Source organism: Homo sapiens, chromosome 6 (genome assembly GCF_000001405.40).
Source record: "Homo sapiens chromosome 6, GRCh38.p14 Primary Assembly".
NCBI lineage: Eukaryota > Metazoa > Chordata > Mammalia > Primates > Hominidae > Homo > Homo sapiens.
In genome coordinates, this window is record NC_000006.12 from 28,973,950 (window position 1) to 29,118,128 (window position 144,179).

Consider the following 144,179-nt stretch of genomic DNA (forward strand, 5'->3'; position numbering starts at 1 on the left):
CACCAAAATGGCTTACTGTGGCATTTTTTTTTTATTTTATTATTATTTTTTTGACACAGAGTCTCACTGTGTTTCCCAGGCTGGAGTGCAGTGGTGGGATCTTGGCTCACCGTTGTCTCTGCTTCCTGGGTTCAAGCCATTCTCCTGCCTCAGCCTCCCGAGTAGCTGGGATTACAGGCATGCGCCACCATGTATTTTTAGTAGAGATGGGGTTTCACCATGTTGGCCAGGCTGGTCTCGAACTTCCGACCTTGGGTGATCCGCCCACCTGGGCCTCCCAAACTGCTGGGATTAGAGGCCTGAGCCACTGCGCCCAGCCTTACTGTTGCATTATTTGCCCAAAGGCACTCTGTGTGCTAGCTGTGGCTCTGCTTCCACAGAACTGGCAAGAAGAGCTTGCAAAAATACCCGTCATACTGACCTCTCTGTTCAGAACACTTTTCTGTCTCTCCATAGCCTTTTAGGGAAAGCTCAAAGTATTTAGTATTGTCAAGATACGGCTCACAGTTTGTTCTTACTTCCTACCAATATACAAGAGACAATTCCAAATGGAGTGATAGACAGAATAATGCTATTTCCACCCAAAAATATGCCCCTTCTAACCCTTGGAAACTGTAAATATGTTAACTTACATGGCAAAGGGACTTTGAGATGTGATTAAGGTTAGGGAACTTGTGATGGAGAGATGATCCTAATCACTAGAGTCTTAAAAGTGGAAAGAGGAAGCAGAAGAGTAGTTCAGGGAGGTGTGATCTGAGGACGCCATCCACCATTGCTGGTTTTAAAGAGCCCAGCAACACAGCAGCCTTTAGAAGCTGGGAGTGGCCATTAGCTTACAGGCAGCAATAAAACAGAGACTTTGATCCAACAACTGCAAACAACTGAATTTTGCCAATAATCTGAATGAGCAGAAAACAGATTCTCCCTTGGGGCCAACAGAAAGGAATGCAGCCTGCCAATACCTTGATTTTAGCACAGTGAGACCATACCAGACTTCTGTCTTAAAAAACTCTAAATAATAAATTTATGTTTTTTATAACCACTACATTTGTGGTAATGTGTTATGACAGCAATAGAAAACTAACACATGTCTTGAAATGCCAGCCGTTTTACTATTTCTTACAATTCTGTGAATAGACTGGGCTTACCTGGGTGATTCTGCTCCACATGATGTCAGTAAGGACTCCATTCCTCTGAAGGCTTGATTGAGCTAGGGATGTTCAAGATGGCTCACTCACATAACTGGCAGTGGCAGTTGATGTTGCTAGGACCTCAGTCAGTTGAGACTGTGACCCACAGTGCCTAGCCATGGCCTTTTCATGTGGCTTGGGTTTCTCATGGCATGGTGACTGGATTCTGAGAGGGAGCATCCCAAGATTTAGCATTCCAGAAAACCAAGTCAGAAGGTGCAAGATTTCACATGGCTTAGCCCTGGAACTGGCACAGTATCACCTCAATGAAATAATTTTGTTAGGTCAGCCAAGATTCACTGTGGGAATGGACTACAAAAGGGTGTAACGACCGAAAAATATGCTGCATTGAGGTCAGTTTTTGGAGACTGTATACTACACAAAGTAACGATTTTTTCCTTTGTAGCCTCATCTTTATCCTTTTTTTTTGTTTTTTTCAGATGGAGTCTCACTCTGTCACCCAAGCTGGAGTGCAGTGGCACAATCTCAGCTCACTGCAACCTCTGCCTCCAGGGTTCAAGCGATTCTCATGCCTCAGCCTCTCAAGTAGCTGGGATTATAGGTGTGTGCCACCACACCTGGCTAATTTTTGTATTTTTAGTGTGTGTCGGTGGCGGGGGGTCTCACCAAGTTGCCAAGGCTGGTCTTGAACTCCTGACCTCAGGTAATCCTCCTGCCTTGGCCTCCCAAAGTGCTGGGACTACAGGCCTCAGCCACTGCTTCATCTTTTTACTTTGGTCCATGAACCTTTGATTTTCTGCTCAGGTCTACTTGAACTAGGAACTAGTAATTTTCCCAGGCATTCATACCTTTTTAGCTTTGCTTCTGTCAGGACTTGATGGTAAAAATTTTTCCATGCCCTTCTTTATGTGCCTAATTATAGCTTATCTTTAAGACATATTTCAGGTAGCACCTCATCCAGTAAGCCATTCTTGTTCAGATTAGGTGCCTGTATTGGTGATCTTGTACACAGTACCCTGCCCTTACACCTATGGAAGAACTTAGGAGTAAATCTTCACTCTCACTGATTTACTTGTCTCTATTCTTTTTTAAAATTTATTTATTTATTTATTTATTTATTTATTTACTTTTTTGAGACGGAGCCTCACTCCGTCGCCCAGGCTGGAGTGCAGTGGCGCGACCTCGGCTTACTGGAAGCTCCGCTTCCCGGGTTCCCACCATTCTCCTGCTTCAGCCTCCCGAGTAGCTGGGACTACAGGTGCCCACCACCACGCCCGGCTAATTTTTTGTATTTTTAGTAGACACAGGTTTTCACCATGTTAGCCAGGATGGTCTCCATCTCCTGACCTCGTGATCTGCCTGCCTCGGCCTCCCAAAGTGCTGGGATTACAGGCGTAAGCCACCAGGCCCGGCCGTCTTCTATTCTTTAACAGGCCATAAGCTCCTTAGAGGAGTGCATTTTGTACTCTCAGATTCCCCAGGTAGACCTACTGTATATGGCACAGAAAAGGGTCTCAGTTAATGTTGGCTGACAGAAGGAGTGATTGAACAATTATCTGTACATATTTACCACTTACACAAGGTGGAAATGCACCCAACATGAAATCGTACAAATGTCATGGCTTCCACCATGGAAAAAATTATGTATGCGTGAGGACAAGAGCTAAAAAACAAGAAAGAAAATGTCTAGAGTCACTTGTGAGGCTGGAACTGTGGTTTTCTTTCTTTCCTTTCTTTCTTTCTCTGTTTCTTTCCTTTCTTTCTTTCTTCCTTTCTTTCTCTTTCTCTCTCTTCTTTCTCTCTCTCTTTCTTTCTCTCTCTTTCTCTTTCTTTCTCTCTCTTTCTTTCTTTCTTTCTTTTCTTTTCATGTTCTAATATTATAATGATGTGACAAGAACTTGTAGAACCATCAGGTCCAAAAGCATCAACAACCTTGTCACTTGCAGCGTGGGCTGCTGATCAGCAACACTGACCTAACCTGGGAGTTTCTCACAAATGCAGAATATCTACACCCCATCCTACACCTACAGCGTTAGAACTCTTCATTTTAGCAAGCTCCCCAGGTGATTTCATATACGTATTGAAGTCTGTGAAACCCACTCAACACAGTCCTTCACTCTTTCCCTTATTAAATTTACAGCTGTTTGTTTAATTGACCTTTTTGTAAAGGTTCCGAGGACAACATAGTAAGGGATGCTCATTCATCTCTCTGCCAGTGCTTTCTGCGGTCTCTTCAGCTAGTTCTATCAGGCACTTCTGGCAATCTGGAGCGGCAGCCGGCTGGGCGGCGAGGAAACCGCTGCACGGATCCCGCCTCCCAGCACACGCAGTCGGCAGTTGCAGCCTCCAAGACCGCGGTGCCACCAAACCAAGCGCCGGACGCGGTGGCGCGCGCCTGTAATCCCAGCTCCCCGGGAGGCTGAGGTCGGCGGATCGTGGGTGCTCGGGGGTTCGGAGCTACGGCGCTGTGTGGAGCGGGCGTCCGCACCGGGCCTGGCACCAACATGGTACTCCCGGGGGAGCCCGGGAGTACCAGGTTGTCTAAGGAGGGGGGGACCAGGCCCAGGCCGGACACGGAGCAGGTCAAACTCCCCGTGTTGGGCGACGGTGGGACCGCGCCTGCGAGCAACGCCTGCAGTTCCGCCCGGGACATCCGACGAGACCCGGTCTCTTTTAACTTCCCTTTTCGGGATTTCTTTTAAAAAATCAACAGCATTATTTCTGCATACCAAGTGAGTTCACTGGTGGGACTGGTATATGCTACCCTTTGCTCGATCTTCCTTTTTTTTTTTTTTACCCCTCAGGGAATGATGATTCATTCAGTCAGTGGGAGCCGGAAGAAACTCGTTAGTGACTTATCATCTTGGAAATTTCTCCATGTTGCACTCTTCCTTTCCCCAAACAACAAGACAGTAGTCTGTTTTGCATTTTGCAAATGCAGTTGCATAAGAATTTAACAAAGACTATTCGCTTGGCCAAACTTTAGTCAGGCTTCTGAATCTTCTGCTAGGCCCATCTGTGCACTTCCTTGTAACGTCCAGTTTTAGCAAAGAACCCTGCCAAGTCAGTTTAGCAAGAACCCCCATATCATCTATGTTTAACCTCCATTTCTGATCAGGCTCCTCATTCTCCACCATCCCCCAGATGATTGATGTCTGATTACCTTGGCCTGTCTTCAGCAAGAATCCTGTTAGGTTTGTTTGGCCAGAATTCCCCTTACCTCTGAGGTTTTCTCTTGGTAATTTCCTGTCCACTGACCAGGACACACTGCTCCTTGGCTATAAATTCCCATTTGCCCATGCTATATTCAGAACTGAGGCCGATCTCTTTCCCTCACTGCAAAACCTCCTTGCAATGGTCCCTTGTGCCTATCCCGATAGTCCTGAATAGTCTTCCTTACATTGCTTTCAGAAGTATCACTAAATAATTTTTTTAAAAAACAAATTGCATGGCATGAGAACTTCATAATCTAAGACAGAGATTTGGAAAAGGTTTGAACTTCCAGCTTTTTCAGGAACTTCCCACATAAAAACCTGTACACAACTATTCTTATCGGATTGGATAAAACACCTAAAGAGACATTTCACCGAAGAAGATATACAGATGGCAAACGAGCACATAAAAATGTTTTCAACATCCTTAGCACTAGGGAAATACAAATTACGACCAAGATGAGATATCACTATACATCTATCAGAATGACTAAAATAAAAATAGTGGCAACAACCAAATGCTGATGAGGCTGTATACATGTAGGTGGGAATGTGAAATGTAGCTGTTCTGGAAAACAGTTGGCAGTTTCTTAAAAAGCTAAATGTGCAAGTACCATACCACCCGGCAGCTGCACTCCTGGACATTTATCTTGGCTAAACGAAAATTTATATTAACACTAAAACCAGTATGCAAATGTTTATGGTAGCTTTATTTGTAAAAGTCAAAAGCTGAAAATGACTCAAATGTCTTTCAGCAGGTGAATGTTCAAACTGGTAAATTCATACCACAGAATGCTAGTGAGCGAGAAATAAGAATGAACTACTGATGCTGAACAACCTAGATGAATCTCTAGAGAATTACACTGAGTGCAAAAAGCCAATCCTAATAGGTTACATAATGTATGATTCCATTTTCATAACATTCTCGAAATGATGAAATCATAAAAGTGAAAAACAGATTACTAGTTGCCAGAGGTTGAGGCAGGAACAGTAGGCAAGTGGGTGTGGCTGTAAAAGGGCCAAAAGGAATCCTTGTGGTGATGGAAATGTTTTGCATCTTGACTTTATCAATATCAATATCAATATCCGGATTGTGATTTTGTGCTATAGTTTTGCAAGATGTTACCATTGGGGGCAAGCAGGTAAAGGGGACATGGGACCTCTCCATATTATTTCTTATAACTGCATGTGAATCTACGACTACCTAAAAATTAAACATTTAATTTAAAAAAAGACCAAAGTCATTAAAATTGGAGGGATAGGGAGCTGAAAGGGAAGAGCAAGAGAGTATGGAGAAAAATAATGGAGAGTCAAGTTGATACAGGAGATACAAAGAAATTGCTTAGGTAGTTAGGGCAAAAGAGTCCTCGGCAGAACTTCTCTTCTAACAAAAAGCAGCCCTAGAAATTATTCCTTTTCTAACAAAGAGCAGCCTGCAAGATGGAGCTGCAGACATAGATAAGGAAGCTGGAAACTTGCATGGGGGAAGGCTGGCAGCTGCACCGATAGAAAAGGTCTACCTGGGGGTGAGGCATGTCCACCATGAGGCTCCACCTTCCCTTTTTTGTTAGCATGTGTACAGTAAGAAAGAAATGGGCAACATGGAGAAGTTCAGGCAGAGAACCCACCTGCATAATAACAGATTGGGGTGAGGGTTGCCAGAGATTCACACCCTATGCAGTTGGCACACCTGGTCCTATCTGGGTTTTTCATGCCTTATGTAGATCAGACACCATCTCCCCACTAGCTCATCTGTAAAACCCCCTGCATTTCACCGAATTTCGGCAACCCATTTTTCCAGGACCCCTCTCTGTAGCAGAGAGATATTTTCTTTCTTTCGCCTATTAAATTTCCACTCTTAACCTCTCTGTGTGTCCAGGTCCTTGATCTCTGTGGCTGTGAGACGATGAATCTAGGGTGTCACCCCAGACAACGAGGCTGCTTCAAAATCCCAAAGTCCAAAGGAGGACTGCTTCATAAGGGAAGGATTGTTTATAGGTTGGTATACTGTGCAAAATTAAGTATAGGACCAAAAACAGCCAAGACATTTGAAAGTTGGAAAGTTGATGGTAATGGTTTCCTGGGATTGGAAGGCAGACCTCCTCCGCTGATGAGCAAATAATGAGGTAAACATTGTTCTTTCAACAGGTTTGGTGCTGAGTGGAAGGAAAGAGTCTGAGGATAATGCATAAGGTCATGTGTTCCATTTTTGTTGTCCAAAGATAGAGGTTTAGACATTCTGTAATTTGAAGAGAGGCACGTAAGGAGGAGAGAGATGAAAGACACAAACATAGAGCAAAATGGAATGGGTAGAGGGTTCAAAAGCTCAGATGGAATATTAAGTAGACTTGGAAATGAGAGACCATTCCTCCGAGTAGGAAGACAGGGGTTGAATATGCCAAGAGCTAGCAAATTAGGAGGTTAGGAAAAAGGTGGCTGAGGGAATATGCTGGCTGTCTCCCTTTCACAGCGCAGCAGCCACCCCTCCCCTCCCCCACCTCTAGCAAGTAGCCACTTTTTCAACAGCTTAGGCGGCTCCTTTTTCCAGGAAACTTCCCTTCAGTTCACCGGCCGTGCCTCTCTCTATCCTTTTCCTCGGAGCAGGCTGTGCTATGATCAAGGCATTGTGACCCCTGTGACCCACACGTACACATCCAGAAGGTCTCCTGGAGCCAGAAAGTCTGGGACAACAGGAAAACCACAAAAGAAGAAAAACAGCTCCTGTCTTAGCTGATTAGCCAACCTTGCGACCTTCTACCATTGTAACATGCTCTACCCTAACTGATCAATCAACTTCGTGACACTGTGCTCTGTGACCCCTCCCACCTTGTGATAATGTACCTTGTGACATTCTTCCCTTGCCCGCAATAAACGGGCCCTTATTGTATCTTTCCACTGCTTACTCCTAACCTATAAAACTAGCTGCAATCCCACCACCCTCCGGTGGTGGGACTCCCTTTTCGGACTCAGCCCGCTCGGACCAGAGTGAATAAACAGCTTGTTGCTCACACTTAGCCTGTTCAGGTTGTCTCTTCAGTTAGACGCGCGCATAACACTAACAATTCACTTAATAAATATTTATTGAGGGAACAGAGGTCGCAAATAAAATGTAATTAGTATTGCTCAAGATTAAACTTCTTTCAGCACGTTTGCCTTTTCTTCTTTTATCTAGTGAGATGTTGAAACCCATACCTAGAGTTCTGCTACAGAAATAAACGTATCCCACAGTGTTCTTGCGATTTCCTTTATGAATTTGAGAAAAATATGACCCCATTTTAGGTTCTAAGGAGTGTTTCTGTATTGTAGAAGGAAAATTCCATATTTGTATTGCCGTGGGCACAAAAAACCGAGCGCTCTCATGCCGAAACCCGGGATCGAACCAGGGACCTTTAGATCTTCAGTCTAACGCTCTCCCAACTGAGCTATTTCGGCTCCGCCCACGCCACTTAAAAATAAGGCTTAATGAATTTATTACTTATGTTTTTTATTTACTATTAGGTATTTATTAAAAAAAAAACCCACAATGACAGGTACTCCGAAGGAACCAAAGACAAATTAAAAAATTATTTCGTTCTTCAAATGGCTCACCACTTTATGCAAAGAAAAGCAAGAAGACAATTACAAATTGATGCTACAATTTATTCTCGGTTGAATGCACACATCGAAACAGAGCACGTTCCATCATCCAGTTACGAACTTCCCAAATTACTCTTATGGCATTGCCACGCCCTCTGCCGTCCAGATTTTATTGGTTGGTGCAAAACAGGAGGTCAGTGAATACGAGAGCATGACCGTGCACTAACTCGTCGGAAAAGTAGAAGTCAACTGTGTGCGTATGTGTTGAGTTCTCGCTTCATAAATATGTTTTAATAAACCTACTTCAGCTTCCCTGGTGGTCTAGTGGTTAGGATTCGGCGCTCTCACCGCCGCGGCCCGGGTTCGATTCCCGGTCAGGGAATGAGGTTTTTCTGTTTTAACCTCCAAATTCTTTCATCCAGGAACGAAATCTCTGAGTAAACAGCAAATTGTGGATAAGTTAACTTTCAATTTTCATAGGAGGCATTTTCTGCATAGAAACCCTGTTCCTGTTTTAGTATTCCAGGTACAAAATGACAAGCAATGTAATTTTCAATTATTTTAAAACATTTATTAATGAATACTTAATCTAGCGTAGACCGAGTGTCCGGCATTGTTCTAAGTAAGCGCTTTAACATTTTTAACTCAATTGGGTGATTCAGTAAGCGGGAAATTCCGGAGACAATCCATTAGGAGTTAGTTGAGATTAGCATAACCTTTTGAAAAGACAGTTATGAAGATGACAGAGAAGAAATGGCGAAGTCATTTCTGGGAGATTTGATCGCTGTGTTCAAGCTTCTGAAGCTGCTAGAGCCTCGGTGGTTTAGACACCTACTCTATCTTCCTCGGATTTCTCTGTAAGTTTCACGCTGCTCCAACTGGGCGCTAGGGGATAGCCCTAGAAATACCTACACAGTAATTTAATATTCTGGGCCAAAGCAGTTTCAGGACTGCTTCATCTCTCCAGCGCTTCAACCTTTTTTCCCCTATGAAGGTACAAATTATGTTTTTTTCCTAAGAGAGGATAGGAGAAGGTCATAAACATGAAATTAAAACCTGCTGTCACAAAACTGAGAAACAGGCAAACAATGAATTCAGCACCATCTCTGAATGCACATTTGGTAAATTTACCGAGAGCTACTGGAGAAAAAGCAGACTTTTTGTTTCTCTCCTGACAAGGTTTGGTGACCCTGTGCTAACTGGTTCCTGTCTGACAATATCGGGGCATGAATCTTTGTTTCTTGGTCTGTCTAAAGAGCAGCTATTGCTTATTATTTCTTTCTTATATCTGCTAAGAGTTTGGGGCACGTATGACTTCTCTACAAGTTTCCAAACAAAGATCGTGGTGCTCCTGATCTTATTTCACCAACAAATGGAATATGTGATTTTTTGTTTGTTTTTTGAAATGGAGTCTCTCTTTGTCGCCCAGGCTGGAGTGCAGTGGCCCGATCTCAGCTCACTGCAACCTCCGTTTCCCGGGTTCAAACAATTCTCCTGTCTCGGCCTCCCGAGTAGCTGGGATTAAAGGCACGTGCCACCACTCCAGGTTAATTTTTGTATTTTTAGTAGAGACGCGGTTTCACCATGTTGGCCAGGCTGGTCTCGAACTCCTGATCTCAAGAGACCCACCCGCCTCAGCCTCCCGAAGTGCTGGGATTACAGGCGTGAGCCACCGCTTCCAGCCAGGATGTGATGTTGTTATGATCCAGTTAAATGAAGCAGGACTTTTTCTAATTAATTGCACTTTCTCTTCTCTTCCCTGGCTCCATATATTCACAGTTTCCAAAACTTCCTTGAGATGGGACACTCTTTTGTCATCTTGTCAGTTCTGTCCTTGAATTAATAAACTTTGACACATACATAAGATCAATTTGACTAAGAAATCTTATTTTGACATAGACATAAAAGTAATATGGTTTGTAAAATTCCTGTATATACGGAAGCCTTTTAATCTAATGTTTCATAGGAATTCAACCCTCTAGGCCTGCTGGTGATCAGTTCTTGAAAAGCACCCTCTTTTCGTGATATCACACGTTGTCTCCTCTATGTGCAGCAAGAATCTCTTGCTTCATTAGTTTTTATGCCTCTGCTTTCAGAAAACAGTCTGGTTGGGACCCCTGTGAAAGGAACTGTCTGGCTTAACTTATCTTGATTAATGCCTCTTTTTTTCTTTTCTTTTCTTTTCTTTCATTTTCCACATAAAGCTAATTGGATTAGAGAAAAAGAACTCTTCTTCGAATGCTACCAGTTTCTTTCCTTCTCATCTGAGCTATTATTCATTGTCCATAGGAAAAAAAATTCCCTAATTTTGGCACGGTAGGTTCTGTTTATTCACCAGACTTGCTACCGTTTACTCGTCAGCTCAGAGAGAACGTCGAAAAAATATAACAAAACCAAAATATGCATCAAGACAAGAGGAGGAAAGAGAATGTGAAAGACTACTAAAAAAAAAAAAAAAAAAAAAAAAAGTCAACAGCTAGGGTCAAGGAATCAATCTGCAAATATTCAGAGCCAGTAGGCTTGTACTACACTAGTCACTATGGAAAATGAAAAATGACCAAGACAGAAATCTCACCTCTTAACACCCCCCAAATCCCAATTTTCTCAACTGTAAAATGGGAATAAAAGTATTACAGTATTTACTATATAAAGTTGCGATGAGTCAATAACATAATACACAAAAGCAGTCAGCCAATTATCCAAATCCGTGTTATTAATATTATCATCATCATCATTCTTCTCACCGTACTTGGGGAATGAAGGAGACAGATACTGTGAGTAAGTTTTCCTTTTTTTTTTTTTTTTTTTTTTTTTTAGACAGAGTCTCGCTCTGTCGCCCAGGCTGGAGTGGAGTGGCGCCATCTCGGCTCACTGCAAGCTCTGCATCCTGGGTTCACGCCATTCTCCTGTTTCAGCCTCCAGGTAGCTGGGCCTACCGGCGCCCGCCACCACGCCCGGCTAATTTTTTGTATTTTTAGTAGAGACGGGGTTTCACCGTGTTAGCCAGGATGGTCTCGATCTCCTGACCTGGTGATCCGCCCGCCTCGGCCTCCCAAAGTGCTGAGATTACAGGCGTGAGCTACCGCGCCCCGCCAAGTGAGTAAATTTTCTATTGGGCACAGAGTTACCTGCTAAAATGAAGTGTGGAAAAATACAATGGGGTGTGTGTATGTGAGAGAGAGAGGGAGATTTGGAGGTGGGGTGGGGAAGACCCTATTTGAAGTGGGCTTTGAAGAATGAACAAGATTTTTATTAGGGAACAAAATGGAAACCAGCATTCCAGGACAAGCGTCTCAGGAGAAGCAAAAGCGCAGAGTTGTGAAAGCTCTTAGATTTTCAGAACTTTGAATTCTGAACTATATATAAACCTGGAAAATCTCGGTTAACTATGGGATGGCATCAAGATTTCAATTTCAAGCTTTCTGGTCATGCACAGTAAAGCTGGAATTAGAGTCTCTTACGTATGGCAGTTGTTGACAAGTCCGTACAGGTACCTAAGTGCTTCCCAGAAAATTCCTCAAGTTGGTAGGTCCTGGGGGAATCAGTTTAGTTCTAAAGAGAGGACTCATCAGAGATCTGTTCAACTTCCAGGAATCTGTGAGGATAGCTCCAAATCTCACTCTCATGCCCAGCCTATCAAACAAAGCAAACCGGTTGGACTGAAGCTGTGGGATCGGGACTGAAATAGAACCAGCGAGAAAGGCAGTCCTCCTCGATTCCTAGAGAGAACACATTCAGCCAGCAGTTGGATAGAGGATACTAGCAAGTCCCTCGCCAGGGCGGGGGAGCAGAGACACATTCCTGTCCCGTTTACATTCTTCCTCTGGCGGAGGCGGGAGGGTCGCTTGAAGCCTCGGATTTCGAGATCAGCCAGGACAAAAAAGCGAGACCCCCGTTTCTACCAAAAAGGGGGGGGGGTGGGCGGGGGGAAGAGAGAGAGAGAGAGAAAGGAAAAGAAAGAGAAAGAAAAGAAAGAAAAACTAGGCGCGGTCACGTGTACGTGTAGTTCCAGCTGCTCGGAGGTTGAGGCGGGAGGATCTCTTGAGCCCAGAAGTTCGAGGCCGCAATGAGCTCTGATCGTGGCAGAGCGAGGCCCTGGCTCAAATACATACATACTTTGTTCTGACTTTGTGTGCCCTTACTCTTTCCTCAGGTGCACGCTTGGGCTCGTTACTGCTCAGAATTTTAGAATCACAGATCCAGCAGTGATCAGGCAGCTGCAGCTGTCAGGGACCACCACCACCTACGCGATTGATCCGTGGGAGAAGCCGTCCTACTCTTTTCTTTCTCCTTTGTCCTTCTCATTCCTGACCCCTTCAGGATTCTCAGTCTTCCCTCCGGGAGGTAGGGATTCTACGGAGAGAGAAGGGTTGTGGGGCTTGTTCTGTTGCGGGTTCAAACCCAAATTGTCTTTTTCTTTTCAGACTTTTGGCCAGTCTTGTCTCGCTCCAACCTCCTACCCCCACCCCATTCCTCAGTGCATTCGTGAATTTCTCCAAGCAGGCCTTTCCAGATCGACACTAAGTTCCAATCCCGAGCTGTGTGACCCAGCACCAATTCAGTCACGATGATGACTTGCAATTGCTTAATCAGTTGGCCTTTCCTCCTAGCTGTGAAGGTGAGGACCGCCGGTGTCAGCGTTCGTCCTGAATACTCAGTGCCCAGGCACAGAGTAGGCATTCAGTCAATACTTGTTGAACGGGTTAATGGATTCCTGATGTTCACTGGTTGATATCGTCACTTTCAAATAATTTCTCCCATTTTTCTGTTTTGTTTTCACCCTCCTAGTTTACCGTGCAGGATTGCAAACACCAGAGAGAAAATCAGTCTCTGGAATGATGCCTTTGATGGACCAAGATGCAGCTGATGAAGCATTGAACCAATTAGCACCTAGCAGGAGGGCACCCTTGCTCTGTGTCCTTGAAGGTTAAAGCTGTCAAAAAGTGGTCTCCCTCAAGTTCGGCCATCTTGCTCTCAGAGATCTAGAACTGGTAGGAGAATATAGCCTTGATAGTGGAGAGGAAACTATTGCTGTTGTGAGGGACTGAGAGAACCAGGCAGAGAGCCCAGATTGACACAGCAGGTGACAAAAGAGGCGCGCCTACCTTGGGGAATACGGAGGAACAGAGGAAAGTGAGACCAGGAGAAAGAGCAGGGGGGCGGGTGTGCAGGCCGGGCGCCGTGGCTCACGCCTGTAATCCCAGCACTTTGGGAGGCCAAGGCAGGCGGATCACAAGGTCAGGAGTTCGAGACCAGCCTGGCCAATATGGTGAAACCCTGTCTCTACTAAAAATACAAAAATTAGCTGGGCGTGGTGGCGAATGCCTGTAGTCCCAGCTACTCGGAAGGCTGAGGCAGGAGAATCGCTTGAACCCGGAACCCGGGAGGCAGAGGTTGCAGTGAGCCGAGATGGCGCCATTGCACTCTAGCCTGGGCGACGGACTGAGACTTCGTCTCAAAAAAGGGAGTGACTGTGTTGCTTTTGCTTTCTTGGAAATCTTTTTTCTTAGTAATTTTCCTAAAGTAATTTCCTTAGGAAATAATGTATTGCTAAGAGTATTGCAACTTTTAGTATTGACGAGGTACTTTTACTGAATCAGTATAAGTCAACAAGCAACCACCAGAAGCTGGAAAAGGCCAGGATAGGATTTTACTCTAAAGTTTCTAGAGGGAGCTGGACGCAGCCCACACCTTGATTTTGGCCCACATACTGATTGTGGATTTCTGGCCTTCAGAAATACATATCTGTTGTAAGAGAATACATATCTGTTGTTTTTAGACAGTTTCTGATAATTTGTTACAGTAACCACAGGAAATTAACACCAGGCACTATGCAGTAAATTCCGTATGAACAACTCAAATATAAGAATTTGTAAGACAGCCGGGCGCGGTGGCTCACGCCTGTAATCCCAGCACTTTGGGAGGCGCGGTGGCTCACGCCTGTAATCCCAGCACTTTGGGAGGCGCGGTGGCTCACGCCTGTAATCCCAGCACTTTGGGAGGCCGAGGCGGGCGGATCACCTGAGGTCGGGAGTTCCAGACCAGCCTGACCAACATGGAGAAACCCCCATCTCTACTAAAAATACAAAATTAGCCGGGCTTGGTAGCGCATGCCTGTGATCCCAGCTACTCGGGAGGCTGAGGCGGGAGAATTGCTTGAACCTGGGAGGCGGAGGTTGCGGTGAGTCGAGATCGCGATATTGGACTCTAGCCAACTCCATCTCCAAAAAAAAAAAAAAAAAAGAATTCTAAGACAGCATAGTTTCCACTGGCATATTGGATAAAAACTTCCGTCAGCAGTGATTTTAATGAAGATGAATGACAAAACAATAAGAAACTCCAGCGCTAGTTAACTTTCTTTATTATGATCTTATTTGTCATAATTTTTTGCACAATGCGTTTTTATTTTAGGACTCAGTCAAAATTTTGGGCCAAGGAGACCGACGCGCTGTCGCCTGCACTAAGAGAAACGCAACGAACAACTTTGTCAATGCATTGCATTATACTATAGCAGCAACTATACTTTTAAATGATTCGAATCTTGAGGTTTCAAACTGAACCGTCTTGTGCCTTTTGCCCGGCGGGCATTTCTGCGGGGACCGCGGGTCACCTTCTGAATTTTTACCTTCATAAACAGCAAGGACTGCGCTCTTTCGCACGGCGCCCCGTTTTTTCGTAGAGTTCCGTCGGCCAAAACCACTTGAAACTCGCTCAGCGGCGTCGGGGCTCCAGCCAGGCGTCACCTTCCACAGCGAACCTGCGAACCACAGCGTCCCCTGGGGGTCTCCGTCCGCGTGGCCGCTTCCTCTTACATCGGTGACGCAAGGGAAGGGCGTCTAGGATCCGCCGGTTTCCTTCCTCACTGCTCCCATCAGTGCGAAAGCAACGTGTTGGGGGTTCGGGGTGTGTGGCGGCTGAACAGCTGCCTGAAGTTCTCTGATGGCGCTGGAGGGAGCTCCAGAGAAGAGGTCATGGGGAGAAGGCACACCTTAAACGCCCCGGGGTGGGGGGGGGGGGCGACATTCCCTAATGGGAAAAAAGACACACCTTAAACGCAGTAGAGGGCGACATTCTCTACTAGGGAAAATGCGGAAGAACACAGTTGTAATCAACGGTAGCGTGGCCGAGCGGTCTAAGGCGCTGGATTAAGGCTCCAGTCTCTTCGGGGGCGTGGGTTCAAATCCCACCGCTGCCAAGTACTTTTCATTCTCACTAGGGACTGTTTTTAGGAGAATCCCTTTCCAAATGTTCAGTATGAATGGTTCTTACGTATCAATCCCATTCTCCTCTTCGACTTCTGTTTACCACGGAGCCAGAGATAACCGTCCCCAGAACAATGTTCCCCCATTATTTAGAGGACAGTGTACTCCAGGCGCCTCAGATACAGCAATGAGTGACACAAGCAAAAAAACCCTTAATGGCACATACTTAGTGAGGTGGCACGATCTCGGCTCACTGTAACCTCCGCCTCCCCGGTTCAAGCCATTCTCCTGCCTCAGTCTCCCGAGTGGCTGGGATTACAGGTGCGCGCCACCACGCCCTGGCTAATTTTTGTATTTTTAGTAGAGACGGGGTTTCGCCATGTTGGTCAGGCTGGTCTCGAACTCCTGGCCTCAAGTGATCCTCCCTCCTCGGCCTCCCACAGTGCTGGGATTACAGGCGTGGGCCACCGCACGCAGCCTGAAGGATTAATTTATGTTTGGAATCAGCTGCTGTTCTTCCTCCAGCCTCTCTGTAGTGTGCTCACTTCACACTTGGAACCATAGTTATATGGTATAGAGAAGAGACAACTCTAGGGAAAGTGCCAGTGCCTTGCCTTACCTTACAACTGCCAGACACACCCAGTCAGGTACCTTCTCTGTGGGCTTCTCAGTACCCCGTATCTCTGTGGTTGCCGGGGGAGCCCTATCTCTCCTCGGAGCAGTTCTCTCTGCATACTTCTGGTCTGTCTCTCATTCTCTAGACCTCAGCTTGGAAGTTGTTTCTCCTTGGAAGCCTTCCCTCATCTCCTTCTCTTCCTCTTTCCAGCTTCATAAAGTTTGGGAGGGTATGGAGAGGATAAGGAAGGGAACAGCACAGAACGTCCTTGCCCCACGGAACTCAGAGTTTAGTGGGGTTCTCATGGGGGTTCACAAGGATTAGATAAGTTATTGCCCTAATATGGGGCAAACTCTACTAAAAAGGAGATAGCTTTCTATGTGTAGATTTTGAATGATGTTCCAGATTTAAGAGAATAAAAAGAAAATAATATGAATTGTATGTTAGAAAGAAGGACTGTCACAGAATTGTTCCCAACTGGGATTACAGGTGCAGGCCACTAGGTCCGGCTAATTTTTGTATTTTTAGTAGAGAGGGGCGTTTTGCCATGTTGGCCAGGCTGGTCTCAAACTCCTGACCTCAAGTGATCCTCCCACCTGGGACTCCCCAAGTGCTGGGATTACAGGTGTGAGCCACCACGCCTGACCACCTTTATTGATTTTTGAATGCTAATCCAACTTCTCCATGCTAGAATAATCTTAACTTGTTCAAGACATGTAATCTTTTAAAAAATGTATATTCCTGGATTCAGTTTGTTACTATCTCAAGATTTTTCTCACTACATTCATGAATGATAATAGCCTGTAATTTTCTTTTTTAAAAAATTTCCTTGTGTTGTTTGTTTTTCCTCATCGTTCCCTAATGGTTTGGTATTAAGGTTATACAGGCCTCATAAAATGAGTTTAACATTGGGATTATTTTCCCTTGCATGTTTAGTAGAATTAACTGGTGAAAACATCTGACCCTTGAGTTTTCTTTCTGGGAATATATATTATAGGTTCTATTTAAATAATTGGTATCAGACTATTCAGATCTTATATTTTTTTCCTGTACTAGTTTTAGAAACAAGAGTCTTCCTAAGGAAATATACCAGATGAACCTGGAAAATCTTTTCACCAGAAAGCAAGGAGGCTACTGAAGACTACTTTAGTCATGTTAAACAAAAAAGGCTTGTGCTGACACCTATGAAGTAGTCTTACCCAAATCAAATCTAAATATAGAATTTGATAAAGCCCTTAGATCTAACTATTAATTTTTAGGACATGCAGGGGCAGAGGAATGTGTTAAATACTACCAAAGGTGTGCAATAATTAAAATCCAAACTGTGAAACTCTGCAGCACCAGCAACCTAGTTAATCATTAAATAAATTTCAAGAAAAAAGAGATATAGGGAGAACTTATATATTAAAATACTTAAGATACATACCAACTAATCACAATGTATTGACCTTATTTGAATACTTTTTTTTTTTTTTTTCTGAGACAGTGTCTCACTCTGTCACCCAGGCTGGAGTGTGGTGGCACAATCACGGCTCACTGCAGCTTTGACCTCCCAAGCTCGTCTCCCGAGTAGCTGGGACCACAGTCATGCACCACCATGCCTGGCTAATTTTTGAATTTTTTGTAGAGACAGGGTCTTGCTATGTTGCCCAGGCTGGTCTTGAACTCCTGAGCCCAAGTGATCTTCTTGCCTTGGCCTCCCAAAGTACTGGGATTACAGGTGTGAGCCATGGTGCCTGGCTTGGTTTTTTTTAATGTTAAGAAAAAATGGCATTAGAGAAAAATTTGAACAGCGAATGAATCTTTGATGATGTTGCCAAATAGATAATTTTGTTTAGGTGTGATAACTGTACTAGTGTTAGTTTACTTATATTTTTGGTTTGTTTTTTAGAGATGGGGTCTTGCAATATTGCCCAAGCTAACCTCAAACTTTAGGGCTCAAGGAGTCCTCCCACTTCAGCCTCTTAAGTAGCTGGGACTACAGCATAGGCCGTCGTGCCCCTGGCTCTATTATTAGTTTGTTAGTTAGTTTGTTTGTTTGTTTATTTATTTATTTATTTATTTTGAGACTGAGTCTTGCTCTGTCGCCCAGGCTGGAGTGCAGTGGCGCGATCTCGGCTCACTGCAACCTCTACCTCCCGGGTTCAAGCAATTCTCCTGCCTCAGCCTCCCGAGTAGCTGGGATTACAGGCGCCTGCCACCACGCCTGGCTAATTTTTGTATTTTTAGTACAGGCGGGGTTTCACCATGTTGGCCAGGCTGGTCTTGAACTCCTGACCTCAGGCAATCCATCCACCTCAGCCTCCCAAAAGTGCTGGAATTACAGGTGTGAGCCACCGTGCCCGGCCCATATTGTTAGTTTTTTTAAACAGTCATTATCTCCTATAGACAATTAAATACTTATGGATGAAACACAATTTCTGTCATTTGCTTGAAAATAATCTTAAGCAGAGGGAATGGGTGGGGATACAGATGAAACAAGATTAACCCTGACGTAATAATTGTTGAAGCTGAATGATGTGTACATGGAGTTCATTTTTCTATTGCCTTAACTCTTGCATGGGTTTGAAATGTTCTATAATAAACTTTATTTTTTATTTATTTATTTTTTTGAGATGGAGTTTCGCTCTTATTGCCCAGGCTGGAGTGCAATGGCACAATCTCGGCTCACCACAACCTCTGCCTCCCGGGTTCAAGCGATTCTCCTGCCTCAGACTCTGAGTAGCTGGGATTACGGGCAAGCGCCACCATGCCTGGCTAATTTTTGCATTTTTAGTAGAGACAGGGTTTCTCCATATTGGTCAGGCTGGTCTTGAACTCCTGACCTCAGATGATCTGCCCACCTCAGCCTCCCAAAGTGCTGGGATTACAGGCAGGAGCCACTGCGCCCGGCCAATACATTTTTTTTAATAGAGGAGGACTATAAAACCTATGGGAAGCTCTGATGGCACGACTATGACTTGCTGATGTTCACTACAGGTTATCTGGCTAGGCCACTTGCTGAGAAACTCCTGATGTATCTTCAAGTCTATTCTGGTTGGATTTCTCACTGAAAACTGCGTCTTTTGTCTGGGAGGTGAAAGCCAGACCCTCATCTTTCTGGGAGATAAGGAAAGTAGGCTGGAGGCGTTGACATTCAGTATGCTCCTTTTTCAAATGGAATTCCTGTCCTCCATGTGTCTAGCCCACATATCCTTTGTTTAACCTTCTTCAGAAAATAAACCTCCAGTCTTCTTTGGGCTTGAGGACCTAGGACTCTGCTTGCTTCCTAAATAGCCTCTGACAGACTCTCCTCGTTTTAGTCTATTCATTCTCATTTCCAGGGGTACATGGTGCCACCAATTCTTGAGTCGCTTAAAGATTCTATGATGTAAAATAAATGTCTTTTTTTTTTTCTTTTCTTTTTTAGAAGGAGTCTCACTCTGTTGCCCAGACTGGAGTGCAGTGGTGCAATCTCGGCTAACTGCCACTTCCGCCTCCCACTCCCCAGTAGCTGGGACTACAGGCACGCACCACCAAGCCCAGCCAATTTTTCTATTTTTAATAAAGAGACAGGGTTTCACCATGTTGGCCAGGCTGGTCTCAAATTGCTGATCCCAAGTGATCTGCCCATCTCAGCCACCCAAAGTGCTGGGATTACACGTGTCAACCACGGTGCCCGGTCAGATTTGTCCTTTACTTGCCCCCTTCAGGCTAAAATTTAGCTTTCTCAAATTCAATGTCATTATTACTTATCCTTTTTTCAGTTTCCAAAATTTTGTAGTTGCCTCTTCTGCCATTCTTCCTGATTATGAATGGTTTTACTGTAGCATTAGTGTAGTTCTGAGGGGGAGCAATACCAAATACACGTAGTCAAGCTACAATCCTTACCAAGAAGTATCTTATCATCTTTCTTAAACTTAAATGAAATTGGCATTCTCCATTTCTTTTGTGAAGGTAAAAATAATCTCATATCAGTGTTCTGGTAAAAATTTTGTGTTTGCACGTGGAATGTAATTCGATTTAAAAAGTGAGTTTTACCTGGTGATTTTTGTATGTAAATTATAACTTAGACTAACTCTTGTTTGGTAACTCTTCAGAATTAGAACTACAGATATCTTAGGGTTTCAAGCAACATGTTTTGTCATTCAACTATGCACCTGACCTTCGAATTCCTTCAGTATTATTCTTACCAAACTTATTACCTTATGGCAGAATCTGTTCCAGTTGAGTATCTCCTAAATGTACAGATGTCCTGTAGCTTCTACTTGTGGATTGTAATTCTATTCTGGGATAGTTGCAGAACAAGATTAACCCACTGTTCATAAAGTAGTCCTTCAGAATTTTCAAGACATATCTTTTTCACCAGGTAAAAATCTAAAATTTATTCAAATACGCTCTCAAAATATTCATTTTATGTGTTTAGGAAACATCAAAAGACTTCTGGAGGTCAGACTAGTAATTTCTTTTTTTTTTTTTTTTTTTTGAGATGGAGTCTTGCTGTGTTGCCCAGGCTGGAGTGCAGTGACACGATCTTGGCTCACTGCAACCTCTGCCTCCAGGGTAGCTGGGACTACAGGCGTGCACCACCATGCCTGGCTAATTTTTGTATTTTTAGTAGAGACAGGGTTTCACCATATTGGCCATGCTGGTCTCGAACTCCTGACCTCGTGATCCTCCCTCCTCAGCCTCCCAAAGTGCTGGGATTACAGGCATGAACCCCCGTGCCTGACTCTTATCTGTGATTTCTAAACCTGTTCTCTCCCTGCCTCCCTTTTCACTTTGAATCTTAGCAATCCTGATACAATATGGAGAAGTACCATTCTAGCTTTATGTTAAAAAAATTGCTAAAAATGATTGGTGTTTATAAATTACAAACTGTTTTCTGCTGAACTGAGGTATAACTTCATGTCGGAAAGATGTGGTGCACGCATATGGGAATTGCCTAGGAAAGCCTGAGCACAGAATTTACTAGTTACGTGATCCTGGGCAAGTTTGTTAATCTTTCTGTGCCTCAAATTCCTGATCTCATAGGGATGTTGTATGGATTTAAAAAGTTTAAATGTGTAAATCCCTTAGAACAGTGCCTAGAACACAGCAAGCACTAATAAGTGTTTATTAATATTAGGAAGTGATTGATAAACTCTTGGAAGTAAATGTGCTCACTGAAAAAATAGTGAATAAGAAGGTAAAGGACAATGTCTTTGGGGAATCTCACAATTAAGGGTCAGGAAATCAGGAATAACTAATATAAGAGACAGAAGGACCAGCCTAAGAGGTAGGAAAAACAGAAAGTAACACCAGAATCGTTATACTCAGGCACTGGTCAAAATACTGACTACTGAGGTCTGAGAAACAGTCACTGGAGAGAGGGATTTCCTACTCCCATCAAGTTCATGGGTACTCCATACTTGATGTTTTCTTTTCTTATGTCCAGTAAGATTTGAGCTCACTCTAAAAGCTTTTCCACATTCCTCACATTCATAAGGTTTCTCCCCAGTATGAACTCGCTTATGTCCAATCAGAGCTGAGCCCTGACGGAAGGACGTGCCACACTCACTGCAGGTGTATGGCTTCTCACCAGTGTGGATTCTTTTGTGCTGCCTCAGGACTGAACTATGATGGAAGGCCATTCCACATACCTCACATTTGTGAGGCTTCTCTCCAGTGTGAATTCTTCGATGATTGGTCAAGTTTGACTTCCCACTGAAAGCTTTCCCACACTCTAAACATTTGTAAGGTTTCTCTCCAGTGTGGATTCTCTGATGGATGGTAAGGCAGTGCTTATCTTGGAAGGTTTTCCCACAATCCCTGCATTGATAGGGCTTCTCCCCTGTATGCTCTCGTTCATGAGCCCTGCGCTTACAGTTATGACGAAAGGCTTTCCCACACTCCTCACACCTGTAACGTTTCTCTTCAGTGTGGATCCTTCTGTGTTTGGTGAGTTCTGCCTTGATGCTGAAGTCTTTTCCACACTGGGGACACCCATAGTGTTTCTCCCGAGTATGGATTCGTTTGTGTTTGCTTAGGTCTGAGCTCCGACTGAAGGCCCTTCCACACTTGCTGCACTCATAAGGTCGTTCCCCAGTGTGGATTCTTATGTGTTTGGTGAGGTCTGAACTCCCACTGAAGGCCTTCCCGCACTCCTCACATTCATATGGCTTCTCCCCAGTGTGGATTCTGCCATGGATGGTAAGGGAATGCTTAAACTGGAAGGCCTTCCCACAGCAGTTACATTTGTAAGGCTTCTCCCCGGTGTGGATAAGCTGATGCATACAGAGACGGTTCCTGGTCTTGAAGGCCTTCCCACAGTCCCTGCACTCGTGAGGCTTCTCCCCACTGTGGGTTTTTTTATGTCGGCAAAGAGCTGATCTACTGTTGAAAGCCTTCCCACACTGGGTGCAATTAAAAGGTTTCTCCCCTGTGTGGATTATCCGGTGCATAGAAAGCTGATTTCTGGTCTTGAATGCTTTCCCACACTCATTACACACATGGGGTTTCTCACCAGAATGAATTTGCTCATGGAGAATTAGATCTGAGTGCCAACTGAAGTTTTTGCCACACCTGGCACATTCATGGAGTTTCTGTGCTATAAGAACTTTATTACATTGACTATGTTTTGAGTTTGGATTCAAGTTTTTACTAAGCACTTTCTGGTTCTTTCCTTTTTTGCAGGTCACTTCCTCAGAGCCTTCTTTCTCTTCTCTCAGTTTCTCCCTTATAGATGTTTCCCATTGATTCTCTAATTTGACATCCTGAACACAAACTTCTCTAACCTTAGGATCCCGGGAATCAACTTTTAGGAGACTGTTAAATTTCATCCAGTAGGCTTCTCCATTTTCAAAAATCTCTTGTTGTGAACTTGCCTTTTCATTCTCAGGCCACATCTTGTCAGCTGACACTTAAACAAGAAAATACAAATGTCAGAGGGAAGGAAATAAGTGAGATGGGAGGCGTGAAGCAATGTTAAGCTGTTTGAAGAGTAAATAACTTTTCCATGCTGGAAAAATTACTAACGTTGTGGCCAAAAGTCAGAACAGGCTGAAATAATGAAAAGTATTGAGATATTTTACACTCAGCACACTTTATAAAAAATCCTTAAAAACCTATTCCTCCTCTATAGTCTCCTAGTTTAGTGAGTGTAAACTCTATACACCTAGTCATCTAAGCCACAAAACAAAATAATCTTCAACTCTGTCTCCCTTGTATTTACCCAGCTAACATTTTACAAATTCTACCTGTGAAGAGAGTTACAGAGGAGGTGCTGAAATGCTGATGCAGTCCCTTTTCAAGGAACTGTCTGCTTTGCTCCCAAGGGTGGGCCCTGGAGAGCCATATTTCTGTTATGTGACTCAGCCCATCTGGTTGGGGCAGATTAGATCTGTGCAATACCTGACCCAAACCAGGTCAGATTCTCTAATCCTGGACTTTAGAATTGTGATCTGACGGCAGGTAAGGCCAGCTCTAAGAGTAGCTCAGTCTTTAGCACTTAAATTTGAGAACTAGTGGTGGTGGGATGGTATTTGGTACAGAGGAGGGAATGTTCTGCCATCTGGTCCGAGAAGAAGAGAAGGTCAATTTGCCTAGAAAGAAGAATGAAGCTGACTCACAAAGAAGCAGGGAATACAGTTGGAAACCTGATGGTTTTGAGTCTCTTCTAGGGCCTGACACATAGCTGCCCTTAGGTCCCATGACACATCCTGAATAATAAATAAATTCATGTTTTTCTGCTTAAGCTAGCTTGGGTTAATTTCTATTGCTGTCAACCAAAGACTCCAAATACATCTTATTAATATTATCTCTGAACTCTATCTCTTCCTCTTTATTTCCACTGCCAGTGCATTCTCACTAATTGCTATATCCCTCAAACATCCTTTACCCTGAATCCCTTCTAATCCATCCTCTGCACTGCTTCCAGATTATTCTCTCTGAAAATCAAGTCTAATCATGTCACTTTTTAGCTTAAAATACTTCAATGGCACTCCATAGTTAACCAGACAGGAAGAAAGTAAAGCATACGGTCAAGAGTCCTGGCTCTAGAGTGAGACTGCCTGGGTTCAAATCCTAGTATGACAGTTAATAAATCTTAATACCTGTGTGAACTTGGGAGGATGACTTCACTTCTCCTTTGCCTCAGTTGCTTTATCTAAATGAGTTAATGTATGTAAAGCACATGCCACACTGAAGTACTTTAATCAATATTAGCTGTTATTGTAAGTTCAAGTTTTGTAGTTTAAATTCCTTAAGAAAACTCCCAAAAAACAGACGTCATATCATGATCTTGCCCCTTTCTACTACTTATGAACCTCCCCAAAGCTATTCTAAGTCCCCTGCTCTACTCACACTGAACAATTCATAGTTCATATTATTTTATTCCTCAATGCTTTCTCACATGTTATTCCTTCTGCCTAGAATGACTCTCACCTGTCTCAATTTATGAGCACTGCAGTAACTGACACACAGAAGGGTAATAAATATTCTGAGATTTTTTTTTTTTTTTTGAGGTGGAGTCTCACTGTGTCCCCCGGGTTGGAGTGCAGTGGTGTGATCTCAGCTCACTGCAACCTCTGTCTCCTGGGTTCAAATGATTCTCCGGCCTCAGACCTCCCAAGCAGCTGGGATTACACCCAGCATGCACCACCACACCCAGCATGCACCACCACACCCAGCTAATTTTTGTATTTTTAGTAGAGATGGGGTTTCACCATACTGGCCAGGCTGGTCTCAAACTCCCGACCTCAGGTGATCTGCCCATCTTGGCCTCCCAAATTGCTGGGATTACAGGCATGAGCTACTGTGCCCAGCCTCTGAGCCTTTTTTGAGGGCCAAATTGCAAAAATCTATTAGATAGGTTGCAAAGAACCAATTAGATAATAACAGAATAATTGCCCAAATAGTTTGTCACTGTTTCAATTTTCTTTTCCTTAAGTTTCCTAAATGGGTTTCCTTTCTGGGCCCTTCGACTGGATGATCCACCACTGAGAATGTTCCATAACCATTATGCCACATGGAAGATCAGAGGGAACTGAAAGTTTCTCTATTACTCACCTGGGTAGGAGCAGCTTAGGGACTCCCTGTCCTGTGGATCCTGCACACAGGGGTCTACTTCTCGCTCCAGATGAGAGATTAAAGGAGGTTTAGGAAATGGAAATCCTGGTTGCAGAGAAGAAATAAGTGTGTAGAGTAACTTATAACTTAATAACTTATAACTTAGCTAAGCAGCCCTGATCCTTCTGTTTGTATATGAAAACAGGAAAGAAATGTTAATTTAGATAGAGAAAAGGGTTTTTCAGGGGTCTAGTAACATGTAAAAGAACATGTTTGGGGACTTTCTCAGAAAAGTCACACTCAGAAGGAAAGAGAAGTTCTGGGAAACAGTCATTTGGGTGTGCTCTCCTGTTTTTTTTTTTTTTAATTTTATTTTGTTTTACTTTAGGAGAATGGGAGTCTGGTATAGGAAGACTATCAGTTTCAGGCACATAGAAGGCAGTTCTTGACTAGGAGCGGAATATAGAACACCCCATAAAAAAATGAGAGGCTTGAGGAAGCAAGAACCCAGGGAAAACAGAAGGTAAATGTCTCCTTTTAACTCATTCCAAATCAGAAAACAGCAACTAGGTTAGCCAAAAAATTATCTTGCTATGTAATAGAGGCAACTCAAAACTCTTAATTTTTGGGCAAGATCCTGATGATAAAGAATAAGGACTCTTTCAATATGAGACCTTATATACATCAATAAATAAATCAATTAAATAATAAAAAAAGAAGGTAGAAAGCATTAAGTGTAGGGAAGGTCCTTACCAAGTGATACCATGTTCCCATAATTTTCCAACATCACATCCTTATAGAGATGCCTTTGAGCGTAGGTCAGACACTGCCACTCCCTGTTAGTGAAGTTCACAGCTACATCCTCAAATGTCACTGACTCCTGAAATAATATGCTCCTGCTATCCTGGAGAAAACGCCATAGTTTCCTCAGGAAACAGAGGCAGAAGAAAGGAATTTGCAAGGAGGAGGTTTATAGAAGTGAAAGGCTCTTCCCTTTTGGTGGGTATGTACAAATGAGATGAAAGGGAGCATGGGGTTTTGATAGCAAAAAATAATGAAAGAGAAAACAACCCACAAGTGGTTTATCATGCAACAAAATGTTCCTTATGAGAGGGAGAACATTGATTTAGGAGTTGCACAGCCAGAGAACGCAGTGAAAACAAGGCCATATTTTGGAGGTAGTGATGTATTTTCAAGGAGGAGGAAAGGGGCCTCAGCTCACTTGGGCCTGGCTCATTAGTGTGATATCTGCTTGCGGCAGGTTTCCTTGGCTTCCATCTTTAGTGAAGGCAGGATATGGAGCAGGTAATAGAGCTGAGGGAAGATAAGTAAGCCAAGAGTCAATATAGCACAGTATTAATGAAATCTCCTGCATTCGTCTTCTCTTCCTCAAATGTAGAAGCTTCTGCAGCTCTAACCTAGGGCTTTAGGCTACTGCCTTACAGTATCCTTCCTCTTCATTATTTTTCTAGTCTCAACTTCCAGTGTTGGGCATCAGGCCCTGGCACAGCAGCCAAGGCAGCTCTTGGAAATGCACTCTTTTCCTGTCTCACCTACTGTTTTCCTGTGGTCTTTGTCCTGGAATAAACTTTCCCCCTCCCCAAACAGATCTGGTAAAAAGGCCCAAATCACTTATTCCCTGGTTTTGAATAGACCTTCTTCCTGTATTTGAATACTGAAGTCATTTCTTCCAAAATACTTGGGGTAGAAGGAGGGTGAAAAAGAGTGTGTGCATGCACGCGTATGTGTGTGTGTGCATATGTGTTGAACAGAAGCATCCAGGGATAGGACCAAAGCTTATTTTTTCAGGTAACTTAATGGCTGGTCTACCTCCAGTTAGTTACAAATTTTTTTCCTTATTCCTCTTAGAGAAGAATCATTCTTCCCGATTTTGCACATTTTTCCTACTAATTCCCTAGTACTGAGTTATCCTCCCTATGTCAATATAGTATAGCACACAGAGCATTTTAAAATGCAAAAGAAACTTTATAAAGAGTGTCCAAGTGTTCAGGTATAATCCATATGATTGGGTGAGAAGTAGTTTCTTTTTTTTTTTTTGAGACTTAAGAGTCTCGCTCTGTCTCCCAGGCTGGAGTGCAGTGGCGTGATCTTGCCTCACTGCAAGCTCTACCTCCTGGGTTCACACCATTCTCCTGCCTCAGCCTCCCAAGTAGCTGGGACTACAGGTGCCCACCACCATGCCTGGCTAATTTTTTGTATTTTTAGTAGAGATGGGGTTTCACCATGTTAGCCAGGATGGTCTCCATCTCCTGACATCATGATCCACCCGCCTCGGCCTCCCAAAGTGCTGGGATTACAGGCATGAGCCACCACGCCCAGCTGAGAAGTAGTTCATATTACTAATTAATAGGGCCTGACTTTATTCCTTGCAGGCCAGCTCAATCTTTCTGTAGCTTCAATGTTTAAGGTGCCTTATTTTTCTTGATAGTTTATCAACACATCGCCAAGTCCAAATCTGAATAATTGCTGTCTGCTTTTAAGACACCAGCAGGGTCAAAGTAATCTATTGGTAAGATTTTATAATCACCCTTTGGATTTAGACCTCCAAGACTATCATTCCATTTTTACGAAAAACCGATTTAGAACCAAGCTGATTTCTTTTCACTGAAATTGCCCAAGAAGACTCTTCTTTAGTTTCAGCTACTTATAGCTTTTGACCAAGACCAAGGCTGCATCTCAGTCATGGTGGTTCCATACAGTTTTTCCACTGTCTCACTCTAAAAGCTCCGAGCTCCTTTATAACTGTCTCAAAAAGTCTAAACTCATCTGGATGGCACACAACTCACAGCAGACACATGTTTGTGCCTTGTTAATGTTACATAACAGTTCTTTTCCTTATAACATTAACACACTTAAAGCTCTCAATTGGATGTTTTCAACCATTATTTTATTATGAATATTTTCAAGTATATAGAAAAGTTGAAAAAATTATATAGTAAATATCCATATACCAATCACTTACATTCCACAATTTACGTTCTGCAATATTTGCTTTATCACATACTTATCCATTTATCTATTCCTCTCTCTGTTCATTAATGTATTTTATTTTTTGAATCATTTCAAAGTAAGTTGAAAGCATCAGTACACCTCACCCCTAAACAGTTTAACATGTATATCATTAACTGGAAGTTCAACATTTGTTTACCTTCTTTTTCGAGGTAAAATTTACATATAATGAAATGCACATGTCTTAAATGTACCCTTAGAGAAACTTTGACAAAAGCATACCCCTATGTAACTCATTCCCTACTGGTTTTTACCATATCTTCTTCACAACTGGGAAAGTCTGTCACTCATAGTGATTCATAAGCTTTATTTTTTAGCTTTAGCTTTAGAAATTGAAAGGTTATTCCTCTTAAGTTAAAAATGAATTTAGGAAACAGGCTACATGAAAAAACAACATAAAACTTTTTGTTAAAGCAGTATACAGATATCTTGTGGGATAAGATTAATACATTTGTATTGTATTATATGATAGGTGGCTACAGAATTTCTGACCCTGAAAATCCACCACAGCAGATTTCACGACCATTTGAGAAAAAGAAGACTGGGAGACTCGTGCATCCGAGTTTAGCAATAGCTATTATTTTTTATTTCTAAATCTATAAAAAATTTATGTTCTATATTATTAATTCTCATTTGTGATCCCTTGTACAGCAGATATCTCAGGATTCCTCCTCTAGATGTTTCAACACTATATCTAGAAACACATTTTATTTTTATTTTTTGCAGGTAGCATATACTAAAAAGCTTACTTTTGAATGTGCCTACTCCTCTGTCCAAAAGTCTATGCCTTTCTGGGTTTGATTTTATGACTCCTGAATTGCTATATACTATCTCCTAGGTTGCACCTCCAACAGCAATTTTTTTTTTTTTTTTTTTAGACAGAGTCTCACTCTGTTGCCCAGGCTGGAGTGCAGTGGCATGATCTCAGCTCACTGCAACCTCCACCTCCTGGGTTCAAGCAATTCTTCTGCCTCAGCCTCCTGAGTAACTGGGGTTACAGGTGCATTACACCACACCTGGCTAATTTTTGTATTTTTAGTAGAGATGGGGTTTCACCATATTGGCCAGGCTGGTCATGAACTCCTGACCTCTAGTGATCCACCCACTTAGGCCTCCCAAAGTGCTAGGATTACAGGCATAAGTCACCGCACCCGGCCTACCATCAGCTTTTATACAAATCTTAACCACTTTTCCTCCTCACATACGCCACCAAAGAGCACAAGGCTTCAATGGGAAAACTTTTGCTTCTTCTTTTGTCACTGCTTTATTTTATATTTTGGAGATATCTATACATCATTTAAAAGTATCAGGGCTCCAGAAAGGTCTGCAGAAGTAAAATTGTATATATTCAAATTTTACATGTTGGCAAAATTATGTTTGGGTAGGAATTACTGAATTATACCACAAGTTTTATAAGTGTAAAATATGTGCAAATATGTACGCTATTTACCATATATCTCAGGTTATACAAACAGTAAATGCCTGACTGCATTGATTCTTTCTGATAAATTGCTTTGTAGAATCTTTTACACACTGATTTTTTTCAAAATTTAAGATACTGACAGAAACTGAATATTTAGTTCCTCTAGATATTGATCCAAGCCTCGTATAGAAACAAAATAAGACTTTCTATAAATGCTCATTAATGAACAGATTTTTGGGCCCCAGTGTGGCATTTTCCACCCACTCTGTGTCCTTACTACATTCTCAGCTGCCGTGACTCCTGCCACAATCTCCTGTGTATCTCACCGCTTTCCTGAGGGAGCTGGGTATCCTGGCGGGTCCAAAGCAGCTGGCTTGGTGGTCCTGAACTCTCATCCAACAGCACAACCTATTGCAAGACACAGAATGAATTCAGGAAAGTTATGAAGGTGAGAAAAATACATAGGAAGATGCAAGCAACCATACAGGTCTATCCACAGAAACTGTCTCCCAGAAATACCAAAAGAAGGGAGAAAATAATGGACTCAGTTCCTAATACCTTATGAAAACTAGAAATGGCATCTACAACTACAAAGCTTTAATGATCACCAGGTCAAGCAGCAAAAACAGTATCTAGGAGGAGACACCTCCAACAGTATCTAGAGTCAGACACACCTCCACTCACACTGCTTTCCTTCTTTCTTGGACTCACTTCTCCTTCTTCCTCCTTGTGATGTATCACAGACCCTCCTCTTCTTACCTCCTGCATCTTTTTACTCAGGTTTCTTTAACAGTCTTCCACTGCTGTCCTGGTTTCTTCCTACTGGTCAGATCCAGTTCTCAAACAAGCTGTGAAGTGGCTCCAGTTGATGCCAGCCTCCTTTGGAGAACACATGTTTTGGTGGTGCCAGCCAAAGGGCCCTTCTTGACCCACAGTGCCGCTACTGTTTGGCTTAATGTGTCAAACACTGCCCTGGATTTGGGGTTCATTAGCAACACTAAACCGCTGTGATCTCACATCTTGTTTCCCTGCATATTTGGTGAAGGGAAAAGAGGAATGTGACCACAGGAAAAAATAGGGAGTCACTGAGAACCTGAGGCACGAAGTCAAACTGAAAATGTGAACATATCCAGAATACAATCTCAACGGCTACCACCCTTGTCTGAGCCACCATCACCTGCTATCTCCCCTCCTTTCCATTACTGCGGTAGTCTTCTAACTGGTCTCCTTTCTTCAATCCTTGCCTTCCTCCTTTCTTTTTTTTTTTTTTTTTTTTTTTTTTTGAGACGGAGTCTCGCTCTGTGGCCCAGGCGGGAGTGCAGTGGCGCAATCTCGGCTCACTGCAAGCTCCACCTCCTTTCTTAATAGGGCAGTCTGAGTAGTCCGTTTACAACTTGAGTTGGATCATTTCATCGCTCTGCTGAAAACTCTCCAGTGGTTCATACTTAAAATAAAACCTGAAGTCCTTACCGAGGTATACAAGGCCCTACTGAATGTGCCCGTGACTTCTAACTTCCTCTCCTGCTCACCCAAAATAAGAGCTGAAGTCTTAAGAGTGGCATACAAGTCTACAGGATGTGTCATTCTCAACACCTTCTACTCTTCTCCCACTCCCTCAATCTTCAGCCATACCGACCTTCCTTCTCTTTCATCTTAGGGCCTTTCCATTGGCTGCTCCCTTCACCTTAAGCGATCTCCATGGCTAATAATCTTGCCTCCTTCAAGTGTTTTCTTATAGGTCATCTTCCCAAGGAGGTCTACTCTGAGTGCCTTATTTAAAATTGCAGCCTATCCCCTCCTTCCAATCCTGATGGGCCTTACCTTGCTTTACATGAATTCTTCTTTTCCTCTATAGCACTTTATAATTTTCCAGTATGGTGCATAAGTTACTTATTAATATATACATTGTTTACGGTGGTTCTACCTTCGCTAAAATCTAGGCTCTTAGGCTCCATGAGGGCAGGAATTTTTGTCGTCTTGTTCACAGTTGTATTCTCAACGCCTAAAACAGCGCTTGCAATAGTATGTGCTGGATTAAAAATTAGCTGACTGAATGAATATATGAATGGATGCTGTAGAGAAGAATAAAAAGAATGGGTCAGGAGGCGACAAGAGCAAGACTCCGGTCTCAAAAAAAAAAAAAAAAAATGGGTCACGAGCCCCTGGGAGGAGGTAGGGCAAATGGGCGGGAAATGCTCATTTTGGGGAATGGCTTCGAGGGAGGAAACCGCAGCCGACTCCCTCCTCAAATCTGGCCCCAAAGACCCGCCCCTGCCTGCAACCCCAGGGGCCCGGGTATTTAGGTGAGGGGGGCGACGGCGGCACCGGACTCCTCTCCTCTCAGCTGCAAATTCCGACCCACGACGGCCCAAGGCACAGACCTTCCCGCCGGTACTCTCCCCAAGAAATGAGAAACAGAAATATACAGAAGCTCCACTTCCTAGTCCGCCAATTATCATTTCCGGTGATTTTCTAGGAAAGGCGTCAACTCTCTGGTCTAGGCGTTCCCTTAAACTCTCCGCCCTCCTCCTCGCGGCTCAGCCTTCTAGGAGTTTGCGTGCGTTTATGGCCTGTGCAAAGGGGTTGCAGAAATATTACCCTTTTGCTCCTTTTTTCCCATGTAGAGGAACCTCTAGATAGGAATGGACAGAAGTTTTGTGACAAATATATGAAAAAGTTACTTTTAAATATTAACTAAGAACACAAATAATTGAATGTCTTTTTCAAAAGTAAAGACTATTTTAAGCCTATGCAGAAGTCGAAAGAAGAGTATAATTAACCCATATATACCCATCATTTACATTTAAAAATACATAAAATTCTGCCACACTTGTTTCATCCATCTCCATTTTTTCTTGCTGAAACGTTTTAAAGCAAACCCCAAATATCTTACTTTCAACTTCATTATGCATTTATTTTAAAAAGGATATTTTCCTACAGAATCACAATACCATTATCCCATTTAACAAAATAATTCCTGGTTATCATCTAATACCAAGTCCATATTATATTTCCCTAAATATATACATATGCTTCTTACATTTGTTTTCTATTTCATTCAAGATCTAAAGTTCCAGTATTTAATTTGGGCATGTGTCTTAATTCTTTTAAAATTCACATCTGAACTAGTTCCTCCTTCCATCCTCCTCTTCGTCTTCCCCTCATATAGTCAACTAATTGAACAAATTGGGACATTTGTCCTGAATGTTCTACATGCTGGCTTTGTCTATTTGTGTCCCCATTTTATTAGTTTCTCTAGCCTCATATTTCCTGTAAAACTTGATGTTACCTCTAAAGGTTTGATTAGAGTTAGGTTTAACTTTGTTAGTAAGAATCCTTAGGTGGTGCTATGTACTTTTTGCCACACATCAGGAAGCATATAATGTTTTTGATGCTAAGATTGACCAGTGGGTTTAATACTTGATAGCTGAATCCTTCCATGTAAACTTTCCCACTGGCTTTTAATCTGATAGATTCAGCCACCCCATTTCATTAGAGTTTGTAAAATTGTAATTTTTCTAATTCAATAATTTTTTCACATTTATTAGTTAGAACTCCTCTATAAAGAAAAACTTTCCTTCATCAATTTAGCAATTTAGGGCTATTTGGTTATCCTGAAATGTAGTTTGTACAGGAAAGAAAGACTGTTTAATTTTCAACATAATTGCCAATTTTCAGAAAAAGCAGTTGTGCCTTAGGTGCCATCAATGGTAACCACCTTACAAAATGTGATAGCCATCCTATAAAATGGCTAGCTGGGCCCTACTGTCCAGCATTCACATCCTTGTGTAGCCCCCTTCCACATTGTACCAGGGTTGGTTTGTGTGACTGAATGATCTGGTAAAAGTGATGCTATGTTTTGTTTGTTTGTTTGTTTGTTTGTTTTGTTTTTTGAGACAGAGTCTTGCTCTGTTGCCCAGGCTGGAGTGCAGTGGCGCGATCTTGGCTCACTGAAATCGCCACCTCCCGGGTTCAAGTGAGTCTCCTGCCTCGGTTTCCCAAGTAGCTGGGACTATAGGCATGCATCAGCATGCCCAGCTAATTTTTATATTTTAGTAGAGATAGAGTTTCGCCATGTTGGCTGACTGGTCTTAAACTCCTGGCCTCAAGTGATCTGCCCACCTTGGCCTCCCAAAGTGCTGGGATTACAGCCATGAGCCACCGCACCTGGCCGATGCTACATTATCTCTAATATTAGGTTATAAAATAATCTACGGCTTCTGTTTTGGTCTGTTTTTCTTTCGTAGATCACACACCCTTGGGAAAGCCAAATGCCATGTTGTAAGGAGAGGCCCAGGTGGTGAGGAACTGAAGCCTCCTGCCAGCAGACACATGAGTGAGTTTGGAAGTGGATCTTTCTACCTTAGTCAAGCTTTCAGATGACTGCAGCCCTGGTTGATGTCTTGGGTGCAACCTTATGACATACGCAGGACCACCAGCCAAGCTGCTCCCAGATTTCTGGTCTTCAGAAGCTGGGGAATGGCTTTGAGGGAGGAAACTGCAACAGATGTTTGGTTCTAAGTTTTATAACTAATGCAAAATTTTGTTTTCTCTTTTTGTGCATCTAATGTGCACTAATGTAAAATCTTTTTGTGCAACTAATGCAAAATTTTGTTTTCTCTTTTTGTGCACAACATCAAGTGTTCTGCATCAGTTGATAACTAATGCAAAATTTTGTTTTCTCTTTTTGCATATCAATATGAACACATGGATTTAAAAAAATACATTCAATGAGTCTCAATCAATTGCAGTAGTTATTCTTTTTAATGTTCAAATTATTTCATCTTTGGTCAGTGGGAGTCCCTTTATTTTATCTCCTGTGTCCTTTTCATCCAACTCTAAGCGTCTTTGCTTTTTTCCTTTATGGCAAGATAAATGTTTCAGACACATGTCATACATTTCCTGCCTCAGACCTGGAATCAGCCATTTTTCCAAGGTGTTCTGGTGCTTTCAGTGGGGGCAAGGATTGCATACCTTTGTGAATAGTCATGGTTAGCTGTTTTAAAAATGTATCAAAATGAAATAAAATTTGCTTAATTATGAGATTAAATCCTGGCTACCCCACTCACAATGTGTGTGTATCATACCTTAGACCCACCCTAGTTTGTCTATCTGCAAAATGGGTCCAGTGTAAATACCTAAATTTCAGAGCCGTTATAAGGATAAATTAGTTAATACGTGGAAATCACTTAACACATTGCCTGGCATCAAATTTCATGATGAGAATAACTGCAAACCTGGAAGATACTATAATGGTAATGAGGTATACTTTCTTCATTTTATACTTGAGAAAATTGAGGCCCAAGAGATTAAAAACTTGTTTGTACAAAAGAGGATAAAATTAGAAGAGAATCTAATGATTTCAGACTCTTGGATCTCATACCTAGACTACTTTGGATATAAATGCAGCCTTTCCAGCCCAGTCGGGTCTTCTATTTATTCAAAGACAAAGGAGGTAAGAAAATACTTGGCACAGTAGCAATAAAGTGGTATTATGGGAAGTGCAGAAACTTTATATTGAGAAGATCTTGTTCCTGATTCTGCAACTTGTTAGCTATGATACTGTGAGCAAGTTACTTAATTTCTCTGTGTCTTAATTGCTGCATCTGTAAAATAGTGAAAACAAATCCCTTATGCACAAATTCATTGTGAGAGGGTTAATATACATATATTGTATATGAAAATGCCTGGCCATATTGCTTGCTGAATAAAAATCATTATACAAAAATAATTTCTTCAATCCCCCAATTTTATAAAATTTTATTCTCATCTAATGGAAATTGGCATTTTAAGTAGAATGATCCCTAAGGATACTAAGTCTATAATTTTGTAAAGGACTTTAGTGAATACTGTGCAAAGGCACTGTGCAAGGAGCTACAGGAGAGATGCTATGCGTGGTCATCTACCTTCCAGGCTGACTGGGTACAGTCTTTCTTCCCAATATTAATCTACTTAATAGTAATAATGTCCAGTTCACATATTTTTGTGCAATACATTCATGAAAGACTGCTATACCCTTTGCTGTTATAAAGATACTTCCACAGTAGACTGTTAGCATATACTTTAATAATCTAGTTGGATTAAGAGACATTTATTTACATTATTTCCTCTAGGCTAACCACAATCGCTCATAAAACATCTCCTAAAATAATTAATACTGGAATTTTACCAGGGATCCATGTCAAATTTTTCACCCTGTTAATTCCACAGTTCACCTTCTTACTTTTTGAAAATTTGGATATTTGTCAGACTTGGGCATTTGTTGCACTACTCAAAAATGGGCTTCAGGGGTCCTGTGGCCAATCCTCCTGAACTTTAGTATGCTTTAAGCTGGGCATGAAAACTTGTAGTTACTGTTTAACTACCTTCCTTATGTAAATGTTTGTCCTATCATTCTCAACTTGAAGGTCACGACACTTGATGGAGATATGAAAGCCTGATAATGTTAAGTAATTTTATGGCCCTTCTGCCATCTGTCAAAATTACAAAATTCATTTCCTGGGGCTTTTGAAAAAAATAGCAAATATTTCAGGCATACTAAAGAGTAATATAAAGAACACTCAACATCTAGCTTAAGACATAAAAGATTATATACACAATTAAATCACCATGTCTACTCCTCACCAATTCCTTCCCCCTTCCTTCCCAGGTTAACTACTATCTTGATTTTGATGTTATTATTCCCATGCATGTTCACATATTTTTAGTACATACGTGGGTAGCCACAAATATTATATAGTATAATTTACATGTTTTACAAATTTTATACAAATAGTTTCAGTTTGTACATATCCTTTGAGCTCTAAATACTTGATTTCATTTTGGTTCAATATTTTTGGCAAGAATACATTATAGGGGTTACTATGTAATTTGTACTCAACTTTACATGTAGTTTTGAGATTTATCCTTCATGAAAAATGTGGCTCTAGCTCATCCATTTTAACTGCCATAGACAGGTCTTCCCATTTTCCTTCCAATAATCTTTTTAATTAACCTGATTGTTTTTCAGTTCAACTCAGAACTTGCTAGCAAGTATTTTTTTTGTCTTTGATATTTCATTTAAAAAATATTGGCAATCTTTTTGAAATAATTGTTTTCTTGGAATTTTCCCTTCTAAAAGGGTAATTTCCCATAATTTTTGGTAGAAAGTTTATATTCTAATATGGGAAAGAACAATCTAAAAAGTATTTACTATGGTACATAGAGGAAACTTAAATGCATATTATTAAGTGAAAGAAGCCAATTTGAAAAGGTTACATTCTGTATGATTTCAACTATATGACATTCTGGAAAAGGCAAAACTATGGAGACAGTAAAAAGATCATATATGTAGCATCTTAACCAAAGAAAAAAAAGTTCAGTGGTTGTCAGGGGTTGGAAGTGGAGAAGGATGACCAGGCCGAGCACAAAGGGTATTTTTAGGGCAGTGAAAATACTACGTATGATTATGTAATGGTGGATACATGCCACTATACATTTGTCCGGACTCCAGGTGATTGTCAATGTAGGTTCACCCCTCCGGTTGGGGATGCTGAGAGTGAGAGAGCTACACATGTGTGGAGCAAGGAGTATGGGACATCTCTGTACTTTCAGCTCAATTTTGCTGTGAACCTAAAACTGCTCTAAAAGATAAAATCTAGTAAAAAAAGTATTTATTACTTCCCCAAACTTTTAAATATATCTTTTGTGTTTAACCTTATTACTTACATAGATGGAACAATTTTCTGTTCAAGGTTCTGCTCATAATCATTATATTGAAACATAACATGATAAAAATATATTATAGAAAAATACCATATATTGGAAATATATTCTTGAAAATACAGAATACATTACTTATAACGTATGCTTGTTGGCCCTCATGATCCTAAAAGTTATAGCACATTTAAATGTATGTGACTTATGGTTCTTTTTAAAATAAAGCTACTGAGAACAGTCAAATGGTGATAGATCAGTCAAAGCTGCTTTGCGTCCATTTTGTTCAGACTCATTTCAATTCATTCTTCAACAAATATTTCTAAAAGCAACTGTACTAAGAGCTTGGAATAACATGAATGTACAAAACGGTTAAAGATCTCTGCCCCGTGGAGCTTATATTCAAGTAATTCTAATTGACTCGTGCTTTCATTTTCTTTGTTTTTCTCTTTGTATACTGAAGAGGATAAATTTCATATTCAAGCTAATCTGTTCCTCCCAAATGGTAACAGTGCAACACTGGCCAAGCTGATTCAGACAGCACAGCTTCCCGGTGTCTGCAGGGCTGGACCAAAGAGAAGAGTCTTCCGCGGGTGCTAGAAAAGCGAAGCACGCGTTACCATGGAGACTGCGGAATGGAAAAGCGTTCGGTTTCTTGTTTCCTAGCCGCGAATGGGGTCGTGGTTCCTTCGACCTCGCCTGGGGAGAAAGGGGACGGAGGGCTTCGGGCTATACTTGGGCCACACAGCCGGGAAGCTGAGGCCGCGGGGCAGGTCTGCGTGGCGGCGTCGAGTCCGAGCGGGGAAGCCCCTTTGCGGGAACTCTGGGGCGGGGCGGGGCGGGGAGGTGGGTAGGGAGGGTCCCGCCAGCAGAGGCATCTTATTTTTAACCTCTTCTCGGCTGTTTTTCTCTCGTCCATTTGCTCTCCTCCTTTAAGCCATCCTTTAATATTAAACATTAAAAAATATATTTGGCAAACATTTGAATAGAGCGCGCTTATTCTGGGTCAGGTGTCGTTTTAAATGCTTTATGTGTGCTAACTCATTTAATTCTCAAACAATCCAATGGGGTAAGTATTATCATTATCCCAATTTTTAGATAGGCCTGGAGAAGATAATAAACTTGCCAACAGTGTCACAGCTGGTAAGTTGAGGGTGGGAAACCCCGGCCTAACACATATATTTTCTTTTTATGTTCTGTAAGGATTGGGATCCTTTTCATTTTATTAGACAGAAAAGGACAGTTAGCACTGTCATTGAACCCTCAACATGGTATGATCTCTTGAGAAGATTAAGCAGCCATTTGGTGGCAGATTGATCACTTTGAACCCTTTCTATTAATACCTTGCAGTGGGCAGAGACTCATCCTTATAGGGATTTGTATGTATTCCAGGTATAATTTTGCTTCCCTGTCTCCAATGCCCCTGCTAATACTACCCAAGGACTCACAATGTCTGATGTACTGACATGGAACCTTGCCTTACATCTCAGACCAAGGGACTCACTTTACTGTGAAGGATGTGTTACAAAGGGCACATGATCATGGGATCTACTGGTCCTACCTTATTCTATATTACACAGAAATGGCAGCCTGTTTTTCCCCAGCTTTGCCAACATAATAATTAGCAAAACTTTTTAATTATATGATAATATATTTCAGGAAGAAAACACTGACAACCGTGAAATTCAAACTAGATAGTAGAGAAACTGGAATTGGGGAGACCAGTTAGAAAGCGGTTTGGAAACAAAGATACACATGAGTTTTAAAGCTGTGGGCTAATGTAGATGTTGATGTGATTATAAGTCTCTGTTAAAAGAGTTAGGGTGAGGTTTGAGGTGGTTTTAGATTATTATTTTTGCTAAAGAACCCAGAAATGACTAAGTTTATCCCTGTCAATCACTTCTGACACTCTACTCATATCATGTTCCTAAGGAAGTTGAACAAAAGGAGCGATAGCCAAATGGGACTAACTATAATAGCTAATATTTATTGAGTACTTATTAATACTGTACTAAAGATATTGTGTGCTACATTTTACTTAATATTCTATGGGGCAATAAGCAGAACTATTCAGAAATGATCCTGGGATCTCACTCTAGATTGCCCAGGAAATGTGCTAGCTACAACTGGAGTTTCCCGTTCCTCTTGGAAAGAGGGGCTGCACCTACGTATAGCTTTGCATGAGACCAGCTGCTTACACTTTCTAACACGAAGGGGCTGCAACTGTCCATAGGATGCATGGTCTCCAGGTGTTGGGCATCTGGTCCTCAGATGCTTCCTCAGCTCTGCTAGCATCTAAACCCAGACTGCCCGGCAATCAAGTAGTCTGCTTGTTGTCTTACTGAAAAGTGGTGTTCAAGTTTATCCTTGACAAGATAGAATAATTGGGTCAGGACCAGAGCCCCAACCTATTGCATGTGAAATGGCTTGTTCTTGCCCCTGGTTCACCTCTCCATGGGATTATGAGAGGATTGAGAACTCTATGCCTCTTGTGCCTGACTCTTGCTTTCTAAGTTTCCCCAGTAAATCTTATTCCCATTCCTTCGTTCATACTATGTGATGTTGTAGAATTTATTGCAAGGCCCATTGTACCACATCCTTGCAGCAAATTTATGACTCAGAAATTACTATTTCTATCTTAGAGATGAGGAATATGAGACAGAAAAAGTCACATAGCAGGTAGGTGGTAGGATTTGAAACCAAGTCATCTAGTTCCTGAGCCCATGATCTCAAAAACTTTGTTAAACTAAATGGAACTACTAATTTATAAAGAGCTAAGTGAGTGCTCAGATAATCAAATAATCACCCATGGAGAAGTTCAAATCTCTTGCAGAAGTTCAGATCTCTGTTGGAGCATGTAGCCTAGATTTAACCTCCAGTGGTGCCTTTAACTTTGTCCTAAGTCTTAGGCTTGTGTCAACTGCTGGCCAGCTACATGGAGGAAATAAGTTGAGAAAAAGCAGGAAGCAACATGGCTGGGTCTACAGAGAAGATCCAAGTTTAGCTGTCTCATGCTCTTTGGGCCCAGAGGAGAGGAAAAGCAAGACAAAGTCTTAAACTTTCCACCAGATATCAAGACCTTGTTGATGTCCTAGAACATGACCAATCAGATTAATGATGGCTCTACCTGGGAAGAGTAGCTGAGAAAGGATTAAGTTGAGGCAGGCCTGGTGTGGGCAGATGTTGTTGAATGTTTCCCACTACCCCTTCCAGCCCACTGGAAGAATGGGTTTTTTAAAAAAACATACACTCAAGATGAGCTCTATTAGTCATTTCCTCATCTCACTTATTATTCCAGTTAAACCAAGGCTGAAGGACAGAAAGATCACAAACTTATTAATCTCTGGACAAACCTAGCTCAGGGCCAGAATCAGGAGGGTGAATCTCAGGAGGCTGTAACCCAACTGATTGCAAATAGGATTTTGGAATAACAGTTTCTGAGGTGTCACAAAGAACTGTCAGCCCTTGTGTCTGTTCTCTAATAGAATTTTTACTTTCTTCTATGATCCCAAATTTCATAAACTCATACTATAACTAGGAAGTAGGCAGAAATGTCCTTTTGATGAACCAAATAATCAGAAACTTTTCTAATAATCCTCTTTGTGTATTTTTCCAGCCACAGAACTGAGTCATTCATTACCCAAAGCTAAACCCTGCCTACATGGTAACGCTTTTGTAAATGGGATTCTTTCTCTCTGACATCCCTTTTTCCTGCAGTCCCTTATACCCTCTCAATACCAGTGTGGCTCAAGGGGCCTTCAGTTCTGTCCTAATTCAGTCTCACATTCAAGCTGCACCTCCTTAGGCACCAGAATGCGAGAGAAGGTTGTTCCTTCAGGGAATATTTTCTTTTGGCAGGGCCATGTCACTGAGTCAGGCTTACTAATTATGTCCCAAGGTGGGCTCAGCCTCTGGCCCTTCAAGGAGCTTAGAGAGCTCTGGAGAGCTAAAGGACGCAATTCCACTCAGTTCCCCTAGGGACTTGTTTTGTTACGACCCTGTAGCGGTTGCCGCCAGCCTCCCGTCCCCGGACAGCGCGCCTCTTTCCTCCGCGCGGAATCTCGCCTTGCCGAGAGGTGACAGCGTGGTGCCAGGCCTCGCTCGCTCTCCGCGCCTCCTCGGCCTCGGCGCCCACTCTGGCCGCGCTCGAGGAGCCCTTCAGCTTGCCGCTGCACTGTGGGAACCCCTCTCTGGGCTGGCGAGGCCGGCTCCCTGTTTGCGGGGAGGTGTGGAGGAAGAGGCGGGAACTCTCTTGCGGGCCAGTGCGAGTTCCGGGTGGGCGCGGGTTCCGGGGGCCCCACACTCGGAGCGGCCGGCCGGCGCCACCGCTCCGGGCAGTGAGGGGTTTAGCACCCGGGCCAGCAGCTACGGAGGGGGCGCTGGGTCCCCTACCGCTGCCGGCCCACCCGCGCCGCGCTCGCGTGCTTCAGCCGCCTCCTCGCGGGGCAGGGCTTGGGACCTGCAACCTGCCATGCCCGAGAATTCGCGGTGGGCTCCTGCGCCGCCGGAGCCTCCCCGACGATTGCCGCCCCCTGCTTCACGGCTTCCCGTCCCATCCACCGCCCAAGGGCTGAGAAGTGCGGGCGCACGGCGCGCGGGACTGGCGGGCAGCTCCGCCTGCGGCCCGGGTGCAGGATCCACCAGGTGAAGCCAGCTGGACTCCTGAGTCTAGTGGCGACTTGGAGAACCTTTATGTCTAGCTAAGGGATTGTAAATATACCAATTAGCACTCTGTATCTAGCTAAACTGGTGGGGACTTGGAGAACCTTTATGTCTAGCTAAGGGATTGTAAATACAGCAATCAGCACTCTGTGTCTAGCTCAAGGTTTGTAAACAAACCAATCAGCACTCTGTGTCTAGCTAATCTGGTGGGGACTTGGAGAACCTTTATGTCTATCTAAGGGATTGTAAATACACCAGTCAGCACTCTGTGTCTAGCTCAAGGTTTGTAAATACACCAATCAGCACTCTGTGCCTAGCTCAAGGTTTGTAAATGCACCAATCAGTGCTCTGTGTCTAGCTAATCTAGTGGGGACTTCGAGAACTTTTGTGTCTAGCTCAGGGATTGTAAACACACCAATCAGCACCCTGTCAAAACGGACCAATCGGCTCTCTGTAAAATGGACCAATCAGCAGGATGTGGGTGGGGCCAGATAAGGGAATAAAAGCAGGTTACCGGAGTTGGCCATTGTAATTTGTTTTGTCCTGTTTCACATTGTGGTGGTTTTATTTTTTACTATTAGCTGCTTGGATCTGCATTTTGTTTTGTGAGGTGTAACACTGTGAGGGCCTGTAGTTTCACTCTTGAGGTCAGCGAGGCCACGAACCCACCTGGAAAAACAAACAGTTCCAGATATGCCGCCTTAAGAGCTGTAACACTCATTGTAGAGGTCTGCGGTTTCACTTCTGAAGCTAGCTAGTCGACGAACCCACCAAAAGGAACAAACTCCAAACACGTCTGACTATCAGAAGGAACAAACTCCAGACACGTTTTTTAGAACTAACACCCTGAGGGTCTGCAGCTTCATTCTAGAATCATGCCAAGAACTCACAAATTTCTGACACATTGCTTTTCCGCAGGAGGTTGCGGGAAGACGTACAAGGAAGGGTCGGGATGGTGCTTGAGGTGGTCAGAGCCACACCCAGGGCTGCATTCTCATCAGAGACACCTCTAAGTTACTGCGAAGTCGGAGACACCAGAAAGGAAGACTCCAACGTATTCCGAGAGGAGTGGAGGCAAATGGGATAGACTAGCCCTCCCGCCCGGGATCCCGCGTCTCGGGGAACGGAGACCCGGGCACACGCCACTTGCTTGCTGGGAGGTTCCTTACAAGTTACATAGAGGGGGAGCTTTTCCTGGCCAAACGTGGGTTATTCTCGTTCTCCCTTCCCCACACTGTCGCAGAGGAGGAAGACGTCTTGGTCGCCGTTAAGAGCTAAAACGAACGCCAAGGCTCTAAGTGGCCCTGGGGTCCAGGCTCGCCGGAGGCACCAGCGTGTGCAGGCCCGGAGCGCCGTCTTCTGGGCGAGGAGTGTCATTAGTAACACTTTATGTTGCGGATAGGTGAAAGAAAAACTGACGCTTCGGAGATGGGGTTGCCCAAAGAGGAAGAGAGAACAGCGATTAGGGCCTTAAACCTCACACCCGAACAAATTCGGCCGGAGTTACTGAGCGGCAGGCTCTCTGATGGAGATGGGTGCTTTCAGACTTAAGACGTGAAAACAAAGATCAGCCACTCATGAACGAACTCAAGGCTCACTGAGATGCAACTGCCATGAAGAAGTGGGTGCAGGGTGAGAGGTCTGTCTACCTCCTTAGAAGGACCACTGTGGCTTGTGCAGAGATCCGAAGTTTGTTCTCATTACAATGGGGACGGTGAGTGCTAGTAATGTGGACCATTTTTCAATAGCGCCACCTTGTGGCAGTGACAAAATGGCCGTAGTGGACTTGGGCTCAGGTGCTTTCTTGAGTGTGCAAACTGGTAAGAACTAATTTTTTGAATCAGATTTGGGGATTATTCAGGCAGAAGGGGATCCCTAAATGGAAACACTGACATTTTAATACTGCAAGTGGGGGATGATGAACAGACAAATAACAAGCAATGGGGGGCCACATTTGTGTTCAGAATTCATGGAACTTTTTTTTTTGATTTTTCTATTTCTCATTTTTTTAATGTATGTATTTTGAGGGTACATGTAATATTTTGATACATAACGTATAAAGGTCAAAGATAAGGATAATTTGTGTGTGTGTGTATATATATGTATAAACTTAAATGTCCTTTTTGCTTGGAACGTTCAAATTTTTTTCTAGTTATATCTAAATATATATCAAGCAATCTTTTAGATATTTTGAAATGTCTAACATTATTTTGAGACAGAGTCTAGCACTGTCACCCAGGCTGGAGTGCAATGGCGTGATCTCGACTCACTGCAACCGCTGCCTCCTGGGTTCAAGCGATTCTCCTGCCTCAGCCTCCCAAGTAGCTGGGATTACAGGCATACGCCATCACACCGGGCCAATTTTTATATTTTTAGTAGAGGCGGGGTTTCACCATGTTGGTCAGGCTGGTCTTGAACTCCTGACCTCGTGATCGGCCACCTCTGCCTCCCAAAGTGCTGGGATTACAGGCGTGAGCCACCGCGCCCAGCCAGAAGTGTCTAATAGATTATAGTCACCCTACTGATCTATTGAACTCTGGTTGTCTTTCTTCTACCTAATTGTATACTTATACCGTTTAACCAACCTCTCTTTATCCCACGTCTTCCCTCCTCTTTCCAGGCCCTGATAACCACCATTGTACTCCCTAGCTTCATGAGATCTTCTGTTTTAGCTCCCACATAGGAGTGAGAACATGCAGTATTCATGAATCACACTCATCATGAGCGATCTTCTTGGTTGTTGAATTGGGGTTGCTAGTTATTTTGAGAATTTTTGTATCTATGTTCATCAGGGATTTTGGCCTGTAGTTTTGTTTTTGATTTGATTTCTGACACAGATTTTGCTGTATCCTTGTCTGGTTTTCACATCAGGGCAATGCTGGCCTTGTAGAATGAGTTTAGAGGAATACCCTCCTCTTCAATTTTTTTTAAAAGAGTTTGAGTAGAATTGGTATCAGTTCTCTAAATATTTGCTAGAATTCAGCAGTGAGGCCATAATGTCCTGGGCTTTTCTTTGATGAGAGACTTTATTAAGGCTTCAATTTCATTACTCATTATTGGTTTGTTAGGGTTTCTATTCATGGTTCAATCTTAGTACGTTGTATATGTTTAATAATTTATCCATTTTTTCTATGTTTTCCAATTTGTTGGTGTATAGTTGTTCATATTCTCTGATTCTTTGTATTTTTGTGGTCTGTTATATCTCTTTTTTTTTCTTTCTGATTGATTTATTTGGGTTTCTCTTTTTTAGTCTAGGGAAAGGTTTGTTAATTTTGTCTATCTTCAAAAAATCAACTTTTCATTTCATTGATCAAATGTATTTATGTTTTAGTTTCAATTTCATTTATGTCTGTTCTGATATTTATTTCTTTCTACTAATTTTGGATTTGGTTCATCCTTGCTTTTTTGAGTTCCTTGAGATCCATTTTTAGGTTGATTATTTGAAGTCTTTTCCCTTTTTTGATGTAGGTGTTTATTGCTATAAAGTTATTGTTATGCTGTATTCTGTAGGCTTCGGTATGTTGTATATCTATTTTCACTAGTTTCATGAAATTTTTAAAATTTTCTTAGCTTATTCATTGACCCATTGGTTGTAGGAGCATGTTGATTTCCATGTGTTTGTATAGTTTCCAAGGTTCCTCTTGTTGATTTCTGGTTTTATTCCATTGTGATCAGAAAAGATACTTGATATAATTTTTACTTTTTTGAATTTGCTGAGACTTCTTTTGTGACTTAAGATATGGTCTGTTCTGGAGAATGTGCCATGTGCAAGTGAAAAGAATGTGTACTCTGTAGCAGCTGGGTGAAATGTTCTATAAATGTCAGGCCTACTTGGTCTAGTGTGTAGCTTAATTCCAATGTTTCTTTATTGATTTTCTCCCTGGATAATCTGTTACTGAAAGTGAGGTGTTGAAGTCCCTACTATTATTATATTGGAGCCTATCTCTCCCTTGAGATTTATTAATGTTTGTTTTACATATTTGGATGCTCTGGTGTTGGGTGCACAGATATTTATAATTTTTAATATCCTCTTGATGAATTGACCCCTTCATCATTATATAGTGACCTTTTGTCACTTTTTACATTCCTTGACTTGTAGTCTGTTTTATCTGATATAAGTATACCTAATCCTGTTCTCTTTGATTTCCACTTGCATGGAATATCTTTTTCCATAAATTCACTTTCAACTTATGTATGTCCCTATAGGCAAGGTGGGTTCTTGTAGCACCACATAGTTGGGTCTCGTCTCTTTACCCATTTAACTTCTATACATCTTTTAATTGGAGAATTTGGTCCATTTATATTCAGTGTTATTATTGATAAGTAAGGACTTATGACTGCCATTTTGTTGCTTGTTTTCTGGTTGTTTTGTAACGTCTTTCTTCCTTTATTCTTTTGCTACTGTATTTCTTTGTGGTTAAGTTATTTTCTCTGGTAGAATGCTTTAATTCACTGCCTTCTATTTTTAGTGTATTAATTACAGATTTTTGCATTGGGGTTACCATGAGGCTTACAAAACATATCTTATAGCTACTTTGTTTTATTATTACTTATTATTCTGATACAGGGTCTCTGTCACCCAGGCTGGAGTGCAGTGGTGAGATCTTGGCTTACTGCAGCCTCTACCTTATTGAACTCAGGCAATCCTCCTACCTCAGTCTCCTGAGTAGCTGATACCATAGACACATGCCACCATAGCCAGCTAAGTTTTGTATTTTTTGTAGAGATGAGGTTTTGCCATGTTGCCCAGAGTGGTTTTGAACTCCTGAGCTCAAGTGATTAGCTAGCCTTGGCCTCCCAAAGTGCTGGGATTACAGGCATGAGCCATGGCGCGCAGCTGATATTTTACAAAGATGACAACTTAACTTTGATCACAAAGAAAAGACTAGAAACAAACAAAAAAACTTAAATAACCCCCACAAAACCCTGCCCTTTAACTCTATACCCCTACATCTTGACTTTTTGTTGTCTCGGTTTACATATTTTTATATTGTCTATCTCTTAGCAGGTCACTGTAGCAATTATTGTTTTTGATAGGTTTGTCTTTTAGATTTCATACTACAGTTATAAATGGATTGCACACCACAATTAGAGTATTAGAGTATCCTGGGTATGTCTTGTACTTAATGTTACCAGTGGTTTTTTTCCTCAAATATTTTCTTTATGCATGTTAGCATCTTTTTCTCTTAGATTGAAGGACTTCATTTGCCATTTATTTTAAGATAGGCCTGGTGGTAGTGAATTCTCAGCTTTTGTTTGTCAAGGAAAGATTTTATGTCTTCTTCATGTTTGAAGAATAGCTTTTCTGGTACATTAATCTTGGATGGCGGTTTTATTTCTTTTAGCACTTTGAAAATGCCATCCCACATCTACCTGGCCTGTATAGTTTCCATTGAGGAGTCTGTTGCCAGAATAATTGGAGCTCTTTGTATGTTATTTACTTCTTTTCTCTTGCTGCTTTTATTTTTTATTTTATTTTATTTTTTTTGAGACTGAGTTTTACTCTTGTCACCCAGGCTGGAGTGCAATGGTGCTATCTCTGCTCACTGCAACCTCTGCCTCCCGGGTTCAAGCGATTCTCCTGCCTCAGCCTCCTGAGTAGCTAGGATTACAGGCACCCACTACCATGCCCCACTAATTACTGTATTTTTAGTGGAGACAGGGTTTCACCATGTTGGCCAGGCTGATCTCGAACTCCTGACCTCAGGTGATCCACCTGCCTTGGCCTCCCAAAGTGCTGGGATTATAGGCATGAGCCATGGTGCCCAGCCAACTTTTGTAATCCTCTTTGTCCTTGACCTTTGAGAATTTGATTATTGTATGTCTTGGGGTGGTCTTATTTGGGTTGAATCTGTTTCATGTTCTCTAATCTTGTACCTAGATACTTATATATTTCTTAAGTTTGGAAAGTTTTGAGTTATTTCTTTGGATAAGCTTTCTAATTTTTGCTCTTTCTGAATTCCCTCTTGAGCACCAATCATTCTTAGATTTGTCCTTTTGAGGTACTTTTCTATATTATTTAGGTGATCTTCATTCCTTTGTATTCGTTTCCCTTTTTTCTCCTCTAACTGTATTTTCAAATAGCCTGTCTGAGTTTACTAATTCCTTCCACTGTCTGATCCATTCTGCTGTCGAGAGTCTCTAATAAATTTTTCAGTTTGACAAGTATATTTCTCAGTTCCAAGATTTTTGTTTGATTTTAAAAAATTATTTTAATCTCTTTGTTAAATTTCTCTGATAAATTTTTGAATTGCTTTTGTGTGTTATCCTTGAGTTCACTGAGTTTCTTTAAAACTGCTATTTTGAATTCTTGGTGAGAGAGCTCACATACCACTGTCTTGCCTAGGGTAAGTCATTGGTTCCTTGCTTTGTCTGTTTGGGGAAGTCATGTATATTAGTCTGTTCTCACACTGCTATACAGAAACACATGAGACTGAGTAATTTATAAAGAAAAGAGGTTTACTTAGCTCATGGTTCTGCAGGCTGTACAGAAAGCATGACAGCATCTACTTTTTTTTCGCCCTCTTGGTCTTGCCTTCTTTCTGACATCACATGGAGTCTGCAGTCCAGGTTTTCCTTGGCCCTAGTAAATGACTGGAGCACTGCCGGACCCAAATGTAGAAGGTCTTACGGGGGATATCCCAATAGGGTGGGAAGTCTGGCTAGAATTTCGTGCTCAGGGAACCTGTGGAACATACCTCCTATGGTGTGTCGCTGCTGACCAGCTTCGCTGATTTGGCGTCTCCTTTGGCTGAGTTAAAGAAGAGTGTTTCTAGGGTTGGGGAAGGAAGTCCCACCTCCCCACTTTTTCTCTGGTTGTCTTTGGGAATATTTCTCCCTTTAAGTACTTAGGGACAGATCTCTTGCCAGGGAATCCAAGATGGTGGGGAAACTGGTTATCCACTTCAATCTCACTTTTTCCAGTGTAGAAACTGGCGGTGAGGTGGGGGAAGTTTTCCACATGCTTGGTGCTAGGCAGATTTGGGAGAGGGATGTCACGGATTTGGAAGTCTGATTCTTACAGCGTCTGCTTGAAGTTTTTTACTTCTTTGTTGCCACGGGCACTGTTCCATCTTCATATTTGAGTTCTGGGATATTGCTGGTGATAATCTCAGCACCGTGTATTTGTTGTAGGTTTTCTGTGGAGGAAAAATAAAGCCAGCTTCCTTATATGCAGCCATTTTGGAACCAAACTCTCACACATTCCATGGAACATTTCTAGCCAGCAAGGTACAATGACTAGCAAGGAAACAAACTTTTTTTTTCCTTCAGTATTTCAGTTGACTCACAAGAACATGAAATGTGACCTATCTTTTCATGTGGCCAACTTTAAATGTTAACTTAATATCTTAGATAAAAATAGTTTAAAATACACATCCATTTAAGTTAAAAAGAATAATTTAAAGTTTTATTATTCTTTGATAGTTTTTCTTTTGATGCTACACCTAGTGACTACCATATTTTAAAACAGACATGTTCTAATTGCTCTTGAATCTTCAACTCGAAAGAAACTATGGTTTTATAAATTAGTGATAACAGTGAGTGTCCTCTTTAAAAAATATCTGCCATTTCTGACAAATGACAAATAGCTGATATTATTTTTTCTTAAAAGGAACTCTATTCTTTTAACATACAGTCTCTCTTGTTTAATAAAACTGAAAGTAAAGAATAGATAGAAATAGTCCTACCTCAGTTCAGGTCAGGTTTTGTTGCCAACAGAGTTATGAAAACTTTTAGTTTTCTACCTGGGTGTGGTAGCTCTCACCAGTAATACCAGCTACTTGAGAGAACTGCTTGAGGCCAGGAGTTTGAGACCAGCTTGGGTAACATAGTGAGACCCTGTCTCAAAGAAAAAAAGGAAAGCTTTTAGTTTTCTGACCATTTTATTTTTGTTTATTTTAATTTTTTTATTTCAATAGGGTTTTGGAGGGACAGGTGGTGTTTCCTTACATGAATAAGTTCTTTAGTGGCGATTTCTGAGATTTTGGTGCACCCATCATTTGAGCAGTGTACACTGTACACAGTGTGTAGTGTTTTATCCCTCACCAGCCCCCACCCTTTTCCCCGAGTCCCCAAAGTCCAATGTATCGTTCTTATGCCTTTGCATTTCTGACCATTTTAGATTCAGAATTATGGATAAGGGATTTTCAGCCTATACTGATCATGTCTAGAAGTTCTGTTTGTTTCTTTAAAAAAAAGTTCATGTAGCAGCAGATAACTAATACAACCAGAAATAAATGAGATATTGTTTCCTCAAATTCTTTTTTTTTTTTTTTGAGATGGAGTCTTGCTCTGTTGCCCAGGCTGGAGTGTAGTGGTGCAATCTCGGCTCACTGCAACCTCTACCTCCTGGGTTCAAGCCATTCTCCTGCCTCAGCCTCCGGAGTAGCTGGGACTACAGGTGCCCACCACCACGCCCAGCTTACTTTTTCTATTTTTAGTAGAGATGGGGTTTCACCATATTGGCCAGGCTGGTCTTGAACTCCTGACCTTGTGATCTGCCCACCTCAGGCTCCCAAAGTGTTGGGATTACAGGCGTGAGCCACCATGCCCAGTCACAAATTCTTGATACTATATTATGTTATTGTTACCAGGCAAAAGGGGCTCACTGCTGGATGTGCTAGAAGCTAATACTATGACACTGGATTTCTAAGAAAAGAAAAGCTCTTTATTATAGGTTGACCAATAAGGAGACAGGAATCTAGCTCAACTGTATCTCCCTGTGCTGGCTTTAAGATAGTAATTTTATTAGAAAAGGTTTGCGGGTGGATTCTGGGATTAGCAGGTGGTTGGTGGAAGGAAAAGGGAGGTCTAGAAAGTCCTCAAATGCACAGTTATCTCCATTCCTCTTCATGGGTCCCACATGCAAATTCAAAGGGAGTTAGTATGAAACATGCAGTGGAAATCGGGCTGTGACATTAACAAGCTTGTTCTGTGCAAACTCCATTTGGTCATGTTGGTTCCAACTAATTTTGGACACTCTTGTTATCTCACAAATGGAGGGAATTTCAGCGTTTCAGCAAGTTATTTATTTTCTTATCTGCTATCTGGCAAACTCAAGATTTCTGTTAGTTATTGGTTTCCTATTCTTTGGGGCACAATTTCAGTTTCAACTTTTCAGCAAGTTGTTTCTTTTTTTATATACTATCCTATAAACTCAAGAATTTTATCATTAAAAAAACTCTTTGGGGCATGATTTTTTCATCAAACTTAAAAAAAAAATCCCCAATATAACAGAGAATTTCCAGCATTTTAACCTGAAACTGAAGACCATTACTGAATGCAGTTTTCAATTGCCAATCTAGAAGTTTACTAATTCTGTGTATTGGATGTGCATATCCTTGTCAATCATTTTGGCCTAAGGGAGTCTTTCTTTTAATCATCTTTTCAAATAGGAAAAAGCACCAAATTAAGTGTTTTCTCAAACTTTTTCATTATAGTTATTTCATTTCTAACAAAATTTTAGTGCCACAGTTATATTGTGTAACTGCTTATGTACAGAGGCTCTTTGGAGGACCACCAACCATTGTAATACCAAAGATTTTTGCTACCTCCCCTTGAATCAATTTTGCCCCTGTGGGGATGATATCATCCCTGATATGAAGGCATATATTGAGAGAAATAAGACAAACTATTAAACCAAATTTTAATAGATGACAGTACTTTAAAAGAAAATTAATTTAAAAATTTAGTCATTTCTGGGATAAGATAATGAGCAATTTCTTTTATTTCTCTTATTTTCTAGTTTCCATTATGTACTTATATATACCTCTAGGGGATGTTGTAAAGATTCTATAATATTATGTATGTATTCTATAATATGTATGTGAAAGAAAAACTGTATCTTTTCCTTTGCTAACTCATAGATGTTTAAATATATTACATTTTAGGTGTTAGATGATTTATATATCTTCAGTGTTAACACAAACTGAAGATATTGCTCTAATATTCATCACCCAATGAGAATTTGTGATATTCTGCAGATTTGGTAACATTTTCATGGAGATTTAATAAAAAACATTGACATATTCATTCTACAGACATTTATTGGCTATGTAATTCATGTCAGAAACTGATTCGACACAGCAAAATCACGTGAATAAGAAGGTCTATATTGTTGAAAAGCTTACCAATGCATCTTCTTCAAACACACATACAAACAACTAAATAAAAATGGGATAATGCCCTATACTTATATGGTCAGGGTTTTCAAGGACTATAGACCATAGACTGATGAGATTCATAAATACTTTTCAGTTGAGACAAGATTTCAGCAGGGTATGAAGGTTGAATAGAAGGTTTTTAAGTGATAAATGCCTAGCAAGATTTAGGATCACTCATTTTTAACAAAGGAAAATTGATACTCTTTTTTAGTGGCCACAATTTTATCATTCTATACTTTTGTCTTTCTTCCATAGTCCTTATGACACCATGAAGTTTACAGTGTCTTCATGCTTTCCTTATCCTGATTTCACTGTCCTCTCTCATATTTTTTTATGTTTACCAAGGTATGTACAACTGACAATTTTAGAGTCATCTGCAAAGAAAAGATAACTATTAGGTACTGGGCTTAACACCTGGGTGATGCAATAAGATGTATAATAACCCCCCATGACACGTGTTTATGTAACCTTCACATGTACCCCCAAACCTAAAATAAAAGTAAAAGAGGAATCAAAACCTTGAAATAAAGGTATGATGTTCTTGCTGTGGAAATTTAGAAGCCACAGGGTTTAAGGATTGTAGAGACATCATAAGCCCTATTACTCCCATCTTCCTACTCAATTACTTCATGTAAGCTGTGGCTTACTCTGTCTTTGAAATGACATAGCAAGGGCACTATAGATATGGGGAATCTTTCACTTGCAGAGAGGATTTTCAATCTCTGAAATGGCTGATTTGCAGAGAAGTGGAGTCGTTTATTCTCTAGCACAGGGATTTCCAGATTTTGAATGTATTTACCAGTAAAACAAAGTAAAGCAAAGTAAAAACATAAGCTTGCTAAATTTTCTTTTGTCATTTAAGAGCACCAAGCTTTGAGCGTGAATGTGCTTTGGATAAATGAATTGATTTCACTTCTCTTGATAAATGCCAATATTTCTTTAGTGCTCTACATTCTACTTTTTTCCATCTAATTCATGATTCTGCTGAAGATTTTTTCATCCACAGTATTCTCTTCAGTGCACTCTTTACATCTTTGTTTCTTAAAGTGTAGATGGGAAGGTTAAGGCTGGGTGTGATGATTGTGTAAAAGAGTGAAGAACTTCCCTTCATCTTGGGATATGGTATTCTGTGGCTTCATGTATATATAAATGATTGTTCCATAAAACAGAATTACTACTGTGAGGTGGGAGCCACATGTATTAAGGATCTTTTGCAACCTTGTTGCTGACTTGATCCTCATTACAGCTTGAGTGATAACTCCATATGAGATAAGAATTAGTGATAGAGGTACGAAAAGAAATACCACTCCGAAAGCAAAGACAACAATCTCAATTACTTTTGAATAGACACAAGCCATCTTGATCAATGCTGGCATCTCACAGAAAAAATTATCCACTTCCCGGTGCCCACATCTTGGCAACTTCAAAGTCAAGGAGCAAACAATTAAGGCACTGGCAAGACCACTCAACCAGGCAGTGGCAAAGCTGAGGGTGCATTTTAAGGTGTAGTGAAGAGGTTGACAGACAGCAGCATAACGATCATAGGCCATCACAGCCAACAGAAGACATTCTGTGGCTCCCAAGTCAAGGACAAAAAAGAATTGGAGTACACACCCTCCATAAGTAATAGATTTTTTTGGGCCCCATTGATTTGCCAGCATCTGGGGGATAATGCTAGTTGTATAACAGAGGTCCAAGAAAGACAAATTGGATAAGAAAAAATACATGAAGGTATGGAGCTGGGTGTCTAGATAAGATACAAGAATGATGGTTGTATTTCCTACCAGAGTCACAATATAGATGATGAAGACAACCACTGAGATGATGTGCTCTAATTGGGGTCGATCAGAAAACCCCAGAAGGATGAAATCTGTTCCAGAACTTACACTGCTTGTTTCCATTGTTCCTTAAGAAAAGCTAGCAGGCAATATCATGGTAACCAAAAATAGTGTCAGGTTTAGGTAGAACTGAAAATCTCTGAAGTTTCTCAAGGGTATCCAAAACTCTCTTATTTGCATGCTCTCTCTCATTTGGAACATCTCTTTTAACATTTCCCTATGGCCCAGTGCTCACAACTTGTTCATATTTAATCCAAAATTAATAATATGCTAAATCCAATCAGGCTGAATTGTAAATCATTGAAAAAACTTAATTTGCTATGTCATTCATTGTTCTATGTATTTCAATTAAGTAATAAAATCATGAAGTCAATTATGTGATTTTAAGAGAGGCATATGTATTGAGGAGTTGTTCCTCTTTGAAGCTATGACATAAGCATCACTTGATCATGATAAATCCTTGCATTATTGAAGGAGTTAAGCTTGAGGTAAAAAGTTAAATGACATCTTTTTTTGGAATAAACTCCACCATTTGATAGCAGAATCACTTTCAATATTTACTTGCAAATATCTACATTTCAGCCATTATAATTATAATTATCCTCACCACCAACTTACTCCTCCTCCTTATATTTTTTTTACCCCTCAACATTGCAGGCACTGTTGTTATTCTATCAATTTTGGTGTTCCCTACTACACTGCCTTTTTTTGTGAGTGTGTTTTTTGTTGCCAGGAAATAATTATCTTTCTTATTAATATTTACTTACATGTATAAAGGCCTATATGTTTTTTAAACAGCTTTAATGACTAATATTACACCATCTAAACAGCCTTACTGATTTGTTGCAGTTAAATATTGAGGTAATTCCAGAACTATTTGGCCACCACGTACAACGATCTGTGTCCAATCCTACTTACCAGCCATTCAGCAGAATTAGCTGGGCGCTGGGCAGGTAATTCAAACAAAAAGCAGTTCATTAAATAGCCAGAGTTGTTTTAATCTATGGAATTTACCAATCCAACATGAGTGGATGTTCTGATTGCTTTGAAATCCTTTAGGTAAAACCATCACCCCATTGGGCTCTAAAAGAATACAGATACAGATAAAAATGTCATCAATCTCACCATTTCTGATTATTGTATCATATCACTAAGTAGACAAAATATTTAATGACTGACTGAGTTAGTTTTTTTTTGTTGTTGTTGTTTGTTTTTTTTAAAGATAGATTCTTGCTCTGTTGGCCGGATGCAGTGGCTCATGCCTGTAATCCCAGCACTATGGGAGGTTGAGGTGGGCGGATCACTTGATGTCAGGAGTCCAGACCAGCATGGCCTACGTGGGGAAAAATTTTGTATTTTCTACTAAAAATACAAAAATTAGCTGGGCGGTGTGGTGCGTGCCTGTAGTCCCAACTACTTGGGAGGCTAAGGCAGGACAATTGCTTGAACCTGGGGGCGGAGGCCACAGTGAGCCGAGATCGCACCGCTGCACTCCAGCCGGGGCGACAGAACGAGACTCTTGTCTCAAAAAAACCAAACCAAACAAAACAAAAATCTTGCTCTGTTGCCTAGGCTGGAGTGCGGTGACACAGTGACAGCTCATTGCAGCCTGGACCTCCGGTGCTCAAGTGATCCTCTCAACTGAGCCTCCTAAGTAGCTGGGACCACAGATGCATGCCACTGTGTCCAGGTAATTTTTAAATGTTTTTGTAGTGATGAGGTCTCACCATGTTGTTCAGGCTGGTTTGGAACTCCTTGGCTCAAGCAATCCTCCTGCTTCGGCCTGAGCCCTGGTGTCGAGCTAATGGCTGAATTAGTTTAAACATTTTTTCTGCTGATAATTTCTGACCACGAAATTCAGACCTACCATACTTTACATTTATAGTGTCCTTGAGGCCATGGAATAGAAACCTCATTTGTTTCTGGTATATAGTAAAACAAGGGGAAGATAGATCATTTATATATGTCATTGTTATAAGTGTTTCAGTTAGAACAGAATAATGTTATAATCATAAAGAAGGAAATGTTATCAAGTAGTATGAGATAGAGGTGTAGTTTTTCACAGCACAAAAATGGAAATCTAATTAATAAGTGTCCAGTTTTTTTATTTTTCGCAATAGGTTGTCAACTAAGGAATGATAGTGCTTCATTGCACAGATTCTGAACTCAAAGTCCCTGGCATCAAATTCCAGCTTCACCACTTGGAAGCTGTATCCTTGGGCAATTATTTAACTTGTTTGTGTAGGAGGTTCTTTATACATGAAGAAAATATAATAAAATTTCCTTCCTCAAAGGGATGTTGTGAGGGTTAATATTTATAAAAGCACTTGGAACTGAGCTTGGTTCATCTTTAATTCTAAAAATGATAACCTATATTCACCTGTCATTGTTATTCTGTCTACCCCTTAGTCCATTAATTTTTCACACTAGTGATTTTACCGCAATGACCTAGAACTAAACTGGAATGTTTTTTAAAAAATTTGTGTAACTTTAAAATTTAGAAACATTTTTATATACACAAAAATATGCAGAATCACAATATGCACATTGAACTGAAAAGCTTCAGGAGCAGGAGATGACTTGAGGTCTCCAAATGCTTTGATTAAAAAATTCACTCAAATTCTTTTGACTGCTGTTGGGTTTGTGTTGGGAATTAAAAGGTCATGAATTTCAAAGTGGAAAAAAACCTCAGAAGTCATGAATCTAGCCTTCTGCTCTGCATAGGAGATCCTTCAACAGAATCGCTACACAGCTGCTACTGGCATAACTTCAGTGACAGGGAAGTCAATTACACTTGAAGCAGCCTCTCTCCTTTAGTCAATGCTGCTTATATTGAACTCAAAGATGATTCCTTGCCCAGCCCTGGCTGATTTTCTTTATTCTGAAAATAACACAGAGTAAGTCAATTTAACATGGCCTCATAAAAACCCCAGTATTATTATATGAACAGTGCATGGATACAACAAATAAAAAGTAAAGCTTGGTGAGTTTCAGTGTATATTCTTGTAACTATCACCTAAATCAATAAATAAAACATTGATGATTACCCTAGGAGCTTTTCTTTGTGCCTTTTACCAATGATAACTCTTCCCTATCCCCTGAAGTATCCACTATGCTGCTATTTATAGTAATCCCCTCTTTGCATGTTAGTAGGTTAATTACCCAAATGTGCACCTCTAGACAATATTGTATAGTTTGGCTTACTAAAAATTTTTTATATACCTTTTAACTCTCTTTTAATATTAGAAACTGTTACCAAATATATGCTTAGATTTCTCTTCCCAGACAAAGCACATTGTTAGCTGTTCCTACCACTACATGCTCTTTTATTACCATGCTTTTTCTTGTTGCTCTCCCTGGACACACCATGATTTGTCAAGTGCTGCAAATTAGTGAGTATAAAAGTAAGCACGATACTCCACTTATGCAACACTACTGAAGAGAATAGTGAATGTCTATGATCTGCATAATTTTCTAAAATATACGTTGGTTATTTTTAGCAGGTATAAGACATTACTGGCTCTCTTTAAACTTTGGATCACGTAAAGCCCTAGGCATTCTTATTAGAAATGCTGCCAAGTCAGGCATGACAATTTATGTAGTTTAATGTTGTGAACTCAAATACAGGACTTTTCATTTAATACTTTTTAACATTTTCATATTGATTTAAGCTTTGGATCTCAAACCAGATATTTTAATTTCAATTTAAAAGTGAATGTGTTATTTGAAATGAGACTTACAACACTCCAGCTGAAGAAATAGATGGCAAAAAAGAGGCATGCTACATTTTAATCGAAACTCAGTTTTTCATTTTTCATAGTATGGACTTCAGAGCCCAATAATCGCGCATAACTTAACATTTTGCTTTCTCCAGTGAAATCTGAGACAAATGAACCAAACATATTTCAACATAATTTATGATATTGAGAGAAAATTAGAAGCACAAAATTTCAAAACTGTCTAAAATTTTATAAAAAGTAAAAATATATGGATCTTTTATTATAAAGCATGAGGTATATTGCTGTAGTCATACAAAATTCAAGATGAAAGGACGAAATAAAAATAGGTAAGACCCTAGACTGGTTCAGACCGCCTGTGATTTTTGTTACAATTGATCTCAGCCATTTCCTTACTCTGTGGACTTGAGCAGGCTAATTAACTTCTTTAGCCTCTGATTCCTCATCTGTAAAATAGCTATTCTAATAGCACCTGCTTTGTAGGATGGCTATGAGGAGGATTACATGCTATGCTAAATATTTAGCATGATGCTTGGTGCATAGAGAGCATTCAGTAACTTCAAAATCCACTAACTGCTCTTGTTGAAGTTTAATCCTCACTCCTGAGGATTAAATTTATATTTAATCCTCAAAATGTTAGTATTATTTATATCTCACATACCTTTCACATTTTTGCTTTCATGTTAGACTGAGTCTTACGCTATCTAGGATCTGTTTTCTACCTGGAGTCATCCTCTGTTAGAGATAGCAGAGAATACTTACCAGAAGCTGAAAAGATTAGAATATATTTTCATGAAGGAAGAATTCAGAGCTGTCATGTTCTCATGTAGTCCAAACATACCCATGTTCCCATTATGACGTTTCTTCATTTAATTAATAAATTAGAAAAAAATTCTTGTTGGATGAGTTACTAATGCCCTGAAGAATTGGATTAACCACTGGTCATACTGACACTACAGTGCCATTCACACTTAAATGCAACAGCTGAAATAAGATTTAATAGAAGTCTCTATTTAATGTGGATATTGGAAGTAAACTAAATGTGGGACTGGTGAAAATCCTTAATTAGGTTTGGTTAAATATATTTTCGGTTGGCTATTTGATGTCTTTTTAATGTATACTCTTGTTATTCATATTTACAGCTAGATTTTTGCCTAATTAAACAAGGAGAACACTGTGTTGGTCAATGTATATTCCAAGAATCATTAACATGTAGCAGGGAAGTATTTATTTACAGCTCTAAAGGCTACCTATGTTGATATGGTTTAGACCTTGAGGACTGATGCCCCACAGAGGTGATTAAGTAAAGCTATGACTGTGGTCAGAGGCATATCCAAATAATAATTTCATGAAAAGTTCTCTTAACACATTAGGTTTCGGCCAGGCACAGTGGTTCATGCCTGTAATCCCAGCACTTTGGGAGGCCAAAGCGGGTGGATCACCTGAGGTCAGGAGTTCAAGACCAGCCTGACCAATGTGGAGAAACCCCGTCTCTACTAAAAACAAAAAATTAGCCGGGCATGGTGGTGCATGCCTGTAATCCCAGCTACTCAGGAGGCTGAGGCAGGAGAATCACTTGAACCTGGGAGACGAAGGTTGCGGTCAGCCGAGATTGCGCCATTGCACTCCGGCCTGTGAAACGAGCGAAACTCTTGTCTCAAAAAAAAAAAAAAAAAAAAAAAAAAAGACGTTGGGTTTCATCTTTTCTTTTTCTTTTTAAGTTTTTAAATTTAAAAATTTGGAGATTAATTATATATTATATTAAATTTACATTGAAAAATGAATATATGATGTAAACTATATAAAAATGAACACATTTACTTGAAATTTGGTTTATTCAATTGGTAAGATCAAAATTGGATAAATTAAGTTATGTAGGTGTTGTGTCTATAGGACAAAATATTTAGTTTTAAAAAATTTATGGGATAATCATAATTCTAGGTTTATGAATTATTATCATCGTTCTATTTTCAGCAAATTAAAAATAGTATGAACACTCTGGAGCTTATCCCTCAATTTATGGTCTGGAAACTTACCACCATCCCCAGCTTCTGGTAATTACCATTCCACTCTCTGCTTCTATGAGTTTAAGTTTTTCAGATCCTCATTTAAATGAGATCATGTAGTATTTGCCTTTCTGTAACTGGCTCATTTAACTTAACATCATAGCTTCTAGGTTCATCCGTGTTGTTGGAAATGACAGGGTTTCCTTTTTTTGTTACGAGTGAATAGTACACCACATTTTCTTGATTTATTCATTCATTGATGAACACAAAGTTTGATTCCATATCTTTGCTATTGTGAATAATGCTGCCATAAACATGGGAGTGCAGACATCTCTTTAACATACTGATTTCAATTCCTTGGATATATACCCAGTGGTGGGATGGCTGGATCATATGGTAGTTCTATTTTTAATTTTTGGAGTAACCTCCACACTGTTTTATATAGTGGCTGTATTAATGTACATTCCCACTAACGGTGTGCAAGGGTTCCTTTTTTTCCCTACATTCTCACCAAGCTGTTATCTTTGCTTTTTATGACAATAGCCATTCTAAGAGTATGAAGTGATATCTCACTGTGCATTTAATTTACATCTCCCCATTGATTAGTGATGTTGAGCATTTTTCATATACATGTTGGCCATTTGTAGGTCTTCTTTTGAGAAATGTGTATTTGGGTCTTTTGCCCATTTTTATTTTCATTTTTAAAATTTTTAAATTATTTTATTTTATTTTTTATTTTTATTTTTGAGATGGAGTCTCTCTCTGTCTCCCAGGCTGGAGTGCAGTGACACAATCTCGGCTCACTGCAGCTTCCACCTCCCAGGTTCAAGTGATTCTTGTGCCTCAGCCTCCTGAGTAGCTGAGACTAGAGGCACGTACCACCATGCCTAGCTAATTTTTCTATTTTTAGTAGAGACGGGGTTTCACCATGTTGGCCAGGCTGGTCTCGAACTCTTGACCTCAAGTGATCCACCCATCTTGGCCTCCCAAAATTCTGAGATTAGAGATGTGAACCAACACAGCCAGCTCCATTTTAAAATAGAATTATGTTTTCTTGTTTGAGCTTCTTATATATTTTAGATATTAGCCCCTTATTAGATACATCATTTGCAAATATTTTCTCCCACTCCATAGGTTGTCTTTTCATTATTTTATTTGTTTCCCTGACTGTACAGGAGCTCTTTAATTTGATATAATCTCATTTATTTATATTTGCTTTTGTTGACTGTGCTTTTGAGGTCATATCCAAAAAATCATTGACCAGATCAATGTCATGGAGCATTTCTATGATTTCTTTTAGTAGTTTAATAGTCTTATGTTTAAGTCTTTAATGCATTTTGAGTTGATTTTTGTATATGGTTTGAGGTATGCATGTAATTTCGTTCTTCAACATGTGGATATTCAGTTTTTCAACACCGTTTATTGAAGAGACTGCCCTGTCCCCATTGTGTGTTCTTGGCACCTTTGTTGAAAATCAATTGATTGTAAATGTATGGATTGATTTTTACGCTATTTTGTTCCATTGGTTTTTGTGTCTGTTTTTATGCCAGTATCCTGTTGTTTTGATGACTATAGGTTCACAGTAGATTTTGAAGCCAGGTATTATGATGCCTCCCGTTTTTTTTTGTTTGTTTGTTTTTTGATTCAAGGTTACTTTGGCTATGGATTTTTGTGGATCCAGACAAATTTTAGAATCGTTTTTTCTATTTCTCTACAAAATGACATTGGTACTTGGATAGAGATTGCATTGAATCTTTATTTGGGGTAGTATAGGTATTTTAAAAATACTAATTTTCCCAATCCATGAACATGAGGTATTTTTCAATTTTTGTGTCTTTTGTAATTTTAAATATCAGTGTTTTATAGTTTTCAAGTGTACAAATCTTTCACCTCCTCGGTTAAATTTGCACCTAGTTATTTTAATTAATTTATTTTTTAATTATGATTGTTTACTTAATTTCTTCTCAGATGATTGTTAGTGCATAGAAACACTACTGATTTTTGTATATTGATTTTGTAACCTGTAACTTTACTGAATTTGTTTATTTGAATAGCTTTTTTTGTTGTTGGAGTTCTTAGGGTTTTCCAAATAAAGGATCATGTCATCAGAAGAGACAGTTTCACTTCTTCATTTCCAATTTGTATGCCTTTTTTTCTTTTTCTTGCCTAACTGCTCTGGCTAGGACATTCAGTACTATGTTGAACAGAAGTGGTGAGCGTGGGCATCTTTATCTTGTTCTGGATCTTAGAGGGAAAGCTTTCAACTTTTTATCATTATGATATTAGCTGTGGGCTTGTAATATATGGCTCTTATTGTGTTGGCAAAAATAGATTCTCAGAATATAATCTCCAGATTTTGTAATCCACTGATACAATTACATACTGATTACCTACTCTGTAATATGGAATTTAAAAAATTCCATGTGTGATTTTCTAACTCTATCATAGGTCGGTAACCTCTATACATCTGGAAAGGCTAGATGTGGCAAATGTTTCCTTGTAAAAGTTTTGGGGGAAGCTGAGAGCAGCTTTCTCACATTATACACGCAGGTCTCCTATAAACGCCGGTACATCCTCCCAAAGCGTGATGGGAATCTCCAAATCGCTAAATGTGTCCTGTTACTCCGTTTCTCTTTTCCCACATCAACGTCTGGTAGAAGGAAGGCCAACTGCCCCATGGTCGCTACCATTCCACCCGTCCTCATCCGGGACTTCGCTGACCTTCCGGCCGTTAAGGCTGTTGTCTGTTGTCATCAGGACCAGGTAGGTCTCACCCAATTGGGACAGAGAGGTCCCCCGAGGACAGCATCTGCGCGGCGCCGTGGCCTAAAGAGGAGGCCAGGCCTCTCCCTAACTCCGCCTTCGCGGGCCCTGCACCCCAGCAGCCTCTGCGTGTTTCTTCCCGCCCGGCACACCCGCGGCCATCCAAAGGTGCTGTGTGCCGGCGGCCACCAGGTCACCGAGGTGGGGTGGGGAAGACAGGTTCGCCGCTGCTTCAGGCCTGGGATCTCTGCTGGAACTCTCTACATTTTTTAATCAATTTAAAATTTATAATAATGTATGTTTTTTAGGTATTGTTTTTACTGACAAATTTTATTTCTAGATCTTTCATCAGTTTTCTCACGCTGGTCAACAAATAGGCCTTCATCACACACTAATTTGTAATGTCATTCTTTTCATATTTACTGTTGTAATGTAAAACACACTAGGGTCTGTTTTGAGGCAATGTTGTTTCAATCATATGCAAATCAAACTCTTTTTCTTTTTTGAGACAGAGCCTCACTCTGTCACCCGGACTGGAATGCAGTGGCACAATCTCTGTTCACTGCAGCCTCGGCCTCCCAGGCTCACGTAATCCTCCCACTACAGCCTCCCGAGTAGCGGGGACTACAGGCACAGGCCACCACGCCCGGCTATTTGTTTGTTTTTTGTGGAGACAGGGGTGTCTCACTCTGTTGCCCAGGCTGGTCTCCAACTCCTGAGTTCAAGCTATCCTCCTGCCTAGGCCTCCCAAAATGTTGGGATTACAGGCAGGAGCCACTGCTCTTGACCCCAAATCAAACCCTTAGTAATATTTGATAGTATTTCAGTGCTGGCCAGAGCAAATCCTTGCTTATTATTCGTTTATGAAAATGGCTTGACTCTTCTAAGCTGTAATTTGACCAAATAAATCTTGAAATAAATTTGTTACAATCCAAACACAATGCAGACAATTATTTGAAATGTCTGCATTTAAATTTATATTTAAAAGTTATTTTTTGAAGAATGTGGCATGTCTCATTTTATTTGTTTTTCCCTTTTTCTTGGTAAAGATTAATAATACCTTAAAAATGTTCAACATATGTTAAGTTCATCTTTATTGATATCATTTTATTTAATTGCTCATTGCTTATTGTTGTTAGGAGAGCTATATATGTATTTTTTAAATTAAATTTTTTTTTTTAACTTTTATTTTAGGTTTAGGGGTACATATGCAGGTTTGTTACTTGAGTAAATTGTGTGTTGCTGAGGTTTGGTGTTCAAATCATTTTGTCACCCAGATAGTGAGCATAGTACCCAATAAGTAGTTTTTCAATCCTCACCCTCCTTCCTCCTGCCACCCTCAGGTAGGCCCAGGTGTCTGTTGTTCCCCTCTTTGTGTCTGTGTGTACTCAATGTTTAGCTCATACTTATAAGTGAGAACATGTGGTATTTGGTTTTCTGTTTTTGCATTAATTCACTTAGGATAATGGCCTCCAGCTGCCATCCATGCTGTTGCAAGGGACATGATTTCATTCTTTTTATGGTTGCATAGTATTCTGTGGTGTATATATGTCACATTTTCTTTATCCAGTCCACCACTGATGGGCATCTAGATTGATTCTATGTCTTTGCTACTGTGAATAGTGCTGTGATGAACATGCGAGTGAATGTGTCTTTTTGGTAGAACAATTTTTATTTCTTTGGGTATATACCCAGTAATGGGATTGTTAGGTCAAATGGTAGTTCTGAGTTCTTTGAGAAATCTCTAAACTGTTTTCCACTGTGGCTAAACTAATTGAAATTCCCACCAGCCGTGTGTAAGTATTCCATTTTCTCTGCAACCTCACTAACATCTGTTATTTTTTGACTTTTTAATAATGTCCATTCTGACTGGTGTGAGATGGTATTTCATTGTGGTTTTGATTTGCCTTTCCCTAACGATTAGTGATACTGAGCATGTTTTCATATGCTTGTTGGACATGTGTATGTCTTCTTTTGTGAAGTGTTGGTTCATGTCTTTGCTCATTTTTAAATGGGGTTGTTTTTGCTTGTTGATTTGTTTAAATTTCTTATAGATTCTGGATATTAGACCTTTGTTGGATGCTTAATTTGCAAATATTTTCTCCTATTTTGTAGGTTGTCTGTTTAATCTGTTGGTAGTTTCTTTTGCTGTGCAGAAGATTTTAAATATTTATTCTGTATATTTCTTTTTCACGGAGTCTATAGGGATTTCTAATAACATAATTTTTTTGTGTTAAAAATGGAGTGGATTCTGTTATCTTAAAATAATGATAGTTTTCTTTCTTCTTATTTTTTGGGGGATATACCTGTATTTTTCAGCTAATGTAAAACAACAGAGTAGAAACTCTAGTTGATATTTGCTCTTAAGCATTTTAGTTCAGAGGGACTAAAAGCAAGGTGCAACAAATTAAGAAGTAATGAACAGTGTCTAATGAGAAAAATAGAGTGTGTTTTGAACTAGCCTAACCCAATTTGGTCATGCTCAGCAACAGGGTCATTTTTGGTAGTTAATCATAGTGGCTGAAAAAGGTGAAGTGGGCGTATGGTTAGCATTTACCACCACAATCCTATGTCCCAGTTATGATGAAAATGACTCTGATCAAATTCTGCCATGAATATAGAGATTAGTTAACCAGACATTAGCATAAGACAGTTTATGTCATCTTCTCTGTAAATTTAATAAATCCTCAGCTCTCTGCCCTTTAAAATACTCCAAAGTACCTTGTAGAAAGGTGTATTTGAAGAAGATAAGACAACAGAGGTAGGGTTTTACTTTCATGTCAGCATTGAGAAAGTGGAACTTATCCATAGTAGGACACAGGCCCATTTAGGGAACAAGTCTTGGGCACTACCCCTAAAGTTTAGGCTACACATCTTGCTAGGTTCTTATGCCCTTCATAGAAGAATAGGGAATGTTTCTAAAATATGTTAGATGACCCTCATATATTTGGTACCACTAATTTCAGGATGATAACTGATTTAAACCTCAATTATTATGTGAGTTGGCTAGGCATCAAATGTTGACCAAGAGGTAGATAACTGAAGGTCCTGTGGTAGCTGCCTTGGAGGGCAGCCTTTCTGGCTAAATGCTAGTTGACCTCCCCATCTAATAGTGTACATTTACTGATTAGAGCCACTCATGTCCATAAAATGTTATATATATATATATATTTTTTTTTTTTTTGAGACGGAGTCTTGCTGTCTCCCAGGCTGGAGTGCAGTGTCATGATCTTGGCTCACTGGGCTCACTGCAAGCTCTGTCTCCCGGGTTCACGCCATTCTCCTGCCTCAGCCTCCCGAGTAGCTGGGACTACAGGTGCCCGCGACCACGCCCAGCTAATTTTTTGTATTTTTGGTAGAGACGGGGTTTCATCATGTTAGCTGTGATGGTCTCGATCTCCTGACCTCGTGATCCACCGCCTCGGCCTCCCAAAGAGCTGGGATTACAGGCGTGAGCCTCTGTGCCCGGCCCATAGAATGTAATATTTGAATGAATAAATGCACTTATATCAATAGCCTGACAAAGTGTTTTAAAGTATACTACAGTTACCATGACAAAGTGTTTCTCTGAAGAAACTTGTCTATGAAGAATAATGAGATTGGTAAGAAAACATAAATAAAAAGAACTACCAAGGAACATTTCCATCCAACTGATTTTAAAGAGAATAAATTGACCTGGAGTTAATTACCTAGTAGAATTAATTTCTACACAGTGATTTGGAATTTGGGAGTACAATTAGTGAAAACAGGTACTGGAATTGCTCCAGTGTTGGGAATGGACCCACATATTCATAAATGGGTACTTATTGGTACTAGAAAATTTTCTACACAATTACTCTACATTAAATATTACTCCAGGTTTTCAGGACATGGAAGTAGCTTCTTTTTAAAAAATCCTTTTCATGTTACTTCTCCACCTAGATAGTTTCAAAAAGTGTATTATTTTTCAATTTCAAAATTTTATTCATTGAAACATAAACTTGGTCAGTTCTATTCAAGACATCAATATAAAGAGAAATCACTGAATTGTAGAAAGGTTTGTATAAATTAAATTGTAAAAGTGTGAGCTAAAAATATGCATTATTAATACAGAAAGCTTCTTAGTAATAATACCAAATATGTGCTCCTTATAATCACATGGATCAAAATTGTATACTCTTTAGTTAAGGGATGTAATGGGGAAAAATAGAAGATTGGAATTGTTTTAATTGCATCTGTGTTCTGAGGAATGGAGCAGCAGCAGCAGAAGAAAAGGTGTTCTTTTACTTAAAACAACAAATTCTATTTTCTAATGCAAGGTGAGTGTATCTTTACCCCTTATTCTAGTGTTTATAGAAGATAGAGCCAGACAAATATTTCTCTCTAAGTGATAGTGACATTATTCCTTCACAGACACTACAGTTGAAAGAATTGGAGGTCCTAGGTCAGAGACAAAGACAGATTGGAATAGAAGTTGGGACCGAAAGTAAATAAGATCTTCCAAAACATGGAGCAAGGGGGACCTAAAAAAGCAGACATCCAGAGAGCAAAGCTCTGTGGTAGGGATTGCTAAGGAATTTTAAGAAGTCAAATATTCATTAGGCAATGTTTTCCTTTTTATCCTGCAGTATAATCCTCCTTTATTATTCCCAGTTCTTTATGAAAATCCCACTAACTGCATTCCCCACTTGTTAGTGGTACTTTAGAGAATAAAAGAAAATAGGCTTGGTTCACTGGCAAGAGGACAAGAAATAGTCTTTAAGTGGAGAAGAAGCTGTTTCGTACAGTAGAAATTGGTAAGGACAGTGGCCACAGGGACTCAACTGTGAGAGGAGGTTAAAAATTTATCAGGAGCAGTATTTTAAACAAAAATCCTCAAAAATAATAGAATCCTTCTCCCATAGAAAATAATTTTCAGAAATACAATGGAGAGTGTCAGAATTTCTTCAGAAAGTAGAAAGAATTTTAAAATTTAACTTATGCAGGTTGGGCACGGTGGCTCACGCCTGTAATCCCAGCACTTTGGGAGGCCGAGGTGGGTGGATTACCTGAGGTCAGGAGTTCGAGACCAGCCTGGCCAATATGGTGAAACCCTGTCTCTACTAAAAATACAAAAGTTAGCCGGATGTGGTGGCACACGCCTGTAGTCCCAGCTACTCGGGAGGCTGAGGCAGGAGGATGGCATGAACCCGGGAGGTGGAGGTTGCAGTGAGCTGAGATTGTGCCACTGCACTCCAGCCTGGGCGACAGAGACAGACTCCATCTCAAAAAAAAAATTAACTTATGTATTAATACAAAAACCAATATCAGAAATGCCAGAGACCTGGATGAACTGATATCTATAAAAGTGATAAAATGAATCAATGTACTTCAGTAAGTTGGGTACATATTTAGACTTATAAATTATCAGCATCTATACCCAGGTATTGCTTGAAAAATGTTACCAATTAATAATTAGCTTAATTTTTACAGCATGTTTGAAAATTTGATATGCCATATCATTTTTATGCAACATACTTCAATAATACATGTCAGTAAATTTATTTAAGATATAAATATTCATTGTAAAGTAGGTAAATGTATGTACTTGCAAAGATACCCAAACACATCAATTAAAATAATGGGATTAGAATTGGATAATAAGTGCATATATATGTATTTGACCTCTAGAGGTTCCTGTACTTCAAAATTCATCACTATATGACAATTGAGTATCATAGCATCTTCTGCTTGAATCCATTTATAAGTTTTTGTTTAAGAAATGAGAGAAAATTAATAATTGTTATGAATATAAACAGATACAGTAAAAATGGCATTTCATTTTCTCTAGATATTCGTGATTCTCTGAATTTGAATAATGTATTTTTTAGATTATAGTCTTCTAAAGAAGAGAAATATTGAAAGAATTAGCTATTTACTTGCACTGAGGGGAGTCATTATGTGCATTTTCTACTATGGTTTTCTTAGTCCACCACTCCTCAAGTTATGATGGTTGACTCAGAAGGGTTGCTTTTATCTTTAATCATAAATCATTATGAATTTCCTTGTCTGAACTAGTCAACATCTACCATGTTGTGGTTAATTGGTACCAATCAGAGTTGAACTTCTTGTGGAAGAATCTGGAGATGTCCATATGAAAGGAAAATAGGCAATAAACTAGATTGTATTATATTGCATTTTTCCAACACTAGGCATATGTGGTTTTGAAAATTACCTATTTACTGAGTGTTTTGTGAGTGGCAGAAACATTTTCCTGCCCTGGCCAAGGGCTAACCTTAGAAAAAGATAAATGTGATGGGTATAAAATCTAAGAGAGCTGACTTAGTTTCAGGATATTGTTAAGCCCGTTGAGACTGGTGCTCCACAACAGTAATTAAGCATAATTATGATGCAGGTCAAGGTAAGACATTTCCGAAATTTTCTAGGACATGTTTTTGAAGGCTTGGGATATTCTGCTTAGCTCATATTTGTGTATGTTTTTTTTAGTTAAAAATGATAACAAGATGATTTTTGCTCTGTTTACAAACATTTGCATGAACACTGAAAAATTCATCCAAATCGTTAAAAATATTCAATGCCTACTAAGAGTCATGGAACCCTATTATATGATGGTGAATCGAGAAAGAACTATACAAAATTATGCTTTCAAGAAACTTATAATTACATTGGCTAGAGGCTTATCAGTTCTATAAATAATATTTACAAAACAATGCAATTCTAACCTTCATAGAGATTTGTATGGCTTGTTAAGAGAACCATAGTCTAAGACAATGGGCTTCAACGGGGGGGCACACTCTGGGATGCAGAGACTTTTGTAGGGTTATAAAGTTAGTTTTAAGGAAATAACTTCCAGATCCTCCTTGTTCCTTTGTTTTCTTCGCTAACATTTTCTTGAGGAAATGCCAGGTTGAGGAGTTAGACAGGTTCTCTTTCCAGCCTTCACTTTCAAAGATCCCTTCTCCTCCTTCACAAAAGAAAGGCATAATTACCATCTCTCCTGATCTTACTGTAACATATTATCCACATTGTGAAAACCAGTGGTACACCAAAGAAAGGGACAACTCAAAATGCTAGTGGTGTGCTGCTCATCATTAAAGATGACATGATGGAAGAGAAAATATATATTTTTAGATTCTAGCAGTGTGTCTTTCTAGATCTATCTAGATTGGCTACTATTATTAAATAATGGGCACTTTTAGAGAAAGGTATCAGATCATGGCAAAAATAAAAGTTTAATTAAAAAGTAATCACATTGTCCCATAAAAGCTAAATATTATATTATGATAAATAGAAATAAAAAGATTTATTCTGTTATGCAATTCCACTACATATAAACATTACCACATTTCTAAAAATTCACGTAAATCCGCCAGTTCCACAGATGTATGTCAAAAGCCTAACTGGTTTCAAACTAGTCATATTATCTTTCCATTAAGTTGAGACAATCATGGAATAAACATTTAACGAATGAAAGAGAAATTGATAAGACTGTGTCATTACCTTTAAAACCCTTTAATTTGTGGCTTTATATTACGATAGAGTAGTAATAGACTTAAATAGCAGAGACCCTTTACTCAAGATATCGATTTGAAATTTCATTGAAAAAAGAGTGAATTGTTTTAAATGGGGCTTATGACAATTACTGTCTTATAAACTGCACTGTTTGCATCAAACACAAATAAATATTTGGGTGGCATTACAAAAGATTGGGTGTACAAAATCATTATTGTGTATATGTATATTTTTTCTCAAGCTCCAATAGAATGAACATTATGGGTATATTATTTAATATACACACCATAATGTATATGAAACCATTTGCTCAGGTCTATACTTTGGAAGAGGCAAGGATTAACATTGAAAATACAAAACTAGATAACCAAAACAGTTTCTATGTGGTTTTAGAATAAATTAAATGCATTCAAATTTATGTTTACATCCCATTTGTGTTTTATTTCAAGCAAAAATAAAATTTCTAATGATCTGTTTTCTCTGATGATATACCAATGATCAGGGACATAAAGGAGCTAAGTAGAATGGTTGTAATTTTGTTTGCATCTACAAAATGTTTGTATATAATAATTATATTTATGGATCTCCATGACCTAGGAATTACTTGCATTTGTAAAAATTAAAGAAAATTAGAAAACATATTTAATTGCCTTATTCACTCTAGTCTTTATCTATGACTTGCAATTCCTCTTTATTTTTGTAGATTTGTGGTGAAATCTCATCAGTTTCTTCAGGGCATCCTTCATGTCCTTATTTCTTAAGGTGTAAATGAGCGGGTTGAGACTTGGAGTGATGACGGTGTAAAAGAGGGTGAGGAACTTGCCCTGGTCTTTGGAAGCCCTGTTACCTGGTTGCAGGTACATGTAGATAATAGTTCCATAGAACATAGACACTACAGTAAGATGAGATCCACAGGTATTCATTGCTTTTCGCTGGCTTGCTTTTGACTTCGTTCTCAGCACAGCTTTGGCAATGTAGCCATAGGATATAAGAATAAGGATGAGAGGTGTGAGGACAATTATAATGCCTAAAGCGAAAACAGACATTTCAACTGTTGTGGTGTCTACACAAGCTATCTTGACCAGAGCTGGCAACTCACACAAGAAATGATCCAGAATGTTGTTTCCACATGTGGGCAAATTCAGAGTGAGTGTACATAATACTACAGAATTGGCCAAACTAATACTCCAGATCATGATAATCATCTTTAGACATAGATGTGGGTTCATGACTACAAAATAATGCAAGGGCTTACATATAGCTGTAAAACGATCATAGGACATAACAGCCAGGAGAAGGCACTCAACTGAGCCCAACCACATGTAAACATAGAGTTGGATGATACAACCCACATAGCTGATGGTCTTATCAGGTCCCCACAAGTTGACCAGCATCTGAGGGATGATGCTGGTTGTGAAACATAGATCTAGGAAAGATAAATTTCTGAGGAAAAAGTACATTGGTGTATGAAGCTGGGAATCCAGGAGAGATGCAAGAATGATGGCTGTGTTACCCACCAATGTAATTAAGTAGAAGATGGCGACAACTCCTGACAGGATCATCTCCATTTTTGGATGGTTAGAGAAGCCAAGCAGAATAAAACCATGTAAAGAACTATAATTGCTTTGGTCCATAGTCCTTCAATGTCTAAATCCTAGAGTGAGAAAAGGAGGAGGAGGAGGTAGATGATGATACAAGGATAAGGAGAAGGAAGAAGAAGGAAGAAGAGGTAGAGGAGGAGAAGGAGGAGGGAGAGGAAGAAGAAAAGGAAAAGAGGAAGAAACAATTTGTCAACATGAACTATCTAAATAATTTGATAAAATTAGAACTAAACAAAGAGAGATAATTTATGTTACTAATTGAAAAAATTTAATGGATAAAAGTAAAAATTACAGCCAAGAAATCTGCTATTTGTCATAGATTCTTTTATGGCAATGAGTTTAATATTAGATTTTTTAAAAAAAATCCAGGTGACCTTGGGGAGTTCACTTTTAAACTTGAGGTCTGAATTATCTAACGTGTAGATTTGAAAGTTTGAAATAGATGCTGGTTCTAAAATGACCCTATGATTCTTTATAAGCTAGTTAGCTTGATAAAATGAACATATTCTTTTATTTGATCAGTAAATTCACCTATAAAATTTAAGTACTGGGCTAATGGTAGGATGAGGAAAAGATGTGATAACCTGGAGGATGAACCTGGGGACATCATGCTAACTGAAGTAAGCTGAAAGACAAATATTGCATGATTTCATTTATATATGGAATCCAAAAAAGTTGAACTCATAGAGGTAGAGAGTGGGGGCAGGAGATGGATGGGAAAAGGGGAGATGTTGATCAAGGGTACTAAGTTTCAGTTAGAAAAAAGGAACCAGTTTTAGTGATCTCACAGAATGGTGACTACAATAAACAATAATGCATTGTTTATTTCAAAATTACTAAGAGTAGATTTTAAGTGTTTTCACCACAAAAAATAAGTATGTTAGGTGATGGGTTTGTTAATTAGCCTGATTTAATCATTACACATTATAAACATATATTAAAACATTATATTGCACCCCATAAACATATACAATTGTTGCTTAATTAAAAATAAACCTTAAAAAAGAGTGAGGAAAGATTGTTCTTCTTTTTTCATATCTTAGTGACTAAGCACCTTTGATCTCCTAGTTTGTTATGTAGGACATCTGGTGTTTACCCTTGGACGCCTTGTCTCTCTCATTCTTAACGCCTTATCACCAAAACTGGTAAATTTGGATGCAAATATATATGCTAATTATCCTATCACTTTAAAAAATCCCTACCACCACAACCCTAATTCAAATCACTATGATTTCTTTTCTGGATTCTGGCAATAGTCTTGCATCCAGTCCTTGCATCCAGTCTTATGCCTTTACATTGTTACAACATTTGATGAAATCATGTCATCCATCTCCTTAAAACTTGTCAGCCACTTTACACTACATTTAAGAAATACTATATTGTATACTTAAAATTTTGCTAGGAGGGTAGATCTTATGTTAAGTGTTCTCATCACACGCACACACATACACAACACAATAAAGAAGGTGGGAGGAAACTGTTGGAGGTGATGGATGTATATATGGGATAGATTGTGTTGATGGTTTCACAGGTATATACTCACCTTCAAACTCATCAAGTTGTATACATTAAATCTGTACTGCTTTTGTATGTCAGTCATACTTCAATAAAGTGGTCAAAAAGCTAATATAAAACATTTGGTTAAAAAATAACAGCCATTAGCCAGGTGTGGTGGCGTACTCCTATAGTCCCAGCTACTCAGGAGGCTGAGGCGGGAGGATCACTTGAGCCCAGGAGTTTGAGGTTGCGGTGAGCTATGATTGCACCACTGCACTCCACCCTGGGTGCTGGAGCAAGATCCTGTCTCAAAAACAAACAAAACCCAGATAAATATCAAACTGGTGCTTCTTCTCTCTCTTTATATAGATGTAGTACAAAAAGTTGTGCTTTTTTTGTTTGTTATGCCATTTCAAATATGTTTTTTTGAATGTTATTAAGAAATTACTTCCAACTGTGGCCATGATTCAAAAGTGGATACATTTGTGAGACTAACCGGAGATGGTGGTTGAAATAGCCGTTTTGAGAAAATCATTTTGTGATTTCTTTAGCATTAGCTTTTCAAAAATTATGATTTGATTCTGAGTTTTGCCATTAATCAAATTGGATAGAAAGAAAAATAATTCTCTGAAAGATATTTCAAGCTGTCACACCCCATTAAAGTTCCATAATGTCTGAGCAGGGGCATCAATAATTAATGCTTATTTATTTTAACAGACTCGTTGATGTGTATAATTGTGCCTAACTTCTGAATAAAATAGGGCTTCAGTTAAAATTATATAAAAACCTGAAAATTCTTTTAAAATTAAAATCAATATTATGCTGTTAATTTCTTAACTATTTCATTATTACTACAGTCCATAAAGATTAACTCAGGAAAGAATAAAAATCCTCCTTCTGCCTATTAAAAAGTGACATAGAAAAATCTTCAAATAAATTTTCATGCACAGTATGAGATTTAGAAATGGATACATAAAATCTGAGTCCTTTATGGCTCCACAACCTTCAAGAATAAAATATTTTGCTGACAAGTTTCACAAATGGCATTAAAAAACAAAACAAAACAAAATTAAAAACAAGTATCTGAATTCTTCATTTTCAATTTAATCTATCTTTCTCGCTTTTGTTTCTGCTGGATCAATATTTATTCTCAGACTTCTGAAATAAAACCAGCCCATACAGATCTAAGTTCTTTTTCTTCTACTTTCTACAAATTGTTTTACCAATCCAGGCATACTGTTTCTCCAAGAGATTAAGGATGAACATTACTGTGATCCAGAGGGAGTTCCTTTGCCATTCTACTTCTCGACTTTTGTAGAATCCACACTATGGAAAATAGATCCCGGTTAAGCATTTTTTTCTCCAGGGCTGTAAATTTCTCATGATTTCCCTGCAGTGCCACGGAGAATTCTGCTTTTCCCAAAGTGTGTTAGGGTAGAGATTCTCAACAGGACTCCTCCTTCTCGAATATATGACTTCAAGTAAGAGGATGAAACCTGTCACAAATTCTTACTTCTTGTTCTGAGTTTAAATCAACCTGCAAGTAGGTCTTGACCATAGAGAAACATTAGGAAAAGCAACCGGATAATTCAGAATCAGAATTGAACAAAATTTCCCAGTATTACCTGAAGACTCAGATAATCAAAAAGATTATCTAAACCATTGGGACTGCATCCAATTAACTTTACTAGAGTACAGTGTCATAGAAAATGCCAGCCTAGAATTAGACCATACCCTAATATTTCACTAGGGCAGGTTTAGTAGATGTAAAAGTTATTTAATATGAAGGAAAACTATAGGACAAAGAAATAAGAAAATGTATTTTCATATTTTTTTGGTTGTGAATGTATTATAATATAAAATTTACTCTTAAATAATGTAGATTTCCAACACTACAATTATACTTAGCTACAGAAAAATCTTACCATTCAAAGCACAAATATTGATTGTGGAACTAAACTTGCTCTGAGCAGATATCATTTAAATGAGGTACCTCTAGTGGTTATCTCTGATACCCATGGTCAGAACAGTTGTATTTGAAAGAGATGTTTAATCCCCAAAGCTCTAAACAGTAAGACCAGAATCATAAGATTTACATTTTTTCTCAGTTGTTTTGGTGACCATGAGGGATGATTCAAATACTTCATTGTCTACGACAATTAGTTTTGTTATTGTCTCAGAGGTCACTATTTACACATTAAATTCTAGAGTAAGTATATACTATGAAAATTTTTGTGAGTTGGCTTATAATCATAGGTTTTAACAGCTTCCTTAAATTAAAATTACATATCAGTAATAATTGGTTTTAATAAAATACATAAGCACGAATTGGCTGCCTCATGATACATGTTCAAATGTGGATGACATTACTGATCAATAAAATAATTTTAACTATCTGCTTCTGTACGATAATCAATATATTTTACACTTGAGATATAGTATAGTGTAATGGTTAGATGGATAGATTGTGGAGCCAGACTTTCTGGGCTGAAATCCTGGTGGCTACAGTTACCAGATGTGTGAACTTGGGAAAATTACTTAACCTTCATTGCCTCCGATTTCTTATCTATAATAGGGGATATTATAATACATAATTTAAAGGGCGAATGTAAGGATTCAATAAGTTTAACATATGTAAATACTACAGTACTGGTTGGCACACAGCATCCAAATAAGTATTAACTGTTACAATTTCAATCAGTTCAGGGTGTCTGTGTGCTGCAGAAATATTTGGGGAAAGTTTATGCTGATATTTGATAAAACATCTGGAAAATACTCTCCTTATAAGCACTTCCTTTAGGATTTTATATATAATACACACATATATGAAATATATATACTATATACATAGTATATACATATGTATGTGTATGTATTCTTTATAAATGCTATAATAATGATGATAAAAAGAAACATAACATCTACTAATGGTACATTTTTGTCTATCAAGATTCTAAACATCTGAATACTTGAAACTGTTCACTTTGACTGGAGATCTCAGTTTCACTTATGTATTTTTCTCTTCCCCTTTAGTCAAATTTTCTACAGTTCTCCTTTTTCTTTTAAAAACCACTTTAAAGTTATAATTGAATTTCACAATTTCAATTCAACCATAGCAAATATTCAATTTTCATTTGAAAAACAAAAATGTATATAAATTGTCATGCCCACCCATGTTTCTGGTTTAAATACATTCCTACACAGTGACTTTTCTAGTCCCTTGCTCCTTATTCTGTGATTAAAATCCATGGGTTTGTTACTCTGGAGAAATTATAGAGAAATCCTTTGGATTTTTGAATTAATTTTTAAAAAGGTTTTCATTTGTTATCAAAAAATGGATATACCCAGCTTGTAAAGCAGATGCCCTTGCCTTAAACTTTAATATAAGACCTTTCCATACCCCTTTGAATAAATCAAGACATGTTTTCCTGTTTCCTTTTTATTTAACAATTTTTTCCCTTGCTTACTTTAGCCCTTAACTTATGGAAACCATTTAAAGTGAAGTTATTAGCAGTGCTTCCACAACTGGCCGCATATCAGAGTAACTGTATTGGCTGGCATATGTAGAAATTTTAGAAATACAGTGTCCTGAGATTCCTATGCCCTTGCCAAAGGCTCAATTCTTTTCTGTTTATACTGTGTCCCTAGATAGAATCTTAGAGTTTTAAGGATTTGAATCCCATCTACATATTGATGGCTTTCAAGTGTCTATTTCCAGTCTTCTACATTGAGCATGGAATAGGTAGTTCCAACTGCCTAATTTCATGCACAAAATTATGAGTCTAAACATAGCTAAAATAGATCTCTTGATTGCACTGAATCTGCTCTCATTCCAGTCTTCCTCATTGTAGTAAATGATATAAACATGTACCTATTTCTGGCCAGAAACCAGTAATTAAGGAGTTATCCTTAATTACTAGCCTGCCCTCATCTTGAAAATCTGAATGATTCCAAGCTCGACTTCTCTCCATTTCCAGAATGACTAACAAACTGGGCCACCCTATTTTTCCTGGATTACCCAATGGATTACTATCTTGTTTCTCTGCTTTAATTCATTCCCCTTTCAATCTATTCTCCATATGGCGGCCAAAAGCGTTCTTTAAAAAAACCACACGTTGGCTGGGCGCGGTGGCTCACGCCTGTAATCCCAGCACTTTGGGAGGCCGAGGCGGGCAGATCACCTGAGGTCAGGAGTTCGAGACCAGCCTGATAAACATGGAGAAACCCCGTCTAACAATACAAAATCAACAATACAACAATACAAAATTAGCCGGGTATGGTGGCGCATGCCTGGAATCCCAGCTACTCTGGAGGCTGAGACAGGAGAATCGCTTGAACCCGGGAGACAGAGGTTGCTGTGAGCCGAGATCGCACCATTGCACTCCAGCCTGGGCGACAGAGCGAGACTGTGTCTCGAAAAAACAAAAAACAAAACCCAAGAAAACCAAAACCACAAATCAAGTATTTCCATTTGCCAATTTGAAATCTTTTTAGACTTCCTATGCACTTAACTATAAAATTCAGACTCCTTACCAAGAACTACCAGATGCACCTTGCCTGGCTCCTTTTCATCCCTCCCTCCTTCTCCCATTCGTCTCATGCCTTTGTCATTCCAGGGTTGCAGGTGTTAAAGTGTCTTTGCATTGAATTTCATTGGCCTGGCAGATTCTGTCCCCAAATTGAACTCCTTGTTTGTAATCGTTTTTCAGATATAATCTATTCAACGAGATCTTCCTTGACTACTTAATCTAAATTAAAATCCCTCCTCCCCAGCTAATCTCTATCACATTTCCATGTGTTTTTCGTAGCACTTATCACTCTAAATTTTGTTTTTTTTAAATGTATCTCCCCACAATTAAAACCTAAGATCCAAACGAATATGGATCTGATCCCCCTTTTTTGCCACGTAACTGAATGAATCAATTCAACAAATTTGATTAGCAATAGAAATATAGCAAACAACTAAATAGACAAAACAGTAAAGTCCCTGACTTAATGGAGCTTACTTTTATTTGTGAAAACAAGCTCATCAGCCAAATTATATATAGTGTTTTATTTGTTCATTGCTTTTTTTTTCTTTCTTTTTTTATATAACATCCCACCAAATAGAAACATTCTCTCTTTAGGAATAGTGTTCCGTGTAGATGTTGATTTCTTACTATGCAATTTTACGGACATTGTCTTCCAATATTTCCGTAGACTAATTGGTCAGGACCTGATAGCCCTGTGATAATGCTGCACTCAGCATTCCTTGATGATGCTATATTAGCTTCCAGTGGCTGTTTGGTGCCTGGAAGGGAGTCTAGCATGTAACAGGGATCAATAATTGTTTGTTGACTATAAAGCAGTTAGAACAATATCTGATGTGTATATTAAATATCCCATTCAGTCAAGGTTATCTAGGGTGATATATTCAAGAAATATAATGCTAACTCATTTATGTGGTGATGGAGATCCGTGTTTAATGATATTGATCATCAAATAGCCTGGATAAAGAGTATGTTCCCAGAAGAAAGAGATTTCTGAGACTGCTTTTATGTTATCCTTTACATTTCTATTTTTTGACTCTTTTTTTTTTGGCTTTTGGCTTTTGGGTCTCACTCTGTCACCCAGGCTGAAGTATAGTGGTGTGATCATGGCTCATTTTGGCCTCAAACTCTTGGGCTCAAGCAATCCTCCCATTTCAGTCTTTCCAGTCACTGGGATTAATGGTGTGTGCCACAAAACTTGGCTCTGTTTGATTTTTTTTTTTTTGGTGGACCATATATTTTACCAAAATATCTGAAATATTGTAAATGATATTTTTTGAAATATCGGAAAATATTTTTGGTATATTTTGGGGAAAAATACAAAACCAAAACAATCTACCTATTTACCTTCTCGTGAACTTATGAAATCAAATATTTTAAGCCTTATTTTCCCCAAACCGTATATGATTCTCTCAATAGTTGCAGAAAAATCTTCTGATAAAATCCAACACCTCTTCATGTTAAAACCCTCAATAAACTAGGTATCCAAAGAACATACTTCAAAATAATAAAAGCCATTTATTTCAGTCCCACAGCCAACATCATACCAAATAGGTAAAAGCTGGAAGCATTCCCTTTAAGAACTGGAATAAGACAAGAATTCTGACACTACTCTTATTCAACGTAGTACTGAAAATCCTAGCCAAATAAATCAGGCAAGAGAGAGAAATAAAAAGCATCCAGATAGGAAAAGAGGAGTCAAATTATGCTATGATTCTATGACTAGAAAACCCCAAAGACTCTGCCAAAAGGCTTCTAGACCTGATAAAACAACTTAAGTCAAGTTTGAAGATACAAAATCAATGTAAAAAATCAATAGCATTTCTATACACCAATAATGTTCAAGCTGAGAGCCAAATCAAGAATGTAATTCCCTTTAAAATACACACACACACACACACACACACACACACACACACACACAAAATCTAGGAATACTTCTAACCAAGGAAGTGAAAGATTTCCACAAAAAGAACTACAAAGCACTGCTGAAAGAAATCATAGATGACACAAACAAATGGAAAAACCTTCCATGCTTATGGATTGGAAGAATCAACAACATAAACAAAATGTCTAAATTTTACCGCCTAAAGCAATCTACAGATTCAACACTATTCCTATTAAATTACCAACGTCATTTTACACAGAACTAGAAAAAATGATTCTAAAATTACACGGAACCAAAAAAGAGCCCAAATAGCCATAACAATCCTAAGCAAAAAGAGCAAAACTGGAAGCATCACATTACTGGACTTCAAACTATGCTACAAGTCTACAGTAATCAAAACAGCAAGGTACTGGCACAAAAATAGGCACCTAGACCAATGGAACAGAATAAAGAACCCAGAAATAAAGCAGCATACCTACAACCAACTGATCTTGAACAAAGTCGACAAAAATAAGTAATGCAGAAAGGACTCCCTATTCCATAAATGGTCCTAGGAAAACTGGCTAACTATATTCAGAAGGATGAAACTTAACCCTTACCAAGCACCATATACAAAAATTAATTCAAGAAAGATTAAAGACTTAAATGTAAAGCCCCAAACTATAAAAATCCTGGGGAAAAAACTCAGAAATACCCTTTTGGACATTGGCCTTGGCAAAGAACTTATGACCAAGTCCTCAAAAGCAATTGCAACACACAAAAAATTGACAAATGGGACTTAATTAAACCAAAGAGCTTCTGCACAGCAAAAGTACCTATCAACAGAATAAACAGACATCTTACAGAATGGGAGAAAATATTTGCAAACTATGCATCTGACAAAGGACTAATATCCAGAATCTATAAGGAACCTAAACAAATCAACAAGAGAAAAACAAATAACCCCATTAAAGAATGGGCAAAGAACATGAATGGACAATTCTCAAAAGAAGACATAAAAGCAGCTAACAAACATATAAAAAATGCTCGAACACTAATCATTAGAGAAATGCCACTCAAAACCACAATGAGATACCATCTTGCACTAGTCTGAATGGCTATTACTAAAAAGTAAAATAATGACAGATATTGATGAGGCTGCAGAGAAAATGGAACACTTTTATACTGCTGGTGGGAATGTAGATTAGTTCAGCCACTATGGAAAGTAGTTTGGGAATTTCTCAAAGAACTGAAAATAGAATTACCATTCAACCTAGCAATTCCATCACTGGGTATGTGCCTCCCACCCAAATAAATTGTTCTACCCAAAAGACACATGCATTCACATGTTCATTGCAGCACTATTCACAATTGCAAAGACATGGAATCAAGCTAGGTGCCCATTAATGGTGGATTGGATAAAGAAAATGTGGTACATATACAACATGGAATGCTACACAGCCATAAAAGAGAACGAAATAATGTCCTTTGAAGCAATATGGATGCAGCTGGAGGCCATTATCCTTAGCAAATTAATGCAGAAATAGAAAACCGAACACCACATCTTCTCACTTGATTTAAAATTTAAGGAGATAAATCCTGGGTACATACAGACATAAAGATGGAAACAGTAGACACTAGGGATTCCAAAAGGAAGGAGAGGAGGAGAGGAGCAAGGACTGAAAAATTTCCTATTGTATACTATATTCACTGTCTGGGTGACAGGATTAATATAAGCCCAAACCTCAGCATCACACAATATACCCTTGTAATAAACCTGCCCATGTATCCCCCTGAATCTAAACTAAAAATAGAAATTTAAAAAACCCCTTTTTCATAGTAATCATAAAATATACACTTATGCAATTTATGAAAATAATATAGTTTTACCTCTGTTCTTTTCACTGCAGCTTTGTGAAGGTATAATTAACAAGTAAAAATTGCATACACTTACTATGTGTATGATGTTTTGACATATGTATATATTGTGAAGTGATTACCACAAACCAGCTAATTAACCTATCCATCAGCTGACATATTTTTTCTTGTTTTGTGGTGAGAATATTTAAGATCTACTCTCTTAACAAATTTCAAATATTAAATACTGTATTGTTAACTATATTCACCATGCTGCATATTAAATCCCCAGAACTTGTTCGCCTTATAACTGAAAGCTTGTACCTTCTGACCAACATCTCCCTATTTTCCCCTCCCCCAGCTTTTGGAAACCACCATTCTAATTCTATTCTCTGTTTCTGTGAATTCAGCTTTTTAAGATTTCATGTATAAGTGAGTTCATATCGTATTTGTCTTTCTCTGATTCATGTATTTTACTAAGCATAATGCCAACAAGGTTGATCCATGTTGTTGCAAGTGGCAGAATTTCCTTCTTTTTGATGGATGCTTGGTTTGTTTCCAAGTGTTGGCTAATGTGAATGATGCTACATTGAACACAAGAGTGCATATATCTCTTTGACATACTATTTTCGTTTCCTTTGGGTATATACCCAGCAGTGGGATTGCTGGATAAGATGGTAGCTCTAGTTTTGATTTTTGAGGAACCTCCATACTGTTTTCTAAAATGGCTGTTCCAATTTACATTCCCACCAGTAGTGCATAAGGATTCCCTTTCTTTCTGAATCCTTGCCAATACTTGTTATCTCGTCTCGATAATAGCCATCCTAACATGTTGGCTGATCTCATTGGGGTTTTAATTTTCATTTCTCTCATGAATAGTGCTGTTGAGCATTATCATTATTTCACGTATCTGTTGGCCATATGTATGTCTTCTATTGAGAAATGTCAGCTCAGGTCCTTTGGCCGTTTAAAAATCAATTTATTGTATTATTTTTGCTATGGAGTTGTTTGAATTCCTTGTATTTTTTGGATATTAACTCCTTATCAGATTTGTGAGTTACGTAAGATAATGGTTCAATTTTATTATTTTGCATATAGATACTAAGTTTTCCCAGCACCATTTATTGAATCAAGTATCCTTTCTCCTGTATATTCTTGACACATTTGTCAAATATTAGTTAGTTGACCATATATGTGAGGATTTATTTTTGGGGACTTGATTCTGTTCCATTGGTTTGTGTGTCTGCTTTTATGCCAGTATCATACAGTTTTGATTCTTATGGTTCTGTAATATGGTTTCAAGTCAGGAAATGTGATGCCTCAGCTTTTCTGTTGTTGTTGTTCAAGTTGTTTTGGCTATTTATGTTTTTTTGTGGTTCCATACATATTTTAGAATTTTTCCTCCAATGCTGTGAAAAATATCATTAGAGTTTTGATAAGAATTGCATTGAATCTGTCAATTACTTTGGGTATTATGGACATTTTAGTAGTATTAATTCTTCTATTCCATGAGCATGAAATATTTTAAACATTTATTTGTATTTTCTTCAATTTATTTCATCAATATTTTATAGTTTTAAGTGTAAAGATTAATCACTTCCAGGGTTAAATTTATTTCTAAATATTTTATTCATTTTGATGATACTGTAAATGGCATTTGTTTTTCCAGATAATTCAGTGTTACTGTACAGAAACACAATTATTTTATGGCACATGTATACATATGTAACTAACCTGCACAATGTGCACATGTACCCTAAAACTTAAAGTATAATAAAAAAAAAAGAAACAATTATTTTTTCCATTGACAAATAAAAATTGTATTTCTTTACAGTATACAATCATGGTGTTTTGATATATGAATACATTGTGGAATGGCTAAGTTAAGCTATTTAACATATTTATTACCTCCTTTTTTGTGATGAGAATATTTAAAATATAATATTTTGGCAATTTTTAAGAATACAATATATTGTTATTAAGTATGGCCATCATGATGTACAATAGATCACTTGAATTTATTCCTCCTAACTGAAATTTTGTATCCTTTCACTAAGATCTGTCTGTATTCCCCACCCCCCAGCCTCTGGTAAGCACCATCTTACTCCGTTTCTGTCAGTTTAACTGTTTTAGATTCCATTTGTTTCTCTGTGTCTCACTTATTTCACTTAATGTCCTCCAGGAAATACATGTTATAATTAATGGCAAGCTTTCTTTCTTTTTTAAAATTACTGAATAGTATTCTATAGTGTATATAAACCACATCTTCTTTATCCATTTTTTGTTGATGGACACTTAGGTTGATTTTTGCTATTGTGTATATTTTTGCTATTGTGTATATTTTTGCTATTGTGTATAATGCTGCAATGAACATGGGAGTGAGATATCTTTTCAAATAAGGCTTTCTTTGGGTATATATCCAGAACTGGGATTCCTGGATCATATGATATTTCTATTTTTAATTTTTTGAGGAACCCCCTTACTATTTTCCATAAAGGCTATACTAATTTATATTTCCACCAATAGAGTGCAAGGGTTTTCTTTCTCTGCATCCTCTCCAACATTATCTTTTATTTTTTTTGATAATAGCCATTCTAACATGTGTGAGGTGATCTCACTGTGGTTTTAATTTGCATTTTTCTAATGATTGGTGATGTTGAGCATTTTTTATATACCTGGCCATGTCTTTGAGAAATGTCTATTCAATCATTTGTCCAATTTTTCATTGGGCTGTTAGTTTTCTTACTACTGAGTTGTTTGAGTTCCTTATTTATTTTGCATATTAAACACATCAGATGTATGGTTTGCAAATATTTTCTACTAATATTTCTTTGGGTTGTCTATTCACTCTGTTGATTGTTTCCTTTTCTGTGCAGAAGCTTTTTAGTTTGATGTAATTCTATTTGTCTATCTTTATTTTTGTTGCGTGTGCTTTGAGGATCACCTAAAAAAACCATTGCTCAGGCCAATGTCATGGAGGTTTTCCCCTATGTTTTCTTCTTGTAGTTTTAAAGTTTATGGCATTATGTCTAACCTTTTAGTTAATTTTGAGTTGAGTTTCGTAGGTGGTGTGAGATGAGGGTCTAATTTCATTCTTCTGCAGGTGGACATCCAGTTTTCCAAACACCATTCATTAAAGAGACTGTTCTTTTCTCATTATGTGTTTTTGGCACTTTTGTTGAAAATCAGTTGGCTGTAAATACTTGGATTTATTTCTAGGTTCCTTATTCTATTGTATTGGTCTATGTGTCTCTTTTTATGCCAGTACCATACTGTTTTTATTACCATAGCTTTGTAGTATATTTTCAAATTAAGTACTATAATGCCTTCAGCTTTGTTCTTCTTGCTCAAGATTGCTTTGTCTGTTTAGAGTCTTTTGTGATTCCACATAAATTTTAAGATTGTTTCTCTATTTCTACGAAAAATGTCATTGGAATTTTGATAAGAACTGTATTGAATTTATTGATTATTTTGGGTAGTATGAACATTTTAGCAGTTTTAGTTCTTCCAATCCATGAACAAGGAATTTTTTCATTTATCGTCTTCAATTTCTTTTACCAATGCCTTACAGATTTCACTATACATATCTTTCACCTCTTTGGTTTAATTTATGCCTGAGCATTTTCATGTTTTGAAAATAGGATTGTTTTATTGATTCTTTTAAAAATAGTTTGTTGTTAGTGTAACACTACTTTTTTAAAAAAATATAAATTAAGTTCTAGGATACACGTGCAGAACATGCAGGTTTGTTACACAGGTATAAATGTGCCTTGGTGGTTTGTTGCACTGATCAACCCATCATCTACATTAGGTGTCTCTCCTAATGCTAGCCCTCTCCTAGCCTCCCACCCACTGACAAGCCCCAGTGTGTGATGTTCTCCTCCCTGTGTCCATGTGTTCTCATTATTCAACTCCAACTTATAAGTGAGAACATGCGGTGTTTGATTTTCCGTTCCTGCGTTAGTTTGCTGAGAATGATGGTTTCCAGCTTCATCCATGTCCCTGCAAAGGACATGAACTCATCATTTTTTATGGGTGCATAGTATTCCATGGTGCTTATGTACCACATTTTCTTTATCCAGTTTATCATTGTTGGGCATTTGGGTTGGTTCCAAGTCTTTGCTATTGTGAACAGTGCTGCAATAGACAAACGTGTGCATGTGTCTTTATAGTAGCATGATTTATAATCCTTTGGGTATATACCCAGTAATGGGATAGCATGATTTATAATCCTTTAGGTATATACCCAGTAATGGGATTGCTGGGTCAAATGGTATTTCTGGTTCTAGATCCTTGAGGAATCGCCACACTGTCTTCTACAATGGTTGAACTAATTTACACTCCCACCAACATCGTAAAAGTGTTCCTATTTCTCCACATCTTCTCCAGCATCTGTTGTTTCCTGACTTTTTAATGATCACCATTCTAACTGGTGTGAGATGGTATCTCATTATGGTTTTGATTTGCATTTCTCTAATGACCAGTGATAATGAACTTTTTTTCATATGTTTGTTGGGCACATAAATGTCTTCTTTTGAGAAGTGTCTGTTTATATCCTTTGCCCACTTTTTGATAGGGTTGTTTGATTTTTTTCTTGTAAATTTAAGATACTTGTAGATTCTGGATATTAGCCCTTTGTCAGATGGATAGATTGCAAAAATTTTCTCCCATTCTTTAGGTTGCTTGTTCATTCTGATGATAGTTTCTTTTGCTATGCAGATGTTCTTTAGTTTAATTAGATCCCATTTGTTGATTTTGGCTTTTGTTGCCTTTGCTTTTGGTGTTTTACACATGAAGTCTTTGCCCATGCCTATGTCCTGAATGGTATTTCCCAGTTTTCTTGTAGGATTTTTATGGTTTTAGGTCTTACATTTAAGTCTTTAATCCATCTTGAGATAATTTTTGTATAAGGCGTAAGGAAGGGTCCAGTTTCTGTTTTCTGCATATGGCTAGCCAGTTTTCCCAACACCATTTATTGAATAGGGAATCCTTTCCCCATTGCTTGTTTTTGTGAGGTTTGTCAAAATCAGATGGTTGCAGATGTGTGGTGTTATTTCTGAGGCCTCTCTTCTGTTCCATTGCTCTATATATTTGTTTTGGTACCAGTACCATGCTGTTTTGGTTACTGTAGCCTTGTAGTATAGTTTGAAGTCAGATAGCGTGATGCCTCCAGCTTTGTTCTTTTTGCTTAGAATTGTGTTGGCTATACAGGCTCTTTTTTGGTGCCATGTGAAATTTAAAGTAGTTTTTCTAATTCTGCGAAGAAAGTTAATGGTAGCTTGATTGGGATAGCATTGAATCTATAAATTCCTTTGGGCAGTATGGCCATTTTCACGATATTGATTCTTCCTATCCATGAACATGGAATGTTTTTCCATTTGTTTGTGTCTTCTCTCATTTCCTTGAGCAGTGGTTTGTAGTTCTCCTTGAAGAGGTCCTTCACATCCCTTGTAAATTGTACTCCTAGGTATTTTATTCTCTTTGTAGCAATTGTGAATGAGAGTTCACTCATGATTTGGCTATTTGTTTGTCTATTACTGGTGTATAAGAATGCTTGTGATTTTTGCATGTTGATTTTGTATCCTGAGAGTTTGCTGAAGTTGCTTATCAGCTTAAGGAGATTTTGGGCTGAGACGATGGGGTTTTCTAAATATGTAATCATGTCACCTGCAAACAGAGACAATTTGACATCCTTTCTTCCTATCTGAATACCCCTTATTTCTTTCTCTTGCTTGATTGTCCTGGCCAGAACTTCCAATACTATGTTGAGTAGGCGTGGTGAGAAAGGGCATCTTTGTCTTGTGCTGGTTTTCCAAGAAAATGCTTCCAGCTCTTGCCTATTCAGAATGATACTGGCTGTGGGTTTGTCATAAACAGCTCTTATTATTTTGAAATATGTTCCATCAATACCTAGTTTATTGAGTGTTTGTAGCATGAAGGGGTGTTCAATTTTATTGAAGGCCTTTTCTGCATTTATTGAGATAATCATGTGGTTTTTGTCGTTGGTTCTGTTTATCTGATGGATTACGTTTATTGATTTGTGTATGTTGAACCAGCCTTACATCCCAGGGATGAAGCTGACTAGCTCATGGTGAATAAGCTTTTTGATGTGCTGTTGAATTGTTTGCTAGTATTTTATTGAAGATTTTCACATCAATGTCCATCAGGGATATTGGCCTGAAATTTTCTTTTTTGTTGTTGTTGTGTCTCTGCCCTGTTTTGGTATCAAGATGATGCTGACTTCATAAAATGAGTTAGGGAGGAGTCCCTCTTTTTCTATAGTTTGGAATAGTTTCAGAAGGAATGATACCAGGTCATCTTAGTACCTCTGGTAGAATTTGGCTGTGAATCTGTGTGGTCCTGGAATTTTTTTGGTTGGTAAGCTGCTAATTATTGCCTCAATTTCAGAGCCTGTTATTGGTCTATTCAGAGATTCAACTTCTTCCTGGTTTAGTCTTGGGAGGGTGTATGTGTCCAGAAGTTTATCAATTTCTTCTAGATTTTCTGGTTTATTTGCGTAGTGGTGTTTATAATATTCTCTGATGGTAGTTTGTATTTCTGTGAGATCAGTGGTGATATCTCTTTATCGTTTTTTGTTGTGTCTGATTCTTCTCTCTTTTCTCCCTTTTCATAAAGCATTTCATGGATTCATTGACTTTTTGAAGGGTTTTTTGTGTCTGTATCTCCTTCAATTTTGCTCTGATTTTAGTTATTTCTTGTCTTCTGCTAGCTTTTGAATTTGTTTGCTCTTGCTTCTCTAGTTCTTCTAATTGTGATGTTAAGGTGTCAGTTTTAGATCTTTTCCTCTTTCTGATGTTGGCATTCAGTGCTATAAATTTTCCTCTAAACACTGCTCTAGCTGTGTCCCAGAGATTCTAGTACATTGTGTCTTTGTTCTCATTGGTTTCAAAGAACTTCTTTATTTCTGCCTTAATTTTGTTATTTACCCAGTAGTCATTCAGGAGCAGGTTGTTCAGTTTCCATGTAGTTGTGTAGTTTTGAGTGAGTTTCTTAATCTTGAGTTCTAATTTGATTGCACTGTGGTCTGAGAGACTGTTTTGTATGATTTCTCTTTTGCATTTGCTGAGGAGTGTCTTACTCCCAATTATGTGGCCAATTTTAGATTAAGTGTAATGTGGTTCTGAGAAGAATGCATATTCTGCTGATTAGGGGTGAAGAGTTCTGTAGATGTCTATTAGGTCTGCTTGGTCCAGAGCTGAGTTCAAGTTCTGAATATCCTTATTAATTTTCTGTCTCACTGATCTGTCTAATATTGACAGTGGGGTGTTAAAGTCTCCCACTATTATTGTGCAGGAGTCTGAGTCTCTTTGTAGGTCTCTAAGAACTTGCTTTATGAAACTGGGTGCACTTGTATTGGGTGCGTATATATTTAGGATAGTTAGCTCTTCTCGTTGCACTGATCCCTTTACCGTTATGTAATTCCCTTCTTTGTCTTTTTTGATTTAAAGTCTGTTTTATCAGAGACTAGGATTGCTACTGCTGCTTTTTTTTTTTTTTGGCTTTCCATTTGCTTGGTAAATATTCCTCCATCCCTTTATTTTGAGCCTGTGTGTGTCTTTGCACATGAGATGGGTCTCCTGAATACAGCACACTGATGGGTCTTGACTCTTTATCCAATTTATCAGTATGTGTCTTTTAATTGGAGCATTTAGCCCATTTATATTTAAGGTTAATATTGTTATGTGTGAATTTGATCATGTCATTATGATGCTAGCTGGTTATTTTGCCTGTTAGTTGATGCAGTTTCTTCATAATGTCAATAGTCTTTACAATACTGCAAAAACAGTACTGATTTTTTTATGTTGATTTATATCCTGAACTAGTTCATTAGTTTTAACAGTTTTTGGTGTAATATTTGGGGTTTCTATATATAACAATAGGTAATCAGTATACAAAGACCATTTCTTTCCTTCCTCCCTCCCTCCCTTTCTCTCTCTCTTTCTTTCTCTCTCTCTTTTGTTCATTCCGATTTGTATGCTTTTAATTTCTTTCTCTTGCCTAATTGCCATGGCTATAACTTCCAGTACTAGGTTGAATAGAAGTGGTGAGAGTGGGCATCTTTGCTTTGTTTCTGATCTGAGAGGGAAAACTTTCAAATTGATGGTCTCAGCTGTGGGGTTGTCATACATGGTCTTTATTGTGTTGTCATACATTCCTTATAACCAATTTGTTGAGACATTTCTTATGAAGAAATGTTGAATGTTTTTCAAATTCTTTTCCAATCTCAAAGTACCAGAATTCTTCCTGAGGTGTTTTTTTTTTTTTTTTTGGCAGGGTCTTGCTCTGTCACCCAGACTAGAGTGCAGTGGTGTGATCATGGCTCACTGCAGACTTGACCTTCTGGTCTCCGGGAATCCTGCCTCAGCCCCCTGAATAGCTGGAACTATGGAACTATGAGCATGCACCACCACACTTGGCTAATTTTTAAATTTCTGTAGGATAGGTGTCTCACTACATAGCCCAAGTTGGTCTTGAACTTCTGGGCTGAAGCAATTCTCCTGCCTTGGCTTCCCAAAGTGCTGGGATTAGAGGTATAAGCCACCATGCCTGGTCCTTTCATGAGTTTTTATGCTTGCAATTCAGATTAATAAGTGAATGACAGTGAGAATTCAATTCTCCAATGCCTACTCTCATAATCTAAAGAAAGCAAGGCAGAAGTGTTTTCCTGAAAGGAAGAATCTTTGTTTTTAGTTTTTTAAAGATTAGGTTTACTGGATGTCAGAAAAATATGTTTACATTAAGGCAACATTGAGTATTGATGATGGTATGTAAGTTCTTAGCTGTCAAGCCTCTTAAACAGTGTTCTCTGAATTTTACATATGTGAAAAGACATTAATCCTCTTAGACTTTGGGGTTGTTGTGTGAGGCCTAGGAGGAGCACACTAGCAGTGGCCAGTCTTCTTTAATCAAGAACAGCCTTATACATTCCATGTTATGTGTGCTATGATGTGAAAATATTTGGAAAACTCTCTCTTCCCCCATTGCTGCCAGACTTATGGTCTTTCTTTGTTCCCAGGTGGCTGATTTAGGTTCCAGGCAGAATGGAATTGGGTGCCCTGGAAGCCTGAGGTAGATTTGGTACTATGGAGGGTGCACTTGCTGATATGAAGTTTTATTTTATACAAATCCTGGAGAAGCTAAGTGAGGCCATGTCAGTGTTGCCAGAAGACATGAGAATCATGCCAGATCTCTGTGGCTTAACATTGGAACATAGTGGTAAGTGCAGCTATATTTGTGTTTCTTAATAGTTGAAAGCCAGGTTTATATAAATAGGAAGAAAGAGTTTGCCATAGAATTTATGCTTTAGTTGGAGAAAAATGTAAAGTTGTTGATAAATTAGGCTGATTAAAAAATAATGTGAACACTTAAATTACCTTTAATGGAGTGCAGCCTTGAGAAGAAGATACCACGTGGTCCAAGTCTATATCAAATTTGAGTTTAAAATAGATACTTTCAGAAAAGAATCAAAAGGAAGAAAGTCTTAATGTTCACATTGAGTTAAGGTGATGGCTAGCTTTGGAACTGGAGTTCAGCCAGTAGAAGATGTGTTCAGGTCCTTTTAATCCCAAAAGGTGGATGCGAAATAACCATAAATATATGTCAGAAGAGTAAAAAAAGCCAGCAAGTTAAGATAGCAACAAAATATGGCTAAAATGAGCATTGCAATGTCCAGGAAAGCATAAACTACACGCAAAAAAGCTCAAGAATGGGATGACCAACTGAGCAAACAGTGAACTGAAAAGATATGTAAATTATTGTAACAAGTGCTAAATTATAAGTAAGGTCAGAGCAAATATTGAAACACTTGATGAATATTTTCTACTGCACTTGGAGAAGTTAAATTGATGTCAGGGACTCAGGGACTTAGAATTGGGGAGAATGAAGCAATCAGAAAGTAAGTACCAGTCAATCATCAGTCAAAAGGGGCTTTGAGGAAATTGATTTATGCTTCTGTAAAGACTTTTGATGGAGGAAGAAACAAAATATAAATTAAATTATTTGAACACATTATTAAAGGCTTTATTTGTTTTTAACTGATATACGTAATTGTTTAAGATGATGTAAAAATTTTCCAAGTTCGTTTACAATTTAAAGAGTTTGTATTGTTTAGAAGTCTGTAAAGGATGTGAGAGAAACACTGGGTAATTCTTCTTCATGTATTTTTATTTTCTTTTTTATGTAAACAACATAAATTTATTGCTTACAGTTCTGGAGGCTGGGAAGTTCAAGATCAAGGTACCAGCAAATTTCATTACCTGGTAAGCATTCATTTCTTATGGATGGTGCCTTCTGTGTGTCCGGTGTAAAGGGCAAAACAGGCTCCCTTTCCTCAAGCCTCTTGTCATTAAAGCCTGTAAAAATTACAGTAAAAGTATTCAGAATGGGTTAAGCAATTTGACCGTCAGGAAATTCAATTGAAAAGTGAGGTTCAAAACCTTCCTCAGAAAGTTAAAGTTCTAAATTGTATTGAGAAAATACAATAAAGATTCACAGAATATTTATATTAGAATGAATTAATTAAATACAGAACATTTTAAAGGCAACTAAAAAGATCAGCCATGCTCATTAAGTAACAGATACCTACAGAAAATGTCTGTCTTTGTCTTGCATTTAAAAATTGATATATCATAGTTATACATAGGCCAAACTTCTTTTTTTATTTATTATACTTTAAGTTTTAGAGTACATGTGCACAACGTGCAGGTCTGTTACATATGTATACATGTGCCATGTTGGTGTGCTGCACCCAGTAACTCGTCATTTAACATTAGATATAACTCCTAACGCTATCCCTCCCCCCTCCCCCCACCCCACAACAGGCCCTGGCACGTGATGTTCCCCTTCCTGTGACCATGTGTTCTCATTGTTCAATTCCCACCTATGAGTGAGAACATGCGGTGTTTGGTTTTTTGTCCTTGTGATAGTTTGCTGAGAATGATGGTTTCCAGCTTCATCCATGTCCCTACAAAGGAAATGAACTCATCATTTTTTATGGCTGCATAGTATTCCATGGTGTATATGTGCCATATTTTCTTAATCCAGTCTATCATTGTTGGACATTTGGGTTGGTTCCAAGTCTTTGCTATTGTGAATAGTACTGCAATAAACATGCATGTGCATGTGTCTTTACAGCAGCATGATTTATAATCCTTTGGGTATATACTCAGTAATGGGATAGCTGGGTCAAATGGTATTTCTAGTTCTAGATGCCTGAGGAATCGCCACACCAACTTCCACAATGGTTGAACTAGTTTACAGTCCCACCAACAGTGTAAAAGTGTTCCTATTTCTCCACATCCTCTCCAGCACCTGTTGTTTCCTGACTTTTTTTTTTTTTTTTTTTTTTTTTTTTTTTGAGACGGAGTCTCGCTCTGTCGCCCAGGCTGGAGTGCAGTGGCGCGATCTCGGCTCACTGCAAGCTCCGCCTCCCGGGTTCATGCCATTCTCCTGCCTCAGCCTCCCGAGTAGCTGGGACTACAGGCGCCCGCTACCACGCCCGGCTAATTTTTTGTATTTTTAGTAGAGACGGGGTCTCGATCTCCTGACCTCGTGATCCGCCCGCCTCGGCCTCCCAAAGTGCTGGGATTACAGGCGTGAGCCACCGCGCCCGGCCTGTTTCCTGACTTTTTAATGATCGTCATTCTAACTGGTGTGAAATGGTATCTCACTGTGGTTTTGATTTGCGTTTCTCTGATGGCCAGTGATGATGAGCATTTTTTCATGTGTCTTTTGGCTGCATAAATGTCTTGTTTTGAGAAGTGTCTGTTCATGTCCTTCACCCACTTTTTGATGGGGTTGTTTGTTTTTTTCTTGTAAATTTGTTTGAGTTCATTTTAGATTCTGGATATTAGCCCTTTGTCAGATGAGTAGGTTGCAAAAATTTTCTCCCATTCTGTAGGTTGCCTATTGACTCTGATGGTAGTTTCTTTTGCTGTGCAGAAGCTCTTTAGTTTAATTAGATCCCATTTGTCAATTTTGGCTTTTGTTGCCATTGCTTTTGGTGTTTTAGACATGAAGTCCTTGCCCATGCCTATGTCCTGAATGGTATTGCCTAGGTTTTGTTCTAGGGTTTTTCTGGTTTTAGGTCTAACATTGAAGTCTTTAATCCATCTTGAATTAATTTTTGTATAAGGTGTAAGGAAGGGATCCAGTTTCAGCTTTCTCCATATGGCTAGCCAGTTTTCCCAGCACCATTTATTAAATAGGGAATCCTTTCCCCATTGCTTATTTTTGTCAGATTTGTCAAAGATTAGATAGCTGTAGATATGTGGCGTTATTTCTGAGGGCTCTGTTCTGTTCCATTGGTCTATATCTCTGTTTTGGTACCAGTACCATGCTGTTTTGGTTACTGTAGCCTTGTAGTATAGTTTGAAGTCAGGTAGTGTGATGCCTCCAGCTTTGTTCTTTTGGCTTAGGATTGACTTGGCAATGTGGGCTCTTTTTTGGTTCCATATGAACTTTAAAGTACTTTTTTCCAATTCTGTGAAGAAAGTCATTGGTAGCTTGATGGGGATGGCGCTGAATCTATAAATTACCTTTGGCAGTATGGCCATTTTCACAATATTGATTCTCCCTACACATGAGCATGGAATGTTCTTCCATTTGTATCCTCTTTTATTTCATTGAGCAGTGGTCTGTAGTTCTCCTTGAAGAGGTCCTTCACATCCCTTGTAAGTTGGATTCCTAGGTATTTTATTCTCTTTGAAGCAATTGTGAATGGGAGTTCACTCATGATTTGGCTCTCTGTTTGTCTGTTATTGGTGTATAAGAATACTTGTGATTTTTGCACATTGATTTTGTATCCTGAGACTTTGCTGAAGTTGCTTATCAGCTTAAGGAGATTTTGGGCTGAGACGATGGGGTTTTCTAGATATACAATCATGTCATCTGCAAGCAGGGGCACTTTGACTTCCTCTTTTTCTAATTGAATACCCTTTATTTCTTTCTCCTGCCTGATTGCCCTGGCCAGAACTTCCAACACTATGTTGAATAGGAGTGGTGAGAGAGGGCATCCCTGTCTTGTGTACATAGGCCAAAATTCTTAAAGAAAAATTGGAAAAAATTACTTGTTCCTATCAAAGACTCACTATTTCCCATATTTAAAAAGCTTATAGTTATTGACTTATAGTTCAGTTGAACCTCAATGAGGTTCAATGAGTTAGGAAAATCCATATGAAAGACCAGAGATCAGCTAATTTTCCCCACAAGAGCCAGATGGAAAATAGTTCAGGTTTTGCAGGCCAGGAAGCAAAATTTAAATATTATGAAATAATTAAATATTAAATATTATGAAAATAAGTAAATAAAATTTAAATATTATGAAACTATAAATATTAAATATTAGGCAACAAGACAGAAAAATTCCCACATAATGTTCTATTGGCTAAAAAAAAAAAACCCTGACAATAGTGAATGCTAGAAAAAAAATGCAGAACAAGGGGAACTCTTATTTATTACTGATGAGAATGCAAAATGTTAAAATCACTTTGAGGAACCACTTGGCAGTTTCTTATAAAGCTTAAAATAAACTCAACATATGACCCAACCCCATCATTCTTCATAGAACTAGAAAAAACAATCCTAAAATTCATGTGGAACCAAAAAAGAGCCCACATAGCCAAAGCAAGACTAAGCAAAAAGAACAAATCTGGAGGCATCACATTACCTGATTTGAAACTATACTATAAGGCCATAGTCACCAAAACAGCATGGTATGGGTATAAAAGTAGGCACATAGACCCATGGAACAGAAGAGAGAACCAAGAAATAAAACCAAATACTTATAACCAACTGATCTTTGACAAAGCAAACAGAAACATAAAGTGGGGAGAGGACATGCTATTCAACAGATGTTGCTGGGATAATTGGCAAGCCATATGTAGGATAATGAACCAGGATCCTCATCTCTCACCTTATACAAAAATCAACTCAAGATGGATCAAAGCTGAGTGCGGTGGCTCACGCCTGTAATCCCAGCACTTTGGGAAGCCGAGGCAGGTGGATCACGAGGTCAGGAGATCAAGACCATTCTGGCTAACATGGTGAAACCCCGTCTCTACTAAAAATACAAAAAATTAGCTGGGCATGGCAGCGGGCGCCTGTAGTCCCAGCTACTCGGGAGGCTGAGGCAGGAGAATGGCGTGAACCCAGGCAGCAGAGCTTGCAGTGAGCTGGTATTGAGCCACTGCACTCTAGCCTGGGGGACAGAGCAAGACTCTGTCTAAAAAAAAAAAAAAAAAGATGGATCAAAGACTTAAATCTAAGACCTAAGACCTGAAACTATAAAAATTCTAGAAGATAACATTGAAAAAAACCTTCTAGACATTGGCTCAGGCAAAGATTTCTGACCAAGAACCCAAAAGCAAATGCAACAAAATCCAAGATAAATAGGTGGGGTTTAATGAAACTAAAGAGCTTTGGCACAGCAAAAGAACAGTCAGCAGAGTAGATTACTCACAAAGTGGGAGAAAATTTTTCACAATCTATACAATCTGTACATCTGACAAAGGACTAATAATCCAGTATTTACAAGGAACTCAGACAAATTAGCAAGAAAAAATCAAACAATCCCATCAATAAGTGGGCTAAGGACATGAATAGACAATTCTCAAAAGAAGATATACAAATGGCCAGCAAACATATGAATAAATGCTCAACATCACTAATGATCAGAGAAATGCAAATCAAAACTGCCATGAGATACCAACCTTACTCCTGCAAGAATGACCATTATAAAAAATTTTTAAAAAATATATATTGGCATGGATGTGGTGAAAGGGAACACTTCTACACTGCCGATGGGAATGTAAACTAGTACAACCACTATGGAAAACAGTGTTGAGATTCCTTAAAGAACTAAAAGTGGAACTACCATTTGATCCAGCAATCCCCTTACTGGGTATCTACTCAGAGGAAAAGAAGTCATTATACGAAAAATATACTTGCACATGCATGTTTATAGCAGCACAATTTGCAATTGCAAAAATGTGGAACCAGTCCAAATGCCCATCAATCAACGAATAGATAAAGAAACTGTGGTATATATATATATATATATATATACACACAATGGAATACTACTCAGCCATAAAAAGGAATGAATTAATGGCATTCACAACAACCTAGATGGGATTGGAGACTATTATTCTAAATGAAGTAACTCAGGAATGGAAAACCAAATATTGTATGTTCTTGCTCATAAGAGGGAGCGAAGCAATGAGGATGCAAAGGCATAAGAATGATACAATGGACTTTGGGGACTGGGTGGGGGAAAGGGTAGGAGGGGAGGGAGGGATAAAAGACTACAAATTGAGTTCAGTGTATACTGCTCAGGTGGTGGGTGCACCAAAATCTCACAAATCACCACTAAAGAACTTATGTAACCAAATACCACCTGTTACCTAAAAACCTATGGAGATAAAAAATTTAAAAAAACATTCAGCTACAAACCTCTTTTGCTACACTCATTGTTTAGTATATGACACATTTTTGCATGATTCTGTTATATAGGTTTTAATAGTAGGTAATTAGGACAGTGGGTAATACTTATCATTCATTCATTTATTTAAAAAATACTTATTTAGAGCCCATTCTCTCAATACAGGTCAGTACTATGAAGGAGAGGTACACAGTGAAATCAGGCCTAGTCCTTACAGACATGTTGGTATGCCAGGGAGTCAACTTTCCTCCAAAAGAGTGATGTTTCCTTGTCTCCAACAATGGCAAAACTATAATATATAATATTTCTTTATCAGCGGTTTGCACATTGTGTGTTAATAGATTTTGTTCTTGTCATTCAGAAGAGCACAGTGGAAATACATGAAGGATGGGCAGATGTGTGAAGGCCTCAAATGAATGTATGTAGTTGTTAGAAAAACAAATGTTTTTCTTAAACACAAGTTGAAAGACAGGGGAGCAGAGGAAGTATAAGAAAAATTATGGATTTATAATGAGGAGAGTTGATGTTATGGATAAAGTCAACAGAACACTGCCTTCTTACATCATTATCCAACTTTCTACTTTGTCACCTCTATCTCAAAATTGACGGTCTGATAGCTAGTTTATTTTATATTTGCCCCAGGTTGTGCTCTACCTTCTTTTTCCATTTTCCTTCTGCTGAATATTCTGATTTTAAATGATGAGACGATTTAATCCTTCGGTTACCTACCAAATACATCTAATTTTCTCATTCTAGGTAGGTTGTCTTCCCATTGAAGGGTGAGTGGCTCTCAATATTAAGAGACAACATAGAAATTTCTGAAGATTTTAACTTCTCCATCTGATAACCTAGAAATAATTACTTCAGTCAAATACCTCAGAAGGAAGAAATCCCATTAAGATCGATAGGAAAGAGTCAGATATTATTTTTGAATTATTTTATTTGTAAAGGATCAGTGAATTTGTGGTTGAGAGGGTCAGTTATGGAATATGAGATATTAACCTATTTGATCTTGCTGGCAATCCATAAAAAGTTAATTTGCAAATAAAAGATTAGCCTTTAAATCACATTCATAATAACAAGAAGGTAAACTGCAGTCTATATTACTCATATATATTTTTCAAAGTAACACATAAAATGATAGGACTTGATTTTTGCTCTGAGTAAATGAGTCAGTCTATTAACATTTATTTATTGCCCACTTTTTAGATGCCTATGGATATTTCTAGATAAATACAAAGGAATATAAGGACATAGTTCTCACTACCATGCAAATTGCAGACAATCTGAGGATTAGGATTCACACTTGAAATGATATCCAACAAACCCCATTGTGTGGTACAAAAGCATATATGTAGACAGGGTGGGTAGTAAAGAATGCTAACAATTTTGGAGGAGGTTAAATCAACATGTAATTTTAGAACAGGAGATCTTCTGACCTGTATATGAAGAATGTGGAGTATAAAAATAATTACTTTTGTTCTCTTCCTGGTGATACAAAAAGACAAGAAGCCTCCTCATTGCCCCTTTTATGTCCCTGTTGCTCAAAGTGTAGATAAAAGGGTTAAGCATAGGAGTCACCAAACTGTAGAACAGGGACATGAATTTGTTTTTGTCCTGGGAGTTGGCAGAGGGCTGTACATACATGCTAATTACAGGCCCATAGAGGAGAGATACAATATGAGAACCACATGTGTTGAAGACCTCCTTCTTTCCCCCTGAGGACTGAATCCTCAGCACAGTAGCTACAATGAATCCACAGTAAGCAAAGATAATTGATTAGAGAACGAGGGACTAAAATATCCTCACAATGGAGAGCATAGATACATTGAATGTGGTGTCAAAACGTGATATCTTGATCATCGCTGAGACCTCACACAGAAAGTCGTCCACCTTGTTACCGCCTAGTGGCAGCTGGACGGCAAGGGATGACTGAAGTAGAGTTGGCCAAACTGCTTAGCCATGCCATGGCCACTAGGAGGACACAGAGTTGCTGATGCATGATAGCTGGGTACCTCAAGTGTTTGCAGATGGCAATGTAAGGATCCAAAGACGTCACAGCTAAAATGATGCATTTGGTGCTCCCCTAAAATATCCCCTGGGTACCACAATAATTGAGATGTTGTCCACCAGTATGCAGAGATAAGCAACAAGCCCCATTATGAAGAGAAACATTTCCGGCTAGGGGTGGTCAAAGAAACCCCAGAGAATGAAGATCTTTCGAGCAATTGCATTGCCCAGATTCCTGTCATTGCTCTTGTTGGTGGATTTGAGGGAAAGGAAAGGCTACTTTAGTATTGAATTTTTCTGATACTCCACTTATTCAGTTAAGTAAAATAAACTGAGTTATGAAGGGGTTTTCTCTGTGATGTAACTAAACTGATGTGATTTGACACTTGTAAGCATGAAAAATTTTATCTAAAGGCCAAAATGTTACCTTTCTAGTGCCTCTAAAAGGAAGATCAACAAATCTCTGTATCTTACCCAAGAAATGCAATATAGCAAACTTTTACAGAATAATGATTAAGTAATGGGAAACATAATTAATCTTATATTAGAAAAATGAATCAGATGGAGAAATGAATAATTTTAAAGAATGCCCAAGAACTACCCATGCTAACTAACACGTGTTAATTTCTTTCATCCAAAATCTGTTGGCCCTGGTCATGTTCTGGTTCAATTTGTGAGTTGATGTAGGTGAGTTCAGAACTCACTGAGCTCCACGTGGATCAGTCTGATTTGCATAGAAACAACATAGTGCTATTCCTTACCTCTTCTTCCCAAATCCTGGAATGACGATCGCCAACATAAAACTTTTGTCATAAAAGGAAGCACACAGCTGAAAGGAAATGGTTCCTTGCAACACGTTCAGTACTTACAAGACAAGATAATTCATTGCACAGCCAAGTGATATAAGGTCATTAAAGTATCAGCAGTTATACAGTATGATGTATGTTAGTGCTTTTCACACTGTGAGTTGTAATCTATTACGCAGTTATATACTATTTTATTGATTTATTTTACTTATTCTCATCACTCATTTTATATATGTGTTTGTATGACCTGGATTCTGATGTACAATATATTCCTTACTATAGGTAATGGTAAAAAATTTGGACAATACTGGCATAGTAGAAAAGAAACAAGAATGATATTAGAAAATCTAGATTTAGTCCACTTCCCAATTACTAATACATGTACATTTTAGGTCTTGCTTAAATATTCAGAAACTTCTTTATCTATCTTGCTCCGTTGTGGAGATTAATTAGCACCATATGTGTGAACACGCTTTATTAAGTCCAATACTCAATGTTGGGTTGGTTATTTTTCATGAAATAAAGTTCCCTGTTTGATTTTAAGTCTATATCTGATAGTTAATTTTTCTTTGTATCCAAATATTAACCATGTCCTTATATTCCCATAAGAAGTCTTAGAAGGGTTGTTTTTTCTACCATTTTATTTCCCTACATTACTCAGATCCCTTGCCTTGAATCTGATGTTAATGATTTCTAGATTTTAATATCAGTACACATATGTTTTTAATCAGTGGAAATGCTCACAAATGCAAACAGTACCATAGATTATTTTTCAAAAACATGTTTCAATGTTTTAAATTATAATGATTAGTATTAGTATTAATAGGTGTCAATTTATTTATACTTTTTTTAACTGCTCCTTGCCTAGCAGGGCTATCCTATAGGCAGTGTGCCCACAGTAGCCTTTTTTAAAATAGTTTTTTTAGTATGCAAATTTTCATAAGGAGATCACAACATGCATGTGGTTGTATAAAAAGATTAAATCAATCAAGCTAAATAGATCATTTCTACTCATATGCAACAGTTGCCTAAATCAGTGTTGATATTTTTTAGGGGTACCCTCTTTTCTTGCAAAAAAGAACATTAATCTTTTTCTTCCATCAGAATTCAGTGTTAATTGGGGATAAAGATTGAATGTTCTTTCTGTATTCAGTGGTTTTATGTCATATCAGAGGTCTTTAATAGTTATTTATTTGATTGAAAGGATCCCAAATCTTTTGATTTATTGTTTATTTATTTATTTATGCTTTAACTTTTAATTAAAATGCTTAGGATACAGATTGACTTTCTTTTGTAAATGACTGTTTTACTTTTTCTGAAATAGGACATACATGCACTCTGATAAAACAGAATGAAACATCTTAATTCATGAGAATTCCTGTACAAGGCGCTGATCCTGTGTTTAGAGCTGAGCTCCTCACAGCAGCTGCCCTACGTAGAACCGACAGTTTTCTAGCTTGCAACAAAGTTACTAGGGACAAATAGGGAAAAAAAATCCGAAACTAAAAGTAAGAAAACCAACATGGAAGCAATCATACTTCTCATGTCTCTGATAAGAGAAGTATGGGGAACCTTTAACCAAAGGAAAATTTAAAAAAAATGCAAGTTAACTATCTAGTTCATTCACTGTTAGCTAGATTTGTTCAGTTAAGGCTTTAACCCCTTTCCAAACAATTTTATCTTAATCCAGCTATGCTTGCTAATAAATGAAATGCATGCACTTCCCGGAAATATACTTCACTGAGCCTCTGCATTCAGTACCTGGCAGTGAAAAAGTATGTTTCCCGAACAAGTCAGTACTGAAGACTGAGAACTCCAACTAAATAACTATACTCTCTCCCCAATAATATGTTATCCACATTTTCCCTACCCTCACATTAGAATAAAGATATCCTCCTAACTTTTCATCTCCTATCTCCTGTCTTTTCCTAGGAGATCTTATCTTTTGATCTTTTACTACAAGGGTAGAATTTAGGTTAAGATCATAAAAAACCAATTTCACATGTGACACTAAGAAAATGGAATGCTATAAAATCAATCCTCATCACCGTGGTAGGGATGCTGTTGCTTTTATCCTGAGTCTTTACTGCCAATAAGTGATGCTGCTTCCAAAGGAACAGCTCTACAGAAAGTTTTTGAGTTAGTGTTTCCCCCCAGCTTATTTCTACAATGGGGAAAGGCAATTTCATATTAAAAAAATCCACACAAACACACCTGGAAAAGCTACAGATGTTAACCTTTACTTTAAACACAGCAACGTAGATATCTAAGGAGATAAGATGTAAGACAAAGAGCTCAGGAAAAATCCAATAGAGACCAAATTCTGCAAATGGAAATTTTAAAGCCCAGTGAGTAAATTTTTCCTGCATTCAGACAAGTGCTACAATACATTTAAGTCCTCAACTCCCAGAATTAAGAGCCCTTAAGCTGTTAACTTTGTCCTGTCTTCCTATTCAGAAAAATTTTCCTCTAGAATCTGTGCAAAAGTAACTGACACACCTGCAGTATGTGACAACATAAGAGATGTTCTCAACTTTTTCATGAGGTGAAAGTTACTTTTTATAACTGAAAATGAAAAAGGAAGGTGCTATAGAGGGAAATAAAATTTCACCAAAGTATAAAAGTAAAGACTGGATGAAACCTATAACTTTATAAATAAGAATAATAACAGTAACTTACACTATAATTAACTGCTCAATAGTGAATGATCTGCTACACATTCCTTGAGAAGGAATGACCCTAGCTTACCACAGTGGAAACCTGCCGCAATTACAAGGCCAGGATTCTGCCCCTTTTCTGGTTCTCTGTTCACAAGGTAATGCCACCTTCTCCAAGGCAGTTAGAGAGACAGGTGAGCTCAGGGGAGCTTCTCTCACCAACCTGCTAACTCAGCAGGAGTGAGTTTACCCAAATGAGCTCTGGCCTCCAATGTGTATCTGTTCATAATTTTATGAAGTATCTAAATGTCATTCATTAGTTTAAAAAAGAATAGAAAACTCTGGACTAAGTAAATTTTGAACTCGAAAAGTTAGAAGGGGTATCAATTATATTAACAACACTTTCTTTAAAAATAGAATCACTTTCTTTTGAAATCAACCAGAGTGGTGAGATGTGTTTTTCTTTTCAGGTGCCCCATAATGGCACACAGCTTTACTCAGCAACCCCTGCCAGCTTCCAAGCCCCAGGATACTGACCTGCACCAGCACATGGGGCAGCATTACCTCCCCAACAGTGTGGAGAAGAGAACATTTCACCACTGGGTGATGAGAGTAGACAGTGACTCTTGGCTTCTCAATGCTAGACATGATTGGAGACCTTTCATTGTTCTATTAGAAAAGTCCATGAAGAAGCTGTGAACAGGATCAGTCCAGAGGAGAAAAACTCTTATTTTCTCTGTCCAAACATCAGTCAATACATTGGGAGAGCCAGCAGAATCCCTCGCCCTAGCCTTGCCTCTTGAGCACACTGCACATGAACACTTCAGTGGGGTGAGCGTTCAGCTCCTAAAGGGCCATGTTCCTCTTTCCTGTGGTCTGTCCAGAAAGCCCAAATATCTCAAAGAGTTTTTCTTCACTTATTGCATTGTTCTGTCTATTTTGTTACCCAATATAAGGATTGGCACATTGGATATTATTTCATCAGTCATTAAAGCATTAAGCTCAACTTTAGATTCCATGAGGCCAGAATGATCTGCAGAATCCACCAGAAAAACAATCTCATTAATTGCTTGGAGATAATTTTTTCAAACCTGACATGCTTGCTTGTGTCCACCAAGATCAAGAGTTGTAAAAGTCATTCCAGCAATTAATAGCTTTTCTGATGTCGGATGTAGTGTTGGAACATGTTGACCCAATCTGTCATCTTTGAGCATGTGAAGAAGAGTGGTTTTGCCTGCGTTGTCCAAACCGAAAAATACAAGTTTTCCAAATTTCTTGTAGAGTCCTAGGAACTGGAGCACACTGCTGAAGCCATTGTAGATCCACTCAAAGAGGAAAGACATTATTCATGCTTATTATGGCCTGAAGGGCTCCTCCAGCAAAGGTGGGTGGCCCAGGCCCTCCCTCAGAGCACACCCCAAATATTTTCAAATATGAAAACCTACTTACTCTTTAGAGGTAAGGAAGGTACTTTAAAAAATTTATTTTATTTTATTTAAGTTCTGGGATACATGTGTGGGATGTGCAGGTTTGTTACATAAGTAAACGTGTGCCATGGTGGTTTGCTGCATCTATCAACCCATCACGTATGTATTAAGCCCAGCATGCATTAGCTATTTTTCCTGATGTTCTCCCTCCCCTCTCCACCCCCAGACAGGCCCCACTGTGTGTTGTTCTCCTCCCTGTATCCATGTTTTCTCATTGCTCAGCTCATCATTCCATGAGTGAAAACATGCAGGGTTTGGTTTTCTGCATAATGGTTCCTGCATAATGGCTTCCAGCTCCATCCATGTCCCTGCAAAGGACACGATCTTGTTCTAAAGGTACTTTAAAAAAAGTACTTTATAGGGTTGCCACTCACTCTATAAAGCTGTGAAACTTTGTTCTCTGTACAGATAATAGAGTTGAAATTTCTTGGTAAGGGTCATTATAGCAATTCCTTAGTGGGTATGCTTCCCTCTAACTTCCTTGCCATAATAAAATGAAATGATAAATTTTGGCACCTGTTATTTATAATGGACTCAGGTCTGAGAGAAGCCAAGGAAACTGAATCTGCCTTAACAATTTTATAAAAATTTCCTTGGATCACAAGGAGGAAATTAAGATTATTATTTTAGGTGCCAAGATCTAATTTTCTTTTATTTATAGTTTTTCTCAAGATATTATTTCTTTAGATTTCTGCTACCATAGAGCCATCATAATCCTAGTTCCACATACAGACAAAAGAAGTCTTCAATAATTTCTTCCACAATAACCCAACACAGTATAGACTTTTTACCTTCCATTGACTACATTAAAGTTCCTCATTTTATTTAAACCATAAAAACATTGTGTCAAGAAGATATTAACATACATTAATGTTATTAAAACATGATTAAAAATCATGGAATCTGGAATTTTGAAAATATGGGTCCTGAAAACTTTTGGCCATGGGCTTGTTTTTAAAGTAATTGCTTTTTTCACCCATGGTTCACAATTAGCAGCAGATCTAGCAATCTGGAATCCTTCTAGCCAAGTTCACACTGATCATCTCAGGCTTGTTCTTTGCTCCCACTTTTGTTTTCATCATTTGCTGCATTCTATAACTATATTCAGCTTCTGGTCCTTTATTTTTTAAAACAATATTTAATTGACAATAAAGATTGTATATATTCAAGGTGTGCAGTGTGATGATTTGATATACGTATACCCTTTGTTTTTATTTCTTTTCTGTCTGAATCCACTCCCACCCAATTCATTATTGACATTAATGAATACATTTGACTTATTCTCGGTAACCCTCAGCTTTATGTAGGGATACAGTATATATATATATATTTTTTTTCCCTATTATAGCTTTAATTTTAAAACATGATCCTTTCTGATGGTATTAGTTTCCTTACATCATCCTGCTGGTGTGGAAGTGAAAAGTGAATGATAAATTCTTACTACACAGTTAATCTAGTTAATGAAACTATCATTCTCAGCAAACTAACCCAAGAACAGAAAACCAAACACTGCATGTTCTCACTCATAAGTGGGAGTTAAACAATGAGAACACATGGAACAGGGAGAGGAACATCCCACACTGGGGCCTGTCAGGGATGGAGGACTGGGGGAGGGATAGCATTAGGAGAAATACCTAATGTAGATGACAGGTTGGTGGGTGCAGCAAACCACCATGGCACATGTATACCTATGTAACAAACCTTCACATCCTGCACATGTACCCCAGAAAAACTGTAATAATAAAAAAAGGTAAAATAGCGATATAAAATAGAAATTTATGAGTATATACTGATAAAAATATAAAAAATGAATACATGAAGGGGGAAAAGGGAAAACTCTTAATGGCACATCAGTTAATAAATATAGAGGGCATACTAGGATTGGAGAATTATTAATAGATGTTAAAATTAGTGGGTGAAAGTTTAAGACATTTACATAGTTATGCTGTCTGCCACAAATTACTTATTAATTTCTCAGGAAAAAGGCATAATGAGATCTGGGGGACACCATGTTAGTCAAGTGACTAAAGTTAACAGCATCGATTTTAAGACAAACTATCCTTATACACTTTTCTGAAATGTTGCATCATTATTGGCTCCTGAATGGGAGAAAATATAAAGAACATTTTGGAGATAATTAACAAGATCTGAATATGAACTATTGATTACATAATAGTATTATATGACTGTAAAATGTCCCAGTTTTTATGATTGTACTGGCTATGTATGGAAGTTAATGTCCTTAGCAACTATACACTAAAGTGTATGTAGTAATAAAAAGGTTGGGAAAAATTTCATAGATATGAAAACTACATTTATATATTACATATGTGTAAAAGTAAGGCAAATGTAAATGAATGATGACTCTGGAAAAGGGTATTTAAAGTTCTGTATTATACTTGCAACTTTAAAAATTACATTAAAAATACATTATAAATGTAAAATGTAGTAAACTACATTAAATAAAAAGATGACAATAAAAAGAACACTTGTGGTTATGATACTTCCTGCCAGATCAAGGCCTTAGCATCTACTGTTTTGTCTACTCTGAAGAATTTACTACCTCACTTATAGATCTGAGCCTAAATGACACTTCCCTAGAAGAGCTTTCCTTGAACCTTTCCTGGTTTAAACTAATCACCCATCCATTTTATTCATGAAGCCTTGTCATTTTTACTTTATAGTACTTAGTACAACTTGTAATTACATGTTTAGTATTATTATTTGTTTTCTTTCTCCCACTAGACTATAAAGTTTGTGAGGGAAGGAATTGTGTCTGTCTTATTCACTAACAAATACTCGGCAAATAGCAAAATCTGTATGTATAGTAAGCGATTGAAAAACATTAGGCAAATTTATAACTATTTTAATATCTGTATATACTATATATCTATATATAATATCTTTGCTCTGGATGTGCACTTAGGAAGGCAGAGAAAATTTAAGTGTCTCTGATTTAGGTGGTATGTGATAATAATGTAGATACAAGTAATATAAAAATATTTTAGAACATTGATGGTGATTCAAATTTTAGAGCTCAACCCATCTTATTTTTGTTATTTAAGTTACTAATGCCCCCCAAAGTATAAATATTTATAAAATTATTTTTAAGAAGACTTTGGGAAATTATTAATGGTAAGCTTGAAGGTTGGAGTAGATATTTCTAAAATTAGTTGCCAAATTTATAAATACATTAATAAAAATTTCACTATCAATAATTTTTATTTCAAATAAAATTCAACTTTAGGTTATTATGGCTTTAAGATAGTGTCTAATGGGAAGCAAATAAACATTAATGCAAGACTTTTCAAGGTGAAATAGACTTAGAGCACCAGTTTTATGATGTTTAGACTTTTTCCTAATACTTAAGAAATTGTATGATGAAATCAGAAAATACAGAAAAATAAGAAGCCTGGAATAAAAATTTCCTGATATCCTGTCACTTACCTCACCACAGTTAGCTTGGTGAACTTATTTCTAGTGTTTTCTTACACATATAGGTATACATAAAATTAGGGTCATGTTCTAAGTGTAGAATCGTTTCTTGAGTTTTCTCCACCACTTAACAGTGAGTATTTCTCCATAATATTATTTTTTTTAAAAAAAATGGCCAATTAACATATGCTGGTAAACAAGTCCATCATAAAGGCTTAAACCAACAAATATTTCATTTTTGCTTATGTTTTGTGTTTATTGAATGTTGCTAGGGACTTGTCCATGTCATTGTGCATTAGGGATCCAAACTGATGAAGTAGACACTATCCAAAGTTCTCTAGATTGTTGTGATAGAGGGAAATAAAAGTTGCAAAACACACTCTGCCCTTAAAATGTCTTCCCAGAAGTTAAACAATCACTGTAACCACTGGGCAGTTCTTGTGAGGCGTTCCAAATGTGAGTTTGGAAATGTCCCTATATCCCACTCATTGAAAAGTAGCTCCTCCATCCATTGTTCTTCATAACCCTCGGGTTCCACTCAGTTGTTAGGTTCATTATCTGCCTTCTAAGTTATTGCAGGTGATAGTTTATGAAATGTTTCCTTATTGTATAACATGGATCACTTTATCTCCCTTCCTCCCTCCCTCCCTTCCTCCCTCCCTTCTCTTTTTCCTTCCTTCCTTCCTTCCTTCCTTCCCTTTTTCCTTCCTTCCTTCCCTTTTTTTTCTTCTTTCCCTTCCCTCCCTCCCTCTCTCTTTCTCTTTCTTTTCTTTCCTTTCTCTCTTTCTTTCTTTCTCTTTCTTTTCTTTCTTTTTTCTCCTCTTTCTTTCACCCTCCCTGTCTTTCTTTCTTCTTTCTTTCTTTTTCTTTCTTTCTCTCTTTCTTCTCTTTCTTTCTTTTTTTTGAGACAGGGTCTTCTCTGTCTGTACTCTGCAGTGGTGTGATCTTGGCTCCCTGCTGCCTTAACCTCCCAGGCTCAGGTGATCCTTCTGCCTCAGCATCCCCTAGTAGCTGGGACTACAAGTGTTTGCTCCTACACCCAATGAATTTTTGTATTTTTTTAGAGATGAGTTTTCACTACTTTGCTCAGGCTTGTCTTGAACTCCTGAGCTCAGGCAATCTGCCCACCTTGGCCTCCCAAAGTGCTGGGATTACAGGTGTGAGCCACCAAACCTGGCACCATAATTTCAATCTCTCTCATTTTTTATTAGACTTTTACTTTAGGTTCAGGGGTACATGTGCAGGTTTGTTACGTAGGTAAATCGTATTTCATAGGGTTTGTTGTATAGACTATTTCACCACCCAGGTGATAAGCATAGTATATGATAGGTAGTTTTTTAGTCCTTAAAAAACTAAACCACCCTCAAGTAGGCCTCAGAGTCTACTTTTCCCTTCTTTGTGTTCATGTGTACTCAGTGTTTAGTTCTCACTTATGAATGAGAGTGTGAGGTATTTGGTTTTCTGTGCCTACGTTACTTTGCTTAAGAAAATGGTCTTCAGCTCCATCCATGTTCCTGCAAAAGGCATCATCTAATTCTTTTTCTGTGGCTGCTTAGTATTCCATGGTGTATATGTAGCACATTTTCTTTAGCCAGTCTACCCCAGGAGAGGCCGGCAGACAAGGGAGCACTCAGATTAGACTGGTCCCATCCCACAGGTAAGATAGCCCTGCTCCGTTCAGGTCTGGCAGTTACCATAGGCTGAGACCACCTAGAGGAGCATGGTGAGCTTTGGGGGAATGGGCGTCTCTGGCCATGCTCCACTGCAGCCGTTCCTGTGTCAGACCCTCTGGGCTTTTCACAGGCTGAAGTCCTGTCCTTGCCACCTTTCCAAATAGCTCTCCCTGCCAGCTCAAGTGTCCGCGGGGTCATGGGGTCTCCTGCAGTTGGGATTCTGGAGGTCTGTGGCGAGAGTGGCCACTCCTCGTGTGTTCAACGGACCTCTTCCCCAGGAGTCACTGCGGGCCAAGAACATGGGCCAGAAACGAGTCCGGGTACTCTGCAACTCCGTGCAAAGTTCCGAGGTTTCTCACCCTCCAGCCCAGGTTCTATGTCCTCCCTCTGTCCACCCTCAATGCCTTCCCTCCGAAGATCGGCTCGGAGTATGCCAGTCTTCCTGATATCCTGGTCTGTTGTGGAAGATGTTCTTCCTGGCTGTGTCACTGACCATCTTGGCCCCTCTCAGTTTCAAGCTTTACTATCATATCCCTCATCATCTGCCATGTGATCCTTTTGCCAGTGCCTCATATTTTAATTTCCTAACATTTGTTTCAGGCTGATTGAGAACCTACCTGGAACATTGTTTTGATTGCCAGAGGGAAAGAGAACATGGCAGAGTATGTACTAGATTTTGAAGTCATCAAAAAATAACCCACATCATTTCTCTTCACATTTTATTGGCAAATCATATTAAACAGCCAGGTCTGCATTCGATAGGACAGGGATGTGCAATTTTACCATCTGCCTAGAAGGGGAGAAAAAATAAAATATTTATAAACATTCCTAATGTATTCAATTTATGAAAAATACTCTACTTTCAAAATACTCAAGGAAATAACAAATAGGAACTTGATAATGTTTCTGCTTCTAAAATTGGCATATTCATCAAAAGATGAAACTCTCAGAGTTTGCAAAAGCTCGTGAAGCAACCATTCTCATTTGCTATATACAGTGATCTATCTGGGAATGTGGAATGTTATAAAATTTCTACAGCACAATTTGACCATATCTATTAACTCTTAGATCTTCTAAGAAATTTATAATTAGAGCCAGTAATTCAGTTTTTCAGAATATAAACTGACATTTAGACACAAATTCATATTGAATTATTGGCAGTAGTAGTAACAATAATCAAAACAAGGAGTGTAAATATGCTCAACAATAGGAAAGTGGTTAAATAGATTTTAATACACTTCCTTGGTGAAATTAAATTTGCAGCTTTTTTTTTTTTTTTTTTTTTTTTGAGATGGAGTCTCGCTCTGTCGCCCAGGCTGGAGTGCAGTGGCGCAATCTCGGCTCACTGCAAACTCCGCCTCCTGGGTTCACGCCATTCTCCTGCCTCAGCCTCCCGAGTAGCTGGGACTACAGGCGCCTGCCACCATGCCCGGCTATTTTTTTGTATTTTTAGTAGAGACGGGGTTTCACCGTGTTATCCAGGATGATCTCGATCTCCTGACCTCGTGATCCACCCGCCTCGGCCTCCCAAAGTGCTGGGATTACAGGTGTGAGCCACCATGCCCGGCCCAATTTGCAGCTATTTCAATTATGTTTTAAATACCAGAAAACATAGGAATATTTTCTGATATAATGCACACGAAAAAACGCAAACTCCGCTGGTAGTGAGTTGGGAGAAGTGCATAAAGGTAGATTGGGTAACAACAGAGATCCAGGTAAAAGGTGGATCCCTTTGTGTTCTTTCATTTTTTGTGTTTTCTGAAGATATGATCGATATAGGAAAAATGATTCCCATTAACATTTCTATAATTAGCTCTATAATTAAGGGGTCATTCCACATGCCTGAGGTAGAACTTGGGACAAATATGGAATTTGACAAAAGGGAAAAACAAGGAGAAATGCTATCCAGGGGAATAAAGAGATGAATTGAAATAGAATTTGAAATAAAACTCAACAGACATTTCTTCAGTCTCTTCTTTTTCCACTTATTTGAAATGTCATCTAAATATTATTATAGTTATATATAATATAATTGTAATTGTATATAAGATAATTATAATTATATAATATAATTATATATAATATAATAATATATAATATAATAATATATAATATAATTATATATAATATATCATTATCATAATTATATGTGATATAGAACTATATATAATATATAATTATATTACATCGTCAACCTCATCTTGCCTGGTTTTGTATTGTTTAACTGCTAAATTACTTGTAATGATGAAATGCTTTGTTTTGTAAAGCTTTCTCTGTTGCCTGAAATGTTGCCTCATCTGTGTCCTTACATTACTAACTGTAAACCATCATTTAAATGTCTCAGTTTAAGAATCATTGCCTTCTGGAACTAGCACATTTCTTCAGCAGAGGAACTGTGATATTTCTCCTCTGGACTACTGCTGTCTTGTGAACAATAAATGTTTATTGAATGACTACCACAGATAAAGAGTAAGCTAATTCAGGTCAATATGAGAAAAAAGGATTCCCATTAACATTTCTATAATTAGCTCTATAATTTAGAAAAGATGCCACATACCTGAGGTAGAACTTGGGACAAATAAGGAATTTAACAAAAGGGAAGAAAGGATAAATGCTATCCGGAGGAATAAAGAGATGAATTGAAAATAGAATTTGAAATAAAACTCAACTGACATTTAAGGTTTCCAGATTGAGATGCACACACTTAGCTGGTTTAAAACCAGCTAGATTGGTTGGGTGCAGTGGCTCATGCCTGTAATCCCAGCAATTTAGGAGGCTGAGATGGGTGGAGCACCTGAGGTCAGGAGTTCGAGACCAGCCTGGCCAACACAAAGAAACCCCGTTTCTACTAAAAATACAAAAAATTAGCTGGGCATGGTGGCGGGCATCCGTAATCCCAGCTACTTGGAAGGCTGAAGCAGGAGAATCACTTGAACCCAGGAGGTGGAGGTTGCAGTGAGCTGAGATCGTGCCATTGCATTCCAGCCTGGGCAACAAGAGTAAAATTCATTCTCAAACAAAACAAAAACAAAGCCAGCTAGATTGAAGCCAAATTACATACCAAAAACAGTTCTGAAAAGGTGCATATGATGAATTTTATCAAGAGATCAGAGGGTTCAAAGTGTTTGAAGACTTTGATTCTGATGGAATAATTTTTGGCTTGGAATAACTGGTAATTTAATTATAAGGATATTAAAATCCCTAACTAAAGGCGTAGACAGGATGGTTATAGAATAATAGTATACAAGTGGAAGGCAATCCATCAAAGTCTCCTGACTACCCTGAAGTTGATAGGAAATTGACATGACTTGTCTCAAGGAACAGAGTACATTGGGGGAACTTCTGAAAAGAAAGGAGTTTCTAACTTTGAAGACATGTCATATGGGTTCAGCATTGCTTCCTAAACAGAAGAAGACTTTTCTTTCTTTCCTTTTTTTTTTTTTTTTTTTTTTTTTTTCCTGAGACAGATTCCTACTCTGTCACCCACGCTGGAGTGAGTGGCGCGATCTGGGCTAACTGCAACTTCTGACTCCTGGGTTCAAGCGATTCTCTTGCCCCAGCCTCCTGAGTATCTGGGATTACAGGCGTGTACCACCATGCCCTGCTAATTTTTTTGTACTTTTAGTAGAGATGGGGTTTCGCCATGTTGGCCAGGCTGGTCTCGAACTCCTGACCTCATGTGATCTGCCCACCTTGGCCCCCACAAAGTACTGGGATTACAGGCGTGAACCACCGCGCCCAGCCAACAGAGGAAGGATTTTCTAATTGTTGACAGAATTTAGTGAAATCACCAGAGCCTGGAAAATAGGAAAATGAGTTCAAAGGTCATTACCATCATTGAAGATAAGGAAAGACTAAGAAGATTCTCATCACAATGGAGTACTTCTTATTTCTTACAGAAAAAGATTCTTGGCATCAGCCTCTTGAAGGCCTCCTTCATATCTTTATTTCTAAGGCTGTAGATGAGGGAGTTCAACATGGATGTGATGATTCCATAGAAGAGGGAAACCATCTTTCCCCAGTCCTTAGAGGTGGATGAAGGTGGTTGAAGATACATATAAATGGCTGTTCCATAAAAGAGGGACACCACAATCATGTGGGACCCACATGTCCCAAATGCTTTTTGCCGTCCTTCTGCTGACCTGATTTTTAATACTGCTTGAGCTATGAAGCCATAGGAGATGAGGATCAATGTCACTGGAATTAGAAGAATTAGTACACTAAAGAAGAAGAGCTCAGCCTCAATAGGCTTTGTGTCAGCACATGACAACTTGAGAAGTGCAGGCACCTCACAGAAAAAGTGGTCCACTTCCTGGTGACCACAGCGTGGCATGTTAAGAGTCAAGGAAGACTGCAGCACTGAGTTGCCGAAACCAATGAGCCATGAGAAGGCTGCCATCCTTAGGCAGAACCAATAATTCATGATGACTACATAGTGGAGGGGTCTGCAAACAGCCACATATCTGTCAAAGGACATAACAGCCAGAAGGAGACACTCTGTAGCACCTAGGGCCAGGAAGATGATGAGGTGGGCCACACAGCCAGCATAGCTGATGGTCTTTTTGTTGCAACCAATATTTACCAACATATGAGGGACTGTAGTTGTGGTATAGCAGAGATCTAAGATGGAGAGATTAGTGAGAAAGAAATACATGGGAGTATGAAGTTTGGGATCCAGAATGCACACCATCATGATGGACACATTGCCAAATATGGTGATTGTGTATGATATTAACAGGACCACAAAAAGGGGCATTTGTAGCCAAGCCCTATCTGAGAAGCCAAGTAGTATAAACTCTTTTGGGGAGCTCTCATTTTCCCAATTCATGATGACTCACTTATTTCGCACTCCTAAAAAAATGTAAGATAGGAAAGCAATCAATGTTTGTTTATTGAATACTCTTACTGGAGCTGAATTAAATTTAATGAATAGCTCAGCATCAAATACAATTTACAGTCAAGTGGATAAAGCCCTTGTAAAGTATAATATGGTTATGTTTAAGCTTAAAAGTAGTTCCTGTGTTTTCAGTAGTGTTTAAATTACTTTAAAGAAAATCATTACATTTAAATGACATAAAGTATGTAACATATGCATAACACATGGAAAATTGTGAGTTCTCAATGCATTTTATGTTCTCTCCTCTTCTTACCTCCTAACCTATCTTAATAAACAGTTTAGAAAGAAATATTACTTTTACTCCAATTATTTTAAATTTGGCCTGAAAATGCTGAGTAATATAGAGGGTATAAGAGTTGAATCTAAATCTGCAATTGATCTAAAGAAATTTTGCTTCTTTTAGTAACATCTTTACGTGTTTTTTTGAGTTGTGTCTGTCTCCTAAATGCCATGCATGTAGGTCCATTTCCACAAAGAACTACCGTGGGTATTAGTAATAAAATTATGGCTACTTGTGATATATAGTAATGACCACAGATGTCATCTCCCCATCTGCAAATACCTTAATTAAAATAGCAAAACTGATAACATAATTGTTGCTTTACTTAACATGTGCCAGAAACTGCTCAGTGTGTGAAATACATTCTTTGTAATTCTCATCAAACCCCTCACAGTCATGGTTTGCATTTTATTGCTTCTGTGATTCAGTAAGAATAAATAATTTGCACACTCATTATTGGTGAGGTCAAGACTAACACCTAGGATTTAAAGATCATTCTTTCTTTTATACCGTATTTCCCCCTAAATACACAGATAGTACAATAAGAATGACTGCATACAGCACAAAAGTGGTCATAAATTAAAATAGAAACAAACCAAAAGTCATATATTCAAGTTGATTTTCTTCAGTCTGTAAAAGTCATCAGTTATTTAGTTATATTACCTAAGTGCACCTAAGTTTCTTCAGTCTACTTTGCATGTTTAAATGAAATGTCATCGAGGTGGTTTACACCATTTGAATTTGCAAGCATAAAAATAGAAAGATAGACTGAAGAGAGAAGAGAAAATAAGTATTGACACAATTTACCACAGAATAAGATAACTTTTCCAGAGTAAAAACACTGATATATAAAGTATAATTTGATAATGGAATGAATAAATGAAAATGAACAGAGATGACCTTGAGATTTTTAACTTCTTCCATTATATATGATTTTTTTTAGCTATAGATACACATTATTTTTTGGCAAATAACAGTAATACACCTTTGGTTGAAAAATAGAAGAGAATATGAGATTAGGCTTTTTTGAATGTCCATGTAAATTTACAAAATGATAAATATGTAAGGTAATACATACATTAGATAACTTGATTTAGCCACTTTATAATGTACACATATATCAAAACATCATGTTGTACACTATAAATATATACAATTTTTACTCATTAATACAATTTTTTATATCAGAAAAAGACTACACAGAAAGATAAAACATAAATGGCAAGATAGAAAAATATACAATGTTTATGGAAAAAATGGTTATTATATTAAAATATAAATAATTATTACATAATAAATAGAAAAAGATCAAAAGTCCAATGGAAAAAAATGAGCAATGGACATAAATAAGCAGTTTGGGGAAGAAAACAACATAAAATGACAGTGAAAGTATAAAAGATTATAACTTTTTCATTATTGAAGAAACACAAATAAAAACAAGAAGAAAGTATCACATTGTCTTCCTACTTAGTAGCATTAAAAAAAATCACTGTTAAAGGTTAGCTGTTAGGTACAGTGCCTCTGGAGCCAGAATCTGCCAGGGTTTTATTACTGGATTGTGTGATCCTGGGCAATGAATGAACATTCTTGTGCTACATTAAAAAACAATCTCTGACTTGATAAAAAGAGAGTATTGTGAAGCTCAAGTGAGACAATGTATACACATCTGAACTTAGGACCCTGTCCCAAGCATACTAAGCATTTAATGAATGTGAGCTTGATATCAATAGCAGTATCATTAATACTAATCACTAATAAGTCATTAATAGTAATACTATATCATTATCTCAGCTTGTCTTGTATATGAGAAAACAGAAAATTTACTATTGGTGGTTCAAGTGATTGTTATAATTTCATAATATTATAACATGAAATTATTGAATTTCATATTATCACTTTGTCTTTGTTTCTAGCATAATATACTGAGTACATAGTTTTCCAGTAAATGGAAGTTAAATCAATGTAGTAGGTGATATCTGGTTATCTAAAGGGCATGGAATAAAAGAGGACCCTATTCAGTAGCTGTTATTTTCTACTCCTATTTTTTCACGTCCTCTTCTCTTCACATTTTATATGGCACTGATAATTTCTCTTATTTTCTTCATATTTTATATGGCGCCAATTTCTCTTTTACGTTATCAGAAAATGAACTTACCTCTTGACAAGAACATGTTGATTCCACTGTCACGTTGACTTTTTGTCCTATTTCTATTTTCTACATGAATCAAAAGAAATCTTAAATCCCACTGACCGTTTTTATGTACGGAGATATAATGAGCAAACCATTCAAAAGGGTGAAAGGATACGAAGGATTTTTGGAATCACTGAAAATACTTCATATTAATTTCAAAGTTCCCAGGAAACAAATTGGGCATTCTGATTATTTAACATGATGCAACTCAGAGGCAGGGATGTAGGTGAGATGTTCTTGAGAGATCCTTCCCACTCATGGTAATATAATACACTGTATTAGACGCCACTCACCTTTTTTCTAAATGTCCAAGAGATATTCACGCCTTTCTTTGTGCTGTGTTTCAAAGGAAGTCTGGTTCAAAGACAGATTAATAAATGCAGTTGAGTTTTTGAATTTTCAATCTTTACGACATTCTAACTCAACTACCTTTTGCCCACTGACCAAGAATGAAATTAGCATGAAACCTGGACTGCATCAAGAACATGTGAGAAAAATACTTATGAGGAGAGGAAAATGTGTATAGTTAGTGTGTCTTCAGTCATTGGGGCATTTTTGACTGACATGGGCTCTCCTCACCAGGTTCCTAGTGGATTTCTACAACGAGAAGTTGACTTTATAGACATCAACAACATTGGAAGTGTCATGGAAAGAAAGTTATGCCTTTAAATAAAGCCAACCAATATTTATTAAGGGAGTACCACTCACACAATTCTGTGTCCTCTTTTTAGCCCTAGAGATTCTAGAGTCCCTCAAGTTTAATTGGTCATTATGTCCAGAGAGTCAATAAGTCAACTCTATTCCTAACTGGGCTGGTTGCATAATACTACCACATATGTCGTTCACAAATTCTAAAACTAGGGTGAAGATTAGAGTAACAAAAATAAACAATGAAAAATAAATTTAAAGTTGTTTAATTAGGAAAGCACAAGGTTTAATGAACTTATAGCCCCAAATTCCTTTTAAATAGTTGCAAGGTCAAATAGGGAGTCCTATGATGGCGTATAGGGAAAAATGATATTTCTATTTTCACTGATTTTAGTAATAAGTGTTTGTAAACTAAAGCTACCAGAGATCTGTAGGTTAAAAATTATGTCATACAAAGTCACTTAACATATTAATATACACATTGAAATTTAAGGTTAGCATTAATTCACTGGGTCAGAACACACAGAAATTACATGAAATTGCAATAGGGGGAATAGTTTTTGAAAGAAGCAGCTGAGGGCTGGGGCGGTGGCTCACGCCTGTAATCCCAGCACTTTGGGAGGCCGAAGCGGACGGATCACCTGAGGTCAGGAGTTCAAGACCAGCCTGGCCAACATGGTGAAACCTAGTGTCTACTAAAAATACAAAAAATTAGCTGGGCATGGTGGTGGGTGCTTGTAATCTCAGCTACTCGGGAGGCAGAGGCGGGACAGGAGAATCGCTAGAACCTGGGGAGACAAGATAAGTCATTGCCCTCCAGCCTGGGCAACAAAAGCGAAACTCCATCTCCAAAAAAAAAAAGCTGATTTATGCAAGTTATGACTTAATATGTGACTTAATAAGTGCTTATCCTAAGATCTTAGTAAAATAAAGAAGTTGTAATTGAATTGAGCATCAGCCTAGATATAATCTTAAGGAAACTAATGTGCTCGTATTTTAATGTATCTATTTTTCCTCATTTTTCTTTTTGTGTAGAATATGATCATTTTCTAAATTAGGACATTTTCTTAGCCTGTGATTTTTGTAACTATATGACATCTGTTGTAGCTAATAATTTATATATAAGTTTAATAGACATATATACATACTTTCTATATGTAATATATATTTGTAATTAGTTTTCAAATACAATTTGTTGTGCTTGGATTATAATAGAAAAGTTATTTTATTTTTTGTGGTTTTACTTTTTTAAAAAAATTTTACCTTAAGTTCTGGGATACATGTGCAGAACATGCAGTATTGTTACATAGGTATATATGTGCCATGGTGGTTTGCTGCACCTATCAACCTGTCATTTAGGTTTTAAGCCCCTCATGCATTAGGTATTTGTCCTAACGCTCTCCTCCCTGTGCCGCCACCCTTCAACAGGCCCCAGTGTGTGATGTTCCCCTTCCTGTGTCCACGTGTTCTTATTTTCAACTCCCACTTATGAGTGAGAACGTGTGGTGTTTGGATTTCTGTTCCCGTGTTAGTTTGCTGAGAATGATGGTTTCCAGCTTCATCCATGTCCCGGCAAAGGACATGAACTCATTCTTTTCTATGGCTACATGGTGTATATGTACCACATTTTCTTTATCCAGTCTGTCACTGATGGGCATTTGGGTTGGTTCCAAGTCTTAGCTGTTGTAAATGGTGCTGCAATAAACATATGTGTGCATGTGTCTTTATAGTAGAATTATTTATAATCCTTTGAGTATATACCCAGTAATGTGATTGCTGGGTTAAATAGTATTTCTGGCTCTAGATCTTTGAGAAATCGCCACACTGTCTTCCACAATGGCTGAACTAATTTACATTTCCACTAACAGTGTAAAAGTGTTCCTATTTCTCCCCAGCATTGCCAACATCTGTTGTTTCCTGACTTTTTTTTTCCCAATGAAATGATTTGAATGGACACTTAAAACTGTTCATGAGTATACAAGATGATAAAGAAAACATTTATTAAATGAATAAAAGCTAAAAAGTGAAATGTTACAAGCAAATATCAAATATCCCGAATCTCTAGAATTTTATTGTTGAATATGCCTTAGTTATTACAAGTGGTCTTTATTCTTGGTGACTTAGGGATTCCCAAGAAATGTGCAATCACTCCTGGCAACTCAAAGTAGTAATAAGTTAACCTCAAGAGAACAATCTTGGTTAAAAAAAAATTTTAAGTGTATTTTATAAATTATTATTATTTTTATTTTACTTTAAGTTCTGGGATATATGTGTAGAACGTGCAGGTTTGTTACATAGGTATACATGTGCCATAATGGTTTGCTGCACCTATCAACCTGTCATCTTTAAGCCCTGCATGCATTAGGTATTTGTCCTAATGCTCTCCCTCCCCTTGCCCCCCACCCCCTGACAGGCCCCGGTGTGTAAAGTTCCCCTCCCTGTGTCCATGTGTGCTCATTGTTCAACTCTCACTTATGAGTGAGAACATGAGGTGTTTGGTTTTCTGTTCCTGTGTTAGTTTGCTGAGAATGATGGCTTCCAGCTTCATCCGTATCCCTGCAAAGGACGTGAACTCATTCTTTTTTATGGCTACATAGTATTCCATGCTGTATAATTGTATTAATAGCACATCCAGGGGTGCAGCATTGCTACATGTCTTCTCTATCCAGGCACACTGATCGATCAGGGTAATTTATTTATTCATTGTTTGCAAGGTTCTATGCCAGCCAGCCAGTGCCAAGGACTTCAGAGATAAGCCACAATACCTGCCTATGTGTCTGGTTGGAACATGAACATGGAAACAAACCATTTAATCATTTACTCAATAAATCTTTATGTCATGGTGATAAGTGTCAGGCACTGTCATGTGCACAGGAGATATATTGATAATCAAAAGAAATAAAGTCTCTGTTCTAATGAAGCTTACATACTAGTAAGGAGATAGAAAACTAATAATAAGTAAATAGATATATAATACAATGTCAGATAGTGATAAATGCTATGAAGAAAAAGAAAGCAGGGTAAGAGAATCAAAATTAGCTGAGGCTGTTACTTTAGACAGCATGGTCAGTCAGTTTCTGTGAGGGGGCAACATTTGACCTGAACAGAGTTAGGGGTTCTCATTCACTTGGAAGATTCTAAACTGAGATTTCGAGTTTGAATTTTTTTTGAAATGTTGCCAGTTAATGCATCAATAATTTATCAGCCGGTGTTCATTATATAACGTTATACTTTAACAAGGACACTAAGCACTAAACTATTTAAAGATCTTCGTCTTTACAAAGGTACTACAAAGGAAACTACAAAGACTGTAGTTTCTGAAGTTAAGAAATGCAGACCGATCCTTTGTTTCTGCATTCATCCATTTGCATTGCTATAAAGGAATACCTAAGACTGGGTAATTTACAAAGAAAAAAGGTTTATTTTGGCTCACAGTTGTTTCCTGACTTTTTAATAATATATATATTTTATATATATTATATATATATATATATTTTTTTATCATTGGGATTAAATTTTGGCCTGGTGTTCACTTTCTTTATATATTTATGAACAATTTAATAATGAGGTGAAATAGCCTTAAGTCTGATATATGATGCACCCACATATAAATGGAAATGGCATGCACAAAGACACTTTACTATTGGAACTGTATTGGAAAATTTATGAAATTTTAGGTAAAATTGCACCTAAAATTGTGTTATTAGTGACTGTAAGTAGCAATGCTAAATTTATTGTACTTGATGAATGAATGTATTTAGGCTAGTCATGGTTACTTTGGTTTAAATGTCTAAATAACATCTTTAGTTTTAAAAATGTGTTTGTAATTTGTACTATTGACAGGAGGATATTCTTGGACTGCAGCGGTTATTGGCAATGTGTGATTTGTGTTTTCTTACTTTATAGAATTATCTAATGTGATATGCTGATTTTTACAGGTAATATTTAGATATTTCCAATAATTGTATATTTGACAACCTACTAAAATGATTTGCTTTGGGAAAAAACTGAAAAACAATACTCAAACATAGGCTGCCTGTAAGAGGCTAACTTTAACTTAAAGAACACACATTGACTGAAAAAAATATTTCATGCAAGTAGAAACCAAAAGACAGCAGGGGTAGCTCTACTTATATTAGACAGACTTTAAGTCCAAAACTGTAAAAAGAGACAGAGAAAGTCATTACATGATAAAAGGGTCAATTCATCAAAAGGACGTAACAATTGTAAATATATATACACCTAATACTAGATCATCTAAATGTATAAAGAAAGTATTAATAGACCTAAAAAGAAACAGACTGCAATACAGTAATAGCAGGGTTTTTCAACACTTCACTTTCAACAATGAACATGTCATCTAGACAGAAATCAATAAGGAAACACTGGACTTGAAACGCACATTAGATCAAATGGACCTAACAGACATATATAGAACATTCCATCCAACAGCAACAGAATACTCATTCTTCTCAAGTGCAAATGGGACATTATCCAGGATCAAATATTAGGGAACAAAATAAGTCTCCACAGTTTTAAGAAGATCGAAATCATATCAAGTATCTTTTCTGACCACAAAGTTATGAAAGTAGAAGTGAATAATAGGAGAAAATTTAAAATATTTACAAACGTGGAAATTAAACAACATGCTCCTGAATAAACAATGGGTTAAATAAAAAATCAAAAGCAAAATTAAAAAAAATCTTAAGACAGATGAAAATGAAAACACAACATACCACAACTTATGGCATGTAGCAAAAGAAGATATTAGCAAGAGGAATGTTTGTAGTAATAAATGCCTATATTAAAAAAGAAGAAAGATCCCAAACAACCTAATGTTACATTTCAAGAAACCAGAAAAAGAGAAGAGCAAACTAATCCCAAAGTTAGCAGAAGGAAGGAAATAACAAAGATCAGAGCAGAAATAAATAAGAAGCTAGAAAACAATAGAATGCATTCACAAAACTAAGACTTGAATTTTTGAAAAGATAAAAACAATTGGCAAAACTTGAGTAGACCAACTAAGAAGAAAAGAAGACTCTAATAAAGTCAAAAATGAAAGAGGAGACATTACAATTGATACTACAGAAGTACAAAAGCTCATAAAAGAATACTATGAACAATTTTACACCAACGAATAGGGTAACCTAGAAGAAATGGTTAAATTTCTAGAAACATAACAAAAATGAATCATGAAAAAAACAGAAAATCTGAACAGACTAATAATGAGTAAGGAGGTTGAATCAGTAATAAAAGTCTTCTACCAAACAAAAACCCAGAATATGATGGATTTTGCATTCATGGTTTGGAAGAATTAATATTATTAAAATATGTGTACTACCTAAAGTGATACACAGATTCAGTGCAATTTCTATAAAAGTTCAATGACTTTTTTGTTTCACAGAAATAGAAAAAGCAATTTAAAAATTCATATGGAATGACAAAAACCCCTAAGTAGCTGAAGCACTTTTGAGCAAAAAGAGCAAAGCTGGAGGCATCACACTACCTGTTTCAAAATATATTACACAGTTATAGTATTCAAAACAGAAAGGTAGTGGCATAACAACAGACACACGGACCAATGTAATGTGATAGAGAGCCCAGAGATAAACTCATGCATTTGTGGTTAACTGATTTTTGCCAAAGATGCCAAGAATGAACACACTATGGAGAAAGGGCAGTATCTTTAATAAATGATGCTGGGAAAATCAAATACCCAAATACAGAACAATGAAATTGAAACCTTATTTCACACCATATGCAAAAATCCTCTAAAAATGGTTTAAAGATTTAAATGTGTGACCAGAAAATGTAAAATTACTAGAAGAAAACATAGGGAAAAATGTTCTTGAAATTAATCTTGGCAATAATTTATTGGTGATGATCTCAATAGCACAGGAAACCAAAGCAGAAATAGACAAATGGGATTACCTCAAACCAAAAACCTTCTGTATAACAAAGTAAATAACGGATTGAAGAGACAACCCATGGACTGGGAGAAAATATTTACAAACCATACATGGCTAATATCCAAAATATGTAAGAAATGCAAACAACTTAAATTTGTTAGCAAGAAAACAAAGAACCCCTTTTAAAACTGAGCAAAACACTTAATGGACATCTTTCAAAAGATGACATAAAAGACTAACAGATACATAACAAAATTTCTCAACATCAAGGAAATACAAATTAAAACCACAATAAGATATCACCTCATACCTGTTAGAATGGCTATATCAATAAAATAAGAGTTAATAAGTATTAGCAAGGATGTGGAGAAGGGAATCCTTATATACTAATGGTAGTAATGTAAATTAATACAGCCATTATTGAAATCAGCATGGAGGTTCCTCAAAAAAAGATAGAATTACCATATGATCCAGCAACTATATTTCTGAGTACATAGCCAAAGAGATTGAAATTAATATGTTAAAAATATATTGGTAGATTTTCCTCTAATTTGGTCTTAACGTCTCTCTTTGAAGAGGAGCCAGAAACTCTAGCCCTGCTCTGATGGGCTCCAGTGGAGGTGGTTGTGGTTGTGGATGTTTTCAGTGTTTTTTTCGTGGAATACTTCTATATCCTGATGGAGAGCTAATGCCTAATTGTCCTATTTATGACCAGGTGTCCCTCTCACTGGAAACTCATTTTCACTGGCAGACACCCTTGTGGCTCTTGTCTGACTAGTGTGTCCAGTTCATTCCTACCAAGATAACCACTCTTTAAGAGAGCCTTGTCCAGAAAAGAAGTTAATTTCACGTATGTCAGTCACGCGAGACGCAAGTAAAAAAAAACACGTAATAGAAGTAGTTTTATTACTTAAAGATCCAGAGAGAAGAAGGAAACTTTCCTCACAGGCCTAACGGGAGAAGGGGCAGCCCTCAGAGACATGCATGCTCAACCAGTGGGTGGGTAGCAAGGGAGAGTGAGTGACAGCCGAGAAGGCCGAAGCCTTTACTGGGGTACACAGCATTTCCTAAGCAGGGAGTAACTGATTGCTGGGTTTAAAGCAAGCAGGCATGAGTTCTTGGGAGTTATGTTGTATTGAGAGGTGTTCACTACTGCAAGTCTGCAGTCCATGTGGGGTGTGGGGATCAGTGGGATAAGTCAAACAGGTTGTATCTAGGTGCTCCACAGGAAGGTGGAAACCAAGAGGCCAAATATCTGGATTGACCACCTGAAGAAACTGGGAGAGGAGAACTCGAAATTGTGTTAAGGGTGACTAAGCCCTGCTTCTGGTATGAGAAAGTTCAACTTATATTGAAAATAAACACTGAGGCAACATAAAATCATAAGAATTCACTACAGATATTTGCACTACCATGTTCATTGTAGCATTATTCACAATAGCTGAGATATGGAAGGAACTTAAATGCCCATCAATGGATAAACAGATAAATATATAAAAGGGATATAATGTGATATATATGAGCCACATTATCTATATAAAATGGAATACTATCCAGCCTTAAAGAAAAAAGGAAATTCTGTCTTTTCAACAACATTCATGAACCTGCAGGACATTATGCAAAGTGAAAGAAGCCAGACACAGAAAGACAAATACCACGTGATCTCACTCATATGTGGAATCTAAAAAAGATAAACTCATGCAAGTGGAGAGTAGAATATAGCTACCTTGGGGGTAGGGGATGGGGAAAGGGGAGATTTTAAACACAAGATATTTTTTAACCTTTTGCAGGAAAAATCTTGGAATTGAATTTAAAAGACAACTGGGATGGCATAAATAATATAGGTCAGTCTCAAAGAGCACGTCATTAGTAAGGAATAGATATACAGTTTAGTCTTTATGTATTCTAGTTTTTCAGTTGAATGGCTCTGAAATCACTCCTTTTTTCCAGTTGTCTTGTAAATTTTACCCTTAGCCCCATGGAAAACTGAAAAAAAATCACATGGCTCAGTAAAACCCATTCCCTTTATTGTAAATATAACTCACAGCATCTTTTCCCATATTTGTAAGTGATAAATTCACTGTCATCACAGTAAGACTATAACATCATACTGAAGATATTTCTGTGAAGAGTTTTGTACTGAGAACACCACACCAGGACAACTTGAAGGGCATTAATTGCAACTTTGGGATTTATACTCCCAAAGGCCCCAGTCAATGAAAGAGTATCCCATTATTCTTTTTGGTTCCATAAAGATTCCATTTACTCTGGGATAAAGGGTCCATCCCCTGATACCTTGAATGCTCTAAAGTATTCCCACATTCTGCTAAAAAGCAGATCTTTTGGACAAACTCAGGCTCTCTTTTCTGTAGCAATGACAATCACAGTTATTTCCAGACTCTGTTCTCCATAGTTAGATTTAAAACATTGGCAAAAATGTTATAAGAAGGCAATTAGGTTGATGTTTCTAGGTTGCATGGCAACCAGAGAGCCCCTTCATCAGTTTATACATGATGAGGTCGTAGGCCAGGTAGAGAGTGACAGGGAACAGGGACAAACACAGGAAGGTCAGTACTGAAAGAAGTTGGCGCACTTCTTAAGGGGTGTACAGCTTCTGTATTTCAAAATTGCAGGAAGTGTAGATTTTAAATGTTCTTACTACAAAAAAATGATGTGTGTGAGGTGATAGGTACATTAACTAGCTTAATATAATCATTCTATGATGTATATACATATCAAAACATTACAATGTACTCCATACATATATACAATTATTACTAGTCAATGAAAAAGTAAGAAAACAAACCAGATATAGTATAAAGGAATGAATATGACACGAATTGGGAAAATGTCTCTTAGTAATAATTGGGGAAAGAAGAGACACTCAGCCATCCATTTTCCCTACAGTGTTTGATTTAAAAGAAGAGAGAAGATATTTTATTCCATAGTTCATAAAAGCTACATTTGATAGGGTCTTCATTTCCCTCTTTTCCTCCAAGAAGAAAATCGAAGCTGCAAACTTTTCTCTACGTGAGTTCTGGGTTTTTTTTTTTTTTTGTCCCTTATTTCCTATCCTTTTTATCGACTCTGGAAGAATGCTGAAAGATGGTTTATACAACAGAAAAATATCAGATTTCACCTTTTAATTACTGTAGTAAGGAAGTCAGGCAGCTGCATTAGGAAAGAAAATTATACCTGCATTAGCAAAAGTATCCACAACATTTGAGTTCAAGTATCTTACAGAATATTACCTTTCAACCTAGCGAAATTTTTAAAAAAATTCTTGCAATTTTTCCATGATTTCTCAAAAGGTAATGATCATTTCATTATCAACAATATGGAAAAGTGTACAGATATCTTTGTACCTGTCTGGAGCATCTGCACAGACTTGGCCCAAGTTCAACGTTCCTAGCTCTCCAGCTGTAACTCAACTAATTAGGCAAACCCTTACATCTTTTTCAAGAGTCAAGATTAGAATATTTGAGTTGTTAAAAGTTTTTCAAAACACTGAAGGTGAGTTGGGTGTAAATAAATTTGTCTTTTGTCATATTTTATCAGAGAGTATGAGAGGAAGAGTTGGCTGTGGCAGGAGGGGAGCAGAAGGGGGATGGCAATGCTATTTAGGAATATTGAAGAAAACCCAGAAATACAAGTTGTGACTCAGAATTTAAAGTATAGTTCAGTTATTGGCCTAAAGCATATAAAATTTTTTAGAAACCACATTTAAGTCTTCTTGTCCCTGTCTAACAATCCTGTGTTATACATTCTTTCAATTTCAAATGCCACATTCTGACCTCCTCTTCACTGTTGTGCCTCAAAGCACTCTTCCTTTCTCTCTTACACCTCCCGGTGTTTTTGTTAGACTCTGTAATCTTTCTGTCTTCCAATAATAATTATACCCCCATGTAACTTTGGAAGCACTCTATCACTGATATCTCTACTCTATTTCACTTTATTAATCAGCTTTGCTTATATTGTGAATTTTTATAAGTTGGTGTGTGTGTGCATGTCTGTTTAAACCTTCATTTGCATGTTATTTTATTCGTCTAGAAATAAACTGCTAGCATAAATAAATGAATATCATTTAATTCTTTCTATAATCATATCCAATTATTTCTTTTCAGTTCATATTAATATTTTAAAGTGACTACCTAATTGCTCTTTAACATGGGAAGTTCCTATCTATAAGTAAGATTATTATGGCTGCAGTTATTCCTTTCTCTGTAACTGCAAAATTGGAAATAGTCTGAAAATGCAAAAAAAAATCAATTTAACTTTTTAAAATAAAAAATTATTTTCTTAAATATTGTCTTTCTGATTATGGAATATCTTAGTCTTCATTTATCCAAATGTTAACTCAAGGATGTATATAAAAGAACTCAGTAACTTGAAAAGCTATTACTTGTATCCACAGCTGGACAAATATCTCAATGAAGCATACAAAGGAAACTGTATAAAAATTCTACTGCCATAATGGTGCACACTATCTGGAATTGGGATACTTTTTTCTCCAATCTGTTTGCAAGTGAGCAGTTGGCAATGCATGGACAGACTTTGAGTTTATGCGATTCTTTCTTTAGGTACAGGAAAAATAAGAATGTTGATGAAAAAAAATGCAAGTTTTGAAGACTTCTTTCTTCTACTTGGATTTTCTAACTGGCCTCATCTGGAAGTAGTTCTCTTTGTGGTTATCTTGATCTTCTACTTGATAACACTGATAGGAAACCTGTTCATCATCATCCTGTCATACCTGGACTCCCATCTCCACACTCCCATGTACTTCTTCCTTTCAAATCTCTCATTTCTGGATCTCTGCTACACCACCAGCTCTATCCCTCAGTTGCTGGTGAATCTCTGGGGCCCGGAAAAGACCATCTCTTATGCTGGTTGTACGGTTCAACTTTACTTTGTTCTCGCACTGGGAACCGCAGAGTGTGTCCTACTGGTGGTGATGTCCTATGATCGTTATGCAGCTGTGTGTAGACCTTTGCATTACACTGTCCTCATGCACCCTCGTTTCTGCCGCTTGTTGGCTGCGGCTTCTTGGGTAAGTGGTTTTACAACCTCAGCACTTCATTCCTCCTTTACTTTCTGGATACCCCTATGTAGACATCGCCTAGTGGATCACTTCTTCTGTGAAGTTCCAGCACTTCTGCGATTATCATGTGTTGATACCCAGGCAAATGAGCTGACCCTCATGGTCATGAGCTCCATATTTGTTCTCATACCTCTCATCCTCATCCTCACTTCCTATGGTGCCATTGCCCGGGCTGTACTGAGCATGCAATCAACCACTGGGCTTCAGAAAGTGCTTAGGACATGTGGAGCCCATCTTATGGTTGTATCTCTCTTTTTCATTCCAGTCATGTGCATGTATCTCCAGCCACCATCAGAAAATTCTCAAGATCAAGGCAAGTTCATTGCCCTCTTTTACACTGTTGTCACACCTAGTCTTAACCCTCTAATCTACACTTTCAGAAACAAGGATGTAAGAGGGGCAGTGAAGAGACTAATGGGGTGGGAATGGGGGATGTGACAGGGAAATCATGTTGGCTGTTGTTTTTCCTAGGGTCTTATCCATTTTGAAAGGTTGTTTCCCTGCTTCTTTGTGATTTGTGTTTCATCTAACAGCTCACAAAACATGGAATAGTTCAGTTCCCCCATTTGTTGCTCTGTTTAATATTTAGTTCTGAAATATTATGTTGAGATAAAGGTTTTGATTAGTACCATTTTGTTCTTTTACAATTCTATATTTATTTCCATGAAAATTGTGGACTGTGGTTTCAACATAAATAAATGTGTGTGTGAATAATTATGAGGAGATTATTTAAAAAATATTGGCAATATTTCTGACAATGTGCTAAATTATGAACTGACCATTGATATGTATAGGAAGAGAAGGGCAATATTGCAAAGATGTAGGCTGAAGAAGTTTTTGGTTATTAAATAAACCTTAAATGAAGCTAAAAATAGTCACAGCAAAGAAAAATAGTAAACATAATGAATAACACCATTTATTATATGGTAAAGGATATGTCATAATTTTTTGGTTGAAGTTCACTTTTTAAAGACACTAAATTATATAATTTATCCTGTAGGTCTGCATTCTTGTCACATTGAACAGTAAACTAATATCTCTTTAAAATGGCTGATTCGTTCATCTGTCCATTTATTCATTAACTTATTCTTCATTAGCTAAATCTTACTGGACATGTACTCTCTCCCAGTTTGTGAAATTCTTGGTAACATGTATAAATATAACATACTTTGTCTGAACAGAATGCACTCTCTATCGGGAAAAATGGCAACATAAGATAAAAGATGAAGTATCTGTACATGGCTTAATTTGTCACTGGGGTTAATGCTAATAAATTAAGATAGCTTTTAAAAATCAGAAACAATATACTCTGATTACTCTTCAGATTGTATACATCTTTCACTTTTTAAAAATCGAAAGCAAAACAATAAGTTTGATAATAAACTCTGATAATAAATTCATAGCTCCTGTAGGAAGACAGTGCTATTAAATGAAACAAAGCAGAATATGTGCTTAATTTGCTTTAGTTGGCCTAGTTAATGACATATTAAAGATAGCTTAAAACTCTTAACATCCTTGTTCTTTGCTGAATAGCATTATTAAAAAAATTTCTTTATTTTGATTTTATTTTTTCCAGCTTTACTGAGGCACAAATAAAATAACATATATTTAATGTGCACAATGTGATTATATATAAATCAAACCAAATTGTGAAATTATTACCACAGTCAAATTAACACATCCATCATCTCACATCGTTACTGTGTGTAGGGGGAGCGGGGAGGGTCAGGACACTTAAGATCTAATCTCTAAGCAAATTTCAAGTATACAGTACAGTATTATTAACTATAGTCACCATAATCTACATTAGATCTCCAGAATGTATTCATCTTATGACAGAAAGTTTGTACCATTTGGCTGTCTCTCCACTTCCCACCCTCCAGCCCATGGCAACCACCATTCTATTCTCTGCTTCTATGGGTTCAGTTTTTTAATTTTTTTGATACACGGTCTCACTCTGTCACACAGGCTGGAGTGCAGTGGTGCGATCTTGGCTCACTGCAACCTCTGCCTCCCGGCTTCAAGCAACTCTCCTGCCTCAGCCTCCCCAGTAGCTGGGACTACAGGCACCCGCCACCACGCCCAGCTAATTTTTGTATTTTAGTAGAAACTAGTTCTCACCATGTTGGCCAGGCTGGTCTTGAACCCCTGACCTGAAATGATCCACCTGCCTTGGCCTCCCAAAGTGCTGGGATGACAGGCGTGAGCCACTGTTCCTATCCGAGTTCAATTTTTTTAGATTCCACATGTAAGTGTTATCATACATCTTTTGTCTTTCTGTGTGTGGTTTATTTCACTTAGCACAATATCCTCCAGTTCATCCATGTTATAACAAATGGCAGGATTTTCTTTTTATTGGCTGAATAATATTTCTCGCTGTGTGTGTGTGTGTGTGTGTGTGTATGAGATCACATTTTCTTTATCCATTCCTCCATCAATGGATGCTTAGGTTGTTTCTTCATCTTGGCTGTCATGAATAGTGCTGCAATGAACATGGGGGCATAGATACCTCTTCGGAATACTTACTTCATTTTTCTTGGATAAGTACCCAGTGGGATTATTGGGATCACATCACATCTCACACAGACTTCACAAAATATGAGAACATAGATTCCTCCTGCCTCCGTGGAAATCTTACCATTTGTAATATGTCATGTGTCACTCCAGCTTCTCAAGATCTACAAGACTCTTTTCTTTTCAAATTTATTGAAGTATAATTTATGTACAAAGAAATCTACACATTTTAAGTATATAGTTCAATGAATTTTTTTATATTTTCTTTTTATTGTATTTTTGTTAGACATCAAATATTGGATTTAATAAGCTATCGGAAAAAGTGTATAATTATAATCCTTTATACTGTAACAGTACTACACAACTTATAAAGCACATTAATATATTTTGTTTCATTAGAATTTTGGTCATCATAGAAACCCTAAAGCTTTGTTGACTATTAGCCTCTTGAAACAAAAGAAAAATAAGATATAAACATTATTGTTCCTATGTTAAAGATTAGGAAATTGAGTCTCAGAGAGATTAAGTAGTCTTGTCTAAATGCACGCACTAATAAATGGCAAATTTGAGTCTCAAAGACAGGTTTCTCAATATCAAATTGAAAGAATAGTTCAGTGAGTTTGACAAATGTATAATTGTGTAAATGCCACCACAATCAAGATTATAGGACATTTCTATTACTCCCCAAAGAACTTCCGTTTTGTAGTCAACTTTCCCCTTTTAGTCATAGCCTGAGGCAGCATTAATTTTCTCTAAATGTACTTGGTTTTTCCCACTTTTAGAATTTCAAATAATTGCAATCATGCAGTGTGTAATCTTTGGGTGTGGCTTGTTTCATTTAGCATGATGTTTTTGACATTTATTATGTTGCCACATGTATCAGTTACTTTTTCCTTTTTATTGCTTGTTAGAACTCCATTGTACGAATGTGCGACAATTTATCCATTTATCTGTGAAGGGCTTTGGGAGTATTTAAAATTTTTGGCTATTATGAATAATGCTGCTATGAAAATTTGTATACAAGTGTTTGTGTGGATGCATGTTTTCACTTAATTTGGGTAAATACCTTTTATTTGTACCTCTCCAGGAGGACCACATGCTTAGTGTATATTATCTTTATGAGATACTGCAAAAATGTTTTCAAGTGGCTGTTCTATTTTCACTTCAAACAGCAGTGTATGAGAGTTCCAAATGAACTCACATTCTTTCTAATACTTGGTATTGTCAGTTTTTATACTTTTCACCTCTCAAGTTAGGTTACCTGTGGCTATAATTTGCATTGAGGGGTGTTGACATTGACCATCCTCTTGTGTGCTTTTCATATGCTTCATATATGTTATTTTGTGTAGCTTCTGTTCAAATATTTTACTCACTTTAAAAATTGGGTCATTTGTCTTCTTATTGTTGAATTTGAAGTTCTTTGTATACTCTGAACTCAAGTCCTTGGTCAAACAAATCTTTTGCAAATAGAATACTGTCATATCTTTCAAAGAGAAAAATTTTAACTTTAATAAAATACAGTGTGTCATTTCCACAGAAAAAGCCTGGTGGCATTTTGATTGGGGATTGCATTGAATTTATAGACCAATTGGAGAAGAACTGGCAACTTGACAACATTGACTTTTCTGATCTGGGGACATGATATAGATCTCCATTTACTTACATCTTATTTTCTTTCAGAAGCATTTGAGGTTTTCATTGTATAGCTATTGTCCATATTTTGTTAAAGTCACCTCTATGTATTTCATGTTTTTAGATACCACTATAAATTGTATAGAAATATGACTGATTTTTTTCCATCGTCTGTTTTATTTTATTTTATTATTATTTAAGTTCTAGGGTACATGTGCACAACGTGCAGGTTTGTTACGTAGGTATACATGTGCCATGTTGGTTTGCTGCATCCATCAATTAATCATTTACATTAGGTATTTCTCCTAATGCTATCCCTCCCGCATCCCCCCCACCGCCCCCACAGGCCCTGGTGTATGATGTTTCCCCCCAGGTCCAACTGTTCTCATTGTTCAATGCCCACCTATGCGTGAGAACATGTGGTGTTTGGTTTTCTGTTCTTGTGATAGTTTGCTGAGAATGATGGCTTCCAGCTTCATCCATGTCCCTGCAAAGGACATGAACACATCCTTTTCGATGGCTGCATAGTACTCCATGTTGTATATGTGAATTTTCTAGGCCTTAACTCCAACTGAGCTTCCCATCTACAATGCTTTAATAGTTTGTGATCTACTCTAATTCACATTCCTCCCATACAAAGCACTCAAATTAACAGAAGCTCAACAGAGATCATTTAGTGTCTTTTATTCCTTTTGATTCCTCAGATGTGACTTTCAATGTGTTTTATTTATCTGAGTGTGTATTGTAGAGAAAAAAGTTGAGGGTTGCTTCCTTAGAAATACTTTGCTGTAATTAAATCATGTTATGCCAGCTGTATTTTCACAAGTTACTAACATCACACCTAAAAATGTTAACATTTGCTGGCACCCAGTAGATTGGCAGGGGCCAAAAACTCTCCTACAATTCTAGTTACCAAAACATGAAAAATATTGGAGCTTGGTACAATCTCCTACAGACCAGGATATCAGACATTTCCTGGATTTTGATAACTGATTGAATTCTGCTAGTCCCCACAGGTTGTAGGATCACTGGTCAAATTCCTCTCCAATAAGATAGAGAAGTTTAGACATATGATTATATGACTATTTAATCATATTTATCTTAAAAATAATATTTAATATATTTTAAAGTAAACTGGAATGATATATACCAAGCTCATGGTAGTTGTCTCTGGATTTAGTGTTGGGTCAGAGAGTGACAGTTGAAGGGGATATGAACTTTATCTGTGATACTTTATGTGCTAAAAATTCTGAAAATAAAAATGACAAAAGTTATGGTTGATGATTCTGAATGATGGGAACATAAGGGTTTATTTTTAATATTTTAAATATCTAAAATAAAGGATGAAGAAATAATATAGAATGACTTGTTAAAATATCACTTCAAATTAAAATTCACTATAATGGTAATAGCAGCTAACATGTATTGAATGATTATGCACTAGGCATCGAGGATAATGTTTACGTATTTTTCACATGGAGTTTTCACAACAATCAAGACTACTGAAGCCAAGACTGTTTTCAGTTGCTTCACATAAGTGGACAGGAAAATACCTGATCATGCTCTTAAAAGTACTGACTTTAAAATATAATTGTATTGTAAATGTGACTTGATTTTCATACCAAGACTTTGTCTGGTACACATGGAATATATCACCTAGACACAATGTAACAATTGAAAAATCTTCATTAGTTTATAAACTCACGATGTGCTTTTTTTTTTAAACATGGGATGTAGGCTAGCTATCACAGCTAATTTAGCTTTTTTATATATTTCTGCAAAGCTTTTAACAAGACATCAAAAGAAATTATTGATAACAATATTTTGGAAATATTAAATAATTTTGTTAAAAGTTTTCTGAGTTTGGTAGTGACCTTCTGAGTATAGTTTGAATGGTCTTCAAAGGTAATTTTTAACACTTTTGCAGGGCTGAACTTGGCCTTGAATTTTAGAGATGTTAGACACAATTAAAAATTCAAATTAATAAAACAAATATGTATAATGTAGTCATTATATTTCCTTTTAAAAAATGTTTCATGCCTTTTCCCATTCCCAAATTAGACTACCTAACAAGCTATATCTCAAATTTGGCCTCTAGCATACTGAAGAATTGGGGAAGAGGTTTCAGGTAACTCAAGATAACCCATTCCCTTCCCTGCAGATACAGCTCAAAGTATTTTTCTCTGCTATGGCTGGACTATAGATTCCTTGTCATCCTCGTACAACAATGTGGCATCATGCCAAGAACATCACTGAGAAACTGTTCTAACCAGGATAACTCCTTGAAGGGCATTAATTGCTACTTTGGGATTTACCCTCCCAGTGGCCCAAGTCAAGGAAAGCAAGTCACATTCTTTTGTTTCCAAAAAGGGCCCATTGACTCTAAGATAAAGACCCATCCCTTGATACACTGAAAGCTCTAATAAGTTTATCTTTTGGGTAAAACTAAATTTTTTTAGTAGACTCAGAGCTTTCTCTTCTGTAGCAATGATAGTCATAGCTACATTCAGACTGTTTTCCTAATTGATGTAGTAGATGAGGGAAGTGTAGGCATTTATGTTGGTGATTTCAAGGTGATCAAAATCAGAGATCAGATCAGTCTGTGCATGATGAGGGCATCAGCTAGGAAGACAATATACAGGGAATGTGGACAGATACAGGAAGGACAGAGTGAAAGGCATTGTTTGAGTACTGCTTAAGTACTAGGTAATATATAAAGAAATATTATGGTAAGAATAAAAAAACTTGGCCAGTGACATGGGGATGGGGAAAAGAGATTATTTTCTCCCTCCGTTATACCTGATTTCCAAAACTAGAGAGGATCACTTATTCCTAGTCCATGAAAGCAACTTTTAACTTTTAATTTTTGTGGGTACACAATAGGTGTATGCATTTATGGGGTACATGAGATTTTTTTTGATAATTTCTTTCTTTTTATTTTTTGTAGAGACATGGTCTCACTTCATTGCCCAGGCTAGTCTCGAACTTCTGGGCTCCAGAGATCCACCCACCTTGGCCTCCCAAAGTGTCAGGATTACAGGTGTGAGCCACGGCACCCGACCCAGGTATTTTTGATACAGGCATACAATGTGTAATAATCACAGCAGGCTAAATGGGGTATCCATCACCTCAAGCATTTATCCTTTCTTTGTGTTAAGGATAACTTAAACTTTTGATATGGCTTTTGATAAGGCTTTTAACTTTTGATAAGGCTTTTATTTTCTGCTCCACCAGGAAGAAGAAAATTAACCCAGAAAAATTCCTACCTTTTCCTTGCTTGCATCTGGTAAGTTTTTGTTTGTTTGCTTCTTATCTCATATCTCATTCTAACCTCTCTATGTAAGATTGCTCAAAGATGGGTCATGCAATTGGCAAAGGTATCTCACAGCTAAATGTTGTTTTAGTTAATGTAATAAATTATCGAGGCAACTGTACAAGAAAGAAGAAAATTTTATCTGCATGAGAGAAGGTAACTATAACATTTGTGTTCATATTTCTCATGATGTATTATCTCCTATTCTAGAGAAATTTTTAAAAATCTCTTGGAAAATTTTCATCTTCCCTCAAGGGCTGTGACCTCTAAGTCAAGTAATCTTCATGATTTACTCTTTGACTATTGCTGCTTTTTGATTCAGCTATAGCTTTTAAAATTTTCTTTTAAAACAATGTGCAGACTGATTTTCCTGGATGGTTGTTTAAGTTGTTGAAAGTAATCTAGATTAGTGTAACAACTGGCTAATGATTATTTACATTACCAAGTCTGTTAAAAGGTCTGAGGTCAATCTTTTAATCTTGGGACCAAACTGAATGTTCCAAACTTTTCTGCTGAAACTCAACCAATTAGCTACTCCTGACATTTCTTTCAGGCATTGAATTTATAAAACATGAGCGATTAAGAGACCCCTAAAAGAGGCAATCACAGGTGGCCCCACAATGATTTCTTTCTTCCTGTGCCATAGCCAATTGGGAGGTATAAGAAAAATAACTGACTGTGGAAGGAATGAAATAGAGGGCATGTGGCAAAGCTGGAAGAGGCAAAGAATTCAGAGAAAATGGGGTATTTAAATGGTGGGTTGCTATGCCTGACACAATAACTATATAACAAAAATAAGTATCATTTTTTTCTATGAAAGATTGAAAACTCACTGGAGAAAAAGCATCACCTAGGAGTCATAACTATTTGTAAGATATATTTTATTTTTAACAAAAAAAGTAACATGAGATTCACTGGGCACAATGTATTAAATGATGAACAGCCACTTAATGATTCATTAAATATTCAGAACTCTCTAACTTGGAGAATAAATATGTACTAATTATAGCTCATGCTCAGAATTTATATACTATCTAAATTATTGTCCTGGAGAAAAATACATCATGTAGAAACCTTCTTCAGGCCCTGTGGTTCAGCTTCTTGAACGCTGTGATAGACACACCTGCAACTCTAAGAACTACACTCAGGTTCTCCTCCATTTTCCTGCCCCTCCCACTTTTCCTTCCTTCTCTGTTCTCTCACTGAATTTTTATCTTCCTTTCCTTTCTGTAAAGTTTGAATCTTTTCAAATTCAGTTGTAGTCACACATCCTTTAGAAAGCATTCTATCACTGTTCTCCCCAGATTTTTAGCTTAGTTCGTATCATGAATACCCATATATTGATGAGCAAGTGTCTGTGTCTTCTCTACTTGTATTCAATTTTTCAGTTTAGAAATACATTTTGAGTCCAAGTAAACAAATCACAAGATAAGATTCTTATCTAATTGAAGCTAAACATTTTTTCTTTAGGCGAACATTTTGAAATGACTAAATTCAATATTTTCCACATATCTTTTCATCCATATGTAAGATTATTGTGATTGCAATGATTACGTTTTCCACAATCACATTTAAGAAAATAACCTGAAAATGCTGAAAAGAAAACTAAAGTTCCTTATTTATTAACAAAGAAAGATTTTGTGTTTTATGGAAATTATCTTCCTTAGCTAGGTTAGGAATTTCCTTCAATTACCATTTACCTAGATGTCACCCTAAAATGAATGAGAACTTGATAGTTATTTTTCTATAATAAGGCAAACATCTAAATAAAATATAAAATTAAAAAATTATTTTGTATTTTTGTGACTTTTTATTATGGTAAAATTTCAAACTTAGAGAAGAGTTGCAAAAAAGTAGTACAAAAGACTAACATTTACCCTTTTACCAGATTGAGTATTAGTTTACATTTTCCCCCAAAGCTTTGTTATATCATCTATCAACTATCTATCTATTTATCTATCTATCTATCTATCTATCTATCTATCTATCTATCTACCTATCTATCTCTTTTTCTGGGCTAGTTGAGAGTAAGTTGGAGATGACACGTTCCTTTATGCCAAATACTTTATTCAGTGTTTTTTGTCTAAGGAAAAGGATGTTACTTTACATAAGTCCAGCACAGTACCCAAATCAGCAAACTTAATATGGGCACAATATTATTATCTAATCCATAGTCCACACTGAGATTTCTTAAATTGTCTCAATAATTTTGTTAATAGCTAGTTTTTGAAAAAATCCAGGATTGTACACTGAGAAATCACATCTCACTAGTCTCTTTTCATCTGGACCAGTTCCTCACCCTTTGTTTTTCTACTTAAACTTGATACTTTTCTGAATTGTATAGGCAAGCTATTTCTCTCAATTTGAGTTTTTCTCATGTGTCTTCATTATTAGAATTAGTCTTCATTATTAGAATTTTTAACACAAATATCACTGAAGTGACAGCATGTCCTGTTCAGAGCATCATCACAGCAGGCTCATGATGTTGGTTTGTGCAAATACAGTTGATCTTAAGATCAATAAAATCACTGGTTATGGTGGTGTCTGACAGGTTTTTCTACTACAAACTTTACTGTTTTTCAGTTTGAAATTAACTAGAAAGTTGTGAGGAGATATTTTAGACTATTTTAGATATTTGTACATATTCTGTTCCCCATCAAATTTTTATCCACTAGTTTTTGCAATCATTTATGTTTTTCTTAACACCGTCACCCCTTCTATATTTGTTAATTAGGGATCTACTGTAAGGAATAGCTTTATCTTCACCATTCATTTATTTATTCTTTTACTTTTTATATCAGTATGAGCTTTATAATTCTTCTTTTGTTAAATTCATTACTACTAATGGTTAAATTGTCCTACAATTAAATGATGGCAAGCCCTTCAAACTGGCTTTTATTTTTTATTCATGTGTGCTGATATTTTTGGATCATTTGTTTACTCGTTTTTTGAGTTTACCTTTCTTTTTTTTCTCTCAGGTAATAGGAAATGAATGATGATGGAAAAGTCAATGCTAGCTCTGAGGGGTACTTTATTTTAGTTGGATTTTCTAATTGGCCTCATCTGGAAGTAGTTATCTTTGTGGTTGTCTTGATCTTCTACTTGATGACACTGATAGGAAACCTGTTCATCATCATCCTGTCATACCTGGACTCCCATCTGCACACACCAATGTACTTCTTCCTTTCAAACCTCTCATTTCTGGATCTCTGCTACACCACCAGCTCTATCCCTCAGTTGCTGGTCAATCTCTGGGGCCCGGAAAAGACCATCTCTTATGCTGGTTGCATGATTCAACTTTACTTTGTTCTCGCACTGGGAACCACAGAGTGTGTCCTACTGGTGGTGATGTCCTATGACCGTTATGCAGCTGTGTGTAGACCTTTGCATTACACTGTCCTCATGCACCCTCGTTTCTGCCACCTGCTGGCTGTGGCTTCTTGGGTAAGTGGTTTTACCAACTCAGCACTTCATTCCTCCTTCACCTTCTGGGTACCTCTGTGTGGACACCGCCAAGTAGATCACTTTTTCTGTGAAGTTCCAGCACTTCTGCGATTATCGTGTGTTGATACCCATGTCAATGAGCTGACCCTCATGATCACAAGCTCCATATTTGTTCTCATACCTCTCATCCTCATTCTCACTTCTTATGGTGCCATCGTCCGAGCTATACTGAGGATGCAGTCAACCACTGGGCTTCAGAAAGTGTTTGGAACATGTGGAGCTCATCTTATGGCTGTATCTCTCTTTTTCATTCCGGCCATGTGCATGTATCTCCAGCCACCATCAGGAAATTCTCAAGATCAAGGCAAGTTCATTGCCCTCTTTTATACTGTTGTCACACCTAGTCTTAACCCTCTAATCTACACCCTCAGAAACAAAGTTGTAAGAGGGGCAGTGAAGAGACTAATGGGGTGGGAATGAGCCTGTGTATGTGTCATATTAACAATATAACAGAGTCTCCCCTCACAATGATTCATCCTTCTATTTATTTATCAACCATTCTTTTATTCACTCACTCTGTTAGCACTTGCTGAGCATGTACTCTAACAAGGTCGTGGAGTTCCTGGTAACAGGTAGGAATAAAACACAGTCAGCCTAAATACCATTCACTTGTGGAGAAAACAGCTATGTAAAATCAAGATAAAACATCTATAGTGATGTTTTTCCATGGTACAAACCTAATGTATCCAAGACAGACATTTCTCGATTGAAAATAAGGCATGAAATTTGTTGTAAATCTTGATAAAAGCGAAGCTGTAAATCCTATGAAAAGATGATACTCTCAATTTAAAAATCTCTACAATATGTCTTTTAATTTCTTGCTTTTTGGGCAGAATACTTTTGTCTTCTATCTTTAGTTTAGTTAAATACACAGCAAAATACTTCAAATCCTTTTCTCCAACAATGCTTATTCTTTGTCGGATAGTAAATTTTGAGAGGAATTTTGGTCCATATTCTTTCATATCCAGTATCAATAGTAGAACAATAAGTTTTATGAATTGTAGTAAGAGAGGCTTTGAAACAGTATAGCAGAAGTCAGCATCTGAGATCCCTCTTTTTTGCAAGGCAGTGAGAAATATATAGGAAGTAAAAGGAGCTGGTAAAGCTGAGCTATGGAGCTTATAAACAAATGGTCATCATAGGCTAGGTATACTTAGGTGAGGTAAGTGCTTGGAGCAACTGCATTACCTAAGGAACTAAGGAAAACATTTGAGGCAAATAGAGAGGCTCTGAAAATGACTTGAAGCCAATGGGTGTATGAAAGAATTATGTGAAAATATATTGGAAAAATTTTATGATAGAAACTGTCATATGGAAAATGATAGCTTATTTTTATTTTAAAGCTTGATCTAATTTGAGTATTTATGGTTAATAAGTATATTATGTATGTCAATATATGTGTTTCAAATAAAGAAATCTATTTTATAGAAGTAATCATTTTGTTTTATATATTATTGTCAACCATCTTCGTTTGAAATAATTGCGCTATACCTAGAGCAATTTAAACTGACAGTCATAGTCAAATGAAGCGGAAAAATGGCTAAAGGAGAATTCAGTATAAAGTAACGTACTTGCAATGCCTGAGTTTTCTCTATAACTCAAATGTCAGCTGTAGCTTTTGAGGCCTGTGAGATTTAGATATGATTGATTCACACACTATTTCCTAAATTATTATAAAAATAAAAACGCATCTCAGAACTTCCCTCCAATTTCTAGTGTGACTTGCAATTGCATTGATTCTGCTGACTTTATCTTCCTTCTGCATCTCTGACTCTTCCTTTATTTCTAACTAGGCATGAAAAATATGAGGCATGTGCCCTTGTCCTTAACCTTACCCAAGAAGTGAAGAACCAAGAATAATGTATGTAAAATGACTTTTAGCAAGAATTGGGACCACATACGGTAAAACATCACATAAAAACACATTTTTAAAAACTTAAAGAACATAACTTCGCCCTTTGAACTGTTTTCTACTATGGAAATCTTACGATTTGGAGCACTTACGGTAGCATCCTGGTTTCTCACCTACTCAAATATCCCCCCCCTCCCCATCTTTATTAAGGATAAGTGAAAAAAATGTATTTATTTATAATATACAGCATAATGTTTTGACATATGCATAATTATGCAATTATTACTCAAGCTAATTAACAGATCATTAACTCACATACTTACCTGTTTTGTGGTGAGAACATTTAGGATCTATTATCTTAGCAGTTTTCAACTATGCAGTACAGTATTATTAGCTATAGTCACCATACCGTAGAATAGATCTCTTGAATTTGTTCCTTCCATCTGAAACTTTGTACCCTTTGACCAATATCTCCCCATTTTCCCTATTTCTCTCCACTGCTAACCCCTGACAAGCATCTTTCTGCTACTCTGTGCTTCTATGATTCATTTTATGTCGATTTCACATATGAGATCATGCAGTATTTGTTTTTCTGTGCCTGGCTTATTTTACTTAGCAAAATGTCTTCAGGTTTGCCATGTTGTTGAGAATATTAAGACTTCCTTCTTGTTTTCAGGCAGAATAGTATTCTATTATATATATACTACACTTTCTTTATTCACTCATTCATTGACAGACACTTAGATTGATTCAATACCTTGGCTATTATGAATTTGCTGTCATAAAGATGGGTGTATAGATAGCTTTTCAACATAGTGATTTAATTCTTTTGGATATATACCTAGAATATATACAAATGGATCATACGGTAGTTCTATTTTTATTCATTTATTTTTAATTTATATATTTATTTATTTATTTATTTTTTATTTATTTATTTATTTATTTTTATTATACTTTAAGTTTTAGGGTACATGTGCACATTGTGCAGGTTAGTTACATATGTATACATGTGCCATGCTGGTGCGCTGCACCCACTAACTCGTCATCTAGCATTAGGTATATCTCCCAATGCTATCCCTCCCCCCTCCCCCCACCCCACCACAGTCCCCAGAGTGTGATATTCCCCTTCCTGTGTCCATGTGATCTCATTGTTCAATTCCCACCTATGAGTGAGAATACACAGTGTTTGGTTTTTTGTTCTTGCGTTAGTTTACTGAGAATGATGATTTCCAATTTCATCCATGTCCCTACAAAGGACATGAACTCATCATTTTTTATGGCTGCATAGTATTCCATGGTGTATATGTGCCACATTTTCTTAATCCAGTCTATCATTGTTGGACATTTGGGTTGGTTCCAAGTCTTTGCTATTGTGAATAATGCTGCAATAAACATACGTGTGCATGTGTCTTTATAGCAGCATGATTTATAGTCCTTTGGGTATATACCCAGTAATGGGATGGCTGGGTCAAATGGTATTTCTAGTTCTAGATCCCTGAGGAATCGCCACACTGACTTCCACAATGGTTGAACTAGTTTACAGTCCCACCAACAGTGTAAAAGTGTTCCTATTTCTCCACATCCTCTCCAGCACCTGTTGTTTCCTGACTTTTTAATGATTGCCATTCTAACTGGTGTAAGATGGTATCTCATTGTGGTTTTGATTTGCATTTCTCTGATGGCCAGTGATGATGAGCATTTTATATATTTAATTTAACTTAATTTTTTGAGATGGAGTCTTGCTCTGTTTCCCAAGCTGGAGTGCAGTGGTGGGATCTCTGCTCACTGCAAACTTTGCCTCCCGGGTTCAAGCGATACTCCTGCCTCAGCCTTCTGAATAGCTGGGACTACAGGTGTGTGCCACTGCACCGAGGTAATTTTTGTATTTTTAGTAGATATGCGGTTTCACCATGTTGGCCAGGCTGGTCTCAAACTCCTGACCTCGGATGATCTGCCCGCCTCGGCTTCCAAAGTGCTGGGATTACAGTTGTGAGCCACCCTGTTTGGCAATATTTTTAATTTATTTAGGAACCTTCACAGTGGTTTTCATCATGGCTGTCCTAATTTACATTTCCAAAAACAGTGTATAAGGATTCCCTTTTCTGCATATTCTTCTCAACATCTGTTATCCTTTGTCTTTTTTCATAATAGACATTCTAACTGATGTAAGGTATGAGGTGATATCTACTGGTGTGGGCCTGGACTTTAGGTCCACTGGAGCCTAGAGCAGTGGGGACCATCCCCCTGAAGCCTGGAGCTGGTGTGGTGCTAGAGTGGAACTTACTGCCTTGGGGGCTGGTCTGGAGTCCGGGTTTATGGGGCCCAGCTTATATGTACTGGTCTGGAGGCTAGATCCTTGGGTACTGGCATGGGTCTTGGGGCTACAGAGTCTGACCTGGGGGGCCAACTGGCACTGGAAAGTCCTATTTTGCCATTTTATTGATACCACTTCTCACTATCTAAATTCTTTTTTTTTCTTTTTAACTTTCTGTGCTCTTTTCTCCTTTTTCTCTTACAAAACATATACATTTTCTTTTATATGTATAGACTTTTCATTTTCTTTTGGGAGGTTATAATTATAGTATATCTAATGTTGAATCCTAGCCATATTAGCCTGTGCTGTGTAATTTGTAATCTGAGAAATAGATCAGTTACCAAAAATTCCACCAAAGATTAACACTGGTATTACTGTTTTTATTGTTTTGTACTTTTCAAACCAGTCGAACAGACTTTATGCAGTATTATCACAGATAGGACAACAGGAATGAGTTTTCTCACTTTATCAAACTGAAGGGAAGAAAATAGGTGGCTTGTATAACTTCTGGCAACTTGTATGTGAAAAAATCAGGGTAAGGACAATACATTTTTAGCTCTGACAACCCATTCCTATGTCAACAACACTGAAGGCAAAATAGAAGCCCTGAGATGCTCCCCTTGTCAGCCCTAAACCTTATGAAAACATTTGTGAACTGGGATTTCCAAAGCACACATGAATTTGTATGGCAAGCAACTTTACTGAAGAACTAACAGTGAAGCCAGCTTTTTCCCAGATAGGAATGAAGGCTAACCTCATGGAAGCATCAGCTTCTTTTGCCCTGTAAATTTCTCCTCCCCATTCAGACAGATGTCTCCCAGTCTTTGTCCACTGTATCTTATACTTGTTGCTGTGCAGCATATTCTTATATACATGCTCAATTATCTTTTCTTATTTTAACTCTGCAGTACAGAATTGTTGGCACAAATATGTCATCCAGGTAATCACAGAAAGTAGCTCTGGCTTCCAGCCTAGGTACACTCCGTCTGTATTCTGCTATGTAGCTCAGGTTCATATCTCCTATTTTACATATGTGAGGCTGGAAAGGTGATTAGTGATCATATATTATGAAAACACTACATGATTTCAAACATAAGTTTCAAATACAAGTGATTATATACCAAGTATCATCCAACAATCACAAAAAAACTCATGGAAAAGTTATAAAAATAGTAGAAAGACTTACCATTGAGCTTCACCAGATTTAAAAAATCTTAGCATTTCAACATGTATGGTTTATCATTCTCACTTTATACTAATGTTAATATGCATTTAAATTTTTTTTCTAAACTATTACGCTGTAATGCACATGTTCCCCTAGGTTGTCACAAGAATATTTCCTAAAAAAGTATCTAATCCAGGATCATAAGGTGGCAGTGTGATGTCTCTTTTTTCTCTTTAATTGGGAACCATTCCTCAGTCTGTCTGTCTCTTCAATGCACCTTATAGTTTTGAAGAGTGCAGGCCGGCCATTTACTTTAACAAAATAATTGTTTTTAACAAATAAGGGGGATTTATTGCTTATAAAACCAAAAAGTTCAGCAGTAGTGTGG

At 38.0% G+C, this 144,179-nt stretch overlaps 5 protein-coding genes, 3 long non-coding RNA genes, 3 other non-coding genes and 4 pseudogenes across 39 annotated transcripts, besides 2 other annotated features; 7 read left to right on the forward strand and 8 right to left on the reverse strand.

Annotated features, from left to right (window-relative positions):
- Nucleotides 3,526-3,824, forward strand: RN7SL471P (RNA, 7SL, cytoplasmic 471, pseudogene; annotated as a pseudogene).
- Nucleotides 6,682-7,504: a transcriptional cis regulatory region, noted in NCBI's record as "candidate enhancer chr6.1412 targeted for multiplex CRISPR interference". NCBI's record gives its function as "positively regulates TRIM27 gene expression with high confidence in K562 cells {active_cell/tissue: K562}" and the evidence as "EXISTENCE:mutant phenotype evidence [ECO:0000015][PMID:30612741]".
- TRF-GAA1-2 (tRNA-Phe (anticodon GAA) 1-2) lies at nucleotides 7,723-7,795 on the reverse strand. Its single transcript has one exon. It is a non-coding gene; the product is annotated as a tRNA-Phe (tRNA).
- Nucleotides 7,796-8,249: 454 nt separating this feature from the next.
- TRE-CTC1-6 (tRNA-Glu (anticodon CTC) 1-6) lies at nucleotides 8,250-8,321 on the forward strand. Its single transcript has one exon. It is a non-coding gene; the product is annotated as a tRNA-Glu (tRNA).
- Nucleotides 8,322-10,799: 2,478 nt separating this feature from the next.
- HCG15 (HLA complex group 15) lies at nucleotides 10,800-14,618 on the forward strand. 2 transcript variants are annotated; one of them, NR_145490.1, is made up of 5 exons: nucleotides 11,899-11,935; nucleotides 12,093-12,283; nucleotides 12,364-12,557; nucleotides 12,728-12,930; nucleotides 14,351-14,618. It is a non-coding gene; the product is annotated as an HLA complex group 15 (long non-coding RNA). The 2 variants fall into 2 exon arrangements; NR_135289.2 differs by lacking the exons at nucleotides 11,899-11,935; nucleotides 12,093-12,283; nucleotides 12,364-12,557 and adding an exon at nucleotides 10,800-11,035.
- A 434-nt stretch (nucleotides 14,619-15,052) lies between these two features.
- On the forward strand, nucleotides 15,053-15,134 carry TRL-AAG3-1 (tRNA-Leu (anticodon AAG) 3-1). The gene has a single exon. It is a non-coding gene; the product is annotated as a tRNA-Leu (tRNA).
- Nucleotides 18,652-18,963: a transcriptional cis regulatory region, noted in NCBI's record as "candidate enhancer chr6.1416 targeted for multiplex CRISPR interference". NCBI's record gives its function as "positively regulates ZKSCAN8 gene expression with high confidence in K562 cells {active_cell/tissue: K562}" and the evidence as "EXISTENCE:mutant phenotype evidence [ECO:0000015][PMID:30612741]".
- On the reverse strand, nucleotides 20,839-31,663 carry ZNF311 (zinc finger protein 311). Of its 28 annotated transcripts, none has more exons than NM_001010877.5 (8): nucleotides 31,619-31,663; nucleotides 31,059-31,309; nucleotides 29,997-30,116; nucleotides 29,564-29,645; nucleotides 26,007-26,098; nucleotides 25,538-25,664; nucleotides 24,785-24,889; nucleotides 20,839-22,637 (listed from the first exon to the last, which is right to left on the reverse strand). In NM_001010877.5, the coding sequence occupies exons 3-8, from the start codon at nucleotides 30,003-30,005 to the stop codon at nucleotides 21,052-21,054; spliced, it is 2,001 nt and encodes a 666-aa protein (NP_001010877.2). In that variant the 5' UTR covers nucleotides 30,006-30,116; nucleotides 31,059-31,309; nucleotides 31,619-31,663; the 3' UTR covers nucleotides 20,839-21,051. The 28 variants fall into 28 exon arrangements, with proteins under 28 accessions (NP_001010877.2, XP_047274625.1, XP_047274617.1 ...); XM_047418669.1 differs by having other exon boundaries at nucleotides 25,538-25,688; XM_047418661.1 differs by having other exon boundaries at nucleotides 29,922-30,116.
- A 16,370-nt stretch (nucleotides 31,664-48,033) lies between these two features.
- On the reverse strand, nucleotides 48,034-62,043 carry LOC105375002 (uncharacterized). The gene is made up of 4 exons (XR_926667.3): nucleotides 61,876-62,043; nucleotides 54,514-54,678; nucleotides 49,283-49,433; nucleotides 48,034-48,733 (listed from the first exon to the last, which is right to left on the reverse strand). It is a non-coding gene; the product is annotated as an uncharacterized LOC105375002 (long non-coding RNA).
- Nucleotides 52,731-53,658, reverse strand: OR2AD1P (olfactory receptor family 2 subfamily AD member 1 pseudogene; annotated as a pseudogene).
- A 28-nt stretch (nucleotides 62,044-62,071) lies between the features above and the next one.
- Nucleotides 62,072-102,791, forward strand: OR2W1-AS1 (OR2W1 antisense RNA 1). The gene is made up of 4 exons (NR_125387.1): nucleotides 62,072-62,101; nucleotides 89,981-90,180; nucleotides 91,172-91,223; nucleotides 102,347-102,791. It is a non-coding gene; the product is annotated as an OR2W1 antisense RNA 1 (long non-coding RNA).
- OR2W1 (olfactory receptor family 2 subfamily W member 1) lies at nucleotides 70,264-71,226 on the reverse strand. The gene has a single exon (NM_030903.3). It carries the CDS (start codon nucleotides 71,224-71,226, stop codon nucleotides 70,264-70,266), a length of 963 nt encoding a protein of 320 aa, NP_112165.1.
- Nucleotides 97,883-98,617, reverse strand: OR2P1P (olfactory receptor family 2 subfamily P member 1 pseudogene; annotated as a pseudogene).
- On the reverse strand, nucleotides 100,458-103,292 carry SAR1AP1 (secretion associated Ras related GTPase 1A pseudogene 1; annotated as a pseudogene).
- Nucleotides 112,259-113,364, reverse strand: OR2B3 (olfactory receptor family 2 subfamily B member 3). The gene has a single exon (NM_001005226.2). It carries the CDS (start codon nucleotides 113,297-113,299, stop codon nucleotides 112,358-112,360), a length of 942 nt encoding a protein of 313 aa, NP_001005226.1. The 5' UTR covers nucleotides 113,300-113,364; the 3' UTR covers nucleotides 112,259-112,357.
- A 12,176-nt stretch (nucleotides 113,365-125,540) lies between these two features.
- Nucleotides 125,541-128,752, forward strand: OR2J1 (olfactory receptor family 2 subfamily J member 1). The gene is made up of 2 exons (NM_001348294.2): nucleotides 125,541-125,909; nucleotides 126,811-128,752. The coding sequence occupies exon 2, from the start codon at nucleotides 126,994-126,996 to the stop codon at nucleotides 127,930-127,932; it is 939 nt and encodes a 312-aa protein (NP_001335223.1). The 5' UTR covers nucleotides 125,541-125,909; nucleotides 126,811-126,993; the 3' UTR covers nucleotides 127,933-128,752.
- Nucleotides 134,109-140,821, forward strand: OR2J3 (olfactory receptor family 2 subfamily J member 3). The gene is made up of 4 exons (NM_001005216.4): nucleotides 134,109-134,346; nucleotides 134,588-134,705; nucleotides 134,875-134,926; nucleotides 137,932-140,821. Exon 4 carries the CDS (start codon nucleotides 137,942-137,944, stop codon nucleotides 138,875-138,877), a length of 936 nt encoding a protein of 311 aa, NP_001005216.2. The 5' UTR covers nucleotides 134,109-134,346; nucleotides 134,588-134,705; nucleotides 134,875-134,926; nucleotides 137,932-137,941; the 3' UTR covers nucleotides 138,878-140,821.

Excerpts from the sequence above, each read along its gene's own strand:
- ZNF311 (XM_017010757.2), bottom strand. The coding sequence starts at position 30,005 with ATGCAGGAGGTAAGAAGAGGAGGGTCTGTGATACATCACAAGGAGGAA. Across the intron at positions 26,099-29,563 it reads CCAGCTCCCTCAGGAAAGCG|CTCTATTACCTGCTCCATAT; the intron begins GTGAGATACACA and ends ATCTTCCCTCAG. Across the intron at positions 22,638-24,784 it reads CCTAAGCTGCTCCTACCCAG|TGTCAGCTGACAAGATGTGG; the intron begins GTGAGTAATAGA and ends TTCTTGTTTAAG.
- OR2J1 (NM_001348294.2), top strand. The coding sequence starts at position 126,994 with ATGTTGATGAAAAAAAATGCAAGTTTTGAAGACTTCTTTCTTCTACTT.
- OR2B3 (NM_001005226.2), bottom strand. The coding sequence starts at position 113,299 with ATGAATTGGGAAAATGAGAGCTCCCCAAAAGAGTTTATACTACTTGGC.
- OR2W1 (NM_030903.3), bottom strand. The coding sequence starts at position 71,226 with ATGGACCAAAGCAATTATAGTTCTTTACATGGTTTTATTCTGCTTGGC.
- OR2J3 (NM_001005216.4), top strand. The coding sequence starts at position 137,942 with ATGAATGATGATGGAAAAGTCAATGCTAGCTCTGAGGGGTACTTTATT.